Source organism: Hemicordylus capensis, chromosome 4 (genome assembly GCF_027244095.1).
Source record: "Hemicordylus capensis ecotype Gifberg chromosome 4, rHemCap1.1.pri, whole genome shotgun sequence".
Lineage (NCBI taxonomy): Eukaryota > Metazoa > Chordata > Lepidosauria > Squamata > Cordylidae > Hemicordylus > Hemicordylus capensis.
In genome coordinates this window covers 241505295-241649473 of record NC_069660.1, presented here as the reverse complement: position 1 = coordinate 241649473, position 144179 = coordinate 241505295, and the positions used below count along the sequence as shown (strand labels likewise).

The following is a 144179-nucleotide window of genomic DNA, read 5'->3' as shown; positions in this document are numbered from 1 at the left end:
AAAAGATTAATGAGCTTGACTTGTATTTTTCAGCTGATATTATGGTAAAGTTATCTGAAAGATGGGTGTCAGATGCTTGGACAGGGGGCGCAATTTCAGTGTTTGCCCTAGGCACTATTTTCCCTAGATACGCCTCTGGATTTGAATGATAACAAGCCAACCAAGAAGCAAAGAGATCTCAAGCCAGTTGGAAGCTAGTGCCAGTAAACCAACCAGCAAAGGGAAAACTGCCCTCCAAAATCGTGCTTACTACTCAAATCACTTGAATAGATTTGAGCTCGAATGGGGGTGATTTGATTTGAACTCAAATCAGGCCCTTTATTCTAGGGGTAATTTGATTCAATTCAAGTTCTACTCAGCTGACTCATCCTGATTTGAGTTCGAATTGATTCAACTCGAATTGATTTGCACATCTCTACTTGCAATCCACAGCACTCTATGGTCACCAGCCCCAGGAACTGCAAAAGCCACCATGGGCACCCACACGACCATAAAGAAAGGTAGGACAGTGGCAGGGTACAAAAGCTAGGTAGCCCAGCTTGCAGGCGCTGGGTAGGATAGGGTTCCAAGGCTCGAAATGAGCCTCTGAACCCTGGTTAACCCTCTCCTAGCCACCTAATGGTGCAGCAGGGATATGCTTGACTAACAAGCAGAAGGTTGCCAGTTTGAATCCCCACTGCTACTATATCAGGCTGCAGTGATATAGGACAAGGATCCTCAGCGTTGGGCCCCCAGATGTTCTTGGACTTCAGCTTCCATAATACCCAGCCAAAGGCCACTGGACCTGGGCATTATGGGAGTTGAAGTCCAAGAACATCTGGGGGCCCAACGTTGAGGATCCCTGATATAGGAAGATGTTGAAAGGCATAATCTCATACTGCATGGGAGGCAGCAATGGTAAACTCGCCCTGTATTCTGTCAAAAGAAAACCACAAGGCTCTGTGGGCGCCAGGAGTCGGAATCAACTTGATGCTACACACTTTATCCATGAAGGGCTGGTCATGAGAATGACCTCCATATGTGACAAAATGGGCTTTATCCCACAAAAACTTAGCCTAGAATGTATCATATTTGCTCACCTTTATGGTGTTATGATAATCTTCATAGTTTTTGCTTCCACAGATGAGCACATCTGTGCTTCTGGAATTGAAACAGAAAAGACACAAAAAGGCCTTCCATGGTTCTAGCTGTAGATCACATCACTATTATTAAGAAGATTGCAGAGAAGTCACCTCAGGTCCAGAGCAACACATAGGGGCTATTCTCACGCTTAACAAAAATTGGGCTAGGAGAGCCTAGCCCGATTTTTGTTAATCGTAAGAACTACCGGGCTCGCAGCCAAGCACGGTGGTTCTAGAGCGGGTAACCCGCTCGAGAACCCCTGGTCAAAAACCAGGTTTGCGGAGCGAGTGCTCCACAAACCTGGTTTTCAGTATCATGAGTAGCTGCGGTGCGGTTTCGCACCACGCCTACTCATGAGTAGACCTCCAGAGGGGAGGCAAAAAGCTGCCTACTGGTTCCGGGGGTCTCCCCAGTATGCCCTGTGCACTTGCATTATGCCCTGTGCACTATGCCCTGTGCACATACTGGTCTCCCCAGTATGCCCTGTGCACTTGCACAGGGCATACTGGGGCTTGTGGGGGCCACGTGGCCCCCGAGCTCCCCAGCCCCCACCGGCTCCGTCTCGGAGCCAGCAGTCGTGTGCAGGGCAGGGCTCTCTTCCTGCTCACCGCCCCAAACCGGGTCTCACGGATCATGAGACCTGGTCCATAGTCTTGGGGCCCTCCTCCTGCATTGCTTGAAATGTTATCCATAGATAACAGTGATTGGGGAGAGGAGCTCAGCCTTGTGAGGCTCTGGGGCATTTGTCCCCTTTACCCTCTCCCTCTGCGTCCCTGACTGCTAAGCTCCATCTAATGTCAATGAGCAACTTTACTTTGTTCCATATTGTTAATTTGGCTGTCAAGGTTTGGAAAGGTCTCCAAACCCAGCAACCTACAAAAACATAGCCAGTATGGATTTGTGTATGAAACTGATTGCAACTGATTTGTGTATGAAACTGATTGAACCCTGATAAAGGTGGGCAATAAAAGTTAGGCTGTAACCAGTATCTAGAGCTTTCCAAGTTAAGGGAACTCCATGCAAATAACTTTCTTATGACAGGAGTTAAAAGGGTATTTATTTTATTCAGAGTATCATAAGGAAAGCAACTCTAGCAGAACAGCTACCAGTTGGTGCTTATTTTCCAAGAGAAATAGCAGCTACACCCAGGCTCTTCACTCATGGAAATGATGTGAGGAACCTCCTTCCATCTTTATCCGAATCATGGTGGGGGAAAGGTAAAAGATCCTGATCCCCATATCCTGTGGTCCTGATTATAACTGGCACCCCCTTCCTCATGAATGAGGTTTAGAAACAAGCACATGGATTCAAGCTACATGTTTAGCAAAATGCATAGTTTGGACCTCAAGCTGTTGCTGAGCCTCATAGCAGTTGCCAAAGGGTAGAGAGCGGAGGAGTGGCTGACATACACAATAAGGATGCACTCTTGCTGGCAGCAAGAGAGCAGACAGCTTCACAACTAACTGCACTGGCAGCAGGGAAACAGCAAATATTTGACTCCATTCCGTTCTCCAGGAAGGCCTCTGTGCCAGCCAAAAAAATGTCCGTAAGGATTGCACATGTGCAGTCCTCAGGGACATATTTTTCAGATGGCACAGAGGGTTTCCTAGGGAAGAGAAGGGCATCAAAAACTGCCCCTTCCCCACTGCAGCAGTGCAGTTATTTAGGAAGCTTGCACTCTTGCTGCATGAGTGCATCCTTGCTCTGTATTTCAGCTGCTGACAATAAGCAATAGTTAAGCTTTTAACCACAGTTGCAATTAAAACTGTATCTGCATCTACTACTACTACTATGCATAGAAAAATAAATAATACATAAATAAGAGGGTCCTCTGTCCCCAAAGGCTCACCATCTAAAAGGAAACATACCAGCAATAGCCACTGGAGGGATGCTGTGCTGGGATTGGATAGGGCCAGTTGCTCTCCATCTGCAGAATATAAGAGAATTGTCACTTTTAAAAGGTGTCTCTTTCCTCACTTAGCAGTTATGTAATAAGGAGATGGCTGAAAATTAGCCCAATGTTGGTAGAAGGCTGCCTCTTCCAGTCAGATTATTTAAGGAGGAGTATTTTACAACTGCCTCTACAGAACAATGACTTTAATAACAGCTTGTTTCTGTGGCCTCCTGATAAAGAACCAGGAACCCACAGAAACTATCCCTCTTACTAGCTTGGTCACACTTGTTTATGTCACAACAAGGGCAGTGCCATATTTTAATGTCCATGACACAGAAGGTCATTTCCATTCCACACACACAAGGATAAATCATGCTCTTTTGAGAGATCAGCACATTTTCATCTCTCCTGTTTAAAAAAAAAGAAAAGAAAAGCAAGTGTTATGTGAGGCGAATATGGAAAACATGTACAGTCAGAGGTGTGAGATCCTGCACCGTCTTCTGTTTTTCCTCCGCAATAAGTTTTTTGGAAAAAAACTTTGATGAGGATTTAAATAGGAATAAAGTACTCTGGCAATTATATCTCCAAAGCAGAATGATAGAGTAGATTACGGTCCATATATTGCTTTTATTCCATTATGCCAGATTTCGTTCTGATTTCCATTACAGCTGGCAAACACCCTTAGACATTGTTGTAGGGAAAAGAATGTTACAGTTATACCAGCATATCAAGAGACATTCAGGTTATTTTCTAATCCCAGCAACATGAGTGGGCAGTTCCTGAGCCTGCACCATGCCCTATATTCATAGAATCCTGCCACAGAAATTGTTGCAGGAACAATCCCATGCTAGGGGAAATAGGTTGTGAGAATAAGTCCTTGCTTTAATTTCAGGTGTCCCACAGATATGAGAAGATGTGTGGAGCAACCACACATCTGGGGGGGTAGAAGAGGGTGGGGGTTCATAATTCTGAAAATAATTCTTATAATTGTTTTTATGTTTCCCATACCAGTATTAGTAACATAAAGAGATCTTGTACAATACTGTTTTACATACATTCTCAGTAAAAGTATTGAACCAGCATGGACTATCTTGTAGGGATGTGCGAACTGGCTTGAGGTCGAGTCCATTCGACATTGAACTGGTCCGTCTCGAGGGCTTGCCCTCGAGCTGGACGAACCTCCCCGGCCAGTTCGGGGCTGGTTCGGGGGTTCTAATGTAAACCACATGCAGATGGCCATTGTGCATGCATGGCAGCCTCGACAGAAGTCCAGGACGGTCCTGACCTGGCTGTTTCGAGATGGGGGGAGGCTGGTGTGCAGGAGTGGTGAGAACCACTGGAAACACACACCCTGCGGCCGCAGCAGTGCCTCATGGAGGTGGTGAGTCCTTTAAAAAATTTTTTTTACATTAGAACCCACAAACCAGCTCAAATTTGAGCCGAGCCGGGGGGGGGCATGTTCGGGAGTGCACAAAACTGAACATTCACATTTCTGTTTGGGTCTGGTTTGGATTCAAACCAAAACAGATTATCCAGTTTTGTTCACACCCCTACTATCTTGCATTCTTGAGTGGGTTACCTGCTCTAGAACCACCAGGCTCGGCTGTGAGTCTGGTGGTTCTGACGAGTGGGAAAAATCGGGCTAGGCTTTCCTAGCCCGAATTTTGCTGATCATCAGAATAGCCCCGTAGTGAATTTCATGTATTCCAGATGGGACTAGGAATGGTTATTTTGAAATCAATGTTTCCTTCATTGCTGCATTTTGGAGGAGTTTGCTCACTAAAACACAGCTCAACGGCTCTTCAGTTAAAAGAATTTCCACATCTTAACTGTTCAAATTGTTTTCATGGATACATTGGTCTCTGAAACTCTCTTGGCAGCTATGCAATAGTCCCTGAAAAGAGAGTTTGAAGTTAATCTCATGATAGGGGAAAACAAAGGAGCCCACCCCAGTTTTTTCTCATCGTGAGAATCACCCAGCTTGCGGGCGAGCCCAGTGGTTCTCTGGTGGCAAACCCACAAAAGAAGCCCTCCCCTTAAATGAGGTTAGCAGAGCAAGCACTCCGCTAACCCCATTTGGGCAATCATAAGTCACCATGGAGCGGCTCCTTGCCACAGAGACTCATGAGGAGACCCCTGCCCGGAGGCTAAAACAAGCTTCCTGGTCTCAGGGGTCTCCCCAGGATGCCTCATGCACTCACACAGAGCATCCTGGGACTTCTGGGGGCCAGGTGGCCCCCCGATCCCTGCAGCCCCCACCGGTTCCACGATTGAACCGGTAGTCGTGTGGGCAGCCGATCCATGATGGAGCCGGTAGTCGTGTGGGCAGCCGATCCATGATGGAGCCGGTAGTCGTGTGGGCAGCCGATCCATGATGGAGCCGGTAGTCGTGTGGGCAGCCGATCCATGATGGAGCCGGTAGTTGTGTGGGCAGCCGATCCATGATGGATCCGGTAGTCGTGTGGGCGGTAGTTGTGTGGGCAGCGCCCAGGGGTCCGCGGGTGATCATCTGCAGCAAGAGCGGGCTTAGCTTGCTCTCCCTGCCGAATCCTCCCAGGCTCTACACTCTGCTCATGTGTAGAGCCTCTCTAAGTTGGAGAGTTTGCTCCAAACACACAAGTGGTAACCTCAAACTCTCAGCTAATAGCCAATTGTAACCCTTTAGGACAAATAGCACACATACGTCTCATCTTTCTCTCTTTCTCACACCCATGCACGCACACATATACATACTTTACTCTTCGTCTTCCTGTGTTATATATTAACATGCTGCAATGCAAACCTTGTTTACTTGGCTTCTTTGTTATCATCCTGAACTTCTGTTTTGAATGCAAAACTTTACTATATTGTAAAAAACCAAAGTGTACAATACATTTGCATTTTAAAAACCCTTAGATTTCTTTTTATGCAATGACTCAGAGGAAGTGCAAGTGACAGAATGAAATTTATTTGAAACAGTTTGTTGGAGGAAACTGGGGAAATGAATGCATATAGAGAACAGAAAAAAATGATTAGCTGAATCTCAGCCACCTGCTTCCTACACTTGATCAGTTCACTTGTCTAGAGAACACTGGAATGAAGTGGGGGTAATATGCTTTTTTTTTTTTTTAAAAAGGTGTTTTAACCTAATCCTGCAAGCAAATGATAAAACCTACTAACATGGTACTGGACTTCTCTTTATTATGTTAGCAATAAAGTTAGTGGCTGACATCCCAAGTATGTGCATTTCAAGGGACTGCAGAGCTATGACGGGAGCCCTTGCACAACTCCTTTCCCTCTCTGCACACGCTGTTGCACAAGAGCCCTTAGAGTCCAGAGTGCTCCCTGCACTCTGAAAGGGCTCTGCAGGATCAGAAGCAAGTCATGGGAATTTCCACTAGAAAATGAACTCTTGACTCCTTTGTGGCCTGACCATAATGTATAGGTGGTATAAGTGCTGGATCTCATATTGAGGCTTATGGGAGGAGGCGTACTCCAAGGTATGTTGGGCTTAACCTCCAAGTCCCTAAATGTCTTCTAATCAGCACCCTTAATTGTGCCCAGAAGAAACACAGAAGCAGTGCAACCCCAGCACAGCATCCCCCCAGTGGCGGTTGCTGGTGTCTAGCTTATGTTTCTTTTTAGATTGTGAGCCCTTTGGGGACAAGGGACTGTCTTATTTATGTATTATTTATTTTTCTTTGTAAACTGCTTTGAGAATTTTGTTGAAGAGCGGTATATAAATATTTGGAGGAGGAGGAGGTGGAGGTGGACCACCACATTATGTACAAGCTGTAGTTTTCAGTTTTCACGTATGACAGTAACTTTGTATGGAAGTGACAAAGGTGACAGAGCCTTATCAGAAAAGAAAGAATTGTCAACTTCTCAGCAGGTGGAAGTGGCAGCGAGCACTCCTAGCCACCAGTGCAACATATGGCTTCCAGGCATAGCTGTTCCAGAGCAGCCTATGCTGACAAGCTGAGAGACAAGAACCCCATCGATACTGGAAATTCCAAGTCACCATTACATGGTCTGCTACCAATTTTTATGTCTTTTCAGCTTCAGTTGGCTCACCCACATACCATCCAACACCATGGCTAGACACTGGAAAGGACTGAAATTACAGAGTCTGGATCAGATTAAAAAGAGAGAGGCATCATTGAGTATCATCAAGACCCTAACTCTTCTTCTGCATGATCCCCACCGCATATTAAGGTAATCTGAGGAGGTCCGGCTCCAGTTACTACCAGTTCATCAGGTGGCAACTCAGAGGTGGGCCTTCTCTGTAGTTGCTCCTGGGCTGTGGAATGCACTCCAGGCAGAAATCTGTAATTCAAGATCAATGATCATTACTGTCCTTCAGGGGAGCCTGGCCTTCCAGGGTTTTAAATGACTGAAAAACTGTTTTTAAATTGTTTTAAATGGTTGCCCTGGTTCTCCAGGGTTTTTTTTAGCTGTTTAATTGTTTAATTTGTTTTATTCTGTTTTTATAGTTTTGATTTTAAATGTTAACTGGTTTTAATTGTTTTTACCTTGTTGTAAACCACCCTGAGCCACTTTGGAAGGGCAGTATATAAATCAAATAAATAAATAAATAAATAAATAAATAAAAATATTGATACACCTAACAACGTATCTTATAATGATGACACCTACCTGTCTCATGTAAATATTGAATAGGAGAGGATTCCCTCCACCATGACATAATGACTATTCATTTTTTCTGTATTTAAATTAAGCATTGTTTTAGTATGGTTTATTTCTCAGAGGACAGAGCTCTAGTTGTATTCAGCAAATGTTGTTTTTCTTGTCTTAGAAAGTTGCTGCATATCTCTCCTTTATGGATCAGTTAAAGGAAAAAGGCACTGGAAACCTTGCTCCTTACTATTGATACCAGTCATCATGCATAGGAGTGGGAACTCACACACAGACATGGATCTGAAGGAGGGTTAAACGACTATCTAGTCTGATCCTTATGATACTGAGAAAAAAGCTGCTCCTGGCAAATATTCAGCCAGTCTCCTCTTGAAACCTTGTGGTAAGAACATTTCAAAACTTCTCCAACAATTTATACCATTGCCCAGAAATACTTACATGAAAGACATATTTTCGGATGTTCAACCTAAATCTATTTTACAGATTTAGGTTACTAAGTCTACAAGAGAATAGACTTTGAGACTTTGGTCCACAGTACTGTAAGTACTGTAAGTTTCTTTCAGGCAATGTGGGAAGAAAATTATGCAGTGCTAATCAAATCTAGCACTTTTCACAGGAGCTAGGAAGCAAGATTTAGCTTAAAGTGTATTACAAGTTCAGGTTAATGGGGGAAGGGGAATCTACAGAGAAAATCGACATTCACTTCAGCAAATGTTCTTGCATTAAGAAGTTCAGAAGAAGACATTTTAATACAAATTGAGGTCATTGCAACAAGACTCTCTGCAATAATTGTGATTCTAAGAGAAAACAATACAGTTTCCCAGAGTGTAATAATACCCACCATAGTAATAAACCAAAGGCATGCTAGTATGGTATAAACATAAACTCCAACTGCCCTATTTACCAGGGACTGTTGTAGTTTTCTGGTACTAAAGGTAACGTGTGCCATCGATTTCGACTTCTGGCACCCACAGAGCTCTGTGGTTTTCTTTGGTAAACAGGAGGGGGTTTTCATTGCCTCCTCCTGTGCAGTATGAGATGATGCCTTTCAGCATATTCCATTGCTACAACCCGATAGAGTACCAGCGTGGATTCGAACCGGCAACCTTCTGCTTGTTAGTCAAATATTTCCCCACTATACCACTTAAGCGGGCCCTAATCCCTGGTAAACTGTCTCTTAGGGACCTGATTCACAGCTTGAGCAGATGAGCAGGATCTGTCTTTGAATGTCATTGGTGGTACAAAGTGCTTTCCACAAGCTTCAGTTGGTGCACTGGCAATGACTGCTGTGGAGTGCTGATCTTGCCACAGTTAACAGGAGTTTGTCACATGGAATACACTGAAATTAAAAGATAATCATTGGCTTTCAGTTCATTTCTGGTGCAATTCAAATTAAAGCCCTAAAGAATCTGGGAGCATAGGACCCACGGGTTCTATGGAGCTGAAGAACTGCATTCCCATATGAACCTGCCCATTTATTAAGATCATATTTAGAGACCCTGCTTCAGGTGCATCTCCTTTCAAAGATCATGTAGCTGGTAGCTGGGAATAGGGACTTCTCTGTGTTAGCATCCTGTTTGTGGACACCCCCACAGAGATTTGTTTGACACCATCCCTTTTGTCATTGAGATGGAAAATTAATGAACTTCTGTTTGTCCAGGCCTTGGGTGAAGTAGTATAGTATTTATTCTGCAAAGTATAATAAGCTCTACTCCCTTTCTTTACTTTTATTCTCTCCCTTTTTGTCTTTGGCTTTTGGAAACAGAGTTTGTTGTGCTAGTGAACAGATTTACCTAGAAACCCCAGTATAATGATATATTTCCACCCTGTGAGGTCATCTCAGGTGGTCCTTCTCAGAGTTCCGGGCCCAGGGGAGATACGTAGGGCCCAGGCTTGTGGGAGGGCCTTCTCTGTTGCAGCCCACTCCTTATGGAGCACTCTGCCTCCTGAGCTTCATAATGTCCCCTCTCTTCTGACCTTTAAGAAGCTCCTGAAAACCTATCTATTTTACCAGGCTTTTAGTTGTGTGTGTGTGTGTGTGTGTGTGTGGCGGCGGGGGGGGGGGTCTTTTTTCCTTTCCCCCCTTTCCTTTCTTCCCCTCCCCTTCCCCGCCTTTTTCTCTTGTCTTCGTTGTTTTAATTTATGTAAACTGCCTCGAGTCTAAGGAAGTCAGGCGGTCAATAAATTTGATAGATAGATAGATAGATAGATGGTTGTGTTTTAAATGGTCAGCTTTTGATAATCTTATATTGTATGGTTTTATATTTATATAGAGTACATCCACTCCACTCATTTTTTTGTTTTTGTTTTTGTAGTAGCTGCTTGAAGGGACAATTGCAACTCACATCCATGACCTGCAACGGGCTCATCATCCCCACTGGGATGATTATAATGTCAGTCTAGTTTTTGGAGAGGATTGATTTTACAGATGGCATTCTGTGGCCTGTGAATGTGTCCAGTTCCAGCATTTTGCATCCCCTGGGATTATTTATAACCAGACAGATATTAGCCAGGCCTCGATTAAACGTTGATCCAGCCATCCTTGTTCGTACACACTTACTATCACCACATGGGGTCACCTTGAGTTCCTTAGCAGTGTCTTTCTTTTGAACATGATGTATGGAGGCAACTTCTTACTATTGCCAAGTGCCCTCAGCATCACCATGAACCAGTTCTTCTTATTCCCAGTCATTTTCAGTGTGAGTTTTCGCCTTGGAGAAGCCACTGCCAGTCTGTGTAGACAATCCTGAGCTAGATCGACCAATGGTCTGACTCGGTATAAGGCAGCGTCCTGTGTTCCTATAGTCCTATTTTGGGGGATCCTACCCCCCACCTTTTTTTTGGTCTTGCCTATTTGGTAGTCCAAGGCCTTCTAGTCTGGCCTGTTTGAGGAAAGGAAGACAGAAAGGAAGGCACTAGCACATTTTCCAGATAAAGCCCCTGAGACAATACAGCAAGTTCATTTATACTGCTCTTTTTATAAAGATTAACATGTCAGCTTGATTACACCCTTGCTACTGAATAGGCCAGGTAGGGATGAATCTTACTATACATGGTTTCTCCTCTCTGATAATTGCATAGATAATACCTGAAAGGTAGCTAATTTTTGCTTCGCAGCCATTAAAATCAGACAACGAAGGACCACAGCGCTGATGAGATGTAACTCAATTTTGTATGTGAGAGGTATCATTATATTTAATTTGATCTATTATACTCAATGTTATTGAGGGGTGTTCTGGGTTTTGACTCTGATCATGAATAAAGTTTCTTCTTCAGATGAGGCCCATATCAAGGAAGAGGTGAAGCCATCAGTTTTATAAACTATCAGTCCTCAGCTGTTCTGTGTCAATGCAGCATCTCTGTGGGGAAACTCCTAACCTGGCTTTTCACAACCAGCACTGGCTGCTCAGATTCAACTGGACAGTTCCTCTGCTGGTCCAGGCTTCCTAACCAAGACCTGCTGTTGACATCCAAATTCCACTGGAGAGCCCATTGGCTGTTCCAGACGTCCTGCTCAGTATCTGCTCCTAGTGCTTATGTATGCCCTCACTGCTAGAGATAATGGCAGTAGTGGAAATGGACACCAATATCGAAAATCATCCAGCAACAGTTATGCACGATTCGGGGGTGGAAAGAAGTTGTAGCCCAGGATATGGTTTCTTTTCCATCTCCTGTATTTATGGTTTGATTGAGGGGGTTGCTTCACACATTACACTACACAAAGCCCAGATTTACCATTTAGTGTACTTGTCATCTGCAACCAATATTTGTTATGATGATTACTACACTCTGATGAGTGTACCTATATGATTCTTGTGCTCCCAAACATATTTGCTATATCATATTTGGACACATACACAAACATTTTATGGGTAAAGGTCAGGTAAAGTGTGCCATCAAGTCGATTTCAGCTCCTGGCGCCCACAGAGTCCTGTGGTTTTCTTTGGTAGAATACAGGAGGGGTTTAGCATTGCCTCCTCCCACGCAGTATGAGATGATGCCTTTCAGCATCTTCCTATATCGCTGCTGCCCGATATAGGGAAACACACCAGCGGGGATTTGAACCGGCAACCTTCTGCTTGTTAGTCAAGCATTTCCCTGGTGCACCATTAGGTGGCTATTTTGTGGGTACAACTTTTTTAAAAATGTAAAGTATGAAACAGCTAGAACTTGGAGGCATCTGCTCTTCAGGGCATCTCCCTGCAGTGCACTGTACTTACTCTCTAATGCACTCCCTCGTTGCACACAGTAGTCTGCATTGTATGGTTTAATCTTTGTGGGATTAATGTACTAGAAGGTTGAATTTGATGCCCTTCTTCTGTTCATTCCCTTTCTGTGAACAAGTACATAACGGGGGCTGCTGCTGCTTGGGCACCCCATTCTCAGCTGTGCCTCCCTTTGGCCTCACTGCAGGAAGAAGGAAAGTGGTTCCAGAGCCCATTGTGTTCTCCTGTGTCCCACAGCTTCTCTCAGATCCCTCCTCTTCTGGAAGAGCTGTTAGCTGGTCATTTTCTGTCCTCAGCCTCTCTGTCTGATCCTTCAGATGGCTGCCAGCAGCACTGACTACTTGCATGAGTGAAACAATTAGGTCTCTTGCTGCCCTCCACACAATCAACTCTCCCCAGTAGGTTCTGCTGGTTGCGTGGCGTGCAAGCAGCAGAGCAAGAGCTGGAGGAGGAAGGTGCATTGGAGAATAGCTGTCTCAGCAGAGCCAGGAGCGCAGTGCATTGGGGGGATACCCCTGCTACCAGGAGCTGTAGGCAGCCTGAGCAGGCACATGACTGGGGAGTGGGGTGCAAGCACATCCAGTGTGGCCAGAACCGAAGGGGTATACTCATGAGTCAAATGGGCCGTAACCCAAAATTTGGCTTTAAAAAAGCCAAATCTGGCAACAGAGTTGTGCACTTCTACCCCACTATAAGCCTGGGTAAAAACCCCAAGCTACCCTAGCAAAGAGCACCAGGACCGATCCCCGTTTTCCACACAAGCAGCTCTACCTGAGTACGGTTGTGCAAGCCCGGGTAGGGCTGCTCATGTGAAGAGCCTTTATGTCTTCTGGAAATCTTCTAGAAATCTCAAGTGACGTCTCTTCTCCCTGCTCCCAGCTATGTCCCCATAGCAATATGATGATTCCTGTTTGAGTGGAAGAAGGGGCTGGTCTCTGTGTGTCTGTTTCAATCTCTATGACTCAGCTCCAGAGGCTCTGTCACAGACCCAGCTATCATTGCCGGAGTGGGCAAGGCAGGGACACTTCAACGTTTTAGGGATTTTAACATTGCCACCCTTTTTCTTTTTAGAATTAGTCCTATGAAATCTAAGGTGTGGTCTTGCTCCTTTCTAAAGAACTTAGAGAGGTTGCGCATTTTAAAAAAATGATATTTTGTCGCATTGTAAACTGACTGCTTTTTTATTCTAGATGTTTTAACTACCAGTATGCCGATTTTATCTGCTGCTTTGTAATGGTTATTTTATTGTTTACAGTGATTTTATATTGAGTTTCTGATGATCTGTATGTTGTTTCAGGCTGTTGCAAAAGGCAGAATATAAATATCTTAAACACATACATTAAAAAATAAAATAGTCCCAATATTTTTACATGAAAACTTATATTTGAAAATTAGGCATACATAATTGATTGATTTCCCACTTCCCTTTAACACTCTTCTATCATTTTATAATCACATATTTAACAGTTAAAATTTCAAAGTAGACTAGGGGAAAACTGCTAAAATTTCTTATACTCTGAAGACAGAGGAAATTAGTGGCATTTCTCCTTGGGCTTTTGCATATTGGCTGGTAAAAGCTGAGTAAAAATCCTTGTGTTTCCCAGCAGCTTGTCTTATTACTCATTTATATTTTGCATTAACACTAAAATACATATTTTATGTAAAATATGAATAATGAGACAAGCAACCGTGGGATGTACATATTAGAGCTAATGATATAGTAGTGATATGATATTTGAATACTTCCAGGGGCGTATCTAGGGTGGGGCAGGCAGGGCACATGCCCCAGGTGCCACTTGAAGGGGGGCGCCATTTTTAAAAATTAATAAAATAAAATAAAAATGGCCACCAAAAACAAAATGGCCACCGTGCATGCTCATATGGCCTCTGTGAGGCCCTATGCCATGTCAGGCTTTGCAGAGGCCATTTGAGTATGTGCAGTGGCCATTTTGTTTTCAGCAGCCATTTTTTAAAAAAAAATTAAAAAATGGCTGCTGCACATGCTCAAATGGTCCCTGTGAGACCCTAGAGGCCAGTGGGGGGAGGGAAAAGCTTTGCAGACCCCCCACGGCCTTTGGGAAGCCCCCCCAAAGGGGCTACAGGTTAAAATAATAATAAATTAATATAATATAAGTCACTGTACACATATTCAGATTGGCACTATGTACAGAGAATCAGGGTTTGTGAATACTGAGCTGAAGCTTATGAGCTAGGATTTTATTCATTTGCTCTTATTTTGTTTCTTGTGATAAGTGAGTTAAATGTGATGTCTTAATAATATGGTTATTAATGGTGAGTTTGTCTTTGAATCAGTGTGAAATCCTTAGTATTAATGCCCATCGGGAGTTCCTTGCTCTCTTTCTCTCATTTTAACTGTCTTTCTGAAATACTAGAATATATTCCAAGCAGTGACACAGTTTACTCTGCATATCCTTTAATTATTTTCCAGAGTATCTGGGAAAAGTCCAATTCTCCATTGATTTTTAAAACTTATGTAACAGTGATGCTACAATGCATAGTAGAGAATTAGACAGGCATTTCTGTTTAGTTTTCCAAGTACATCTCCACATACAGTAGTATTTGGGTATTTCATGAGCCCCAGAATACTGAAATTTGTAGTTTTCCAGCCTTTTTTGGTCTGGCTTAGTCCACTGCTAAATAGTTTTTGAAATATTAAAAGATTAACGAGCTTGACTTGTATTTTTCAGCAGATATTATGGTGAAGTTATCTGAAAGATGGGTGTCAGATGTTTGGACAGGGGGCGCAATTTCAGTGCTTGCCCTGGGCGCTATTTTCCCTAGATACGCCTCTGAATACTTCCTCAGATAGAACCAATACTGAAATCTCTTTCAGATAATTGTATTGGTATAAAAACACATTTTATTTTTTGAGACAGAACTGAATACTTAAAATGCACTCCTGAAGTCACGAATGCCATAGATCAATAAAAACATTTATTTTGCTGTGCAACAAGTAGCATTTACATTGGGAGAAATGCAAAAGGTTGTTTTCTTTTTTCTTTTATTATTTTATTTTTAATTTCATTTTAATTTCATTTTATTTATACACCACCCATTTTAAAGTGGTTCAGGGCAGTTTACAATAAAATGCAAACCATTAAAAACATACAATAAGAGCAATTAAAATATTAACAGAAAACTTTAAAATCATTGAAACCTCTTAAAGATTATTAAAAGCCAGGCTGAATAGATGGGTCTTCGTGGCTTTCTTGAAGGCTTCAAAAGATGATAAATGTCTTATACCCACAAGAAGTGTGTTCAACAACCTAGAGACAACTGAGAAGGTCTGATCCCAAACTGCCACCAGATGAACTGATGGCACCTGAAGATGAACCTCTCCTGGTGATCTCAATGAGTGGTGTGGATCTTGCAGGGAAATGCACTTTATTAGGTAACCTGGGCCTAAGCTGTTCAGTGCTTTAAAGGTAATAACCATCACTTTATATTTTACCCAGAAACATACTGGCTACCAGTGACCTGTATTGTGCACATGGCTCCACAAATGTGTATTATGTTTCAGCTAAACGAATCAGGAAGTTGATATATGCAGGAACTTTCCAACTTTTGTTAGCAGCAAAACTCTACTTGCATGGCTTGCATATGATGTTTTACCAAATGTTTACTTTTAACTACAGAAAATGCGTCGTTAAGCTTTTATACGGCTGTTCTCGTAGCTTTCCTGCACCTCTCCCACACATTTTTTTCAAATTCTGACAATTCTCACTTTGACTTTCCCAATCTATTACATATCTTTTAATGTTAATGGACAGAACTATTGTAAGTCTTGTTACCAGAACTGCCTTGAGGTGCTGGCTAATCACACCAACTATGCTTTGAGCTTAAAGTGGGGAAATTAGCTTGGGCTGGGGAGCAGTTTGGCTCCATTATTAATTTAAGCAACTTTGGTGTATTTGGAAAGGATGAGGAAATGTAGGTGCAGTTAAAAAACTTTTATTAAAAGGAAAGAAATGGAGGTTACAGAAGGTTAAAGGGTGATTAGGCAAGGCAACATGCCGATCTGGAACTAGTCTGGAACTAGTCTGTTTCACCATGTTCCGTCTGGACTGTGGCTTCCTGTCCTTTGTATAGGTTTCTCATGAGAACAATGAGATGTTCTGGGGTGCCCATTTTCCTAAGAATATTTCACAACTTGACATAGTTGACACAATCAAAGGCTCTTCTGTAGTCGATAATAGCAATAGCAATAGCACTTACATTTATATACCGCTCTATAGCTGGAAGCTCTCTAAGCGGTTTACAATGATTTAGCATATTGCCCCCCAACATTCTGGGTACTCATTTTACCAACCTCGGAAGGATGAGTCAACCTTGAGCCCCTGGTCAGGATCGAACTTGTAACCTTCTGGTTACAGGGCGGCAGTTTTACCACTGCGCCACCAGGGGCTCAGATAAAGCACATATTTGTTTGTTTGTTTGATTGATTTCTATACCGCCCTTCCAAAAATGGCTCAGGGTAGTTTACACAGAGAAATAATAAATAAATAAGATGGATCCCTGTCCCCAAAGGGCTCACATTCTAAAAAGAAACATAAAATAGATACTAGCAACAGTCACTGGAGATACTGTGCTGGGGGTGGATAAGGCCAGTTACTGTCCCCCTGCTAAATAAAAGAGAATCACCACATTAAAAGGTGCCTCTTTGCCAAGTTAGCAGGGGTTATATTGACTTCTTTCTGGTATTCTTTGCTTTCTCAATTATCCAGTGTGCATCAGCAATGATGTATCTTGTTCCTCAGCCTTTTCTGAAGCCAGCTTGAACATCAGGCATTTCCCTTTCCACATAGGGTGTTGGATGATCTTGAGCATTATTTTGCTAACATGTGAAAATAAGGATATTGTGCAATGGTTTGCGCAATCTGTTAAGTCTCCTTTCTTTTGTATGGGTATGTAGACTGACCTCTTTCAATCTGTTGGCCATTGTGTCATTCTCCAAATTTGCTGGCATAGTTTGGTTAGAGCCTTGACTGAGTCTTCTTTTGCCTGCCATAGTTCTGTAGCTATCCCATCAATTCCTGTAGCCTTCTGACTTGATAATGACCGGAGTGCTGATCTAACTTCATCTTCCTGTACTAGAGGTTCTCACAAGTAGGGAATATCTTCTAGAGTATCTTGGATGTTGACATCCCTGCTGTGCAGATTTTCAGTATACTCTTTCCATCTCTGTTCGATCTTCTCTGAATCAGTTACTATCTGTTCTTTTGGCATCCCTTAACATACCAATTTGAGGTTGGGACCTCCCTCTGAGTTCAGATATCTTTTGGAAAACATTCCTTGTTTCTCCATGTCTATTTCCATCCTCATGGTGTTGAGATGTTGTTGTTGTATTGCTCCTTGTATCTTCTAACAGCTTTCTGAAATTCTCTTTTAAGTTCCTTTGTGAGGTCTTTATCTTTCTTGACTTTGGCCTCTCTCCTCTTCTTAGCAATTTCCACCATCTGTTCTGACATCCATTTTGCTTTCTTCTGTTTCTTGGTCTCTGGCAGTCTCTTCATATTCGTCCTTAACAACTTTTTTTAATTTCATTCCACAGGTCCTCTGGTTCCCTATCAATGAGGTTCAGAACTTCAAAGCAGTTCCTGATGTTCTCCTTGAAAATGATGTGTACATTCTCAAGATCATATCATGGAAGCTGGATAGCTTTGTTTTTCTGCTTTAGCTAGACTTGGAATTTGCACATGAGCAGTTTGTGATCTGTTCTGCAACGGGCCCCTGGCCATGTCTTTGCTGTTATAACTGAGCTCTTCCACCTCCTTGCACCAATAATGTAATTAATTTGATTTCTGTGTACTTCATCTGGTGATGTCCATGTGCTTTGGTTGTTTGAAGAATGTATTAGCAATGAAAAGATCATTGGCTTGGCAGAAAGTAATAAGTCGTTCTCCTGCTTCATTTCTGTTTCCTAGCCCATATAGTCTGACTGTGTTTTCTTCCTTACCTTTTCCAACTTTGGCACTCCAGTCTCCAACCACCAGCATCGCATATTGCTTGGATGTTCCGTCAATTTCAGACTGAACTTGAGCATAAAACTCACCAACTTCGTCTTCTTCTGCATCAGTCATTGGGGCATAGACTTGAGGAACTGTCATGTTAAAAGGTTGTCCACGAAATCTAAATGATATTAGTCAGTCACTGACCTCATTGTACCCAAGTACTGTCATTGCTATATCCTTCCTGACTATGAAAGCAACATCGTTCCTTCTTTGGTTTTCGTGTCCTGAATAGAAAATGGTATGATTTTCTGACTGAAAGTGTCCCATTCCAGTCCATTTTAATTCACTGATGCCCAAGATGTCAATCTGTAGTCGATTCATTTTGCGTTTCACTGTGTCGAGCTTTCCCACATTCATGCTTCTTTCATTGCACATTCCCATTGCAATTCTGTCTTTGCAGCTTTGGATTTTCTTTTCCCGCACAGCAACGTCAGCTGCTAGAAGTCCAAAAGGCTTTCGTCTAACCACATCATAAACACCATCGGTACTCTGAAAGATCCTCAGCTCTTCCTCAGTAGCACGTTGAGTACCATGCGATCTGAGGGGCCCATCATCTGGGACTATATCAACAATCATTCTATCTTGTCTATCCATCTGGTTTTCTTGGTAAAATACAGGAGTGGTTTACCATTGCCTTCTCCTGCGCAGTATTAAATTATTTTATTGATTGATTGATTGATTGATCACATTTTCATACCGCCCAAAATGCGAGGTATCTGGGTGGTTTACAAAACAATAAAAACCAATAAAAAGATTAACACATTAAAATTTTAAAATGTGGCAAATTATGCCTTTGTCGTCACAGAAATGATTGTCCGCCTCCAGCACCTTCCTATATCGCTGCTGCCCGATATAGGTGCCTGCTTGCTTTAGCTGGGCAGCTGGGATGACCTTCACACTTTGGGTGACCCTACTGGGAGTAAAACTACCGGCGTACTTCGCTCATCCCTTCCGAGGCACACACCCCACCACCAAAATGAGGCAGCAAAGCAGGACTTGGTGGGGGGAATACATTTACATATATTTAAAGCAACAACCCCAATTCAGAAGAACAAAAGCCAGTGAACAACACAGGAGTCTCACAAATTTTTGTAATCCACACAGGAGGGGTGAAGCAGCTGGTCCTAAAGTTTTTTGTGCAGTTCTTATGCTTATTCTCCCTGGCTCCTGGTGCTGCTCTATGGCTGAGTGATACTGGAGAGAAAGCTGCTGTTCCCTTCTCCTTTCCAAAAGTCCAGCTTTTGCCCTTCCTCTTATTGTCCCAAACATTCCTCCTTCTTAATCTCAGGCCTCCTCAAGATCTCCTTCTTTTCCTCACAAAGTCTCTCACTCAGCATTCTCTCCCTCTCAGACACTTCCATGTGGTAATCCACTAGGGCCAAAAGAATTTCAAAGCATTCTGCATCCAACAGATGCTACACACACTCAGGGTTATTCTATCACCGCAATTTCAAAAACAAATGACTTGCCTTAAGGGCCAGACAGCAAATCTGTAGTTCGACAAAATCTGTACTGATGTAGGTGCGGAAAGTGGTGTAGGGGTACCTCATGCTGAAGTACTGCTGAAGCTAAAAAAACTGTGAGCCTAGTCAGTCCTATGTAAGAGTAGCATGTTAGTAAAATAAATAAATAAATAAATAAATAAATAAATATTTAAAAGAATTAAAGAATTTGTATCACTATCTTCCAGTATATTGAGCAGTTAGACCACCAGTTGTACTACATCACAGTTCACGTTCAAGTTTTATCTAGTGGTATTTGCAGTGGGGAAGTAACTTGTCTAGGGAGCAAGAGGTTGCCTGTTCGAATCCCTGCTGGTATGTTTCCCAGACTATGGGAAACACCTATAACAGGCAGCAGCGATACAGGAAGATGCTGAAAGGCATCATCTCATACTGCGCGGGAGATGGCAATGGTAAACCCCTCCTGTATTCTACCAAAGACAACCACAGGGCTCTGTAGGCTCCAGGAGTCGACACTAACTCGACAGCAGAACAACAACTGTATCTTTTCCTAGTTAACCTTGAGAAGGCAAAACCACCATCCTTCACGCCCCTTTACTATCTGTATCTGAACCATACTTCCCGCATGACACCTTTAAGGTGAAATATTTCTTTACTACCTGCACTGCTAAGTCTCCTTTGACCCTTCCCATCACGCTTCACAATTCTGACATTAGCCTTTTCACTGCCCTTGACAAAGCTCACCTCTGCTCCATTAATCTTCTTTTAATGACTAGGCCTAAATATAATCTTCTCTCATGAATCAACCATGACACACTTTCCTTTCCCCTTCACCTTTTCCTCCACATCAAAAGGTTTTCCATTTCAAAAAGAATGTCTCTAAAATCGGGCTGGACAGCTGTAGCCCTCCAGCTCTACAACTCTCATCAGCCCTCACTATTGGTAGGAAGGTGCTGCACGAACCACCGTTCAAACTGCGGCTGGAGCACTTTTTGGGAAACGGGACAGAGAACTTTAAGAAAAAGGAGAGCAGGTCCTTACCTGTGCTCCACCTCCCCATGCAGTTTCCTGCTGGGGCGGCGCATATCCCAATAACCCCTGCATGATGCCAGCATGCACATGGCATTCGCACATGTACGGGCACCATGTGTGCGCTCAGTAACACCATACTGACCATGCAAATGGCACCAGCACATGGATTATTGAGACTTGCACCCAGGGGCACACCAAGATTATTTGGGCACCCAGACCACCCAGATCCCCCAGCTGCGAGGGCCCCTGAAACCTCCTTTGGGGGGCCCACCCCACCAAACCTACAGGTTTTTTAAAAAAACCCTTACTACGACCAAGGGTGCCTGTGGGGGGGGGGGAGCAGAGCAGTCCTTCTCCCTTCTCGCCAGGCTTGCAACAATCTCTAAACTGCGCAGGCACGCCTCGCCTGGTTGTTGTTAAAGACACTGGCCCAAACAGACACAGCCAGTGTTCCTCCGGTCTCTCCGCTGCCGGGGGAGGGGGGAGAAGGGAGAAGTACTGCTCTGCTCCCCCTCCCACAGGCACACCCCCCCCAACAGAAACTCCCTGCCACAGGCACTCCCCCACCCCCCTGCAGGCATCCCGTAAGCGGGGGAAAGTTAAAAAAACAAAAAAAATGGAGGTTTGGTGGAGCAGGCACGGGGTGCCTGCCGAGGCTCCCCACCCGCCATTTGGAGGCTCCTCCTGGACCTTGGAGGACCAGACTTGGAGGTCCCCAAGGTCTGGGGGTTAGTGTGCCTCTGCATGCACTGCCCCAGCAGGAAGCTGCATGAGGTGGTGAAGAGCAGGTAAGGACCTTCTTTTTAGAAAGGGTTCTCTGTCCGCTTTCCCCAAAAGTGCTTGAACCATGGTTCGAATCACAGTTCATGCACATCCCTAACGTTTGGCCACTGTAGCGAGGGTGGGGGGCTGACACTGTGCAGCCCTTCTCTAAAACATAACGACAAATAGCTGATGTGCCAACAGAACTGTTTTTTTAAAAAAATCCAAAGCCATATACAAAATGTATTATTTTAGAAATCCAAAATTATCACCATCGCTTGGTTACATACGCATACGAGCTAACAGACTGAGATTCCCACACATGGAAAGACTGGAAATAATCAACTATTTTATCACTGTGATTATGATTATAAAGGAGAGTTTTAAAGCACATTAAGAGGCTACAAGTCTCTGTGAAGCATTCTTGGGTTCCTGAAAACCATATCTTTTTCCAACACTTGGAGGAGAAGAAGAGATTTGTATAAAACAGAGTTGTGTTCAGAATAAAGGCTAATAAAAATATGTATTATTGTGAAAAGAGGGGGTTATGAAGGGTATTTCCCTCTGAGATCAAAGGAGCTGGCAGGGTTGTTTGAGACAATTATAGACACAGCAAAAGTCTAATAATAGGTTTTTGTTAAGGGACAGTGAAAGCAAGGGATAAGTTGGCATTCCCATGTGACAGGTGTGCACACATGTCAGAACATTGATTTTCGACAGTTTAACACTTCTTGCTAATAAAAACCTTAACTGCTAATAAATCAAAGTGGATGTATGTATGTAAACTATTGGTAGTCTCTCTGATGTTAACAGATGGGATTTAGATTATCTGATATGAATGTGAATAGAGGCAGGGGGACCAGGCTTAAGGACACACCTAAAATTTCCTGGGCAAGACACAGGGTATCAGACCAAGAGAAGGTCCAGGACTAGTTATTTGCTGCTTGAGGAAGGGCTTCCTGGGTCAGGATATGCATATAAAGGCAAGCAAAGGACCCTGGGGTTTGGTTCACTGTATCTAAGGGTGTTCTTGGGGGGAACTCAACACACACTCTGCCTCATGCCAGCTTGCTGGCAGGAGATAAGCCTTCTCATGAGAGGGCCAATCCACTGGAGAAAGAAGGAGCATATGCTTCACTTCTCCATTTGACTGCATTCTCATGAGGTAGGTTCTTTCAGTTATAGCGGGACCCATTGATGTGGGGCTCCCAATACTTCTGGTTAACAATAGAACTCATGCTCTGTACCTTCCCCTTTCCACTCAACCCCTAAGGACTTCCGAGAGGTCTGGACTGCTTCGTGTGTCTGAGCAGCTTCAGGAAGACAGATCAGGAAAGTCTGTGATGAATTCTATGTTCTGGGGCAGATCAGGCCCTGCTGGGCCCAAGGTTGTGGCAGGTGTAAATTAGCCACTGTGGGGAACTCTTGGATGGGATACCTGAGGGTTGAGGAGGTTAACAGTAAAACTGGACATGGGGGTGTGTTACTGGAAGGTCAACTAGGTCAGGTGGTAAAAGCCCTCTAGCCTGCACGCGTTTGGCTAAGCACTCTCATGAAAGAGTCCGTCCATCCCAAGCGGGACCAATCTTTGTCGCATAAAAAGAATCTCTTTTGCGATGGAATCCTGTGCTAGGCAGACAGTTCTTCTCATGAGGTTTGCCTGAGACTGAGCCTGCTTTCACCCCATTAGAAGGAGCTGGATCCCCCTTCTCCAACCAAGTGGCATAAAAACAGAACAAAGATCTTATAGCTTCAAGATCAAAGGGGCAAATCCTACGTCATCCTAGCCTGTTCCTAGCAGTTTAATCCTGGACATTGTTGCCAGCACTGCTATTCTGAAGGCTCCCAGAAGCCTCTCTGCTTATGTTTGGGACTATAGGCTTGTAGTTCCCACTCTTATCATGCTCAGGAGTCTCACAGGATTGTGGGCTCCCTGTTTGTTGGCATATTGGGGACAGGTCACTTAGTGAGCAGTGGGACAGTTGCCACCAGATTCAACAGCTGCCAAGCGAACTGAAAAGGAATTAGCCTTGCACCTTTCCCTATATTAGGGAATGTCTAGGCAGACCAGAGTTAGCCTGCAAGTTCACTTTCAAGGTCTTTCTGTCTGAAGATTGACCCTTTACTTCCCTTCCTCTGCAGATGCCTCAAACAAGCTAATGCTAATCACCTTATCAGAAAAGTCAAATAAGGCTTTGTGAACACAACTCCCTTTCCCATCACAAAAGAGCTAAGTGGGCAATAGAAACTCAGGAGGTGCACTCATTAAAAACACTGATTGGTTTACTAGGTCCTTTCAACCTAACAGATACCATCCTTGCACGTCTATTTAGTCCATTTACACACAGGTTGTTCTTGACCACTTATGCAATTGTGTTTTACTCAAGCACAGCAAACAGACAATGGATCCTGTTGAGATCCACCAGCATTTCCTTCCTTAGAAGGAGCAGTCAGTATTTTGCCTCAGGGCCCATTTTGGGCTATATCTGGCCCTGGTTTCTTGAACCAGTGTGCTTCATTTGGTCTCTACACTGTGGAGTCACCCACTGTATGGGCGATAGATTTTACATCCGCCATAACACCAGAGTGTGTCTTGCTCTTTGAGCCATTCACGCTTCCAGCTTCCAGATCATCCTTCCTCGCTGGCCTGATCTACCCAGCTCACCTTACTGCTACGAGAAGCTGGCTGCTCAAAAACAGACACATTTGGGATTTACCCTTGCTGCCTAACCCCCAAACTGTTTTTGGTTCTCTGCTGCCACCTAGTTCCATCCCTGAGGAAAGAGGCCCTTCAGTTGTGCCTGAGCCACAAGGGTCCAATCACCACTAAGGGAAGGTTATATGATAATCACTGCACCCCCCTGGGCTCTCCCTATTCCTGCTCTTTCTTAAATCCGGCAACCTGTTTCTCTACAGCCTTCCTTTCTCTAGCCAGCCTGGATGTCATTTCATTTGTACACCATGCTAAATTGCCTCTTTGCAAATATCTGGTTAATCCTTGTAATGTATTTTTAGTAGTAATATTGCTTTAATCAACTCTCTTATTCCACTGTACCCCTAAATCCCCAATAAAACCGTACTTTATTTTGAACTTCAATCTCTCTGTCAGTTCATCTCTTCAGGACCAGAACTTTACACAAAAATTATTCTGATGTGGGACTGCTCCACCCCAGCTCACTAATTCCCCACACAAAGCCTGAATGCATTTAGGGGTGTTCGCCAATCACCCCAGAACACCTCCATTCCATTATTAATCATTAATACACAGGATAGGGAAGGGAGTCTAGGGAGAGGAGAATAATAAAAGTCCCCCAGAGACATGGAGAGGACAGGGTGATGAGTCTCCTGACATACCTGCTGAGGAGTTGTGCTAGCATGAAGTCACAAACCTGGGGTCAGGTCCACGGAAAAAAAGAGAGTCCCAGATGCCTGGCGCAGCCGCTTTAAAAAAAGGTTGAAACCATGTGCTTAGAAAATTTCAGGGGACCCTAGCCCTCTGGGGGTCAGGACAAGGGAGATAAAATTTGGGTTAAGAGTAGGTTAATGTGCCAAACTTGGTGCCAGACAGGTGATAGACTTTTCCTGTAGGGGCAATCACCCAGGTGGATCACCCTGAGTGATCCTGAGAGATCAAAACTGGTGGATGGACTTCCTGAGGAATGCAGGGAGGGACACAATTAAAAAGTCTTGAGCAGGCTGCTTCCAGACTGGCAATGCTTTATCAGTCTCAGGAAGGCAGAGCAGATTTTGCAACAAAAAGTCAGTCTCTGCATGTTTCTGCAGAAAACATGAGACCTGTTCCCAGCATTCTCATATATGGGACATTTCTGACCTCTCCTTTGCCAACATGTACACACATCTTTCCTGGACTCCATGCCAGCACTGCGTGTAGGGATACGGGGGCGTGAGGCATTGGGGTACCCTCACCAAAAATTGCCGGTGCCCGTAAAAAGAGCAATTGTCATAATTACCTATGATATCCTAGCCAGATAGTTCTGAATGCTTTGAGCTGGTATCTGTCAATATTCAGAGTCTATTTTTAAATAAACCATCTGGCCCTCTTTTTTTTCATGAGCTCTACAGTAGCCTACTTCATAATTTTCATCTATGCAAAAGCAGGTGGACCCACATTAAAAACTTTTGAGATGTAGGCAAACTAGATGAGATTATGATAAAACACCGTTATTTATTTCCAGAGGAAAATAAAGGGAGATTTTACCATCTCATTTCTTCTTTTTAAAGATGGTGCTGGACTCTAAACATTACAACAAATAAAAATTTTAGTTTTGCATTGGTTTATTATTAAGGCATGGAGAGAGTGTGCTGAACAAATATAATCCTCTATATAACCATAGCAACCAGAGCCATGTATAGGCTTGCCTGCCAGTTTGCTCTCCACACAGCACAATGCTTTGCTTCATAAAATGATATCCTTTGGTCTTTTAGCCACACCCAGAAATCCATTTGCAATCAGTGCTCTAACTATGGCGTCTGCTTGGCAACAACTCAAGGCACACATTAAAGAGGAAGAAAATGAACAACTTGGTTGACTTAGGCCAGATGCAATTAAAAACTGCAACACACAACAGGAGCAGAAACCCAGATAATGCAAAAGGTGTGCAAGCGAATAGACTGAGCTTCTCAAGAATTTGGTGTAAGTACATATGTGCCATGGCAATGTGGCATACTCTATTCGGAAGGAGGAGGTGTGACCTGGGCAGTGTTGTGGGGCTAACTATTTGGGGTCCCACCAGACAGCTGAGGTGGTGGGGTACTTTGCCTGGCTTAACCAGAGCAAGACCACTTTTAATAAGTGTACTGGAAGGTGCTCAAGCAGGAAAATAAGGCTACAAGGCGGGAGGAAGCCACAGGGTCAAAAAGGTTGTTTCACTTAGGCCCTTTGCTTTTTCCTTGTGAAGTCAATATAAGGGAGTGCCTCTTAGAACAGAAACAGTGGCCAAATTCAGACATAACATGAAACCGGAGTTAAACAGGGCAGAGGTTGGAACTCCGTTATGTCCAAATTTGTGGAACCATGCTTTTGAACCGAAAGAAACCTGTGGTTTGCCTTGCCAAACTCCAGTGTGAACCTTTGGTTTGCACAAAGGTTCACCACTGAGGCCTTTGGTTTGGCCGCCAAAGCATTACATCCAAACCCAAATGCCATCATACTGCAGTTTCGTTCTGGTTTTGAAACTACAGTCATAGAGACAGTGGCAGCAATCTGCCCAGGATCAAGCCTGCTCCATGCCTTTGGTGCTCCTAGCTCGCCACCTCTCTGAGCGCCAGCCCTGCACCTCTGGTCACCTATCCAGCAATGCAGTAGCCCGGCAACAGGGATGCCATCACATCCCATCCCAAGCTTGTCAGACTGTCAAGTGGCCAAGTCACACAGGAGCTTTCCCCTTCCACATTCTGTCCCTTGCTCCCCCCCTCCTAGCAAGCAGGAGGGAATGGGGATGGATGACAGGATGGACATTAAAGTGCTTCGCTCCCAGAGAATAAAGCAACAACGATGTATGTCCACAAGCACAAACACTCCAGGTGCCAACATTAGCAGGGCATCCCATCACAGCGCTGGGATGGGAACATGTGGCTGGGGATGAGGGTACCCATGGCTGGGTTTAAAAGGCAGCCCAAACCAGGGATTCTTGAGCAGCCAATTTCTAATTTTTCCCCACAAAAAGGTTGGGGAAGGGGAACCCAGCCCCTTTCCCTTTGGGAATGTTTGTGCTCCCTAGGCTTACTCGTGAGTAGGGCTGATAGCAGGATCAGCATTGCTCCAGTGCTCCAGTGAAGGGGGTGATTCCTCATACATGCTGAGGATGGATGCTGACCCTGAGTAGACCGCGCTTGCTCAAGATAGTGCCAGGCCAGAGGATGTCCCCCCACAACTCATGAGAAGAACCTTCTGCAGGGACAGGGGTGTCTATACCACAACCGCTAATAATGTGTGATGACAAAACAACCCCTTCTCCGATGGACAGCTCCCTCATGAGAGTGTTGGGCCATTGTGGCTCTACATTGAGCCAGGTTGCTTTATGGAGGAAAGCTGCGGGGGGTGGGTACCCCAGCAATGTCTCTCCCTGTCTTGGTGACTGCCACCAAATAGCTGTCAAAGCCTGATCCCTGCTAGCCCATCAGCCCATGTGGACATGTGCACCCTTGCTTGTGCCCTGAAATGGTGATCTCGCTCTCCAGGTGTCGCTGAAAATCAGGGCTCCCCTCTCCACGATTTCTCACGCTGGCAGATCTGCATATGGTGCAACACTGGACTGCTCCCATTCAAAATTCCTGGGTTCAGTCCAGTGTTGCACCATACACAGATCTGCCAGCGTGAGAAATCGTGGAGAGGGGAGCCCTGATTTTCAGCGACACCCAGAGAGCAAGATCACTATTTCAGGGCGCAAGCAAGGGTGCCCTGAAATGGATCTTTATTCCCATTCAAAATTCCTGGGTTCAATCCATCCCCACACAAGGTGATCCCCCCATCCATGGACATGGCCAGGCTCTGACACATGAAATGTCAAAATCTCCTTGGGGTGTGTGCAAGAATTCCCAGAGGAGGGGGACCGGGGGGGGTTGCAGTGCAAAAGTTTTATTTCTACCTTGTTTACTTCTACGTTATGAAGTATCAATGATTATATACAGTTATGACTGCTTATAAAGCTCACATATGTTCCTAATAGACACACTGTCTTTGAGAGTGTGAGATTAACATCTGCCTTTCTGGACAGAGGCCTTTTCAGTGTTTAGGAATTAAACAAGTAAATAAGAACAGAATGTTAGAAAACAACAGTAACAGTAAGAATAATAACTCAAGAAGGAACATTTCTCTGCTGTAACTGAGTGGCTAAGAGGCTGAAAAATCATGTTATTTTTCATAGTTATTTGAGACAAGGTGCTTTTGTATGTATGTATGTATTTATTCAATTTATATACTGCCCTTCCTAATGTAAACTGGTTCAGGGTGGTATATATTAAAATCAAAAACACATAATAAAACAATTAAAATAAGGGAAATGGGATTTGGGGAGGATTTTTTTCATATTAAGTACATTTCACATATTCATGTGGTATATGGGTATAATCTAGATGGTAACAGAGATTTTTAGATTTTTTTGCAAGACTAGAGTTTGGAGTGTTTGTACTTATTGGTTTGTACCTATTGGTTTGGAGTGTTTGGCCTAACAGTCTACTAGTTCTGTTAAGTATATGGGACCTTCCAAGACAGTTCTCCACTTGATAACATTCGAGATTGAAATGGAGGTAACCATGTCACCATAGAGGACTTGTATTAAACAGATCAAATGGATTTCTATGTGATGGGTTGTACTACCCTTCATTTACATTTAGTTCCATAAGTGTGATTTCCATCAAGTGATATCTTAGGTTGAATCTTTGTTCCATTGAATCTGTTGAATATGTTTCTAGTTCTGTACAATTTTGCATGTTCATATAAAAGCTATTGAGTTACTATTGTCTTACATAATTGGTGCTGTTATATATTCTTTATTAAATGGCCTTTATATAATATGGTGGGGATCTGTTTGGTTTATGTTTGCCTGACAGAGAAATCCCAGTACACACTGTTTATCTTTGAATTTTGCTTCTGCCATGAGCTCATTAGGTGGCCTTGGGCAAGCAATTCCCTTTTACCTCAGCTGCGATATTGGGACAATCATATTTACTTTAAAGGGTTTTAAGCACACCACAAACACTCAGAACTGTTTTGCACACATAAATGCTAAGTATTATAATCTAATTTTGTCAACAATTAATAGCAACAATACAATACTATACAGTAAAAGCAACAGTGGAATGGATAGGAATGTTTTATATAGAAGTTAAAAAACTAGAGTTTTTCTTCACTGTGGGACATTATTATCTTTTATGGAATTCTGCTGATGTTAAAGAAAAATGGAATATGCTCTGCAAATAAAGATGTCACTTAAATAAGGTAGTTCAAACAGTTCTAATACTATGATTTTTCTTTTGTTCCTTTAAAAAAAAGTTTAATGAAAAGCCTAGCTAAAATGATTTGCTTTAATGGTTGCTTTTTGAAAAACTGGGAGTTATGCCAAATTCAACTATAGTTTAATTGGATGACTTGCAGACAAAAACATGGTTGATTCAAGAGGATCAGATCTGTCCTGTTAATCGCAGTTAATTTCATGAGATCTTCATGATGGAGAATCACTAGCTGCTAGAATGCAAGCAAGAGGCCACTTTACAGTTGGGTTACCAAATACACTATCAGTCCCTGGGACATGCCCCAACAGGATGAATGCACACGCCCCCATATAAACAGCAACTGTTCACTACTGATGGTGGCCTGGGGTAGGAAGCCCAACTGTTGTTACTGCTGGGCTGAAGCCATGCATATTGCATCCATACTTTAGGCATGAACAACTTATAGAGGAGGACAAGCAGAGTCTCAGGTCACTACATATCCTGCTGGGAGGTCCAGAGGTTTGTAGCTGACTTTAGAGACCCCTTTCACCACCCAACAAGCCACTTTCAGAATTGGAGGATCTCACAATCTAGAGCAGTATGAGGAGATGAACTCCAGATAACAAATTTGGGGAGCTCCAGTGTGGTGCAAGAAAGGTTGTGCATTTAGGGACCCTTTAGGAACCTAGGAAGGTGTCTTATACTGAGCCAGACCATTGGTCCATCTAAGAGCACTCGCCCTGGGCAGCCATATCGGCTGCATACACAGCTCTGTCATGGAGCTGGTAGGGGTGGTGGGGATCAGGGGCTGCCTGGCCTCCAGAAGTCCCAGGATGCTCTGCGCGAGTGTGCGAGGCATCCTGGGGAGACCAAGGCTATCTGGAGAGATGGAGGCCTTGTGTTAGCCTTCTGGTTGGGGGAACAGGGTTTATTTATTTTATTTATTTATTGTTACATTTGTATACCACCTTTCATTAAAACAATCCCAAGCGCTCACTCTGCTAACTTTGTTTAAGGGGAGGGGTTCTTCCTGCGGTTTGCTGTCGGGAGCTACACAGCTCCCATGGCAGCACACAACCACAGGAAAGTGGGCTAGGCTCCCTTAGCCTATTTTCCTGCAGTTGTGAGAATTGGCTCATTGTCTCCACGGACTGGCAGCAGCCTCTCCAAGGTTTCAGACAATAGTCTTTCCAAGCCTTAACTGGAGATGCCAAGGATTGTACCTGGGACTTTCTGTATGCAAAGAAGATACTCTAACACTGGTCTATGGTCCAAAAGTGGCATACATGGGTCTCCCATCCAGGCACAGACCTCACCAAGACCAGCTTAGCTTCAGCAAGGTGGCTGTATCGTGTGCCTGTAGACCATACTCTGGGACCCCACTCTTTACTGACTTTCTGATAGTTTCACTGCACAAATTCACGTTGTTATTTTTAATCATCTTTGAAAACACTGCAGCACTTTGTGGTGCTATGACAGCATGTTTTAGAAAGCTTCTTGAATGGCCAAACCTATATTTCTGAGAGTCTGCAGAAACTGGGGAGGATCCATGAGTGGAGAATTGGCCCTGGGATACTTATTCTCTAAACTAGTCACTAGGGGAGATGTGCTGGATGGGTTTCCATGAATATATAGCACTTTATATGGCTGCATGTTGCAAATTAAACATGCTGAATAAATGAAAATAATACTTCTCACATAATGTTAATTTTGGCCGAAAAGCCAGAAATTACTCAGTTGGTTCAGGTTTGCAGAACGTGTGTGTGTGTGTGTGTGTGTGTCTATAATTTCTTTCGACTGATGCTGCAGCACTACCTTGTGGATTTCCAGTATTAAATCATTCAGTTCCTGAGATCCAGGCTAGATGATACACAGGAGCTGTGTGAACAGTTGCTGTGCTAAAAGAACAAGCACAGCAGCAGCAGCAGGTGGATGCAGATTTTGTCACAACAGCAGCAATGAAACTCAATTGACCAATTTTCTGGTCATATGAGGCAAGGCTACAGCATCTGCGGCTCTTTAGTTTGGAAAAGAGGTGACTACGGGGAGACATGATAGTGGTGTATAAATTGTAGAGTGGAGTAGAGAGAGCATGGAGTAGAGAGAGTGATCAGACTCTCTCTCACACAACACTAGAACCAGGGGTTATCCCATGAAACTGAAGGCCGGGGAATTTAGGACCAACAAAAAGAAGTACTATTTCACACAGCACGTATTTAATCTCTGCCACAGGCTGTGGTGATGGCCACAAGTTTGGATGCCTTTAAAAGGGGCTTAGACAAATTCACAGAGGACAGGTCTATCAATGGCTACTAGTCTGGTGGCTATACACCACCTCCAGCCTTAGAGGCAAGATGCCCCTAAATACCAGTTTGCAGGGGAGCAACAGCAAGAGAGAGGTCATGTCCTCACCTCTCGCTTGTCCTCACCTCTTGCTTGTGAGAGGTGGGCCACTGGTGGGCCGCTATGTGAGACAGGATGCTGAACTAGATGGGCCTTGGGCCTGATCCAGCAGGGCTGTTCTTATGTTCTTAACATTGCCTCTCGGAGCAGCATTCCCACTACAGGGGGAAATTCCCACTACAGGTTCCCATATCTTTTCCCTTGTAGGGGGACAAATGGACTGATATGGAGTGCAAGGTACTACTTCTCACCTCCTCTTTATTACAAAATAAGTAAAGGATTGAACTCAGAGAAAGCGTTCCCTGTGACATATGTTGCCAGAAAGCTATGTTTTGGGGTCACACTGCAAAGCACCCCTCTATCAGCTGCCTCAACAGCACTGGATCATGGAATCCTGATCTTTTGTGAACTTTGTACCCTGTCTAGTCACCAAGGCTTGGCTTAAAACACAGGCGTGAGCACAGGTTGTGCTGGTATCAAGACCCCACGTCCAGCTGCTAGACAGACTGAAACCAGAAGTGCCCACATCTCGCTAAGGAGGTATGGCCAAAGCTATGCAGACCCATTGAAATGGGAGTATTATTTTATTTTATTTTATTTTATTTTATTAATTAATTTGCATTTATATCCCGCTCTTCCTCTGAGGAGCTCAGAGTGGTTTACGTGGTTATTTTTATCTTCACAACAACCATATGAGGTAGATTAGGCTGAGAGATACATGACTGGCCCAGAAGCACCCAATGAGTTTCATGGTTGAATGGGGATTCAAACTTGGGTCTTCCCAGCCCTAGTCCCCAGTCAAGGGAGGAATCTCCCTAAAGTGTGCCGTCAAGTCGATTTTGACTCCTGGCGCCCACAGAACCCTGTGGCTTTCTTTGGCAGAATACAGGAGGGGTTAGCCATTGCCTCCTCCCGCGCAGAATGAGATGATGCCTTTCAGCATCTTCCTATATCGCTGCTGCCCGATATAGTACCAGCGAGGATTTGAAGCGGCAACCTTCTGCTTGTTAGGCAAGCATTTCCCCACTGCGCCATTAGGTGGTACAGGCAGGAATCTCCCTGCCTAAGTAATAATCTGAACAGCTCACAACCAAGAGCAGGATATGTGGCACATTTCCCATCAGTTCTATGTTAATAAATTGGCTGACGAAGACAAGGGGAGGTCGATCGTTAGCAAACTATAGTAGCATATCTTTGCAGCTGGAAGACACCAGAGGTTCAAGAGAGGTAAACAAACATTAGCCCACCTCACAAGCTCATGTCCACGGTTACATATCTACTCTTGCCTTTGTTTGGTGAGACACTTGTAGAGTGATTGCATCCAGCCAGCAATTGTTATGCACAGAAACTCTTTGCCCTCTAGGGCAGGAGAAGCCTCCTGAGTGAGTGAATTCTTGCCCCAGGACACATTTTTGGATACAAATACCCTAGCCAAGCCACAATGGCTGAACCATAAGAAGAGAACTCGGGACCCTGGACTGCTGGATGCTAGAAGATGATGTGGTAACTTAACCTGTTCTTTACTGAGTCCCACAAGTGAGCTGTGGTTGCTGCTGCCCTTTTTCTTTCCCCCAGCTTTTATCCCGTGCTTCACCCCAGAAGGGAAGGCATTTGCCCACAGAACATGCATCAAAATGTGCCTAGGAAGGATCAGTAATTAGCCTCCCTCTAAGCTCTCCCTTCACTCTCCTTCTGCTTCTCTTCCCCACGCTTAAGGCACTTTTGCATTGCAAGCCTCTAAGCAGGTTGTGATTTGGAATTCTAGCCAAATTGCTACAAGCCTTACAAGGACTCTCATTTAAAACTCTAGCTAAAGTGTTTATATTGCCTTGCCTAACCAAACTCTCTTTTGCCTACTGTATTTTCATTTTTACCTTTAATAAAGCTTTGAAACTGTAACTACAGGTACACTCTCCGCATTTTTCCAAACACACAAAACTTGCTTTAATTGATACTGAAGCCAAACTGCTCCCCAAACCAAGCTAATTTCCCCACTTTAAGCCGAAAGTATAGTTGAGGTGTCTAGCCAGCACCTCGGAGCAGTTCTGGTAACACATGCTTCATCGGAAGCCAAAGCAAACCCCAGTTACGCAGCCCATTCTTTGCATTAATATATTCTTATTAGTGATATATTTTGGGTTTTGTCCAAAGACAGCTTCCTGCCTTGCTGGTTGCCCAATTTAGTGCAAACCCAGAAGTTCAGGAAGCAAGCAGTACCTGGAAGTTTTTCACACCCGGTTTTTAGCTCGGATCTCCTCTGGAATAGAGGGGGGGTGTTCACATTTCAGCCAAATTTACCCCAAAGTCATTGTGAGCTATCAGGGAGCACTTCACACACAATTTGGGTTTTTTATTGTGTGTTGAGCTTGCAGAAAAGCCTCGCAGTAAACCTGTGGTTACGCCTGCTGTCTGAGAAAGCTCCTGGGAAAGAAAAGTAATATTGTCCTGGGTTTTGAACAAAAAATCTGGTTGCAATCTATTGTTTAAAATGTATCACCCATACCAGTCCTAGAAACTCCTTAATGTTTTCTTTGGACCACTGGAAGGTCAATATGGCGAGTGACACAGTTCCCTCATGATATGATGCTGTACAATACATTGAATCAGCACACCCAAACACATGAAATGTTCTCTGTTTGAAAGCTCTCTTTAAAAAACACCAAAAAAAACAACAACCCTGCACTGAAAAAGGACTTTGGGAATCAGGTTGAGTTTGTCAAGAGTTTGCAAGCGGGGGGGTGGGGGACCAAAACCAATCAATAACAAGATTGAGTTTTCAGAAGAAGATTTCCAAAAGAAAATCTTCATTCTAATATACAGCCAGCTAGGAGCGTTGGCGCCTTTTGAATTCAGCCATAATCATTTCCATAATTAGCTCTACACATTGTGCCTAATTAGTTATTCCTGTGGCAGACAGTCATTAAATGTGTGTTTCTCAGTCACTTTATTCTACAGTGAAATTGCTGGAGAAGATCAAAAGTGAATAATGAAGTTTATTCGTTTGGCTCCATGTTCCCAGTGTCCTTAGTCATTCTTTAGGTACAGCTACACTGTAACCATGGTAGCAGTCATTTTCTACATCCATAAAGGAGATGACTTGGAAGATGTTGCATTTATTGGCAGTGTGTTCAGTCTTCATCTTGGCATTCTGAGAAAAAGCTCTACTAGGAAAGAAGCACACCCAGGATCAGTGAGGTTGTCCTTCCTTCACTGCACCCAGCAATGAAGACAATTAGGGAAGGGGAGGCACTGCCTACCTGCCAGCCCCTGCCCCGCTGCGTTTTCCTTGTTGACGCTCTTGTAAAAAGCGGGCATGTGGGACTGCAGCGTCCCTCCCTGCACCCCGGTCAGCATTGCAATGGATGTGGCCGATACATGTGCGGGGGAAACACAGTGGGATGGGGGCTGGCATGTAGGCAGCTCCTCCAGTCCTCTGTCCCTTAAATGAACCCCCCACCCTCCGAAGCGGCTCGAATGCTGGTCCACGGAAACAGTTTGGCACTTCTAGAATGGAGCGCCGGACGGTTCCGTGCACATCCCTAAAGACAATATTGTCTAACTCCAGTAGACAATACTGGCCAGCACTAAAGGCCTTCACAGTCATATTACTTTTCTTATAAGAACTCCAAAACTTCCTTGTACAGCATCTTTGAAAACTTGGCTACTTCCAGTCCCGGTCATCTGGGGAGTGAATGTCTTTGGGGTTAGTGACAATTTCTCAGCAATACGGAAAGACTTAAGTCTCACAGCAAATTCTATTCTGTCTCTCTACCTAGTGGAACATATCTTCCTGATGTAGATGAGATTCACCAGGTTAAGAGAGAACAGAACTGGGCACTTTCCAGATTGCACGCTACCACAGTGTCACGACGTGTCCCTTAAGTGTGCTTCCAAACTACCTGTGTTTTGACTCTGGGGTTCTTGTGCAATCCCCTTTTAATTTGCTACTTTGGCCTGAGACTTTGACTAGTATAGCTGAGTGGGTTTCTGAATCAAGCCTTCACCCTTTCTCTTGCACTTTTATTGAAGAGGAAGCTCATTGAACGAAATCATTTACTTCTGTGCAGTCCCATTTGTTTACTATAAGGCAACAGAGCAGTCTAGGGCAGGGAGAGAGAGCGGTCACTTACTTAAGAAGAAGCCCATTGAACTGAATCATTTACTTCTGTGCAACCCCATTTGTTTACTGCAAGGCAATAAGACTTACCCCTCTTGTTTACTGCAAGGAAGCCCAGTGAATGGAATCATTTACCAGAAAGCCTACAAACTGTTCTCAATGTGATGTGGTGTGAAGAGCAGATTCTACAATTGGAGGATTTGTTGATATCTCAAGCCCCTTTCCATATATGAAGTGTATCGTTTATTTTTCACTCAGGTTCTTGGGCAATGGCACAACCCCCTTTCAATTATCTTAATACAGAGGGGCAATCAAGGAATTGTAATTTGTGCCATGGTGCTCCCCCTGGTGGCGGTTTTGTGCAAAACCGCCTAAAGACATTTTTTTTGAAAAATCCCTCATCACATCATCCCCTTCTGCAATCCCATTGGCCGAAACAAGACAGGAGGAGGGAGCAGGAAATATGTTTTAAGCAGAATATATGAGCAGTCCCTCTTGAGAAAACATGTTGCAATGGACAGCAATATATGAATGGCTGCCCATTAACATGATTTTGACTTGTGGTTTGAATACGGCACGACAAGTCTTTGCAGTTTACACCACTTTCTGCTGGTGTAAAGCTCGCTATCTGGAAAGCGCCCTTACCGGGAGACTCCTGTCTTGCCTTTTCATAGAGAAATTGTCACTGTCAGCAAAGGCATCCCTGGTGAAAGGGCTGGGGAAGTAGCCAACAAGTTCTTAAAGATGCTGTAAAAGGATGGACATCTAAAAAGCTGGCCAAGAAAAGGTAAAGGATGAATTAGGTCAGGATACCCCAACCTGCAGCCCTCCAGATGTTGCTGAACTACAACTCCCAGCATCCCTTTCAGCCATCCAGCCGTCCATTAGCCTGCCCGTTCATTTTTTCCCTGCAGCTCGCTCACAAACTCTTGCGAGAGCTGCCATGCATGGGATTAGCGACAGGTACATTTAAGAGAATTATATATCTAGACTGAGCACAGTTGCAGTGAGTGACACATGGGGACACCTCAAAGGCATAGTTTGTGATGAAGCTATCCACCCCGATCCAAGATGGCAGACGCATACACTTTGGAGGTGCAAGTGGGCTAACCTGTGAACCGCTCAAATGATTTGAACTAAATTTGCTTCAGCTGTAGGGACACATAGGGACACCTTAACGGCATAGATTCTGGCAATGTCATCCAACCCAATTAAGATGGCAGACACGTAAACATTTGAGACGCAAGTGCACTAACTTGTGGACAGTTTAACTGATTGGAACCAAATTTACTACAGCTCTATGGACACATAAAGATTTCCCAGTGGTGTAGTTTGTGATGATGTCATCCACCTTGATCCACGATGGTGGACGTGTGAACTTTTGAGGCACAAGTGCACTAACATGAGGGCTGTCTAACCCATTTGTACCAAATTTGATACAGTTGTAGTGAGTGACACACAGGGACACCTCAATGGTATAGTTTGTAATAATGTCATCCACTCTGATCCAAGATGGTGGATGCATGAACATTTGAGGTGCAAGAGATCTAACTTGTGAACCTCTATTTGAACCAAATTTAGTCCAGTGAAAGGAAAGTAGGCTGATTAGTTCTTACTAGTACAACTTGTCATTACATCTGTGAATCAGCTGTTTGCCTGGGAAGGGAGAGCAGAGGGGGCCAAATTCAGCTCCCTGTCTCGAGCTTCCTGTCTTGAACAAACTATTGGTGGGATTATTGGTTTTTAAAAAGGGCTGATAGCCTATGCAAACCTATCTAGAAATAAGCCCCAGAGAACATAGTGGGACTCATTTCTGAATCAACAAAAGATTGAGCAGTTCAATTAGAAGCCTGTTCTGTTTCAAAAGATGAAGGTGGGCCATATTTGGGTTTAATATTAAATGCACAATTAAATTCAAAAGGGACCCAACAGTACTGAAAAGATCCTGGCTGACATATTGACTACATTACTCCATAATACTACTCAGTAGTTACTCTAAAGGACTTTTGAATTTCAGTAGGCCTTCCTTAGTAAATTTGGTCACTTTGTCAACCATGAAGTGCAGAATGGCAGAAGAACTAGAAGATCACTGCTCAGGACTCAGTCAATTAAAGCCACCTCTCTCTCTCTCTCTCTCTCTCTCCCCACACACACACAATAAGTACCTGTTCTCAGCTTGGCTTAGCTCCTCCCAGAAGATGGTGCCATAGCTCAGTGGTAGAGCATCTGCTTTGCATGCAGAAAGACCCAGGTTCAGTCCCTGGCATCTCCAGGCAAGGCTGGGAAAGACTCCTGCCTGGAGAATCACCATCAGCCAGTACAGACAATCCTGAAGTAAACAAACCAATGGCCCAGCTTGGTATATGGCAGCTTCCTATGTTTCGATGTACAGCCAAGCTCTGCTCCCAAGGCACAGCCAGCAAGTCCTTTAAAAATAGGCTACATGTCTCCCTCTCCACTAGCAAGCAGCCCTGACTACATTTTAGGCCCAGGCCAGTCTTGGGTGTCCCTCCGGCTTCCTACCCTGACCTGCCTCTGTTCCCACTTCCAGGGTCCAGGGTCCTAGCTAGATCAGAACACTGCTTTTAAAGAGTAAATACAAATATCTTCTACAGCAGTTTGGCATGGACAGTTGATGCTGCATTAGTCCAGTCCATTTGGCTATTTGGTCACCCCAACCGTCTAAGTGTTTGCAGAGCTGAATGTGTTGCTGTTAAGTAACTGACAGCACAATAATCTTATGCATGTTCACTAGGAAGCAAATCCCACTGTGCTCAATGGGGAGTATTTCCAGGTAAGTGTGAGCATGATTTCAGCCTCCAGCAGTTCAGAAATATGAATTTCCTCCAGCCCTTGCAGTAAGTTGTGATTTGAGCTGCTTATGACAGATATGAGCCAAATGCAGTATATGATGGTTATTCCGGTAATTTAATTTTGCTGTATCTGAGATTCCCTTCAGCACAAGAGAGAGCCTAAGTAATGATCCAGAATGGCACTCGCTTTGACAGCCTGACAGTTCACTTACGACAACCCTGCTCAGAATTCCGCCCTCAGCTGCATGTGTTCAGGTCTTGCTAATATGGGAACTTGTGACAATCTACCTGATGCTGGCTCATACTCAGCATGACTGTGAACTTTGTAACTGCATGCCTTAATTAGTTCAGGGGATTTTTTGTTTTAAATTCAAAGTATTTTTATGGGAAAGACCTAACCTCTCAGGTACATAGTAGGATCTGAGTTCAGGTCCTCTTTACCGTCACTGGATCCCCTCTTAGGACAGAAGGGAAGAGACTGATTATGTAACCCTACACTGACATTTTGAGACAAGCAGTTCTTGCCTGCTGGTGGTGTCAGTTTGGTGAAGAAGGATCTTTCCAAGAAAATTTCTAAGGAAGAAAATGAAGTGTGGATGGGGGTTAATTAGGGACCATTGCTTCCCTTTCTCTGTGTCCTCTTTTCACCATTAGTCGCCCTTCCCACCAGAGGCGTATCTAGGGAAAATAGCGCCTAGGGCAAGCACTGAAATTGCGCCCTCTGTCCAAACATCTGACACCCATCTTTCAGATAACTTTACCATAATATCAGCTGAAAAATACAAGTCAAGCTCATTAATCTTTTAATATTTCAAAAACTATTTAGCAGTGGACGTAGCCAGACCAAAAAATGCTGGAAAACTACAAATTTCAGTATGCTTGGGCTCATGAAATACCCAAATACTATGTGGAGGTGCAATTGGAAAACTAAACAGAAGTGTCTGTCTAATTCTCTACTATGCATTGTAGCATCAGTATTACATAAGTTTTAAAAATAAATGGAGAATTTGACTTTTCTCAGATAATCTGAAAATAATTAAGGATATGCAGAGTAAACTGTGTCACTGCTTCGAATATATTCTAGTCTTTCAGAAAGACAGTTAAAATGAGAGAAAGAGAGCAAGAAACTCCCAGTGGGCCTTAATACTAAGGAATACAATCCTAGCTCATAAGCTTCAGCTAAGTATTCACAAGCCCTGATTCTCTGTACATAGTGCCAAACTGAATATGTGTTATGTGTACAGTGACTTATATTAATTTTTTAAAACAAAATTACCTATAGCCCCTTTGGGGAGCTTCCTAAAGGCCGTGGGGGGGGGTGTCTGCAAAGGTTCCCTCCCCATCTGGCCTCTAGGGCCTCACAGGGACCATTTGCGCATGTGTGGTGGCCATTTTTTTTTCTTTTTTAAAAAAATTAATGGCCACTGAAAACAAAATGGCCACCGCACATGCTCAAATGGCCTCTACGAGGCTTGGCATGGCCTAGTGCCTCACAGAGGCCATTTGGCATGTATGGTGGCCATTTTATTTTGGGGGGCCATTTTTTTAAAAAAAATATTTTTAAAAAATCACTCCCCCTTCAAGTGGCACCCAGGGCATGTGCCCTGCCTGCCCTACCCTAGATACACCCCTGCTTCCCACCCAGCAGAGCATTGGATAAAGAGACACACATAGCTTTATTTCTCTTGCCCAAAAGGTCCCTGCTGTGGTCCTTTGTTGGTGGAGGCACCAATTCTCTTGCATCTGCATCCCCTCTCTTTGGCTGATGTACACAGCAAAGATGCAAGTTCTGATGAGAGATGCAATGAGCTGTTCTCTAACTTCTCCATCAGTCTAGTCCCGTATTCTCTCTGTTCATCACTGCATGTTTTAGGATCCATCTCTCTTGTAGCCTCTTCTGTTGCCAGCCATTTTAATTAGCACCAGTTCTAGAGCCAGGTAGACTCTCTAGAAGCTTTGCCTCTCAGAACGCCATGGTTTCCCCATTCATTTCAACTATATGGTTTGAATGCTCTGTTTTACTGTGCTAATTTCTCCATGTGAAAGATAATTTTGCTAATTCGCCCACTTAAATGATGATGTATTTGGCTAATTTCCTATTCAAAATGTATATTTTGATGCTCTTTTAATAAATTTGAGTGTTTTGCATTAGAAGCTTGTCTTGCCCTATTTGTATTGCTACCACACATCCACACACAGCCTAGCCCTGTGGTGAAAAGATCCCTACAAAGGCACAAGCATTTGGCCCCATTTGGCATAACAGCTAGGGGTTTCTCTGCTGATCCACTGGGAAGTGAAGCTTTGGATTCAGTTCAAGGCCCTCTCTTTTCCATTTAGTGTTTTAGAAATCCTTAACTGAAATATAGGCCACCTTAGCATATAATGCAGAACCACAGGCCCAATGGACGCACAGTTCCACCCTCCCAACCCCCCACCCCCACTCGGAAGTAGCCGGCAGGACCCCAACTGCAGGCAGGGAGACTGCAAAGAGGAGATGGAACTGGCTGTGTGGCCTACCTTCTGGAAACCCAGGGTCATCCCATGAATTGATTGCCAAGAAATTTAGGACCAACAAAAGGAAGTATTTTTCACACAACATATAATCAACTTGTAGAATTCTCTGCCACAATATGTGGTGACAGCCAATGACCTGCATCATTTTAAGAGGGGTTTGGATAAATGAATGGAGAAGGAGTCTATCAAAGGGCTATAGTCTGAGGGCTATAGGCCAACTCCAGCTTCAGAGGCAGAGGCAGGATGCCTCTGAATACAAGTTGCAGGAGAGAGGGCATGCCCTCGGCTCCTGTCTGTGAGCTTCCCAGAGGCACCTGGTAGGCCACTGTGTAAAGCAGGACACTGGACTAGATGGGCCTTGGTCCTAATCCAGCAGGGCTGTTCTTAGGTTCTTATGAATGAAGGACAATCACAGCCAGAGTGAGGGATGAGCTTCCTCCCTCAACTCCAGTTGGAACTCAGTGGGACTGCAGTTCAGCTTTCAGACGTAACACTGACACCTTCAAACCTCATGTAAGAGTGACAAAACTCCCTACAAACCAAAGGTTCAAACTGGAATTTCAGGAGGGAAACTCCAGGTCGTGTTTGTGTCCAAACTACAGTTGCACGCATTGGAAGTACTAGAAATTCAACATCAGGCCCCTTCAACTCTGGTTTCCCTTTACGTGTGAATGGGGCCTTAGTTAGGAAAAGCCTAGGAAAAGCCTAGAAAAGCCTGTTTTCACACCTTAGTACAGATTCTATGAGGCATTGAATTATCCACAAAGTCTGCGGGGGAGGACGACCCAAAACCTGTAATCCAGTGTTCTTTATTGCAAAGTCTGGGAGCCAGTGGCAGGTCCTAAGTGCAGCTGCCTGACTAGTTGGTTATGAGGCTTATGTGAAACTTTGTCTGAAGCTGAATTCTTGGCACAGCTCCCCTGACACTGCATGAAGGCAAACATCCTCACTGTGCAGTGCTAGGTGGAAGTGCTGGAAAGGACTACAGTTCCCAGTGCTCCGTGCACATCTTCCAAGATGGTGCTGAGGCTCGACAGACTCTGTTTTTGATAAAGTTCGCCCCCCACCCTGCCCCCTGCACTGGGGAATATGCAGCACTGTGGAAGTCAGAGCAGAGGAAAATGAGTCTCGCACTGAAAGGCTGTTTGTTTGTTTGTTTGTTTGTTTGTTTGTTTGACCAAAGTGTCCCCTACATGAAACATAATAAGATCATGGCTATAGTTAATCCCCATATAATGCATTTAAAAGTTTCTTTTCCAACGTACTGTGTAATAGGGATGTGCCCAAACCGGCTCGGGCAGCCAGGCATGGGGTGGGGATCGGTTCCTTTAAAAACCAGGTAAGCAGGTCCTTACCTGCTCCTTTTCAGGGTGCGGTGCTCGCTGACCAAAAGGCTGCAAGCAGCTGCTCTCAGCAGCCATTGGCACACACAGGGCCATTGCGCAAGCACCGTGGCCATGTGAGTGGCCAGCATGGTGTTGCTGATGATGCAAATGTGGGGGCCATGTGCATGCCGATGCCGTGCGCAGGCTGCTGGGAGCAGTGCTGCAGCTGCACATGGTCTTTTGGACAACAAGCATTGTGCCTGGAAAAGCGGTGAGGCAGTGGAGGAGCAGGTCAGGGCCTGCTTACCTGGTTTCTAAAGGAACCAATCCCTGCCCCACCAAACCAGTTCAGATGCAGGCACCCAAACTGGTTCGGCACTTCCCTAAAGAGACACTCAACCAGTTCAGGCACATCCCTACTGTGTAACCTGCAAAAAAGTCATATATAGATATAGATATAGATATAGATATAGATATAGATATAGATATAGATATAGATATAGATATAGATATAGATATATATATATATATATAATCTCAAAGGTACTTTAACTAGGAGTCAAATTGTTATTCAGGAGGAAATTGTTCTGCTGTACTGAGCAATGCCCATTAGGTTGCCCTTCATTTAAGGTTTCTTCACAGTTTTCTGCATGTCATACCACACAGAGAAGCTATTCACACGCACAGGCCAAACCAGGCTAAGGAAGCCCAGCCCAGTTTTGCCTACACATGTGTACTGCTGGGATCATGCTCAATCCCAGCAGCACCTCAGCAGAAATCCTGCCTCCGAAGCCACCCTCTTAAATGGGGTTAGGCAAGTGAGCGCTCCCCTAACCCCATTTAACTGATCGCCCGCCGGCCTCGGCTAGGGCTGGCAGACTGCAGGGCTCCTGGGTGGCTTTGGGGGAGGGAGGGGGATTCCCATAATGCACCATGCACCTGTGCAGTGCATTATGGGAGTTCCAGGGAGAGAGGCAATGTGGGGTGACATGTCCCGGCACCCCGACCCTCCGAGCTACCAGCAGAAACTGCTCCAGCCACCCAGCAACAAAAATAGGAACATAGGAAGCTGCCATGTACAGAGTCAGACCATTGGTCCATCTAGCTCAGTATTGTCTACACAGACTGGCAGCGGCTTCTCCAAGGTTGCAGGCAGGAATCTCTCTCAGCCCTGTCTTGGAGATGCCAGAGAGGGAACTTGGAACCTAGATGTTCTTCCCAGAGTGGCCCCATTCCTAAGGGGAATATCTTACACTACTTACATGCAGTCTACCATTCAAATGCAACCAGGGCAGACCCTGCTTAGCTGAGGGGACAAGTCATGCTTGCTACCACAAGACCAGCTCTCCTCTGGTCTTGGATTGTCTGCATGGGAGGTAAGCTTTTCGAGGCTTCCTCCCCTCACGCCTTCAAGCCCTTCTCACAGATCACGAGAAAGGGCTCAGAGAAATCACGCATGGCTTATGTCTGTGGTCAAGAATAAATGAAGCAATAGTGTATCTGACTTGGAATAGGGAGACCTAGGTTTATAACCCTTCTCAGCCAAGAAGTTCTCTAGGTGATCTATACTAGGTTAACACTACACTACACTAGGTTATCTACACTACACCCTAAACACTAGGTTAAACTGTTAAAAAAGATTGCTAAAAAATAAAAGTAATATCCCATATTTTCTTAGTAAGACCCAAAATAGCTAAAAATATGATCAATAAAATCCAACACAGGGAAAGAAACAAAAACAACATTAATAGCCATATTAAAATTCATTCAGCATCATAAAAAAACAAGCACTAAAACAGCATTAAAAGCCAGGGGGTGAAACGGGTATGAGGGAGATATGTAAGCCACCCTGAGGTCCTTAGAGAAAAGGAAGGATGTAAATGTTAAATACCTAAAGCCACTTGGCACAGAACTAGGTGCCTTAACTATTTCCTCAGGGATCCAGTGCAGGCTTTAATTTCTCTAGAATCCATGTAAATTAGGAAATGAAGGCCTATATAATAAAATAGAATAAGTATCTGGGGATCTTGTACAGCTGGAAGTTGGTAAACATGTTTTAATTAACTCCTCAAGCACTGATTACCACACGTTAACTTAAGTCCTTAAAATCCTGAACATCATATGGCTTAATTTAAAGGTGATAGAGCCCTGTCTTCTTGCTGTGTTGCCTAGTACAAGATCAGCCGCGTAAGTGCTGACTTCTACCAATCAGATTGGGCATTGTTTTATTTAATGCAGATTTTTTAAAAAAATCCTACAGCATCCAGTTCCAAAATGAGTTTATATCAAGGTTGTGCAAGGCTGCTTGAACTGGCTTTCAAAGATGTATATGGGATCATCACAGAGAGGACAAGTCAAGAAAAAAATGGTAGATGCCTGACTCTGTCCAGCATATCATGCAGAAGGCAGAAACAATTCCAAAAAGGTGGTCATGTGAAATCATAGCCCCCCTGCAAAAACAACAGCCCCTTTTCACAGTTGACAGCCATTGTGGACTGTAGGCAAGGCCAGCACCAGGTCTGGAGCGGGGGCAGGGGGGTGTTCTCAGCATGTGAGTGTCATGGGCCTCAGTGGGAGGATAATTTTGCCTTGGGACACAAGTGGGTGGGCAGCAGCTCCTCCTCCCATCTTCCCCATTGGTGAATGGGGCTGAAGGGGCTGAGTTGGAGCTGCCTCCACTGCTGCCAAAGATGACCTCCTCACCGCAATTTTCCAACTCTCCATTGCTGAATAGGAATGAGGATGTCTGAGATAGTGGGAGATCATGCCTGCCTTCCAGCTCATCTTTTTGTATGGCAAAATATCAAAAATAAAAAGTGAGAAGGGCAAGCAGATGGTTTGCTATGGTTTTGTATCAGCTCAACTTGCCACACTTCTCCTAGAGTTCCCAGTGCAATGATAGATTCTCTCATGTCCGTCAGTTGTCTGACTGATGTCTATGAAGGAGGGGTAGTACCAGATAAAGCCCATGCTGGTTTTTTCTTATCCCAACGCCATTCATCTTGGGAAGGTTTACAAAAATATAAACAAATCTAGCTTGCAAACATCTTGCTGCATCAAGAGATCCCAGAGCATGGTCTGAGAGCACATGATATTCCTGACATGATATTCAGTAAAACTTGACCAGGTTTTACTGAAGCGTAGTCAGAGCTTGGCTGAGTGACTGCCTGGAAATCTCTTATACACCACCTTCAGTTCCATGATGGAGGAAAGGTGGGATATTTATTTATTCATTTCATTTCATTTATAATAGACATGTAATAATAAGATAGACATGTAATAATAAATATATGAATATAAGCACCACTTTTAGCTTTACAGATTGTCTTGGTATTGTGATGGGAAGAGAAGCAAACCAATCAGTACACTCTCCATTCAAGTGCAGTGACATTTTCTGGGAAGTCTGTGTGTTGGGATGATGAGAAGAGAGGCTAGCGACCTTTTCAAAATCTCATTTTAAACTGAAGATATAGATGACAAAGTGAAAGAAATTAGGTGCTTTTTAATAGCTTTGTTGCTTAATTGAAGTGGTATCTTGTTTTACACTTATCTAATTAGGAGAAGTCCAATAAAGTGACTGAAATAACTTGAGGGAATGGGACAACCTCCATGAAAAGCTCTTCATTAAGCTGGATAAACAGCACCATCAAGGACTCTTGAAGCATTTCATGTTGACTTAAAACCGAATATTCAAGTATTTATGAACATGATGTACACAGTTTAATTGCTCCAAGATAAGGAAATATATCCTCCCATGGCCACGCATAGTCATTCTTGCTCTCAGAGACCAGTACTGTAGCCTTAATTCTCCATTACCATTGAGTTCATAATCATGTTGCCAGTTGTGTTCCAATATGGCTGCCATATTCTCAGCTTCCAACAGGAAAATTTAGCAGGTGAAATTTGCCCCACGTATGAGATTTTATTAGGTAATGTATTTATGTATTTATTTCTAGCTTTTATTTATTTATTTATTTATTTATTCATTCATTCATTCGATTTCTATACCGCCCTTCCAAAAATAGCTCAAGGTGGTTTACACAGAGAAATAATAAATAAATCAGATGGCTCCCTGTCCCCAAAGGGCTCACAATCTAAAAAGAAACATAAGATAGACACCAGCAACAGTCACTGGAAGTACTGTGCTGGGGGTGGATAGGGCCAGTTACTTTTGGGTATGTATGAAGACATTTAATATAATGATACAATAAAATATAATTTTGTTGATAATGAGATCGATCTTCCAAGGTGGGCAGACAAGTTAAGTCTGGAGCAGAGGGCTGGTCTACCTGCCAACCCCAATTGGTAGATCAGCTCTCCCAGGCCTCAAAATGGCATTCAAATCACCTGAATTGATTTGGGTCAAATTTGGGGTGTTTTTCTTAGACCCTAAATCTGGCCCTTTATTTTGTGGGTGATTCAATTTGAGGTAGAATCACGCCCGATTCAAACCAAATAGATTCAAGGTCAAATTGCACATCTCTACTTCATACGTCAACCTTCAGGGGGAAAAACTGAATGGGAATGGTGTTGATGGGAGGATGGGCCAAGATTCCTCCAAACCAATGTGAGAGATTGATTCACATACAAACACATTTACAGTTATTCACATGTTATGTTGAACACACAGGCAGAAGAACATTTCCTATTTCTGTTCTGATTGCAGGAGGTCTGTACCCAGCTTCACTTTTAAAATGAATGCAGGTATAACCATTCATACAGAGTCATGTGTGCACAGACATCTGAATACACATACAACATACAGTACATCCCTGGTACTTATGGTAAACTGCATTTCATTTGGTAATCACACTATGGCCTCATTCAGATGTTATCAAAAAAGGATGGCATATCCATGTATGCCATCCAAAGAAGGAATGGAAGTCCCGCCCCACTGGCAGATCCATCATTCTCCTCACTCCCCCTCCCATGGGGCTCATGCTTACAGCTTTCATCTGAAGTGGCTAAGGCTATAAATGTGATGGTGAGTGCTCAAATCTCCTTCTCAGGCAAGTGCGCACCATTGTCCCTTCAGCCTTCACTGCTTCAGGTGAAGGCTCTAAGCACGAGCCCTACAGGAGCGGGAGTGATTGGGGAGAATGATGGATGTGACAGTGGGGACGGCACTTCTGTTCCTTTTTTGGATGGTATACGTGGGCACACCATCCTTTTTAGATAACATCTGAATCAGGCTTTCTGCTTAGTTTGCATTTGAAAATGGCTTTTTTAAAAACAACAACTTTTTATTCAATTTTTCACAACATAAGATACACACACACACACAAAAAGGGGGGAAAGGAAAAAGGGAGAAAAAACACAACAAACAAACAAACAAACATGAGGACTTCCATCTCATCATTAGAACAAGTATCAGTTACCATACCTAAGTCTTGCCTGTAATTTAATCGTTCTCCCCCCGATAAATCATATGAAAATCAGCTCTAGGGCATTTTAAAAACATTTTTGTTACCACTCTAAAGCCTGATAGAAATCCATTTTATAATCTGTTTTTAGGTGAACAAGAAGAGGGTCCCACTCCCTTTTAAATGCTTCAAATTTATATCTTAATAATGCTGTTAGTTTTGCCATTTCTGCCAACTCTAACACTTTAGTATCCAATCCTCTTTACTTGGGCAATGGATGTCTTTCCGTTTGTATGCTAATGTCAATCTTGCTGCTGCTGTCAGATACATCAAGAGGGTCCAGTATTTCCTAGGCAATGAACTGTTATCAATACCTAATAGTATTGTTTCTGGGCTCTTAGGGAAAGTCATTTTAAACACTTTCTTAAGCTCATTGTATATTAAATCCCAATAGCCTTTAGACTTATTACAAGTCCACCATAAATGTATATACGAACCCTCCTCTTTTTTACACTTCCAACATTTGTTTGACATGTTCTTGTAAATTAAAGCCAACTTCTTAGGCGTTAAATGCCACCTGTACATCATCTTAAGATTATTTTCCTTTAAATTAGAACAGGCAGTGTATTTCATGTCTTCAATGCATAGTTTTTCCCATTTCTCCAAGCCTATACTGTAACCAAAATCCTGAGCCCATTTAATCATTGAAGTTTTCACTACTTCCGTTCTTGTATCTTCCAATAATAACAGATCGTACATCCTAGAAACTAGTTTGTCTTCCTTGTCACACAACTGTAGTAGTAGTAAATTTATTACGGTCCTTAGACCTGCTTAACATTTAAAATAATACAATTATAATTTACAAAATATTCAAATTGCTGATACAAGCTCTATGAAGTTTGGATGCAACAAAACAGAACTTGGCCACGTTTATAGAAGTAACAAATTTAAAATTTGACAATAAAACATCCAAGTAAAATTGATCTGTATGACCAGGATAGTCCTTTAAGAGAGGAGCAATAAACTTACTACGAGCATCCCTATAAAATTGACAATACAGAATAACATGAAGAACTGACTCTATATCCCCTGAGCCACAAGGACAATGACACAGTGCATATGGGACTCGTTTATATTTCCCGTCTAGGAGTGCAGAGGGAAGGGCGTTCAAACGAGCAAGGGTCAATGCTCTCCTAAACATGGGTAAAAACATGTGATCTAAGTATTCAGCCGTCACACAACTGTTTTTCAAATTCTGACTTTGATTGATTAAAACCCTTTTTACAATCTTGCTTGAATAAGGCACTAATCTGGTGATACTGAAACCAAGAAATATTCCAATCCTGCATAAGATCTAGTTTTTAAAGTTCATATTTTGTACTTTGGGGAACAAGCAGTTGTCGATACGTAGGCCATGTCTTTTGCATATTTTTCTGTTTTCTAGATATAACTTCCAGTGGTGATACCCAAAGTGGAATTTTTGGTTCTAACACAAGTTTGTTTTTCATCCATACCATATATAAGCTTTTTCTAACATAATGATTTACGAAGTCTTTATTTACTTTTACCTTTTCATAAAATAGATATGCATGCCAACCATATCTTATATTGAATCCTTCCAAATCTAACAGTCTTGGATTTTTTAATGTAATCTATTCTTTCATCCAATTTAGGCATATGGCTTTTTAATTATAAAAACTATTTCTGTCAGATTGCAATGTGTGTAAAAAAAAATTTTAAAAATCAAGACTGTTTTAGCTGCTGGCTGGAACTAGCCCTTCCAAGTTCATGAGAAGATAATGAAGCTATTCTCATGACCAGCAAAAACAGCGCTTGAGGTCTGAAGGCACTATCGTGTGAAACCTCGGCAAGCTCTCAAACAGGACTCTGTCAAAAGAGGGTCACCCAGTTCCCAGCCCCTCCTCTAAAACCAGGTTTAGAAAGCAGGGGAGGTTGCCTACCCCCTCCCAGTACTCGTGTGAAGCCTCAGAACACTGCAGTGCAGAAGGCTGCCTATATGGAACTACCATAGAGCCTGCGTACCAGACTGGGCTGCAAAGCAAGTAGTTTAACACTTGGTGAAAGCCCATCCAGCAACAGCTCTGAGCACTCACTCAAACTTCCTTAAAGTGGCAGGCACCTTGGAAATAAGAAAATATGAACATAGGAGGCTGCCTTCCACTGAGTCAGACCATTGGTCCATCCAGCTTAGTACTCTCTACACAGACTGGCAGTGACTTCCCGAGGCTCTCAGGCAGGATTCCCGCTCAGCCCGACCTGGAGATGCCAGGCAGGGAGCTCAAACCCTTCTTCCTATAGCAGCCCCATCCCCTAAGGGGAATAGTTGCACAGACACATATGTCATACTATTCATTCATTTTACATTTTACTAGCTGACCCTGCACAGAGCATCTGTGCGGTCGTGCACTGATCCTGTGGCATCCCACCCCCACAACGCTCTCGCTCACTCTCGCTGCCCCACAATTCTCTAGCTCACTCTCGCCACCCCCGCAACGCTCTCGCTCGCTCTTGCCACCCCCACAATGCTCTCGCTCGCTCTCGCCACCCCCCACTGCTCTCGCTCGCTCTCGCCACCCCCACAATGCTTTCGCTCGCTCTCGCCACCCCCACAATGCTTTCGCTCGCTCTTGCCACCCCCACAATGCTTTCGCTCGCTCTTGCCACCCCCACAATGCTTTCGCTCGCTCTCGCCACCCCCACAATGCTTTCACTCGCTCTCGCCACCCCCACAATGCTTTCGCTCGCTCTCGCCACCCCCACAATGCTTTCGCTCGCTCTCGCCACCCCCACAATGCTTTCGCTCGCTCTCGCCACCCCCACAATGCTTTCGCTCGCTCTCGCCACCCCCACAATGCTTTCGCTCGCTCTCGCCACCCCCACAATGCTTTCGCTCGCTCTCGCCACCCCCCACACTGCTCTTGCTCGCTCTCGCTGCCCCCCAACGCTCTCACTTGCTCTCGCTGCCCTTCCAACGCTCTCACTTGCTCTCGCTGCCCCCCACAAGTCTCTCACTCTGGCTCTCTGTCCTCCATCTTTCTATCTCTGTCTCGCAGTCCTTGCTTCCCCTGCCACTGCCAGGGACTGTCACCCGCTCGCCTGACAGCTTCTGAGCTCCCTGATCCCTACCGCTTCATGGCGCAGCTCAGCCAACTGCTTGCTGCCCGCAGCCCCCAGAGTCAACTGTCCAGCTCCCAAAGCCACCCCCAGCCTCCAAGTTCCCTGCTGCTTCACGGCACCCCCGAGCCAACTGTCAAACTGCTTTCCAGCTGCCCCACAAAACTCCCTGCTGCTCCTGGACTCATTCCCCCTCTGTCAGCCAATCGCCTCCTTTCTACCACATCCCCACACATGGCTGTCAGTATCTGGCCACCTGGCAGGGAAGTTCACGGTATCAAACGGAGCTGCAGAAACAAGATACAGCTCGGACACAGTTCTTCCCTATCGGGCTTGGCTGCAAGCTGTCGACACGAAAGTTGACAAACGTTGCTTTCCAGTAGACGGAACAGAACCTGCCAGAATCGTTCCACCCTTGCAAGTTCATCCAAGACCTCCTCCAGTAGTCCCTCCTGGAACTGGTCCATCAGGGCGGCCTCATTCCAGGTCAGGTCTTGACTCAGCAGCTGAAAAGCTGTAGCATAAGTTGTTACAGAATCCGACCGCTTGCAGCCAAGCCCGATAGGGGAACCTGGGTAAGATGACCTGGGTAACCTGGGAACCAGGGGAACCTGGGTAAGATGACGGATCTCTCGGTTAGCTGTCTCTGGCTTTAAGAGGTCTGCAAAGGCAGCCCTAAACTCAGCCACAAATGTGGCATAGTTCTGCAAGAGGAGTGCCCCCTGGCACAGGAAAGGTGTAGCCCACCTGGCAGCTGTTCCAGTCAGAAGGCTGAGCACAAACCCCACCCTGTGCCTTTCACTGGGAAAATCCTCAGCTCAAAGGAGCATAAACAGTTCACATTGCACCAGAAAGGTCTGAAGTTTTTCAGGGGACCCATCATATTTATCAGGCATCGCTACTGGGCACTTATGTCTACCAGTTTGTCCTTGGTTGCCCAGCTGTGCCTGCAGGGCTGTAACAGCAGCGGTGAGTAGGTCTACCTAGCTCTGAAGTTGCTCTGCCATCTCTCAACCTCCCGCTGCAAAATGTGGCTGGAAAGCAAACTGTCAGTATCTGGCTACCTGGCAGGGAAGTTCACGGTCTCCAACGGAGCTGCAGAAACAAGATACAGCTCAGACACCGTTCTTCCCTATCGGGCTTGGCTGCAAGCAGTCGACATGAAAGTTGACGAACATTGCTTCCCAGCAGTGAATAGAAAGCTGGTGACGTAATTTATAGTACAAGCCGAGAGCTCCCAGCTGGCAGGAATTCAAGGCTTATTAGCCCTCTGCAAGAGGCGTTTAATCCTCCTGATAGTTTCAAGCTGATTTCTGCGCCTTGCAATACGCCTCTGTTGTGGAGTCAGTGGGGGTTGCTTGCATAGCTCCTCTTCTGATTGGTCCGTCATGGTTTCTGCTGTCTCAGGTTGTTGTGCCTGCTCTAAATCATCTGCCTCAGCCGTTTCTTGGAAACTGACAGCCGGGCTCTGCCCCTCAGACACCCCAGCATCGGCTGAAAAGTTGACAGCTTCCCCTTCCTCCTTGCTGTCTGAGACCGAGGGCATGACAATGGCTTGTCTTGCAGAATTAATAATATAAATATCCCACTCTACCTCCAAGGAGCCCAGAGCAGTGTACTACATACTCAAGTTCCTCCTCACAACAACCCTGTGAAATAAGTCAGGCTGAGAGTGAAGTGACTGGCCCAGAGTCACCCAGCAAGTATCATGGCTGATTGGGGATTTTTGTGCTCCTTCCTGTTCCCTGAAAGTAGACAAAAAGCAGGAATGTCCCTGCCCTTGCTTGCAATGTGGCTGCCGCATGGTGTGGTGGTTAGAGTGCTGGACTAGGACTGGGGAGACCCGAGTTCAAATCCCCATTCAGCCATGAGACTTGCTGGGTGACTCTGGGCCAGTCGCTTCTCTCTCAGCCTAACCTACTTCACAGGGTTGTTGTGAGGAGGAACTTAAGTATGTAGTACACCGCTCTGGGCTCGGCCGGTTCCTCCTTCCATCTACTGCCTCAGAGAAGATGCTTCCTGACCCACCTACCCCCACCCTGCCACCGCCAAGGCAAGGGCAACAGCATCCTTGCCCTTTCCAGGTGGAAACTGCACCGGTGATGGGGCTGCTGTTCTCCCCTTCCTGGTGCCAGTGAGCGGGGGGGGGGGGGGAGTGCTGCTGCTGTAGCTGCTGCTGGGAGTCAGTTCAAAAGGAATCGGGCTAGAGATGCGCTCAGCAAAGGCACGGAAAGAGCAGCCCAAGAATCAAGCCCCTGCCCCACTCAAAATCCAGGGAAAGGCAGGGCAGGGAGCAGCAGCAGTCTTGCCAGCACTCTCCTCCTTCCCAAGCAGATGGCGGCTGCTGCGGGTGGGTCCAACAAGGTCTCCAACAGGAAGGGAGCGGGTAGGACAGCCAGCCAACCTTACCACAGGCAGGAAAGCCCCTTCCCAAAACACAATGGGCCCCGTCAAGCATCCCACCTCCGGGGCTCCCAGTGGTTTGACCCACTGTTGCGCTCGCTTCCAGGCTGGGCCAGTAGACCACAGCAGTGGCAGTTCAGGTGCCCAATTTGCCTGGGTGTGGCACTGCACCCACCCACCCACCCTGCACCATCATCAAGATGCAGAGGGTAGCAGTGCCAATGAAGGTGGGCAGGTGCGGGTGACACTTTGCACTCTCCCACCCGACTGGCACTGCAAGAGTGGCAAGTGGCAGCATCAGGGCAGGTGGGTGATGGGGACACCCTCCCCCACATGCCCACCCTCCTACGCCCACTCGCCTGGTAACACAAATGGCCTCTGTGCATGCACAGAGGCCCAAAATGGGTTGCAGATTGACTGTCATGTTATTTGGGAGGCTGACGAGGGGTGGCAGTGGCGAATTGATAGGGAGGCAGAGTCGCCACTTGGCTATGGCGGCAGTGGGGGGCAAGGGGGGGTTCTCCCTTTTACCTTCTACACACGCTATATGGGGGGGGTGCCGTGGAGGCCACAGCCACAGCTGTGGGGAGGGGGAAGGGGAGGGGGAGGGGAAGGTTCCCTCTTCTGCCTTCCCAAACCATGCTGCTGTACGGTGTATGCAGTGTGCCTTGTGCCTGGGCTACTTATGGGGGGATCTGGCAACTACTCTTACCGGAAATTGCTCCAGGTGGCATCTGCTGTGTCCCTCCTGGATCTGGGGAGTGCGTTGAGGTGTGTATGTGACTCTTCCCTTGGGGCTGGCTGGCAGCTGCAGCTGCCCTCTTCTCTCTTCTGTCCCTGCCTTGTTGTGGGCAGGGAGTTTTGGGCATCAGGATGGAGTTCAGTGCCTTTGACAGTGCTGCAGTTGCCAGGAAAGGCTTAACTGAGGCTACCAATCAGAGTGCTGCAAAGCAGGACTGCAGCTTGGAGCCCTCAGAGTGGTCTCCTTGGGTCATGTGATCCCCCTGGCCACTCAGGGGGCTGGAAGACCAACATTGCAAGCTGTGGCTGACTACCCTGAAGAACCCTCTTTAAGTTGGTCGTCAGTCTCTCCTGTTCGCTGCTGAGGCTTCATCAATGTACGTGTGTTTGCTGTGAGGATTGAAATAGAGTTAAAGTTGTTTGCAGGGGGTCACCCTGTTTTCTGCTTGTGTGAATAGCTCCAATATTTATCCTCACATAGCATCTTGTGTTTATATATGTCAATTCTAGTTCAGTACTTAGATAACATTAACAAAATCACTTGTGTCCAACTGCCTGCTGAACAACCTTGAGAAAGCCAGCGGTCCTAAGCAGTCTGGAGACCTGCCTCCTTCCTTCTAAACCAGCTTGGATAGTTTTAAAAGCAACTTAGACAAATTTATACAGGACAGGTCTACCAATGGCTACTAGTTTTGATGGTTACAAGCTACCTCCAGCTTCAGAGGTAGGGTCCCTGTGGGTGCCAGTTGCAGGGGAGCAGTGACAGGAATGGAGGCATGCTTTCATATCCTATGTGTGGGCTTTGGAGACATCTCATGGCCACCATGAGAAACTGGATACTGGACTATGTAGGCCTCAGGCCTGATCCAGTAAAACTCTTTATGTTCTTATGGGTGCTCCATTCAATAGCCAAGGACTTTTTAATGGTATGCCTCCCTGTCACCTGAAGTACAGAGGATGGGGACAAGAGAAAGGGGAAGAGACAGACTAGACCTTCTCTACTGCATGGCCTAGGCTGTAGAACAACCTACCCCAAAGATGTTCTTTTGCCTACCTCACTGTTTTCTTTCTGGCAGGCAGTTAACAATTAGCTTTTTAAACAAAAGCCTTTCAACTCTTTTATTATGGTCTATGGAATTAAATCTGCTGTGCTGACTTAATTTTGTTCTTTCATGTTATGATCTATAGATTGGTTTATATTCTGTCATTGGAAACCACCTTGAACATCTTCCCACAGAAAGGCAGTGTATTTGTTGCTGCCATGTCCATGAGCCAGCGTGGTGTAGTGGTTAGAGTGCTGGACTAGGACCGGGAAGACCTGAGTTCAAATCCCCATTCAGCCATGATACTAGCTGGGTGACTCTGGGCCAGTCACTTCTCTCTCAGCCTAACCTACTTCACAAGGTTGTTGTGAAAGAGAAACTCAAGTATGTAGTACACCACTCTGGGCTCCTTAGAGGAAGAGCGGGATATAAATGTAATAATAGTAATAATAATAATAATAATTTTTAAAAATCCACAGTTCTCTCAACATCTCTTTATTCAATTCTGTTCAGTTCAGAAAAGCAAAAAAGGTCCTGTCCAGATCTGTCTTGAGGGTTCCCCAGTTCAACACCACATTGCCAACTATCCTTTCCAAACATCAAAACTCTGCCCATGTTTAAGAGGACAACCAGGAATGTTCAGTTATTGGTGGTAAAGCTAGACAGGAATGGGTTGTCCTATGTGAATTAGATACCTGACAGGTGCCTTGATGTTAAGAGCTATACTTAGCTAAGACACAGCAGGAAATAGAGAATGCTGCCTTTGAAGATAATTAAGGTGGGGAAATCTCACTCTTCCTGTCAAATGTGTCATTATGGAAAAAGCATAACAAAAATTGAGATTTCAGACCTAGAACAATTCATTCTGACAGTACTCAAACTGAATACAGGACTAGGGTCAGGACATGGCAAAGTGCCATGCACCCCTGGAACATTACTGCCACTTGCCCTAGCCCCATTGGAACATTACTGCCCCCTTGCCCTAGAAAGGACTGGGTGCAACCAGCAGCTGCCAGATGGGCTCTGGTCCACACACCTTTGTGAGGGGTGTGGCAGTGGACACAGGTTTCTGATTTTCTAAGTGGCAGAGAGCCAAGGCAGAGATAGCAGCAGTCTAGTCACCTGCCACCCATCAGATTCCCCCCACTTAATGCCCTTTGTAGCATGAGATCTTACATGCACAATGTTACATGGGACATTATAGGGGAACAAGATGTCAAGTTAACAACCAAGTGGAATGCTGCTGTTGCTGTTACTGGCCTCCTGCTGTCTCATCACCACCACACCTGGCTGATGCCAAGGTACAGGGAATGGCAGGAGATACAGGGAAAGGCTGGAAATGGTCTTTCATGAGATGAGGTGAGGTAGTTCCTCAAGAGGCAGATTTCACGGGTTCTTCCAGCAAGGAACAAGATGCTACAACACCCCACCTGCCTTTGTAGAAAGATTCCTGTTTTTCGTCCATTATTTCCTCTTCTGCTTCCTTCCCCTTTTCATTATTAGTTCAGTAGAGGTAAGCTAGGGAGGTAGTAGGGTGTGTACCAAGTCAGGAGGAGGATGTGGTGGCTGTGGCGGGAATGGGTGTTTGTGTGCATGATTTTGCATAAGCAACTAACACCTTGCTGCAGCCTCTTAAAACCTAGAGCCATCCTTTACTCAAGGGCAGCGGAGAGAATTCCAGCCATGTGCTAAAAGGATGACTCCAAAGCAGTGAGAATCAACACTTTTATGGTATGTATGTGTATATGTAGTCCATAAATATTAGTTATTCTTTTGCATATTCTGACACACAAATGCTTCATGGTCAAGTCTTCATAATTCATTGAATTTGGTTTTTGTTACACAGTTGAACAGAACAATGTCATCATGAAGTTAAGGTCTGTCAGTAATAAGAAGGTGACTGTGGTGTAGTGGTTGCAGTGTTAGACAGGATAAGTCCCAGTTCAAATCCTTTCTGAGGCCCAAAACTTACTGAGTGACCTTTGGCTAGTTACTGACTCTCAGCCTAACTTACCTCACAGGACTACTGTGAAGATCAGGGGGTGGGGGTGGGAATGATGAATGACCCATTAACTGTTTCGAGCAAGGGGAGGAGGACTAGGATGCTGATGGCATACGTTGATCAAGATTTAGAGATGCTTTTCTCTAGGATGCCTTAAGAAGTCATCAGACTGCAAAGGCCAGTGTTGACATATGGAATCAGATTAGCACCAAAAAAAAAGTAGTTGGGGAGCAATGTGTAACAGTGATTTCCCTATACCAGCTGGCTGAGAAACTCTGGGATACAAAGCAAGACTTGGATGGAGAGCAGGATTTGTCCAGCACTACCTGGCTGCAGATAGCGGAGCCCCGGAACCAGGAAAGGTTACGTTCTACAGGATCTGGGATAGTTTTCTTGGCTAAAGGGTGCTCTGAGTTGAAGAGTGCTTCAAATGAGTTGCTGAAGACCAAAGCAGGCCTTGCTATTGCCTCTTAGCAATTGCAAGAATGTCTAGGGTTCAGTCTTGAGCACTAGAGGAATCTTTTAGAAGGTGCTTCTGGCCACAGTTATCTCCTCAGCATTCTAAAACTAACTGGGATTTAAAGGGGGAAACAACACACACAGCCCAGAATGTATCGGGCAGTGAAGGACCTTGACTGGGTATACAGATTCTGGTTATGATACAGCAAGGGTTAGAGTAACTTCTTTGGGGGAAATCAAAACACAGTGATCAAAACCCAAACGCTCTTATTTATGGCGTCATAATGTGGTTGCTAAGAGTCGACGCTGACTTGACAGAACTTCATCCATCCATCCATCCTGGATCAGTGGCTAAGAGACAGAGCTATGAACCAGAACTTTCCTAGTTCAAAGCTTGCCCTTTCATGAGCTTATGGGAAGCTACTCTCTCTCAGCCAGCCCCTGTTACAATATAGGGGGAGTGCTTCTGGGGACTCAAGTTTGAGAATCCATGCCCTTACAGGGTTGTTGTAATTCTATCAAGTATCATATACATGCTATGTGCTTTGAACACTCTATGTGCTATACAAATGCTGTATATTATTAGTAGTAAATTCTGTTGTAGATCCCTGTGACAGAAATTGGTAATGCCTAGAAAAGGAAGCGGAATCTTGTGCAGATACCCAGTCCCTGAGAAGAAGCTTAAGTTATGCCCACAAATAATAAAATAAATAAAAAGCACAGGACTGGCTATTTGTTTCTAAGCTAGTAGAGTATTTGTAAGGCTCACTACATAAGTGAATCTGTTTTATAGTTGATCCTTTTGAAGTAATGGCCACATTACTAGATAGCTTTTCCAATTTCGTTATCATTCATTCCATGCTTACACTAGAATTTTGCAGGCTTTTCTCTAGTGAGTAATTAGGAATAGGAAAATTTACAGTTCTATCATCCAATTTACATTCCGCTTGTTTGGTTCATATGCAGGTGGCAGTGCTGAAGCATTCATTTACTGTGTAAGATGTTTTGAATATCGATGCTGCAAAAACAGGGAACATGGAGTACAGGCTTGCCTTCCCTTTCTCGCTCTGTCAGAAGGATGGGCAAAGGGAATATGATTTTTGTGACAGATTGTAGAATTGGTAGAGCCTTGACAATATATTTAACCCTGTTGTCAGCTCCACTGTTCAGTAGCCACTTGTCCAGTTAACAAATTGTATGTCTTAAGGACAAACTGGATGAGACACTGGAGTTCCATAATAGGATCTTCCATCTTTTTATGTTTCCATCTTTTTATTTTTAAGGAGCAACCAAAGGGGAATTCAGATGGACTCTGCAGTGCTGGGGAAACAGTATTGAACCCTTTCCCTCTGCAACAATTTCCTGATGAAAACTCCTTCCAAGTGCTATTTGCACAGTCAGGGGCAGCCATTCAATAAGGTGGTCATCTCAGGCAGGTGGTCATCTCATCTCAATCAATAGGTGGTCATCTCAGACAAAAGGTATAAGCCACCTAATGGCGCAGTGGGGAAGCAATCTGCCTAGAGAGCTGGAGGCTGCTGGTTCAAATCCCTGCTGGTGTGTTTCCCAGAATATGCAAAACTCCTATATTGCCCAGCAGCGATATAGGGAAGTGCTGAAAGTCATCATCTCATACTGCACGGGAGAAGGCAATGGTAAACCACTCCTGGATCCTACCATGAAAACCACATGGCTCTGTGGTCACCAGGAGTTAACACCGACTTGATGGCACAATCTTTCCTTTCCCCCCATCTCAGGCAGCAGATAACTGGAGCGCAAGCAATGTGGCAAAATGCCCTTCTCCCCCATCTGTTTAAAAAAGGGAAAGAAGGGCAGAAGGGTGAGCCCAAGGGGGATGTTGCATTTGGAATCCTGCCTCAGTGGTCTTTTGCTGTCACAGGATTTCCTATTATGGCAATCTTATGGTACCCACAGTCAGAACAGGAAAATCTCTAGTTATCCTAATTATATCATTATACAATGAATATGATGAATATTTATATACCATTTTCCAACAAAGCTTCCCAAAGCAGTTTACACAGATATAAATGGCTCCCTGTCCCCAAAGAGCTCACTGTCTAAACAAGAAACATAGCATAGATACCAGCATCAGCCACTGGGGGAACGCTGTGCTGGGGATGGATAGAGCCAGTTGCTCTCTCCCTGCTAAATAAAGAGAATCATCACTTTAAAAAGGTGCCTCTTTGCTCAGTTAGCAGGGGATAAATATAATTATTAAGAAATAGAATATAAATATAAATGTAATAAATATAAATATTTTAACAATTAAAATGGTCACCATCATCCGGCTTGTCTATAGTATCAATATGCCTGTGTTGTTCATATTTGTGCGAGGGTGCCCTGTGCTTATTTCAGTTTGCAATTCTAGGCAATGAGGCTCATCCTAGGAAATGAGTCTGTTCTCACAAGCAGCCTAGCCCAGGCTAGGGCAGCCTAGAGGGGCGGCATCCACGTGGATCTCGGCACTCCCACCCAGCCTAACCCCACTCCCAAGCCTGGCTCTTTGTGTAGGGGAAGAATGGCAGTCCCAGTGGCCACTATGAGACATTGCAGCTGAGAACTGATGCTGCCAGGGTCTTAGTTCCAACACTTAGCTGAGGTTAAGGGAGCAAGCACTCCCTTAACCCGGCTGCCAGGCTCGTGTGTGCACACAGCTCGAAGAGACACAGAGATGGGTGCCTAGAGTGCTCATCTGACAGGGGATCTTGTCAATGCACTACACTCGTGGTGCAATGCATTGTGAGATATCTGGAGGCTGGGACACATTGTGCTGGACTCCGGAGCTCCACACTGCATGGCACAATTCGTGCTCCCAGCATCGTTTTTGTACTCACCTGGAGGAGAGGGGAGTTTGAGCAGCCTTCTCCCCTGCCCGCCTAGTCATGTGAATGGCCCCAATACATACACACACCTTGGATTAAGCCCCATTGAAGACAGTGAAACGTTCTTCCACGTCAAACAAAGGAATAGTGTACTGCATGTACCGAGAGAAATGCACTCTGCACATGTTAACCTTCTCTTCCATATTATTATTTCAAAGGTGCCAGAGCTGAGGCTCCAAAATGAAACCCTCATGAATTTCGTCTTGCAAAAAGCCTTAAAAACAGAAAATTTGAATTACTGAGTGCCTCCTTTCATAATAATCTGTTATTCAAGGTTTATTCTAATGTGCAGCTGGATGCATTTTGTGTAGTACCAAAAAAAGTGCAGTAGAAACTATGTTTTTGTGCAGGTGGGCCTATGTAGTTTAATAGGGTGTAAGTTTTTTGACAAAAAGAAATAGAGGAGAAAACGAAAACAGGAAGTAGAGTTGAAAACCATTTCCTTTCAATCTTCATAGATACAAAAAGTGTATTAGAGTCTTTCCTTCCATACTTTACAAAACACCTCATTTTTTTCTTGTTTCTTCTGTCTTTTGTCTCTCTCATTTCCCCTTCCTTTCCTCGTTATTTCTCCCTCTCTCCCTGTCAATCCCTTTCTTTTCCCATGCATTCTCATTTTCTCTCCCATCTGCCTTCTTTTCTGTAGAGTGTGGGGGGGATACTTGTGAATGGGGGTGAGCTGCACCCACTGCTTACAAAGCAAAGAATAATTCTTGCTATTCCTTTATTATTATTATCATTATTATTATTATTATTATTATTTTAAAGCAAACAAGGCACTGAAGGAGGCCTGGAGGAGACTGTCCTTGCATACATCAAGGTTTCACACAAGGCAGGGCCAGAGACTCTTCCTGTACAATTTCCCAGGGGGCACAGAATTGCTTTGACAACAGTCCAGGCTCAACTGAGCACCTACATAATGAAATAGCATCCAAATTTTGCTTTTAGCTACAAGTTAGTAAAAATTTAAAAGATGGCAGCTTGGCTTGGGACTTGATGTTCTTCCTTTGCTGGGTAAGCTTGTACTCTAAATTTCTCTGCCAGAAGCTTATAGGGGAGTAATTATATTGGAATATTGGGGTGTGCATGATGAACTTGTGACTTCTGGTTCCTGTCTTGGTTTAAAATCCTGGTCTCGGAGCCCAGTACCCCATGGACTTGTGGGTATGGGGGTGGTTGGTACCCTATGTGCACTACACCACCACTCGCTCTGGGCCACCCCAGAGCCCCTCAAGTGGAGTTATGGGGCTGCTGAAATCCCCATTATTCCCTATGGGGGGGAAAGCTTAAAGACATGCAAACTTCAGAAATTTTTAAAAATCACCCCTTTCACCAATTCCTTTGAAATCTGGATGGTAGCAAGCACCCATTGAGGCACTACCACCCAACCCACTCTTCTGCCCCTGAAGCCCTTTTTCTGTCTTAAATCTGCCCCAAAGACGCACAAACTTCAGAAATTCTATAAAAACCAACCCTTTGCCCATTCACTTTGAAACCTGGATGGTAGCAGGCACCCATTGGGGCACTACCACCCAACCCACTGTGGCACTCCTAGGAGGCACCCACAGATAGAAATGGGCACTGTCTGTCACCATTGTCCAATAGGGTGTATGCAGCACACATCAACAACAGCAGAGCTTTGCAAAGAACAAGGTTTCCAAAGGTCACACACATCCACTGTGTCACCCCCCCCGAAATGCAATTGATCTACACACAACAGTGTGAAACAACAATGAAATGCACTGCCCCATGCGCCCCCTCCCAATGCAGGGTAACAGCAGCAGCCAGCAACAAGCAAGCAAGTAAGTGCAATATCACAGATGCAGCAGACTAGGGCCAACAACAGCATCAAATGTGCCCTGCTCTCCCTCCCCCAAGCATTTTTCATCCACAGACACAGCGACATCTGTGGCACCTGGCCATAAAATCTGGTTAAATAAGGAAGGGTGCAAAACAGCATTCTGCCAGTGGAACGGTGAGGTTTGGTCCCACCTCCCACCGACACAAGTAGAAGAGTGATGATGACAACAATGGCACACAGTTTTGGGGGGCTTTTTTTTTTTGGACATTTCTGCAACAGATCGGATCCTGTGACACCAGCACAACCTATTGTAGATGCAAGCAATCTAGTTTGAATAAAAAGGATGATGCTAGAAGTCACAGTATGACCCAATCTTCATTGCAAAGAAGGAGAGAGAGAGAGAGAGAGAGAGAGAGAGAGAGAGAGAGAGAGAGAACACCAGTCCTGAGCCCATCCATGAGGTCCCCAAAATACAGGCACAACAACAAACCATCCAAGGCATTTGAATTGCTCTGTCTATCTATCTATCTATCTATCTATCTCTACACACACACACACACACACACACACACACACACACACACCCTCCCTTGGTTGGCCAAGGTAATTGAGAGGGTGGTGGCCGACCAGCTTCAGGCAGTCTTGGAGGAAATTGATTATCTAGACCCATTTCAAACTGGCTTTAGAGCTGGCTATGGGGTTGAGACAGCCTTGGTCAGCCTGATGGATGAGAGGCAGTGTGACTCCGCTGGTTCTTCTGGATCTCTCGGCAGCGTTCGATACCATCGACCATGGTATCCTTCTGGATTGCCTGGGGAAGTTGGGGATAGGGGGCACTGACTTGCAGTGGTTCTACTCCTATCTCTTGGGTAGATTCCAGATGGTGGAGCTTGGTGACAGTTGCTCCTCAAAATGGGAGCTGTTATATGGAGTCCCTCAGGGCTCCATTCTGTCACCAATGCTTTTCAATATCTACATGAAACCACTGGGTGAGGTCATCAGGAGGTTTGGTGCTGGATGTTATCATTATGCTGATGACACCCAAATCTACTCCTTTTCATCTTCAGGAAATGGCACTCATTCTCTAAATGCCTGCCTACAGGCAGTAATGGGCTGGATGAGGGAGAACAAATTGAAGCTGAACCCAAGCAAGATGGAGGTGCTCATTGTGGGGGCTCAGAATCTGAGGGGTGTGTTAGCTCTTCCTGTGCTGCATGTGGTTACACTTCCCCAGAAGGAGCAGGTGCGCAGCTTGGGAGTACTCCTGGACCCAGGCCATGGCCAGGAGTGCTTTCTATCAGCTCTGGCTGATTTGACAGCTGCACCCATTCCTTGAAGAGGATGACCTCAAAACAGTGGTGCATCAGCTGGTAATCTCCCGGCTTGACTATTGCAATGCACTCTATGTGGGGCTGCCTTTGTACATAGTCCAGAAACTTCAGTTAGTTCAGAATGCAGCAGTCAGATTGTTCTCCGGGGCAACCCAGAGAGACAATATTTTTCCTGTTTTGAAACAGTTACACTGGCTGCCGATAGGTTTCTGGGCAAAATACAAAGTGCTGGTTATTACCTTTAAAGCCCTGAACGACTTGGGTCTGAGTTATCTTAGAGAGCGCCTTCTTCTACATGATCCCCACCACACGTTAAGGTCATCCGAGGAGGTCCATCTCCAGTTACCACCGGTTCGTGTGGTGGCAACTCAGAGGCAGGCCTTCTCTGTAGCTGCTCCTGGGCTGTGCAATGCACTCCCAGCAGAAATCCGCAATCTGAATTCTTTATTGACCTTCAGGAGAGCCCTTAAAGCCTATCTATTTGGCCTGGCCTTCCAGGGTTTTTAATTAGTTTTAATTGTTTTAATGCTGTAACCTGAGTTTTCAGGGTTTTTTTAATTGTTCTGGTTGTTTAATTGTTTTTTGTGATGTTTTAATTGTTAATTGATGTTTTACATTGTTTATATTTCTGTTTTAACTGTTATTGGTTTTAATAATTTTGTTTTAATTGTAAACCACCCCGAGCCACTTTGGAAGGGTGGTATAAAAATCAGATAGATAGATATATAGATAGATAGTATACCTGTGCGTGTGTGCTCTGCAAAAGGGTTAGTGGGTTTAGGGTTAATTTTTGCCATGGCCTCAAAATGCTGCAGTTGGGGGTGGGGGGTAAATGGGCACAGGGAGGAGGCTAGAGTCTGGGCCTTCCTGCCTACTCAGAGCCTGTAAGTTGCTGGGCAGAGAATATTAATACTGATATATTATGGGCACTGAGGGATGAAGGACAGACTTCTGTGTTTGTTTGTTGTTGTTTTTTTTAATGCCCCCCCCCCAATCTTTGGAATGGGAAAAAAGACAACAGTGTTCTTTAAAACCATGAGGCTACGCGAGCTTTCTAACCGCCTACTAGTACTAGTTAATGGGGATCCCTCCCACACAGAACCCCTGTTTAAACTTCTAAACTAAACAAGACAGAACTTTTTAAATTCAATTGCAACCCCAAACCTCCCTCCAAACATGAACCCCGCCCCCAAGAATACAAAATTCCAGATATGTTTGTGTGTGTGTTTGTGTGTGTGAAAAAGGGTACACTCACTCAGTCTAGGGCTTCACCCACGTTGTGTGTCCAGTTGTCCACTTCTGTGGTCTGGTCTCTGAGTCTACTCTTTTTTCTTCAATCTTCTTCATCTTCAGTCTTCAGGGATTATAGGGGCGGGGGCGCAGCTGGGACAAAAGCCTGGAAAATCTGGGGGAGAAGGGAGGTGGCTGGCCAGGTGGCCAGTGGCCACAGGGGCTGGGGCTGGTGGCCAGCAGGCACAGGCAGGCAGTGATTCTCTCAGCAGCAGGAAGCGGGTGAAAAAAGAATTTTCTTCTTCTCAGGAACAAAAAACAAGCAGTGCTGCAGATATAATCATTCCCAGGCTGGCATACAGCAACAGGGGCAGGCAGGCTGGGCTCAGGCTGGCAAGGCAGAAGGCAGAAGGCAATAGGCTAGGCAAAACAAAGCAAAGCAAAGCAAAGCAAAGCAAAGCTCTCTCTTTCTCTTCTCCCATGAGGCAGAAAGGCAGAATGGCGGCTGCTGCCTCTTTAAATCTCATTGAAAATTCATCCTTGAACTCCCCCCACCCTTGCCCCTTCTTTGACCCTTCCCCTGGCCAATGTGGGGTCAGTCAGGAGTGGCAAGAGCCAAAAGAGCCAATCTGGAACCAGGAGGGAATCGTCAGCAGATCAGCCCATGCCTTCGTTCACCCATCTGAAGCTTGGAAAGGCAGGAAATTCAAATAGACGTCAAACACAAAATGGAGACTACACGGAGATTGCCACAAAATGGAGGTTCGAAACAACAAAACATTTGGCTCTGAAATTCGGGCGATTTGTTTTGGAGCCGAATCTTTCGGGACTTGCAGAGGCGTGATTTGTGTTGTGCACAAATCGCCCCAAACAGGCAGATTCGGGTACATATAGTTCTGTACCTGAAATGTTTCGCACAACCCTACTTTCTCATGCCCGTGCAGACTACAGAAGAAGCTTACAGCATGGTCAGTAGCAGTGGCCAGTCTGATTCCAGCAGTTTCTCTGTGGGGTTGCTAACCTACTTGTTCCAGACAAGCCTGTGTAGTTTTGCAAGCTGCACGACTAGCAGTTATGTAACAGGTATGGTCACACATTAACACCATCAGCTGCTCTGCTGTCTCTTGTGCAAAATGCAAAGGCACGGAAGTCCTGCAGGGTGGGATTGTAGCAGCTTCACACTTGCTGCATTCCTTCAGATGCTGTTCCGTCTCAGATGCTGTTCAATCAAAGCTTTCACTTCATCATGTTTTGGGTTACTTTAGTACAAGAAGTTAGTAAATAGGAATCTTTTCGCCCACCCTAGTTATTCTTTATCTCAGCTGATGTCTCTGATCCCATGAACTCCATGATCCCTGTGGAGCTGCAATGGGAAGCCTTCTTGGGGCTCATGAGCAGCTGGGAAATATTGCCATGGTAAATAGCAATAGCAATAGCACTTACATTTATATACCGCTCTACAGCCGAAGCTCTCTAAGCGGTTTACAATGATTTTAGCATATTGCCCCCAACATTCTGGGTACTCATTTTACCGACCTCGGAAGGATGGAAGGCTGAGTCAACCTTGAGCCCCTGGTCAGGATTGAACTTGTAACCTTCTGGTTACAGGGCAGCAGTTTTACCACTGTGCCACCAAATGATGCTGTAGTCAAGGAGGAGGAGGGTTGGAGGGGTGAAAAGGACTGACGGATGGTCAGGCAATCAAGCATAGGGTGTATGCAGCTAGATGGGATGGATGGAGCAAAGGCAACCCATATAATGTGAGAGCCAGTTGATTCGACCCTGCAGTGTTTCCTCTGATTGGCTGAGACCAGTGATGTAGTTGCAAATTCAGAAGTGCAGGCACTCTCCTTGACAGCCCCCATAGCCACACCTACATCAACAGCCATGCTAAATTGCCATATTCCTTACCTATATAGATGCAACAATGGGGGGGGGGGGGGCGTTTCTGCTACAAGAAGTCAAGGATCATGCAAACTCTAGGAAATGTACTAGAATGAATGACAGGGAATGCCCACTGAAATGCACTGGTTCCTTCCAAATGGCCATGGAATGCATTGAATTTCTGAATGGCCATTGGCCATTTGTTTTAGGATGTCCTGGCACTAGTCCACCATAAGACTTGCATGCTGACAGTCCCAGATTCGATCCCTGGCAGCATCTCCAGGAAGGGCTGGAAAAAACTCCTGCCTGAAACCATGGAGAACCGCTGTCGGTCAGAGTAGAAAATACTGAGCTAGATGAACCAATGATCTGACTCAGTATAAGGCAGCTTCCTATGTTCCTAAGACTAGCGGAATGGTAATAAATAGTTGGAATAGCAAGAGCAGCACATGACTTCCATGTAGAAAGCCAAAGGCTTTGCATCCCTGCTGAGGCCCTTGAGGGGAAAAGTACTCGGACTGCTTCCCTGCCCATCCTGATAGCACTGCACCACAGGCTGAGATGCTCCAGATGCTGTTGTGGGAAGGACTCCCAGCCCTTGTCAGGATCACCTCCTTAAGTCTGTGGCCTTTTGCCCATTAGACTTGTGCAACTGCATAAAGCTAGGGCTCTATCTGTAGTCTCGGTGTCCCTAGTGTATATTGCTTGGTTGGAGCTTCCAGGGGATACCCCATGATGTGTGTTCCTTCTGTCTGTAGCTGGGTGGTTAGACAGCTGATTTGTGGAGTGGACAGTAAGGGCTTGAGACCTGTCTGCCCCTTCTCTTTTACTTAGTCTAGTGGGTATTGTTGGCCAGTCATGCAAAAGGTGATTTCGGCCTTGGTTTTACCATTCCCCTGGCTGGGCTCAAACTTGGCTTGCTTGGTGTTCATCCTGGGATCCTGTGCAGGGATGTTTTCCCTGGCCTTTGTACAGCTGGGGTTCTCACAGTTCCTCCCCTGCCAAGAAGATGCCTGCTGGCACGACGGCATGTGCAGAGGACTGGGGGAGTTGCAGTGGGCCCCTTTTGTGTTCCTGCAGAGCCTCCTCACACATGCACTCTGTTAGTTAGGGTGACAATCAATGTAAGCAGAGTATAGGGTTGCCCAGTACATTACCCACCACCACTCCTATGATAATGGCTGAACTCATTATTACCAGAATTTTTTGCTCAGCAAATACTTTTAAGAAATGGCTTTCCCTGGCTGCTAAGCAAGAAAAATCGACTTGGCAAGCAGAGTTTTTAAAAGGCTGTAGGAGGTTTTCCACATTAGTTTGGCATGCAGAGGGCGCACAGAAGGGCACAGAGCCCCTGCAGACAAAGAAAAATGGCAAGTGTCACCATCCAGTATTCTAACACAAAACTTAAGACATGTACTTTCATATGCATTGCAATCATTCTTCTAAACCTTCTGTTATAAAAGCAGTTCTGAGGTTAGCTATTATCTTTGAAGAATGCCACTCATATCTGTCTTTGGCATAATCCCACCGTGAGTTATATGAGGAACGTCATAAAACAGTGGGTGGGGGTGTCCAAAAACATATAAAAGCAATGAAGCTTGTAAGAATGTCTCCCTTTGACTAAAGTGAGGAGTCTGTGTAGTATGGTAGCACCATCTGTAGGATGTTAGAAGAAGCAGCAGGGTGTATTTTCAGGGTAAGATTTGAAACTCACACTTGGCCAAGAGCCAATGGAAGAGCACCTCCCAACGCTCAAATCTCATCTGTCATTTTATATATACACACACATACTAATCAACAATCAATCATATATACACACACATCTACTATGAGCCACCCTGAGAGTTTGCTAGCTGGTGGGTAGCATAAATATTTTAAAATGTCTATCTATCTAAGGGATAAAATTCAAAGCACTGGAGAATTTTCAAGTGGTACTGTTAAAAAAGAAAAAGGCACTGCCTCTTTCTCTTTGATCCGGCATGTATGTAAAAGGTGCATGTGCAACAAACGCCTCACCCACTTGCTACTTTGTGTTATTCATCAGAGGCAATGAGGATGATGGCTGGAGGCCCCCGTTCTCAGCCTGAAGCCGTAAGGACTTGAATCCTAGACACACACCACACATGCACAGTGCATGTGCATCCAGAAGAGCGGAGAGCCATGGGAATTCAATTTCCTGTGTGTAGAATCCAAGGGCAAGAGTTGAGGTATGCAAGGACGAGGCAGTGGAGTGGAATCAGGAATATTAACAGTCTAGTGAAATAGATATTATGTATAGAGAGGCAAGTGCAGACTTCTGCTAGTTGTTTGTTAGCCCCGCCTCTACTCCAGGACAGGAATACAAGTAACTAAAGCCCCATTCAAAAGCTGGCCTAGATCAAGGAATGGATTAACCAAAAACACCACACTGTGATTCCCAGCTTTCCAGGATACACATATGTGGCTGTAACCAATCCCCCAAGAACCTGCTGTGATCTTCAGACTACTAGGGTAGATTTCCCTTCTGTGGACAGTAAACAGTAAAGGATGCTAGGAAGGCCTCATCCATGGCCTGAAGTTGCAACAGACTCAGCATCTATCTAGATCTTGCCACATGCCAAATTTCAGAGTTAACTCTATGTAATTTGAGGCTGAGAATAAAAGGTAGATGCAAGCAGTAGTCTTCCCAATCCACCCAGAAGACCTGGGTTTCTGGAATTTGCTACAACTCTGTGTTGGGCTGCTGTTAATAGCAAGGGCAATAAAAGGTTGGCCACCTTTGTAATCAACAAAGTTGTAATTATTAATGCCAGGTTTAGCTCAGGCCTCGTGATTTCATAGTTCACTGTTTGTGAAAGTTGTCTGATCTGTTCTTCATAGTGAGCAGCTGTTCTTGAACAGCTCACAATATGGCAACAGCTGCCACATAAAATACAGGAGAGCTGGTACTGTGGTATCAAGCATGACTTGCCCCCTTAGCTAAGCAGGGTCTACCCTGGTTGCATATGAATGGGAAACTAGAAGTGTGAGCACTGGAAGATATTCCCCTCAGGGGATGGAGCCACTCTGAGAAGAGCAGAAGGTTCCAAGTTCCCTCCCTGGTTTCTCCAAGATAGGGCTGAGAGAGATTCCTGCCTGCAACCTTGGAGAAGCCGCTGCCAGTCTTTTTAGACAATACTGAGCTAGATAGACCAATGGTCTGACTCAGTATATGGCAGCTTCCTATGTTCCTATGTTGCCTTCATTGATAACTATAATGTGTGGATTCTGAGTCTTCAGTTTATACCAAGTGAGAAAGTAGTGTGTTTTCCCCTCAACCTTTTGAGGACTGTTCCAAGGTTGAAATTGTTTTCTCTGCATTTAGTATTGAAAGACAAATGGTAGGAACTCTGTAATACAAAGAGCTATACAGCTATTGACAAATACAGCAAAAAGCACTTATCCAAACCTCAGCTACTCAGTATTCCAAGTGTATTTGGTGCATTTTTCTCCAGTGTCTTTGATAATCTATACAGGAAGTGCAACCAACAATTATTTATGATCACACTAAAATAACTCAAACAGCACAATGTTTACTCAGAAGTTAATTTCATTGAGCTTAAGTGTAATAACATGAGTGTGCATATTACCTTGGCGCCGAACTAGTTCACCTCGAACCAGGCCAGTTTGGAAGCTTGATTGTGGACTGAACCAATCCTTCGATTGTGGACTGAACTGAATCAAGTTTGGGTGGACTGGTTCAGCACCAAACGGGAGGCCGGGGGTGGGGGGCAGTAAGAGAGGTACTTAAAAGGTCTGCTTACCCACCAAGCATACTGCCGCTTCCGTCCACCCACCCACCCAGTGCAGCCCTTAGCTAAATCATACGTGATCCTCCCTCCTTTACCAAGTCACCAAGAGGGTGGCAATCTTGGCAAAGGAGGGATGATCACATGCGCTTCAGCTACAGGCTGCGCCGGTGGAGTGTGAGCATCAGTGCACACAGCACACTTGGCAGGTAAGCAGACCCTTTAAGTAGCTCTCTTGCCGCTGCTGCCTCTTCACAAGAGCCAGGGTCCCCTACCCCTGAACTTGTAAAGGGGAATCTTCATCTAGGTACTGAACTGGTTCAGTCAAACAGACCGGCCTGGCTGGTTGGTTTGACTGAACTGGTTTGGCAGCATGCAGTGCAGCTCAAATTTGATTCAGATTTGAGCCAAACCATGATTTTTGGTTTATGCACACCCCTAATGCAGGACTTGTGACCATTTACCACAACATATATTTTCAATAGGTGGTTGGGCAATAAATGCTTAACTGTATTTAGCCCTGTCTGTCTGCCACAATAATTTCAAATATTTATTAATATACTTATTTTGCATTAACATAAAAATGCACACAATAATTTTTCTGGAATCTGCACCTAATTTGTTTTCAAATTAGAAAAATCTTATAAACCACTAAGCAATAGCATACTAAGATGACTGGTGAAGTAGTCCACTCATTTTTAATTCTTAGAGCAGTTCAGTAAGTTTCATCAGTTCAGCAGTTTTCTTTCCAGGAAAGAAAAGGCTGAAATTATTGCTGAAATTAAGTTATTGCTGAAATTCAACACTGGGGGGCACAATTGTTCTGTTAAGCTGTTTAAAGTGCAACTCTTTTAAAAGAGCTTTTAAAGCCGTGTGTGTGAGTGTCTGTGCACACACACACACACACACACACACACACACACACACACACACACACCACACAATATATAGATATAGATATAGATATAGATATAGATATAGATATAGATATAGATATAGAGGCTTTCCCCTGTTTTTCTTAGCAGAGCCACCACAATATTACAAGCGTATTGCGTTACATTTTAAAAAGCAATCTTACTAATAATAAATTTAGCAATTATATCCGAAAGTCAGATTAGGGTAAATTCAAGTTCTCCAGAATTCTTCTTTGGGCTGGATAAGCAAATACACCAACAATATTATAAGGAGGGGGATGAAAGGAAAGGAAAAGCTGGGTATAATGGGGAAGTCCCAATGTCTGAAGTTTGGAACAATGTAATGGATGCAGATCCAAGGGATGCAGGAGGTGTTCTCCAGGCTGAATTAGACTCAGTGGCACTGGGTGCCAAATGAAATTTCTGAGTCTCAAAGAAACATCATGGCCACTGCTCCTTTGGAACTAAAAGCTACCCGTTATTCCAATCTGCCTCTGGAGCTAAGCAGAACATAGAGGCAGCTTTTCAGACCGAGAACAGAAGGATTTTAAAAAAAAAAAAAATTCAAAAGTAACAGTAGGATAATACCTTTATGAAGCCCAATAAAGGTATTGCCCTACTTTGGATTTGTTTTTAATGGATTACCATGGCCTCATGATATTTTTTGTGAGTATTTGTATAGTGTGGGCCTGATCCAGCAAGGCTGTTTTTATTTTCTTATAGACACATTCATGGAAGATGTCTATCAATGGCTACTAGTCTTGATGGCTGTAGGCTACCTCCAGGCTCAGAGGCAGGATGCCTCTGAATACAAGTTACAGGGGAGCAGCAGCAGAAAAAAGGTCATGCCTTCATCTCTTGCTTGTGGGCTTACTAAAGGCATCTGGTGGGCCACTGTGAGAAACAGGATGCCAGACTAGATGGGTTTGGGGCCTGATCCAGCAAGACTGTTCTTATGTTCTTCCTAGGTTCTCAGAACTGTTTCTCAGAATCCTTTATGACAAGACTGTAAGGTATATCTGTATTAGTGGCTCCATTCACACATAATGGGAAACCAGAGTTGAAGGTGCCAGAGGTTGCCAAACCTGAACATCCAAATGCATGCAACTCTGGTCCAGTTTGGAAAGTGACCCCAGGTTTTGCTCACTGAACTCTAATTTGAAATCTCAGGTTCACTGCTCATACCCAAGGTATCCAGCCATCTGTAGTATGTTCAAATGCAGAACTGCAGGCTGTGCTGTGCTGGCTGAAACCGGAGTTGAGGGAGGAAGTTCTTCCCTCTCTCCAGCTGTGATTGGCTGTTCAGGCTGTTCTTCATGGAAGAAGAAAACCCGCACAGCCACTAACCCCTTCTCTCTGCGATCTCCCTAACTGCAGAGAGCCTCCTGTCTACTTTGTCCGAATGTAGACAGGAGAGCAGGGGTGGAAAGCCGAACAGCAGGTCCATTGGAATGGCAGATCTGCATTATGTGTGAATATAGCCATTATCTCCATATTACTGATGTGGGCTATATTTTAACAGTCATATCTTTCCTATGGTATCTTGTTTCAATAGTATTTTGCCCCAAGATGAACCTGTTTTCACAGGCTTTTAACTGGAATTAATTTTACTAACTTGTTTCAGGAGATTGTTTTTATTGTGTTCTGTGAAATTTTAATCTGTTTTTACTCTTTTATATTGTGTTTTAAATTTCATACACCACCTAGAGATTTACATATCAGGTATGATATATACATATCATAAAATAAATAATAAATACAGCCTCCTAGAGAGTTAATGGATGCTTAAAAGACCCAGGAGCCAAATCTATTGTCCCCATTTTGATAATTAAACTCAGTCCTATCCACAATAAATTATATATGGTTTTTAAAGTCTCTGGTGCTATAATGCAGCACCTATGAAAGTGGAAGCAACAGAAAGCAGGTAGGAACTCTCTCCCATACTCTGTGCAGATAGCTCTACAGCTGCACTTCCTTTCTGGAAGAGACCATGCAGGAGGGAGGTAGCTGATGAGATTTAGGGCTCTAAGCCATTCATTGGAGGCCCATGCCCCATGAGCCACCCCCCAATGATGACCCTGGTTGTAATTATTTTATTAGCTTATTCAGGTTTTTCCTTACTCAGATCAGTTCTATGACATGAAAAGTTAATTCTAATTGAGAATAGATTAGATTAGATCGGATCAAGACTAGATTAAAAAAATTTGCATGTGTTATGCTTATTAAAAGTCACTGGAGGCTACACATGTTCAGCCACCTGACACAAATGGAACAAAAGATTTATGATCCATAGGGCCTTCTTTGAGCTAATCAAAGGGCACGATCTCAAAAGGATTCTGCTGATTTAAAACCCATATATTTTGCTGTAGGCTTGCACTAACAAAGTTCTGGATGTTAATACTGGAAAGTTAACTGCTATCAAATTTTAAAGGAATATGTTTTACATTACTGCCATATTTATTAGGGGGAAATCAGATCTAGATGCCAACTGTCAGTTCTTACAGTTAACAACACTGAAAACAATCCAAAAGGACATATGAAGGCTTGAAATGTCTTATTCCAAAATATAACCAGTTTTTCTATTTATTCATCTGTTTATGTTTTACTAGCAGGATTTCTTAAAAAATAAGGCCTCAGTCTTACACATACTAATAGTAAGTATCCTGAACAACTGGAAACGTAGCTTTTCCCCAGTTGCTCAATACACACATTTTCTCAGCAATCAGTTTGTTTTTTCTATTGTGTACACAACAAATCCATTGTCCCCAGACCCCGGCCCCAAAAGACACAGAGACATAATATTGGGTGAAAGGGCCACAACTTTTATTAATCAAACAGAAGACATAGCAGACTGGAACACTGGGGTGATTAATCACCACTAGACAACAGTGCAGGCCTAACAAGGCCAGGTAAGGACTCCACCATCCTTCCCACACCTTTCAGGGCGACACACCCTGGCTCAGGAAACAGGCAGGTGTAACCTGCCCATCTCCTTCAAAGCCAACCCCCTTAGTAAGAGGGCCTGGATACTTCTAGGACTTTGTGCACCCCAGACCGCTCAGCCCAAGGGTTAGTGAAGTCCTGAAGCCGGTTTCATGGCAAACCATTCTCCCCGAGCCGCACAAACCACAAGGGAGCGATTGACCAGTCCACCTCTTAAAATCCAAAGGTGCTCACCGATGGCCTTCCCTCAAGTTACCACCCAGCCTGCATTGTTCCTGCCTTGTTGTGATCTGCCTGCCTCCATGAAGCATACCACTACAGAATGGAGTAGGCGAAAAACCCTCAACAGTGGCCAATACACTGAGAGTAAAAAATTCCTACTCAGCCCCCTAGGGCAACTGTTCACTAGACCCGCTCTGCACCAGGGAAGGGAGGGCGGGGAAGCTTGGCCCGAACTGAGAGTTTGGGGCAGGGACCACATAACTAATGGCCACAGCCCCGCCCCCCAATCCCCCCCAGCCAATAGGATTCCTTTTAGGGCCTCGTGCAGAGCGTGGTTGGGACAAATCGCCCTCCCTCTGCCCAAGGCCAAGAGGAGGGGCATTATGTACACAATGCCTTTAAGAGGAAACAGTCACCTTGAATTTTCAGAGAAAAGGTAACCAATTACCCAACAGCTTGGTTCTGAGGTATTTAAGAGAATGCTTTCTTCTTCATCAACTTCACTGCCTATTAAGATCATCTGGGGAGTTGCTCCCGGCTTGGTTGGTAGCAACTCGAAACTGGGCCTTTTCTAGAGCTGACCCAGGACTCTGGAACGCGCTTCCTAATGAAATTAGAGTTTCCCCTTCTCTGAATGTTTTTAAGGAGGACCTGAAAACACACCTGTTTAGCCAAGTGTTTAGTTTATTGTTTTTAAGCTTCAGGTTGTAGAGTTTTTATTTGTATTTATTTAAATTATCTTTTAATTAATGAGGACACTGATATTATTTCTGTTATGGCCAAGTTTTGTTATATTATTTGTAAAATACGTACTGCTTTATTGTAAATGTTTGCTGGTCAATGACCGAATAAACTTATAACTATAACTTTCAACCAATTATTCACTGACCAAAAATAAAATGGTATTCTAAACCCAGGTAACTTACTAGGCATGAGCAAAAAACCTGCCAGTGTGTCAACATCATTAAGATATCCTTTGTAATAGATTACGGCGGATGCAATTCAGTCTGTGTGGCATCAAGTAATAGTATTTTAAAATTGGGTTCTATATTTTAAAATTGTGTTGTTTTAAGTTAGTTGGGGGGAAATGGCTCACCTTCTGCACAACGAGCCACCTGTCTAAGCAACAGGTGACCTCTCTGCTTCAGAGTCCCTTCAAATTTTGCTGGCATGGCTTGCGAAGGTGGGGAGGGTCAGTGTCTTCGAAGGAGTGTGTGATCACACTCCCACTGCTACTCCCATTGGGAATAATGGGGTAGCAGTGGTAGTGAGAGGACACACTCCTTAGTAGGCATGGAGTCTCCCTGTCCTTGCAAATTGTGTTGGCAGGATTTGAAGGGGCTTGGAAACACCAAGTTTGCCTGTGAGCCAGCATTTTTCCATATCTATTCCCATTTCCGGGTCCAATTCAAGGTGCTGGTTTTGACCTTTAAAGCTCTTAACCTTTAAAGCCCTTAACAGTTTGGGCCTGGGTATTTTAGGGACCACCTGCTCCCAAGGGTTGCTGCCCGCTTGACGAGGACATCTGAGGGGGCCCTGTTCCAGGTGCCGACAATGAGAGAGGCCCGGCTGTCATGCACTCGGGACAGGGCCTTCTCTGTTGCTGCTCCTAGACTCTGGAATGCTCTCCCAGTGGCCATTCGTTCCTCGGACTCCATCACGGCTTTTAGAAAGCTTGTAAAGACTTGGCTTTTTACCCAGGCTTTTGCATAATCGTTTTTACTGCTGCTTCTGTGTGTCTTTATCTGTTGTATTGTTTTTATGCCTGTTTTTATATGTTTTTATATTTTTTGCTTGATGTTTTAATTGCCTTTTTATTGTATGTTTTAACTTTTGTAAACCGCCTTGGGGTTTTCTTTTAACGAAAGGCGGTATATAAATGTAAAAATAAATAAATAAATAAATAAATAAATAAATAAATTCTGCTTGTTGAGCAGGATGTCCCAAATCCTTTCCCCATTTTTTCATACAACTAGAAGAAATGTTCATCCCTTGAATCCATTTAAATTAGTGGCAAAATGTTTACACATTTCAATACTACTACTACTGTTACTACTGCTATTACAAATATTTATATACTACTCTTCAACCAAAGTTCTCAAAGCGGTTTACACAGAAAAATAACTAATTCATAAATAAGATGGCTCCCTGTCCCCAGTGGGCTCACAGTAAAAAAAAAGAAACATAAGGCAAATGCCAGCAACAGCCACTGGCAGGATGCTGTGCTGGGATTGGATAGGGCCAGTTGCTCTCCACCTGCTAAATAAAAGAGAATCACCACTTTAAAAGGTGACTCTTTGCTCAGCAGGGGATGTATAATTACATTCAGTATTTGGAGGGATGATTCACCCCCTTAGCATTCATCCAGTGTTTAGGTGAGAGCTCAGGGGCAGATGATTCCCCCTGCAATTGTTCTGAAAGGCACAGGCTGGCAGCCAGTCTAACACAGTATTGACACTATGGAGGAGGGGTGATTTAGGCAATCTCCCTTTCCTTCAGAAGTGCCCTGTACTGAAAATATGTCCCTAGGGTTCACATGATCCTCAGGGGCATATTTTTGGGAGGCACTGTGCTCTTCAGAGGGAAGGGACGATCGGATAAAATCCCCCTCCCCCTTTGGCTTCTCCAAGATAGGGCTGAGAGAGATTCCTGCCTGCAACCTTGGAGAAGCTGCTGCCAGTCTGTGAAGACAATACTGAGCTAGACAGACCAATGGTCTGACTCAGTATATGGCAGCTTCCTATGTTAGCACCAGCACTGTGTTAGTCTAGATGTCAGCTACTCTCTTGGGGTTAAACCACATGTTAATTTAAATATGTGCAGTTTTAATGTTAAATAGCAGCTGGATTGGAGGTCCCATGCACCAGAAGGACAGTAAAGAAAAGAGGAGTTTAACCCTCTCCCAGACATAGTTGAGATTCAGATCAACCCCCACCCCCACCCCCAGGGAAGACTGTTATATATCCTGGAAACAAGCTCCCATTCATGCTAATGGGAGCTTTTATTTTCTCATCAAATAACAGGTGGTGGAGGGGAACTGAATTGGAACAATAGAAGGGGTAGGGTTATAGCCCCCTTCTGCCCCACCAGGGTCCGGATCCAGCTGCTATTAAACATTTAAAAACTTCCTCTAGTATGAATGATGAAGACTTACCCACACTATAAAGGCTGACACAGTTTTTTAATAACTGTGATGTTATTTAGTTACTCATAGGAACATAGAAAGCTGCCTTATACTAAGGCAGACCATTGATCCATCTAGCTCAGTATTGTCTTGTCTGACCGGCAGTGACTCTCCAAGTTTTCAGACAGGAGTCTCTCCCCACCCTACCTGGAGATGCCAGGGAGTGAACCTGGGACCTTTTGCATGCACACAAGCAGATGCTTTGCCACTGACCTATGACCCTATCCCCTAATGACAATATCTTACAATGCTTACATTTAGCCACCCATCTAAATGCAAACCAAGACAGACCCTGCTTAGCAAATTGATGTTTGTTATACCTCAAGACTAGCTCTCCTCCCTAAACCCACTGTTCTAGGTTGACTTCCATTTGGGGAAATTTTCATTCTCCTAGCACTCAAAGCTACTATATTGTATTACTGTAAGTTCCTTTACGAGTGCATCTTGTGACCCTTTCCAAGTCACACAATATATTATTCTTTAGAAGCTGAGCACTTACTACTGTTCTTTGGGAATGGCATATCACACAACTAGTGTTGGTTGGGGCTAGTAGGACTTTTTCACACAGGAGACATCCAGGTAATTTTTATCAACTAGAAGGCCCTAAGAAAATCCTTTGTCCCAGACTGTAGGTAGTGAAATCCTTGTACAGACTTCTTCCTTTACCTAAATTGTACCTCACACTCATGCTTTAACTTGTTTTTGCTGCACAATATCTCTGTAAGTTCCATTCAGGAAGCCTGATTTCCCAAATGCGCATGAACAACGATTTAAATCAAGGTGCCTCATATCCTCATCTTACCAAAGGAGGCTCCTCATTTGGGACAGAGGGGACATAGCCAGTGGTGGATTAATGGAGAGGCAGAGTGGGCTTTTGCCTATGGCAGCAAAATTTGAAGAGCAGCAAATTTTGCCCCTCCTCTCTGTAGGCAGTGGTGGCTGCAGCAAGGGTGGAGTGGGCAAGGAGAAAGTCCCCCCCCCTTTTTACCTTATTACAAAAAAAGGTAAGATAAAACCTTGTTTAAGATAAAATGGCAGCAAAAGTCTTTTTGCCTTTCGGCAGCAAAAAGCTTAATACACCCCTGGACATTGCCCCCCCACCTTGCCAGCCCCACATTTTTGCCAGCCCCACATTCTGTCACCAAACATACCATCTCTCTCTCTCATATTGCTCTTGTATTTCCACTGTTTGCCAGTGGATGGCCCTGGTTGTTGGTCTTTCTTCTAAATTCCTTTGTAAAGCCATTTCCTTCCTCTAAAGGTGTTCAGTGGGATCCTTTGCCCCCAAATAAAGTAATTACCATACTTAGTCACTACCCAAATTGCATATTTAATGCCTCCACACCAATCAGGATCTGCCTTCTCCTAAGGGTGGACAGAGGCTAGCCCTGCCCCCAACCAATCAGAAAAGCATACAGGCACCTATTCTGTCCAATAGCCAGTAAACAAGGCCCAGTCATCCAATTTCCCAGGGTCCTTCTAGGCTCTGCAAACAGATGGAGTTCAGAAGGTAGGAACCCTGGCTACCTTTCTCCACCCTCCCCTTCTCCAAAGGGAAGCCAGCCCTTTTTTCCTCACTCAGCATCCCAATGAAGTCCTCAGGAGGCATTGGATTTCCCAGCATTTCCTTGGAGATATTTGTCTTTTTTAAAAGGCCACTAGCAAACCTTGGCAACATCCAGAAATCTAGAGAATGAGGGGGCAAGTGGAGGATAATGGTGGACTGGCACATCCTCTGGGTAGTTCTTTTACTAACAAGCAAGCAGCCCCCTGCCTTCCCTCTTATTCTGGAACTTTAAGCAAAGCCTCTTGCTAGCTCCCTTATCCTTCTCTTAGGCCGCATTTACACTTAATATGAAACTGGAGGGGAAGGGACCTCCCGTTTCAAAAACTGTGTGTCCAAATGTGGGCAACCACAGTTTCATCAAAAAGAGGGGGGGATGAACCTCTGGTCCCCACCCCCACCCCAGTCTGTGATTTGTACCTTCAGTTTGTAGTGACGTCCACCACCTGGACCTCCAGTTCCACAGTGCCAGTGTTATATCTGAATGCTGGCACCACAATCTAGTTGCTTTGCAACCAGAGTTGAGGGAGGAACCTCCTCCCTTACTCCAGCTGCTATTGGCTGCCAGGGCTGTCCTTCAGTAAAGAAAGAAGCCCAGGCAGCCAGTTCCCTCTCCTCTCTGCAGTCAGAGGTCTCCTGAATGTCCGAACTTGTACAGGAGAGCAGCGGGAGGAGGGAGCAGAAACATGGGGCCATTGAACCTGCAGTTCTGTGTTACATTAGAAGGCGGCCTTAGTCTCTCACTTCTCTTGAAGGTGAAGGTGAGGGATGGGGGTTATAGCTTCCAAAAAACCCAAGGCATTTTAACTGCAATTACTAACTGGACAATTTCAGACTTATCCGTTTTGAAATGTGTGTGTCTTTAATGGAGAAACATCAGTTGCTGTTTTTAAAAGAATTCTGAGATTATTGCCTTCTCTTTATGGGCAACTAAACAGGCATAGCTCAGGAACCAGGCCAGTCCAAAATAGTTAAGTAGCTCCACCACTCTGTAGACCTTATGCCAGTTTTTGTTTGCTGTTCGTTGGTTATTTTGTGCTTTATCCTCCGTTTCTTTTCTTTTCTTTTCTTTTCTTTTGCATGTGTGTTTGTGTGTGAGAGTGGTAGTAGTATTGAAAGGAGAGGTCCTCAGCATAAGTTCTTTGGTCAGGTTTGTAATTTATATGGTTTAAATTTCAAATCTGATAAAGGATTATCTCAGGTAAATGCTACATAGAACTTCAGCCAATTCTATACAGTTCATTCCAGGTAAGCCTTAATGAACTCATTGGGGCTTACTCCTAAGTAACTGCTGTGTGTATAGGATTGCAGCTCAAGGACATATCCCAGAAATGTTTATTGTGAGAAAGGGAGAAATAAGGCTTGCTCAAAAAATAAAAATAAAGTACGTACATTGTGTGCATGTTTGTCAGAAGAAAAGAAACTAGTGGGCTCTGTGTGTGGCCAAATACATTGTTATAAGTTTATTCGGTCATTGACCAGCAAACCAAATACATTGTGGTATTTCTGAATGGTGTAAAACGTGTGTATGCAGGTGCTACCTGCAAATAGGTGCTCAGGACTCCACCCCCATCTCCTCACTCCTTCAGTTGATCTTCTTAGCCTACTCCTGCATGGGGTGAGGAAGAGAGGGCTGAGATTGCAAGGAGGGGAAGAAATGGAGGCAATGCTGATAGATGGGATGGAGCTACTGAAGAGAAGAAGAGGCATGGGGACTTGAGAGAAAGAGAGATGGCATTGCTACTTTCCACACTGACACCTACAATTAACTACTCTGCCCTTTACTCACAGCCAACCAAGGGACAAATTTAGCACTAAATTAGCACAACTAATAAACAGCCAGCTGCCAAGTGCTGGTGTGACTGACGGAGAGATTGTAGTTGAGAAAAGTATATAACTTTTCAAATGGCAAAAACCATGGGCTGGTTCTTTCTAACTTAGGGTTAGACCTGCCTACTATTAGCCCCACCTATGGTTACCCCTGGCTCCCTCCCCTCGGCAACCCTCCCCTGCCACAAGAGGCTGCAGCTGCCACAGCATCTTACCTATTATACAACATTGGTGGTCAAGAAGAACCTTTTACAGATGCTTCAAAGAATTCTATCTTTTTTTCCAGTGGAACTCCCTCAACTCCTAGCGGGGAGAAAAAAGTAAAAAGAATGCTGTTTACAAAAATACTGACAAGAGATCCCTAGTCCATGAGTCATTAAAAATAAACAGCTGAAGAGTTACCCTTTTCAGTGGGTCACATTCCTTGGTAAATGAGACAATTAATAGACAGAATGTAGTTCTATGACATTCAGGGGCAATTTGGCTGAAAAAACTATCTGGATAATGCTTGAGAGAATTAGTGGACTGCTTGGAAGAAAACATGAACAGCTGCATTCAAGTAGACCCTGTTATTTTCTTTAACATCTGTGCCTTTTGTTTCCAGTTAAAAATCTCTTGCTTTCAGAGTCTGCTTTTATTAAGACACTTCTTCCTTTGAATGCCACTTGTGGATAATATTGTGAACAGACCTGAAAGAAAGGCTGAAGAACCTATAAGAGAACCTTCTACCAAAACAGAATCTTCATTTATGGAGAGAGAATGCACCTAGGCATGTCCACAGATAAGCAATCATCCTTTGCTACAGATTGTTCTAGAAAGAGGCCTGTCCATTCTGTCACAAGATGTATGAGAAAATTAGTATTCCTCCATACAAATTCAAGGACTATATGTAATAAAGGTTGCTAAAAATGTGCTTAGGGTTTAGCTACATTTTAATCAACCCTATTAATTTGCTATTTTTAATGGTCTCTTGCCCATATCCCAGGCTGTAAAGATCTTGCTCTGTTTCTGCTCTGCCTTTGAACTGTAGAGGAAGGGCCTCTACAGACATTCCTATGTTCTCCCAGCGTGTCCTGTAATCATATGTGGTTCATAGAAATGGCCCTTAAACATGCACTCCAAGTACTTGTTTAAACATCTCGGCACACACCCTTCCTGTTGACAGGTGTGCTGCTGGCTGCATTGTTTGAACCAGCCCAATGAATTCTGGAGAATCTGAAAGCTTGCTCATGACTTTGTGACCTTTTAGTTATCCTCATACAAGTGTTACCCTAGTGCTAATTTCAGTTCCCTCACATATCCACCATGGATTTTCAGAGCTGTAGTTTATTTCAGAAGAGCTAGCTGATAGCTCTTTTGGTTGTCAACCCAATGGGGACATGGAATATGTGATTCAGCTGGAGATGGTGGAATCTCCCTGGGGTTCCATGTATCTAGTTCATAGCTCTTTTGGTTTTTACTGAGGTCTCCACTGGACTGAATAAAGAGGGGCAGACAAACCTGAGGCTGTCCAGTTGTTGGACTATAACTCCCATAATCCCCAGCAGCAATTGCTGGGGGTTATAATCCAGCAACATCTGGAGAGCCTCAGGTTGATTACCCTGTTTTATTCAGGCCAGTGGAGACCTCAGTGAAAACCAAAAGAGCTATGAGCTAGCTTCATGGAACCCCAGGGACATTCCACCATTTCCATCTGAATACCATAATTTTCATCTGCAAAAGACAATCAGGGATATTCCAGAATCTGGAGGCTCAACTGGGATTATTCTGAGATTCCAGAATCCTAGAACCAATGAGATGTCAGAATCTTGAGCTACTTATGAAGTGTAAATGAGGAAGCCTGAATTTAAGATGGACTCCCCCCCCCACTTTTTTTTTTTTTTAGGTCAAAGAACTTTGGGGGAAAACTAGCCTTGGATGCAGGTAGATAATGATGTATTTTCAAAGGAGAATTTCCTTTTAAGTAGCCCTTGGCAAAATCTGAAATCTACTTTGCACCCTGCACAATCTGACCTCCATCATGCCCAGCCTTTATCATGCCCAGCCTTTTCTCTTTCCCTCCAGCCTTTTCTCCCTCCACACCTTTGCTTTTTGTTTGCTTAAAATCCAACCTATAAGGGGGCTAAAATCCAACCTAAAAGAGAACAGGAAGTGAGCGTACCAAGAGCATTTCAAGAGTGTGCCTGTGGGTTTGTTCTACCTCGGCAGATGATCATCTGGGCGATCGCCGACAGGTAGAAGTCTCCCCCCCTACCCACCACCATTTTGGGCAGCGAGCTGGGAAGAAGAAGTGGTTGCGCTGAGCACAGTGTCTGCTCTGCTCTAATGAAAGCAGCTGCTGTGCTGCTGGCGTGGGTCTCTCTGGGATGCAGGAGGACTTCCTCCTTCCAATCCCAGATTTGACCTCCACCGCACCACTGTTCATATGGGTGCACAGTATGGCAGAGGCAAAAACAGCCGATGCTAATCTGCTGGGGAAGGCAGGTGTGCTCCTGCCTCTCCCCGCCCCAGCCCTTCTGAGCAGAGGCATGAGGTTGTGTGAATGACTTCAATGTGTGATTGTGTCTGGGGTGGTTGGATGGTCTCTCTTTCAGAGCTTCTTTTGGGTTTATATCCTTCAGATTTATCATAGATGTATTGGATATATAATTTGGATAAGTATGCAGTACATGAAATGGGGCTACTCTTATAGGATAGTGCTTGTCTGCCAAGAGTGAAGAATGCTACTCTAGTAAGATTCTTCTTGACCTTTCAAATCAAGAAAATAAACAGTAAGCCTATATGCAAATAAATGGTTCTGATAAGGTCAAAGGAAATAGTAAATGCCACAAATTTGCAGAGCTTTCAGAAACATTTCCTGTATAAAATGCTCTTAAGTCTCCAGTGTTGGTTGCCGGTATGTGGCACCTCCTGTGATCACCACTGTAGACAGTGCCCCAGGTTGGAAGCTGTGATTGTAATAGGGAGAGATGTTCAGAACTCTTTGTTCTTAACTTGACTCCAATGTTTCAACCAACCTTATGTCATTGTAAACTGGCATGTCATCTTGAAATGCGATGCTTCCTGACTGTTATACCAATAGAAGATAGGGATGTGCACAAAACTGGTTTGACCGGTTTGATTCAAATCCAAACTGGATTTGAACTGGTTGAGCTCATCCGGTTACAGGTCTAGGTAAGGCCTAACCAGGTGTGGTCCAGTTTGGCCGCTGAACCACTTTGCGGACTGGTTCGGGCAATATACTTTCAAAGTATACATGATCCCCACTGCACGTTAAGGTCAACTGAGGAGGTCCGTCTCCAGTTACCGCCAGTTCATCTGATGATGACTCAGAGGCAGGCCTTCTCTGTAGCTGCCCCGGGGCTGTGGAATGCACTCCCAGTAGAAATCCATAACCTGAATTCATTGCTGGCCTTCAGGAGAGTCCTTAAAGCCTATCTGTTTGGCCTGGCCTCCCAAAGTTTTTAATTTGTTGTAAATTGTTTTTAACTATCGTAAATGTTCTGCCTGGTTTTCCAGGATTTTTAACTGTTTAAATGTTTTAATTGTTAATTAGTTTTATGTTGTTTTTATAGTTTTGTTTTTAATTTTTAATTGTTTTTAATTGTTTTATTTTGATGTAAACCTGAGCCATTTTTGGAAGGGAAGTATATAAATTGAATGAATGAATGATAATGGGGAATCTGGTGAGGATTCCCCTTTACAAGTAAAGGGCACTCCCTATACAAAGATGTGGGGGGTGTAAAAGAAAGGGTACTTTGTACCCTTTATGCAGGCAGCAGGGATGGTGGCAGCAGCTGTGGCAGTGGCAGAGACATTGGCAGCACTGGCACAGATATTGGCAGCAGGGGCTCTTCCAAGACCACCACCCCCCGCCAGCCTCCTGAGGAACAGCCCAGGCCGACTGCCATCCAGTTCAGGCCTCTGTGCATGTGTGGCCATTTCTGTGACCACCTCACGCCGCTGCCACTGAGCCGGCAGCTTGGTAAAGGAGGGGGAATGAACTTGGAGCCGTGTCAGGAAGGGTGAGTGGTGGCTCCAGCAGGGAGGGTGAGTGGCGGCCAAGTAAGGAGCTTCTTATCTTTCTTGCCACCCCTGCCCAGCTGCCCCTTATTGTTCTGAACTGGTTCACCTGAACTGGGCCCAGTTTGGTTTGATCATGGCCGGAACCACCCCCAATTTGGTCCGCGATCAAATCTCCGAACCAGCCCTGGTTCAAGGTGAACCAGTTCAGAATGAATCACTCGTGCACTTCCCCTTCAGATTTGTTTATCTCCTTGTTTATTGATTTTTAAATCTCTATTGAAGACTTTTCTTTTTTGCCAGGCTTTTACCCTATAGTTTACCTATTTGGTTTTTTTTCTTTTTGTTAGTAACATTAGTTTTTAATTTAGAATGTAATTTTAATGCTGTCTTGAGCTGTATGTTTTTGTACAACACCCAGAGTCTTCAGAGTGGTGGTATATTATATGTTTCTAATAAATAAATAAATGCACACCCCTAATAGAAAATTCAGCCGGTACTGTCAGGGTTATCATTCAGTGCCATAATGCCCCATACCAGGTCACCCTACTGTCCCCTGGGCAGTGAGTGGTTTGCAGTCAATTTATTTATTTGTTTGTTTGTCGTGTCTATATACCACCCTATATAAAATCTCAGGGCAGTTTATATTCCAATAAAACAACTAAAACCTAAAAATCATATAAGCAGATTGCCACAAAAATTTAAAACATCATAAACTAAAAGCCTGATGAAACAGGTGTGTTTTCAAAAGTTGTTTAAAAACAACCAGAGATGAGGGGATTTTGATTTCATTTGGGAGTCTGTTCTAGAGCCTTGGGGCAACCCTAGAGAAGACCCAGTTCTGGGTCACCACCAAGCAACCCAAACAGCTTACTTGCTTTACTTATAAGAAACAACTTACTTTCCCTAGAATTAGAATTTATGCATTTGCTACATGAACATATAAACTCTTAGAAAAGAACTGTTGAATGATCAGATATTGAAAAACACTACGGATTACAACCAATGTTACACTACTCAAACCGCACTTCAGCATCTGCTGCTGTTCTATAAATGCTGGCATCCGAAAATTTCCCAAATGGCAATGAAATGAAACAACTTTAGAAGGAGAGTAATGTTCTATTACAAGTGTCACTGAACATTCATTAAGAAGACAGAGTATAAAAATGTCTGGATTCTGACTTGGAGGAATGAACTGTTCTTGTCTAATACGCAGAGGAGGGGATCTTTTATTTTTTTTCATTACTTCACGTTCATGCAAGAATTGGCTTGGAATGATATCAGATGCCCTCAGGACTCTATGAAAGTTGAGCAATTTGACCCAAAGTAAATGTGCAGAATCTAAAGCAAATATCTAAGGGAGGCATTCTGTAGTTACACTATGGAATTTGCTGCTGCTAAATGTGGAGATGGCCACCAATATAAATTGTTTTAGAAGAGGATTAGACAGATTCATGGAGGACGGGGTTATCCATGACTACTAGTCTTGGTAGCTGTATATTTTCATCAGGATCAGAGGCAGCATGCCCCTGAACACCAGCTGCTAGTAGGGAATGCCAATGAGAGAGGGTGCTTCGGGCTCCCAGATGTACCTGATTGGCTACTATGTGAGGCAGTATGCTGAATGGGCCTTGGTCTGATCCAGCAGAGCTTTTCTTATGTTCTTATGAGGAAGAGTGATTTATCTGCTGTCAGCTAATGAAGCAAAGAGGGCCTGAGGCGAACCCAAGACATATGGAAACCCCAAATGCATTGTGAATAATTCATCTGTTTGGTTTAGGTAGTGATGTTGATGTCTGGTGGCAATAAGTTGTAACCTTTATGTGCACTGAGGTGGCTACATTGTAACCAGTGAAGGGTCTGTTTACTTGGCTGATTGGTTCTACCTTTGCCTTCTTAGAGTTTTGAGAAAGCTTAGGGTTTATTGGCATCCTAAAACTGTCTGGTGAGAATTGTTTGGCACATGGAAGTCTTAACAAATCGGTTTAAAGCAGTAAGAACTCTGCAGGTGAAGGCTTTGGCCAACCAATTTAAAAGCTTACCACTGGGATAGGATTGGATGGGCCTACCTGAACATTCAGAGGAGAGGAGTGAAAAGGCTCCCAGAGAGAGATGGTTAGGGGAGTCAGATGAAGAGCTCTGAAGAGCTGAAAGAGCAGAAGGAAGAAGCAGCTGAGGAAGAAAGGAGCCCAGAGAAGAGCGCAGGTGTATATCCTAACCTTTTCCCATCATGGAATTGAAGGTGGTGTACATGAGATTCTCAGGCAGTTGCATGGCCATCTGATTGGACTTAGACCTGCTTGGCTTCAGTAAGACAGTTGCTCCTGTGCTCTTAATGTAGCAAGATATTCCCAAGCTCTCCTTTATTTTTTGGTAAATCTTCCTTTCCAGGTTGACTGATGTTGTGATAGGAAATAAGCCACAGTATGTGTTTTATCTCTGGTACACTCCTCATTCATAGACATCAGTCTACAGTTAGCCGCAAGTGGCTGATCTGAGAGAATCTGTCATTGCTTTCAATAGCAATAGCACTTACATTTATATACCGCTCTATAGCCAGAGCTCTCTAAGCGGTTTACAATGATTTTAGCATATTGCCCCCAACATTCTGGGTACTCATTTTACTGACCTCGGAAGGATGGAAGGCTGAGTCAACCTTGAGCCCCTGGTCAGGATCGAACTTGTAACCTTCTGGTTACAGGGCGGCAGTTTTACCACTGCGCCACCAGGGGCTCCATATAGAGTTCCATATAGAGAGAAGTAGGGCAAGCTGAGCCCATGCAAAACCACACAGTACAATAGTAAGTGTATTGCAAAAGATGGAAGGTAGGGATGGAGGGTAGGGATGTGAGCACCAGCCCAGTCTAGGCAGTCTGAGTTCAAACCAGACCGGCCCCGGTTCTAAGAACCTGTTTGAGGGCTGGTTCATGGGCCAGTTCAGAGGTATACTTGTAAAGGGGAATCTGGACAAATTCCCCTTTACAAGTATACCCTCCAAACAGGACCACGAACTGGTTTATTTATTTATTTAACATATTTGTATACCACCCAAAACAAGTCTCTGGGCGATTTACAACAAAACAATTTTTAAAAACCAAATAAAAAGGTTAAAACATTACAACAATTTAAAATTTAAAACTATGTTAAAACTCTTAAAAACCGTTGAACTATTAAAACAGTATCTAATTAAAGGCCTGGATGAACAAATGTGTCTTGACTGCCTTTTTTTAAAGTTGTAAGAGATGGGGAGGCTCTTATTTCAGCAGTTCCAAAGCCTCAGGGTTCAGCCTGGTTCGATGGCTGGTTTGGCCAAACCTGAGACCCGACCGGGCCAATCCAAGTTGAACTATGCCTCCACTGAGACCCACAGCACTCGCTTGCTGAGAGCCCCCACAGAGCTGGAGTCGACCCTGGAGTCCACAATCGCTGCTTTCAGTTGCAGAAAGGGGCTTCTCCCCGCCTTATAAAGTATAATTTAAAACCACTACGTGGAACCACTATATGAAATTGTTTCTGCTTCCTGGTGCCTGAGGCCGGTTGATGACTTACTAAAAGGGTCTGGCATCCATATTTCTTTTCTCTCACCTGCCCTTTCTGCCATGATCCCATGTAAATTTTTGGAGATCAGTTAAACCAGCCTTAAACAACCTTGATATAAACTCATTTTTGAATGGATGCTGTAGGATATTTTTTTAAAAAACACCGGCATTAAACAAAACTATACCAATATAAGTTGGCACTTAAGCTGCTGGTCTTGCACTAGACAACACAGCAAACAGGCAAAACCCTGAGACCATGTAAATTAAGCCATGTGATGATGTGGGGCATAGCTGGGGAGAGGGAGGCCTGTGTTTGCCCCCTTCCCCGGCAGCCCCACAGAGTGAGGAGGATAAACCCATCCGCTCAATTATAGCTAAACCCCTGATGTGATGCCCAGGATTTTAAGGACTAAAGTTAACAATGTGGTACGTTAACATGTGGTTAAGTTAAATTTAGATGTGGTAATCAGTGTTTGAGTCACCTTATGTGGCACAGAGGGGAAATGCTTAACTAACAAGCAGAAGGTTGCTGGTTCGAATCCCCACTGGTATGTTTCGCAGACTATGGGAAACACCTATATTGGGCAGCAGCGATAAAGGAAGATGCTGGAATGCATCATCTCATACTGGGTGGGAGGAGGCAATGGTAAACCCCTCCTGTATTCTACCAAAGAAAACCACAGGGCTCTGGGCACCAGGAGTTGAAATAGACTTGATGGCACACTTTACTGAATCAGTGCTTGAGGAGTTGATTAAACCATGTTGTACAAGATCCCCAGGTCTTCATTTCCTAATGTATGTGTTCCAGGCATGCTGCTGCTGCTCCTCTGAACTGAAGTCCAGGTGACACTCGGATAGACTCCATGACTTAAGAGCAGGATACAAAATGTTGTAACAAACAGAGAGGCAGGGAGGGAGGGTTGACCTTCTCTTTGACATGTTAATTGTCTTCAAGAGCTGTCTCAACCAGGCAGCTGTGCCTGTACCTTTAAATTCTCAGAGGCAACGGAAGAGGATGCAGCCACTGTGCCTCTCATTCTGCGATGCCACCAGTCACTTGTCTCATCCACTGAAGCACACAAGATGCTACCTCTTCTCCACAGAGGGTGGAAGAGGAAAGCAGACCGGAAATCCTCAAGGGGTTTATCCATTGAAAATTTGTTCAATAGAGTCTGGAAGATTGCTTTATCTGAAAAGCTAACCCATCAGGTTAGCTAGAGGAGTAAGAAAACAAGGCAAGTTTGGGAAATATGGTTTCCATGTACTGAACATGTCAATAAGGGATGGTTAGTTTGTAACCCTCCATCCACTCAAACCAAATTTTGTTCATTCTTGAATTTTGTTTTCAGTTGTCTCCTATCAAGTTGTACCTGCATGCTCAGCAACTGACAATCTCTTCTTAACACTGGACTTGAGTATAACCTCAAATGGCTCTCTTATATTTGAGTTTTTCTTATTTGTTCTTTTCCATAGTTGCACAGATTTTACACATGTGCAGTAAAATTTTAAATAATGTTTTGTTTTGTTTTTAAAGAAAAAACTACCAGAACAAGTCTAATCTTGTTAGTAATAGCAGCGCAGATCTTAGTATTTCTTATGGGGAATACTAGCAGAAGGTTTCAAGTTCCCTCCCTGGCTTCTCCAAGATAGGGCTGAGAGAGATTCCTGCCTGCAACCTTGGAGAAGCCACTGTCACTCTGGGTAGACAATATTGAGCTAGATGGACCAATGTTCTGATTCAGTATATGGCAGCTTCCTATGAATCTAAAAGAAATCTAATCATCACTTCAGAATGGTTACACAAACTGTGGCATGTAACAAAATTTGAAGGATTGACCACATCTGTTAAATTAGAGGAAACAAAATTAAAATGAGATTTTTTATAATCTGAAGCGAGGGGAGAACAAGAATTCTCAGTGGGTCCATTCTTTCTCTTTGCTTGAAAATTTAATTGTATAGGTGCAAGCTCTGTGCTAAGATCTGGCAACCTTAAACACAAGTGTAGTGACATGGGCATATGGAATGTACTGCCAAGATGTGGTGAGGGCCATAGCAGAGATGCATCTAACTGGCTACTCTGGAAAACATGATGCTGGACCAGATAGACTCTTGGTCTATTCCAGCTGGGCTTTTCCTATGCTCTTGTTTAAAAAGAGATAGTGCATATGTGTTGAGAAAGACGGGACTGTGGCACAGTGTTCTGTGGGCAGTTTGCACACACCGCAGGCACTGCTGCAGTTTTCAAATGCAGGCTGTGCTAAGGTGCACATATTCAAATGCTAAAATTGTGTGAGGAATTTGTGCAGTTGCATGGCCATTGGAAATAATGGTGGTGCAGCTACACAACTGCACAAATTCCTCACACAATTTTAATGGATGCATAATTGTGTTCTAGTGCAACTTGCATTTGGAAGCCGTAGCAGTGCCCATGGTGTACGAAATGCCCATGGAACACTGTGCAGTATGTTAGCCTATAAGATTTTTTTTATGTCTCAGAAAAGATAGCCCGGCTAACTGGGCAGAGGCACCTTTTAAAGTGGTGGTCTTATATTTAGCAGGCGGGGAACACAACTCTCCCTGTTCAGTACAGCATAGCAGCATTTCCCATTGCTGGTAGTGTGTGTGTATAAAAGGATTGTGACATTGTGAGGCCCTTTGGGAAAAGGACCCCCCCCCTCCCATTTCTCTGCTATATAAACTGCTTTGTGAACTTCTTGTTGAAAAGTGTTATAATTCTAATACATAAATAAAGACTTTAAAAGAGAATTACCTTCATAACATGTAAAGGAGAAGAAGCAGAAAAGTCAACCAGCCATAAACACAAAACAGACCACAGACATTGTTGTTATTATTATTATTAATATAATATATGATCAGACTCTAAAACATGCCTGAAATCAGATTTTGATAAAGGTTACCAGATGTAGACATCACCACAATAGTTCTCTGGCAATGTCAATTGATTTTCTTTCTACCCTTTTACCAAGACGTAACCTTAGCAAAAGTTCTAAATTGAAGGCAATTCACTAGTTTCTTGGGGCAAATTAAATCAATTGTTAATAAAGCAGGTTGCCTAGAGAAAGGACAGGCAGCTTAATATGCTTAGGACTTCAAATTGTCAGTCTCTGTGTTCTGTGTAATTTAATACTGGGGAAAAAGCCTTGCTAACTTCATCAAGTGGATAAGGGGATATTGTGATAAATTACCCCCACAAAAAGATAAAAATAATCTTAAATATTCAAAGATAAGCATCTCTTACTCCTAGTATCAGCAATGAGACCCAATTTAGTATTAGTCACTCCGTCATAACACACCTTTTTATGAAACCACAGGAACATGCAGTTAAGTGCCAATTAGAGCCAAATCCAATATCAAAGTAAGGGTGATGTCATAACAGTCATTAGGCTTTTTGACCAAAGTGAGGGGAAGAGAGGGTTAGATGTGCAGTGCTCTGTACAAACCGAAGACCCCTGCAGGAGTGTCATTAGGCACAGACCTGGGGGCCCAAGTCTGTGTGCCTACTCTCCTAGAGGGCCCCATGAATTTCCCCAAGGGAAAAGAGGGTCCTTTTTATATTTCTGGAATGGCTTGGCTTAGAGTTCTGAAATTTGGTGCAGATTTGATTTAGGAGAGGTTATCAGGACTCTGTGTATTGATTTTGAAACAGATCAGTCAATCCATTGATTTTTAATACTTCTTTGAACTTTAAAGAAACTTCAGAAAGGTCTACATAAAAAATGACTTGCTTGCTTCATGGCAGAAAATTACAAAATCTTCTGGAACTGAAGCACCTCTTTGGACCATCACCCCCCCCCCGCCCCATGTAAGGGAATCTGCCCTTTGCCTTCATTAAAAAGTACAACATGTTCCCTGTTTTTGCCCAACATTTCCAGAATGGCTGGGCTTAGAGTTCTGACATGGGGCACACATGTAGCCCAGGATGACAGGATTCTGTGTACAGTATTTTTATTTCAAGGAAATAGGTTGATCCTGTGCTTCCCAATGAATTTTCCCCTACTGTAGTAAAGGAACCAGAAAGAGTATCTCTATCCATAAGAACATAAGAACAGCCCTGCTGGATCAGGCCCAAGGCCTATCTAGTCCAGCATCCTGTTTCACACAGTGGCCCACCAGATGCCTCTGGGGAGCCCACAGGCAGGAGTTGAGGGCATGCCCATAGAGTACTGGAATTGTTACATCTGAATCAACCAACAACAGTTGGGGTTTTTTACAAATGCACTATGCTCAAGATGATTTCTGATCCAAAAGGTATGCACGAGAACTATGAAACAAGGGCCATGCAGGGGCGTAACTATAATAGGGCAAGGGGAGACAGTTGTCTGGGGGGCCCACTGCCTTGGTGTCCCCCCAGAGGCAAGTCACATGACTGACTCCCCCAGCCACGCACCCACTTGGGCTTCCTGCAGTTATATTCATCCTCCGAAAATGATGTGAGTGTTAAGACCTGGAGCTACCAGAACAGCATGTCTTCCTCTAGCATCATTAAATGACTTGCATCGTCCACAATTTACTATAGATAGATAGATAGATAGTAACAAAAAGCATATAGTAACAAAAAGATAGGTAGATACTGTATATAGTTACAAAAATAAGATTTCTTTACTTCATGAGCTGAGCTTCAGTGAGGGGTGGGGTACAATTTTGTCTCTGGGCCCACTCCAACTTGCTAAACCCCTGGGACCATGTTGTTTTAATCTTTTTGTTTGTTTTAATATTCTTTTCCTTACGAATGCGCTCTGTGTGTGTGTGTGTGTGTGTGTGTGAAAGAGAGAGAGAGAGAGAGAGAGAGAGAGAGAGAGAGAGAGAGATCTGTGAGTTTGTGATGAATTATAAAGAAGATATATGGCTCCTTGCGGGTTGTGTAGTCTCCCCTGCCATGCACTCTGAAATATATACATTTCACCACAAACCCACAGGTCTGGCCCAGACCTGTGGGTTTGTGGTGAAATGTATATATACAAGGAGGATGCTTATTTTTCAGGGGGCCTCCTGTAAGCTCATTAGGTTCAGGGTCAAAAATTACCTAGCTGCATCTTTGCACTAAGATTACCTAGCTACATCCTTGAGTTGCTAGAGAAAGGTAGAGTTCCACTGGGTTGAAACATCCTGAGGGATCAGGTGTTCAGGTAGGCCCAGCTCAAGCTGCCTCTCTCTGAGCATACACCTACCTTTTTCATTTCAGTAGAAGTAAGCTACTATCTTCCGGCACTTCTCTGTAAGAGCAGCCGTGGCAGCAGCAGGATGGTGCTCAGTGTCCGCAGTGGGGATGTCTCACCTGGCCTTAGCCACAGAAGGGTCAAGCGCATTCTGCACGACCAGGTTCAGAGTGTGTGCCACACAACAGATGGACACAAACTGGCCCTTCTTGGCTGCCTTTGTGATGTTGGCAGCATTGTCGGTGAACCCTCGGCGAAGGTTTGGTGAACCTGTTGTGCAATGAATGCATTGTGCACCTTGTTGTGCCAGCACAATACTAGCTGAAGTATAGCCTCCCACATTAGGAGAACTAGCTAGTGCAATATGTTTGCCCAAGCATGGTGTTGGTCCAGATGGCAACCAATATATATTCAGCATAAACACTTCCATAACTAATAGGCTTCAGGCAAAATGTACACACTGCAGAACAGAACCAAACAGGAAGCCCAGTCCACACTACTATTCCTAGAATAATAAGCTTCCAATTGCACAGAAAAAGGAGACCCTTGTAGGAATCAAAAATACCTAAGAACATATAAATCGCTTTTTTCAATGACCTTCTTTAATGTGCAATTGAAAGTTAAAAGTTTAAAAGTTTAAAAACATTCATAAGTTTAAAAATTAAAAATTAAACCACAGATGTAGCAAAATAGCCAACATTTCGATGTAAGAGATCATCCTCAGTGCTATACAAAGGTGTCTGAGTCTTGTACTTAAATACAACTCCACACCATGGGTCAGCTAGAACTGAAGGCAATCAACCAATCCTGTGCAGCTCCCAATATATCACATACAGGAAGAATACAGGAAATGTGTATTTCATCGCCCTTAGGAATAGGATGGAGCTATGGGAGAAATAGATGAATCAAGATTTCACAGGGGTGGGAGACAAAGAGAGCCCAGTCCTGGCTTATCATGAAACAAGGCAAAAAGAAAAGAAACAAGGTGAAGCAAGTGATGTTTCTAGAGGAAGAATTACTTCTGCTTCTGGCTTGGTTTCCATCTCATTAAAAGTGCATGAGCTCCAGTACAGAATAGAGAAAGTCACTTTGACATTTTGTTCCATGCATGAAAAATGTCTCAAGGCCAACATGGGGGAGCCAGTTTAGAGACATTATGCAGCTGTTTATGTCCCACTCTCCTGGGTTATAAGGTATGCGGTTTAAACAATTAAGCATCTCTCAGGATCATACATATGAATAATTTTTAATTTGGGGTCTTCTGCCTGAGATCCTTTTAACTGGAGGTGCCAGGGATTTAAACTGGGAGTTTCTACATGCAAAGCATGTGCTATGGTTCCTTTTACCCAGAGACAAGCCTGATGAATTTCTGCATGTCATGAGCTGCTAAAGGCACAGACCCTTTGCCAGGAAAAAAGATTGCAACCCTTGATGAATGTAGCAGAAACGGCCTGGCACTCAAACAGAGCTCTTGAAAATTAAATTATCTGGGTCACTGTGTTGCACAGCTGGTGAACAGGAGAAATGGTTGGTTTTAGTGATAGGCAAATCTAAGACCCCAAGCCAGGGGCATTGCTAGGTACTTAAAATATATGGGGCCCAGGCCCACAGCTCCCCTTTTGATAATTAAACTTGATCATGCCCACCCCACACCAGAAAAATTATGTATGTTCTTTAGAATCTCTCATATTATAATACAGAACCCCTGAAGCTTCTAGCAGAGAACTAGATGAGACAAGAAGCGCTCTCCCATGCTCTGTGCAGGTACCTCCACTGCTGCACTTCCTTTCTGGAAATGGTCATGAAGCAGGGAGGTGGCTGATGTGATTTGGGGCTCTGAGTAATTAATTGGGGGTCCTTGTCCCACAGGCCACCTCCTATGCCCTGCTAACTGAGCAAAAAGGCACCTCTTAAAGGTTGGCTCTTCCAACCCCAGCACAGCATCCCTCCTGTGGTTATTGCTTGTGTTTACTTTATGTTTCTTTTATGTCTGTGAGCCCTTTGGGTACAGGGAACCATCTTATTCATCCATCCCATCCATCCACTTTTCTCTATGTAAACCACTTTGGAAACCTTTGTTGAAAAGTGGTATAGTAGTAGTAGTAGTAGTAGTAGTAGTAGTAGTAGTAGTAGCAGTAGTAATGATACCCCTGCCCCACATCCATTTCTCCTTTCCCTGAAAGTAGGACTGAGCATTACCCCTCTCCCTCCCCTTCATACAGCATCATGCTGCATCCCAGTTATAGCCAGTCCATGCTGGAAACCTGTTTCCAAACTTGAATCACCATTGCTGCGTTCATGCTTTTCAGTATGGACTGGCTTTGCAGAGAGGCTACTAGGCCTCAAATCTCTGATGAAAAAGTGAACCAAAGTTACTGTTTAGGATGAACTGATGATTTTTAAAATGTGTGATGAGGAGGGGCTTGGGGGAACAATGAAGAATGGGATTACTATACTCTGAAGAGCTTATATGCGTAGTTGGGACCAAAATGTATCTTGTCTAGAAGAACCATGATTGGTCCTTCTGGGAGATGGGAGATGCTCAGTTTACAAGAGCCTATGTATAACTAGATATTAACATAAAGATAAGAATGAGTATATAATATATCACCACCATTTTGTGGGGTGCTTCACCCATCACCTGCATGTGTTAGGTGAAGACATAGCCGTGATTCTCATTACGTAATAAAGTGCTTTGAATCTGACAGAAAGGGTGTTGGCCTCTACCTAGAAAGAACCTATAGTATTTCCGCTACATTGCACCCCAGTTATAGCCAGTGCATGCTGGAAACCTGTTTCCAAACTTGAATCACCATTGCTGCGTTAGTGTTTTTCAGTACGGTCTGGCTTTGCAGAGAGGAGGCTCTAACATCTGAAGGTTATCAGAGGAACTCTGGCAGAAGTGGTGAGGAAACTACCAGAATGTGTGGCTCAGCTATAGGCAAACTGCCCTGGCAATTGACAAGAGGAATTGCGGTGGGCTTGTCACACAGATGTACCTTTTAGGCCTTAATCATCATTGTCGTAGTTATCATCATATTCATAGTGTTGTGCTAAAATAATGTTATCGCTTCTGAGGGTATGAAGGATATTTTGTTCTTGTCATGGTCTTTACATCATGTGATGGTTTTGGATTATTGTTGGGATGAATGTTATCTAACAAATTCCACAAGAAGTTCCTTAGTGGATGCTGTGAGATACATCTAGTCACTCTAATGCTGCATTCTGTCTCCTGTTGTAAACCATCCACAGTTTTAAGTGTGTACACACACACACACACACACACACACACACACACACTCTTACACTTCTAGCACTAAAAATCAGAATACAAATGCAGTGGGATACTTTCAGGGTAGTTAATTTCTCCCAAATGGTTAGGTCACTGTCCAACACTATGAAGCAAGTGTTGAAATTGTTGTACCATATGAAATATGCACTGTATCACAGAGCTAGTTCCCTACTAGCAGCCAGAGTGACTCACTCTTTGTCTGATGAGAGCTGTATATTCAGTTTTGGGACTGATATGGCAGTAGGGCAGAGAAATCAGACACCCACAATCAGAGGTCTATCCAAATCCAAGCCTTACAGAAATGTTATTGTGATAAAAATTCTTCCCATTCCAATTGCCATTCTTCTGCAAGTGCAGAACATCGGGTTCTTAGTAGAGTATGTGTGGTTCTCTTTAATTTCTTTAATTGAGGGTAACATATTTATTGTGCCAAGAATAATGTTTTTCTCTATCAGTGTCATTGTTCTATTAAGAATCTGAGCTGTATATTCTACAGCTTGGAAGAGAATTACAAGAGTACCTAGAATTTTATTCAAACTGATATTTGGGTAATTTAAGCAAAAAAAAAAATCAGAATCAAATTACGGACTGTGTTATTTTATATCTATCAGCATCATAGTGATAAAAACGACAGAACAAACAGAATTTTTTACACATTTTGAATTAATAGGTGTTTTGTCATATTTATTCAAAACATTAAAACAGACTGTGAGACTGCACCTTAATATCTGGTTGCCTTTTATACAGGGACTAGATATATATGACAAGTATAACTGCCTGGAAGGCTCTCATGGACCAAAATAATATAGAAAGCCCAGCATGAGAATAGTGAAGCAATGTCTTTTTCTCGATGCTTACAGTTATTGTATACAGTGAACATGATCCAAAGCCCATACATGCACTGGCTTCCCATTTCCCTCCTACAATATGACTCTGCATATCTCCCGAGAAGCATTCTTCTGCTTCATAGAAGAGAAGACATTGCATACATGAAGTGTAATCTGTGCTTTTGAATTACTTGGCTGCAGCAGGGGCGTAACTACTATTAGGCAAGGGGAGGTGGCTGCCTGGGGGCCCCCACGCCTCGAGGGGCCCCCCAGAGGCAAGTCACATGTGAAGTGAGTGTGTGTGTGTATCAGCGAGGGGCCCATTTTAAAATTTTGTCTCTGGGCCCACTGCAGCCTCGTTACACCCCTGGGCTGCAGCCATGAAGATATTTTCAATGGGTCAAACTGGGTTCAGATCAGCCCTAGAGTAAGACTAATGAACAACTCTAGAGTAAGACTAATGAGCAAACACTTAGCAGAAAAACTTCATCTGTGTTATTGTGGTATTTCCTTCAAAACATCCTAACTATGGTACCTCATCTACCTAAGTGACCAATAGCCATGTTAAACTTCCTTTTAACATGGGGAATGCTTATGACTACTATATTCTCATCTCGCAAAGCTCTATTGCCACCTTCTTTTGTTCTCTTATACTTAAGGCAACTCCACTGTGAACTTTCCCTGCACAGGCCTTTTGGAAATGAATCAAGAGTTATTCATCAAGTTGCTAGATAATGCCCACTGATTTTTAACATACTATAAATCCGCATATGAACTAGCTGCTATATATTTAAATTCATGTGAATTAGCATTAGAAAAAGTTTTTGCTGAAGAGCAGTATAGGAATTTCATAAATGAAACTAACTCAATAACTAAATAAGTAAATAAAATGAAACCAAGGAAGGAGCACAGTCTAAAAAGAGTTTGGCATTCTTAGCTGATTGAAATAAAAAATAATTTAATGAAAGAGTTAAAACTCCTTAAGTTCAATTGATTTTTATGGAACCCAGTAATACCTATCTTTCTCTGGATTGTGCCCGATATAGTTTCATATTTTTAAAAATATGAATGAAAAGAGTAAGTGCTGGAATTGGCAAGCTTAAGCATGCCTACCTCTGTACTGGATAACTCTGTGTTTTTAATAATATGTGAACTGCTTTGAAAGACCTCAGCCCGACAGATATCTCAAGTGAGTGAGTGAGTGAGTGAGTGAGTGAATGGACGAATGAATAATGGTGGACAACAAGTTTATGAGAGATTTGTTTGTGAATATTTCCAGTTCCATTTTATTGCTTCAATTTTGTATCCTACAGTGTGCACTCAAAACTGCATCCAGGTTTGTGCTTCAAGAAGGCTGAAAGCACATATTCTGACAGATTCTGCTGTCTGTCAATATAATGGACTCCTGTGCAACTGGAACCTCCAAAGAGACATATCCTAGTCAACTAGACACTGAGGGCATACACTGAAGTACAGGACATGTTTTGAATATAGAGCTGTACTCTTAGAAGATGACACGACTTCAGTAGCCACGGCATTATTGCGTTATGTGTTAGAGGCACTGCATAAATATCAAGTTACATTATCTAATGCACTTAAAACCCTATTTCTCAGCTGAGGACTACTGCAACTTTACACACATATATCGCTATGAGCTGATTATACTTTGGCTTGCTTTTCTGCCATAAGGCTGCATTGGCAACACAGCTGATACTAAGAAGAAGGCTGGAAGTGCTGCAGACTGGAGGATCCATGAGAACAAACAGTGGGCGTTTACTTCTTTTCATGCTTCTTGGTTAATTGACCTCTTTCAAGCTGCAGGCTCACACTGCTGTTTGTTGCCTTCTCCTTTTGCTGGCTCTCCTGGGAGAGCTGCTGTACAGCCTGTTCAATGGCCGCACGCACTATCTGTTTGCTGGCATTCTGCAGCTTGGCTTCTTCTTGGTCATTTCCAGATTTATCCCCTGTCAGAAAAGAGGAGGAGATACTTCTAATTCAGAATATATTTCTTGAAATTGGATTGCATATGGTTTATGTGGGGGGATGGGACATCTCTAATCATGAGAATGATCAGCCATGCAAGAGGTCTCTTGGTGGATGATGACAATTACTGCAAATAGCTTTCTTTCTTTATTTACATTTTATATCCCGCTCTTCCTCCAAGGAGCCCGGAGCAGTGTACTACATACTTAAGTTGTTCCTCACAGTAGGTTAGGCTGAGAGAGAAGTGACTGGCCCAGCATGTATGAAGTTACCCAGCAAGTATCATGGCTGAATGGGGATTTGAACTCAGGTCTCCCCGGTCCTAGTCCGGCATTCTAACCACTACACCACACTGGCTCTCCATATCCCATCCTCCCCTCCCACTTATGGAAGTCACAGACTAAAAATATCTGGGGACCCAAGGTTGAGAGCCCCTACTGTATTGAGAAGAGTGGGTTTATTACATATCACTGCAAATACTGCTAAGTATAGGGAATTCAGCTTGTGGTGACTCATCTGAATTTCTAAAAATAGGAAGCCATGCCAAATTCTTTCCTTGCATTAATAGCACTGGTTGTTATGGCTTGTAGAACATGTTGTTCTATGCAAGATGCTATTGAATGTTACTGCCTGGAAGAATTGGGACATTGATTAACCCTTCCATCCTTTGACATAGTCACTCAAATTAATGGCAATTTTATGTTGATCCTAAACATAAAACCCACTGACTTGGAGTTAGATGTCTTAAGCTCAAGTTCTCAGGTTTGTGTTATTCAGTATTGATGGATTAATCCTTCTGCATGAATTAGAATTTGGTGGTGAGGAGGGCTCAGAAGGAGGCCTTAAATGGAAATGAAGGTCCTGATCATATTCCAGTGCTAATTTCTTATGGGATTGTAGTTGCCTCTGCTTCCCAATTTAATTTAGGAGACAGGATAAAACAAAGTCTCATGCTTCTTGGCAAAAAATGGCACTGATGATCAGAAGTTTCATTTCTTGTTAAGTATGAAGTGAACCCTCTCTGCTGCAAGCTACCCCTTCTCTTATGCATTATTATTACTATAATTATTATTATTATTATTTTTAATATCGTCATCATCATCATCATCATCATCATCATCATCATCATCATTGCATGGGAGATACAGGCAGGGAAGGCTCTTTAGTAGCATGAACAGAATGAATAGAGTCCATTACAAGCCAGTCCTCTCTGGTTTGGGGTTGCCCTGCCAAACTCTCCCAATTTGCCCCATCAGTAGAATTCAGCATTGCAATCTCATTACTTGAGACTACGAAACTATTGATCAACAACTTGTTACTTAATGCAGATTCCTCCTTTGATTAGTACTGTATTAATGTAATAAATGACAATCCCCTTCATATTGCTACATCAGCATTTCTCCACTAAATGGGCATGACACAACTTTACCACTTAGGACATTGTTTGTAGGAGGATAGGGGCTTGGAGAAGAACTGAAAATAGACATCTTAGTTTCAGTTTATGAGCTGTTCACAAGCTCATAAGCTTTTGAACAAGCTAGTGTTTTTCTCTTTTTAGTAGAAATGTTTTCTTTTTCAAAGCAAGTGAGATGGATCAGGACCAGTGGCAGGACACCAAAGGCTGCCCCCTTTGTGTGCACACTCCTCCCTCTCTTCCCCCTTTTTAACAGCAGAGGGCAACAGGACATCTCGCCACCTCACTGATACCCCAGCTCTGCTGATTGAGGCAATCACCTGGCCTCTTGGAATGGCCACCCCTAATGAGGATAGCTTCAGCAGCTTTCATTTTGTTATACAAACCATTAAAGCAAAATGTGATGTATTTACTGGTTGGGGTGTACATCAATATAACTGCAATAAATATGCCATCTTAAGTTGTTTGTAGATTACAATGCTATTCAAAATAAAGTCTAAGTGTGCTTTTTAGGAGAAAAAACAAAAATATTTCCTGTTCACATGTGGTTAAATATGACTTTGTTATTATTGTGCAAATACACACACACACACACACACACACACACACACACACACACACACACTCGTATTATTGAAATGGAATAATACTTGCCCTCAGACAACCTATACAAAACTAACATAAAATTCTGTTTTCTTCCCCCTGGAACAATGGTTACTGAATGCTTTTTAAACTAGACATCAGACCTGTAACACCAGGAGCCCCTGGTGGCGCAGTGGTAAAACTGCCGCCCTGTAACCAGAAGGTTACAAGTTCGATCCTGACCAGGGGCTCAAGGTTGACTCAGCCTTCCATCCTTCTGAGGTCGGTAAAATGAGTACCCAGAATGTTGGGGGCAATATGCTAAAATCATTGTAAACCGCTTAGAGAGCTTTGGCTATAGAGCGGTATATAAATGTAAGTGCTATTGCTATTGCTATAGCAATTATTGCATAACTACTTACCATTAAGAAAGGGAAACAAATGAAACCTAGTATTAACTCATGCAGAACAATGAGATAAAGACAGGAAGTTTAATGAACGGACAGTAACTTCTTGCCATTTAACAAATATCAGGATATAATGGCTGATGTCCAGTCTAGCAACATGCTGTTGCAGCTGTGCTGGTGCAACGTACCTGAGGTCTACGCAACCCCTGGGGACATATTTTGAGGAGTCACAGCCAACTTCATAGGGAAAGGGGGGTCAACAAAAGTCACTCCTCCACTGTGGCACTAGTGCTGCATCAACACTTCTTTAGTCTGGATGCTGGCCAATATTGCAAGAAGATCTACATATACACCATATTTCCCTGGTCTTCCAAGCCTGAGAGATAGATGAATCAAATGGCTCTTATGTCTTCCCGCCCTCCCCTGACACTCATGCCAAGCTTATATTCCAGATTCAAATGTGTTCATGGCAATGAAGCTGAAGGAGTACTCTATCCCCATCACAAACTGTGATTCAGCACATTATTGCTCAACCAAGCCTAAACTTGTTTTGTGATGGTAGGCCAATGGAAAAGTGCTCATACAATAATTTTGCAGAAGCTGATTTGAATCTGAGCTTGTCATCCCAAATGGGAAAAACAACGCACACCCTCCCCCCCTGGATCTTGTGTAATCCAGCTCACAAATGTACAAAGGCAGCTCAGTACTCTGATTAAAAATACAGAGCATGATCTAGCCCAGGTTAATAAGTGTTATGCCATATTTGTTTTAATAGGAAAGTTACATATATATAAAACTTACTTAAAATAACTAAGTTAATAAGCGATTTTTAAAACATCCTTAATGCTGAATTATGCTTACACTTCAGACTTCTAATTCTAGCAAATACCCATCTTTAATGTCTAACTTCACAGATACCTCTCTTTGGTCATTGTGATATTGAAAAATGAAAGCAATGGCAGGAGAGGAACAGACATTAGGTCATTACTAAATACTGTTCCTGCAAAAGCAAGCTGAAAGAGAATTATTACATTAAACAAACAATTTACAATAGCTGGAGAGTGTGAAGAGAGACTGCCCCTTCTCACACAATAGTAACAAGCGGCACATGTATTATCAACATATCAGCTTTTGAAAATAGTGTTGTCTTTACTGTACTAATCTCTTGCTGCAGTTCTCCAGTCCCATGTGTTTGCTTCACAAGCAGGCTGTGAATGATGATGTGAAGCATCTGGACTGTCAGATAAAAGTTAATAAGAAGTGTAATGACTCTGGGGGGTTACAGAGAAAGCAAAGGGCTGTTCACGAAAGATCAAGTTTTTCCCATTAAAGGGTCAAGCAATGAGATTTGGAAATGATCAGGGTCCTGGAAAATATGAAAATACATTTTCAGTTGTATCTATATTTTGGTGGGAATTTGACTTTTTGACCCCACAGTCCTAAACACGTTTAAACTGAAGAATGCCCCATTGATTTCAATAGAATTCACTTTTGGCCCCCATCCTTTCCTATTCAGTTATTTTATCACAAGCTTCTTTTTCTAAAAGCATTACAAGAACTTGATAATCCAGGCCCAAACTGCAATTTGTAAACTAATTTTTCTTTATCAGTCACTCTTATATTAAACCTGTAGGAAAATTCCAAACAGACCTTGGAATAAATGGTTTGGGTTTATAGTAATGGGTCTCTGAAGCAGTACTGCTGTCTTCTCCATGTAGAAAAAGAAGAAAAAATGATCTACTAGGTCCCAATTCTAAGATCAATTACCTGAAAGAAAATTTCCTTGAAATCAGTGGGCCTTTCTTCCATTTCTACAGGGTAAGAATTGGTGCAAATCTTTCTTTGAAAGCACATGAGATATAGCATGTATACATAAGGAAACTGCATGAGGTATAGCAACAGCTATGCCAGTACAACATCAGAGGTGAAGCATTAGGTCAAAGGAATGCCATGATGGTACTGATGTCAGAGACAGCAAGTGTGGATATTTAGGAACAAGATGTACAAGAATGTCAAGGTTAAAATCTAGCCAACTCCAGCTGAAAAACGTTTAAGTTCCACCACCACTACCACCACTGTCTCTGAATGTGCTCAGAGTAAAGCCCACTGAAGGTGTGTTTCACTTGGCTGCATTTTGACTTTGCCATTCTTAACATAGTGACTGACATACTGTGCAGTGTCCTGTGGGCATTGTCAGCACTGCGGGAGTTTCTGTGTGCTCGTAACAGCCGTGTTCATGCAGCTGCACAAGAGCACAGTTGTGCAAAAGCCGGAATTGCACCATTGCAGTAGTGCGATAGCATGGCCATTATTTCCAGCGGACATACCATTGCACAACTAAGCATGCCCAATCCTGGTGTATGTGCAACAGCACTCATGTGAACTGTGTGAACACTGCTGTTATGAGTACAGCAGCTCCTGTGGTGCTGACAACATCTGCAGGATACTGTGTGGTATGTCAGCCCTTGAGTCTAAATATTCACACTGCTGCTTCTTCCTCGAATGAAGCATATATTTAATCTTCTTCTTTTGAAAGCAAGAGGACTTAAAAGTTGAGGCAAGACTATCATTCAGTGGTGGAGCAAACTATAAACTATAAATTATCATTACATCCTGGTTTAGGTGAGGGTCACATATATAGCCCCCCACCTCCACTTTATCCCCACCACCTTGTTAGGCAAGTTAGGCAGAGGAAGAGAATAGTTGGCCCAAGTTCATCTAATGAGTGAGTCTGACCTTCATGCCAGAGTTGGGGAATTTGAATCAAGCATCACCAGTCCTAATCTGGCACTCTAAGTACTACATCACACTAGCTTGCTGAGGGCTACTTATGCTTGTAAGCTGAAGGTCTCATGCTCAATGCCTGCTATCTCAAAGTAAAATGTTCTCAGCTAACAGGGTTGGAAAAGATTGTAGCCTGAGACCCCAGAGAGTCACTGCCAGTCTGTCTGAACATAAGAACCGCCTTGCTGGACCAGGGACAAGGCATTTCTAGACAAACATCCTGTTTCTCACAGTGGTCCACCAGATGTCTCTGGGAAGTCCACAGGCAATTGATGAAGGCATATCCCATCTCCTGCCATCGCTCCCCTGCCACTGGTATTCTGAGGTGCCGTGCCTCTGAACTTGGAGGTAGCCTATAGCCATTGATGTAACTGTCCTCCATGAATTTGTCTACTTAAATTTGTCCTGCTTAAAGCCATCCAAGTGGGTGGCCATCACCACAACCTGTGGCAGAGAATTCCATAGATTAATTATGTGCTGTGTGTGTGTATGGGGGGGTGGACTTTATTTTGTCAGTCCTAAATTTCTTGCAATCAGATTCATGCAATGACCTCAGGTTCTAGTGCGGTGAGAGAGGGAGAAGAACTTCTTTCTATTCACACTCACCATACTCTCTCTCTCTCTGTGTGTTATATATATATATATATATATATATATATATATATATATATATATATATATATATATATATATAAAAATAAAACCTCTATCATTTCTGTCCTTAGTTGCTTTTTCTAAACTAAAAAAGACCCAGTGTTGGAGCCTTACCTTGTGTGGTGCTCTAGAGACCCCTGATCATCTTGGTTGTCTGAGTAAGCATTATTGAGTAGATGACCTGGCTTCAGAGGACTCACCTTTAGCTGGATTGTACCCTGGATTCTTTGAAGTTAAAGCTTTCTTATCTGTCTTTCTTTCTTTGTATTTTTCCCTTTCATTGTTCAGAGTCCTGGATTTTGACAGATATTGCAATACTATCTTTGGATGATTTTTTTTTAAACTGCCAAAGAGTGTATTCAGTTATTGGGGACAGTATATACATTTCCCTACTGTCTTCTGAGATATTGGGTACAGATACAGCACTGTACATTTGCCAGTTCCCAATTGCCCAAAATGCCAGATATGGGATTATACAGCAATTGAAACAATCTAAATAATGGGTGTAATAAGTTTCTTGGGCAAAACTTTGGCATAGTTTTCTATATTTTGGGGGGTGCATGGGTACTTCTTTCCATATTTTGTGAAATCATACAACTTGTGGTATAGGAAGATGCTATTTGTCACTATCTAAACTAATCCAAGTAATGGTGGCAACGTTTTCCATTCAGGGCTTCAGACAGACAAAAATCTTCAGGAGCAACTTCTCATTTAATTTTTTTTTTTGGGGGGAGAAGAAAGACAGGGTTGGGAGGGATAAAATATGTTTTTCAGGGAATTCAGTAAAATGGGGGGGGGCTCCTCAAATGCTTAGGGAGGCACTGCATCCTTGTTTCATAGAATGTGAATATACACTTTTTACTTTAACACAGCTCTGACTGAAATTAATAATTGTCTGAACAAAGCTTATAAGCCTGACTGTTCTATAGATTCCTATTACATTGTAGGTCTACTGCCAGGGAAATATTTTCATAATAAAGGGTCTGTGTATACTTAATTGGGAGTAAGTTCCACTAAACCTCATCAGAATTGTATCTGAGCAGTCAAGTAAAAGATCTGGCTGTTAATTAGTTAAAATTACAAATTAATCTGCCTTTTCTTTCCTCATTTTGTTGGCAGATTTTTAAAAAGTTGGGCTACAGTTCTCAAAACTTCCCAGCCTAATGGTCTTACTCCAGTTAGTGGTTTAAAGACTGTAAATACAGAAAGATAGATAGATAGATCGATAGATAGAGAGAGAGAGAGAGAGAGAGAGAGAGAAGAATATACAGGTTTTCCATGTAGACTGAAAAGGTTCAGTGTGGTGATTTTTGAGAAAGCCACCTTAAAACCATCTTTAGCTGCAGATAAAATGCCTCCTCTTCTACAATGACTCAAAGAAACTTTCAAACTAGGAAGAGAAGGTCTTGACCAATGCAATTTTTTTCTGGAAAGATGTGACCTTATGATTTTGAGGCACCCATAAAGACAAAACACATGCATACTTTTATACACACACACACACATCGCTGCTGTAGAACAAGCTTTCCACAATTGCCAGTCTACCACTGACCTCCGCCGACTCCCACCCCCACTCTCGTCCATAGCTTTAGTGCAGATCTGTTGGAATGTGGGGGATTTACTGCCCTTCATTTCCTCCAAAACAAATCGACTCGGCGGTAGTTGCAGGTGGTCCTCTAGTCCGCAACACCCACCCATAAGCTTGTCCAGTTGTCCTCTACCTTAACCGGACAGGATATGAACGGATATATCGGGAGCCATTTGATGGAAATGTGTGCATGGGGCGGTGGCGGGAAGAGGGCTGGGGGTGGAAGAGCTCCGCCTCTAGTTCCCAAATGAAAGCAGAATAAGGCCCACCTTTGCAACGATCTAAGAAAGCGACAGAGAGAAGGTGAATACATTACCTGAAGCAAAGACCATGATCTCTTCCTGCCAAGGGGAACAGACAGTGTACTGAGCAGAGTGGCCAAGCCGAGAGAGCGTGTGTAAAAAGACAGAAAGAGGCGGGCGGAACAAGAGCGTGCGTTTTGCAGGGACTCCCAGGGAGAGTACCTTGGACAGCTCCCAGGACAGGACCGCGCTAGTCAACCGCGGGAAGCTTCCTTAGCGGCTGCCTCCACAATACACCGCTCTGGAAAGGAGGAAGAGGAAGAGGAGGCAGAGGAAGAGGAAAAGCCGGCCCGGGACTCAGCTCCTTCGCCGGCTGCACACACAGCAGTGCTGGACTCTGCAGCAGCCGCAGCCGCAGGAGGGGAGAGAAGCAGGGAAAGGTAATCGCAGAGTCTCTCGGCAGGAGGATAAACTAATTGCTCCTAATTAGCTCTTGTCGACGTCCACGCTGGATGGAGCCTGACATTTACAGGGTGCTCGTCAAGGCTCATGCTAAGACCCCTTGTAAACAGGCTTCTGCTCCGTAGAGGTTTCCATACATTGCAGTCTCTGGACGATAGGCAGGGTTTTATAAAGCGATCAAAACGAGCCATAGGCTCTCTTAAGAATCTCCCTGGGGTCCTATAACTGCAGGCAGTTTCAAGATAAGAGAAATCGGAAAGCAGCAGCAGCAGCAGCACACATCTTGAAAATGGCAGTTAAACTTTAGTTGGGATGAGGGGTGGGGGAGGGGGGGACCATGTTCACTGCTGCATCTTTACTTCCATTCAATCGTCTTATGGCCTGATTGTGACGAACCAATAGTTGGGGTACACAGGGGGAGATTCTGCAACCTCTAAGATGACTTCTCTTTGGTTATTTGCAAATGTCACTTTCAGCATCTGCTTATGCAATAAACAGCTTTCCCTCTTTGATGCGGGTATGACGACAAGTCCTGTAGAAAAGTAAAGGTAAAGTGTGCCTTCAAGTCAATTTTGACTCCTTGCGCCTACAGATCCCTGTGGTTTTCTTTGGTAGAATACAGGAGGGGTTCACCATTGCCATCTCTCCCACAGTATGAGATGATGCCTTTCAGCATCTTCCTATATCGCTGCTGCCCAACATCCAGCGGGGATTCGAACCGCTTGTTAGTCTGCTTGTTAGTCAAACATTTCCCCGCTGTGCCACTTAAGGCGATCCCATAGAAAGGACTCAATACAATTTGCTTGCCAAAGTGGATCTTTTCTTTACACATGACACTGTCAAGCTGCTATAACCATTACATTAAAGCAATGTTTCAACCAGGTTTTAAATGCATATTTTGAAAGCATCCACAAGATCATGCTCAGGCTCCTTAGCCTCTTTTAAATCTATGGAATTATCATTTCTATGGAGGCTGTACGTGTAGGCCACAACCTAGCCAAGATTACAGAGTTTGAAGAGGTAGATGTGGTAGCAAGTAGCTGCAGCAAGAGCAACAAACTGTACAATCCTATGTATGTCTGTTCAGAAGTCCCATTAAGTTTGATGGGATTTAATCCCAAGTAAATTTGGATTGCAGTCAAAGAGCCTTGTGGCACCTAAAAGACTAACACATTTATTGCAGCATAAGCCTTTGTGTACCAGACTCACTTAAATGGGTGTAACTGCAATGAGAACTCACAACAGCAGTTACTGCAGATGTGAGTTATAACTCTACTATTTTATATCCTTTTATGTTTTACAACAAATTGCCACAGACTGTGGGACAAAATACATGTTACGTTAAACTCAGTTTGGTCCTTGTGTGCTTGTTTTGGCGGGTTTTAAAACCAACCATGGTTTGTGGGGCCGGGGAGGTGTAATACAAATTGGAAACTTGGCAGGGGTGGAGTGAGGCATTAACGAACCGTTTCCTCTGCCACAGTGCCAATCTGGATTGGACCTCCTCATGGCTATTTGACCTGGAAGGGAAGCTCTCATTGGTATAAATGTAACTTCCTTCTGGGAGAAACAGATGTAACTTCCTTCTGGGAGAAACAGCAGCTTCAGGGGCCCCTGATTTGGATCAGGACCATGGCAGAGGGAAAATGTTAAAGCTTCCGTCTGCCTCACTGTACTCCTGATCTAAATTGGTCTCATTGTGTCTGGTTGTTAATCACAACAAAAACACATAAGGGTCAAACTACAAATTTAATGTGGTTCGTAGTTTGGCCCTGCACTTCTTGTGTTTCGTAGCCTTGTGGCCCCACTGTTTATACCTCATTCTTTCTCTCTCTTTTTTATAATACACACACACACACTACCTTTGGCTTAAGATGAGAATTAAAGTGCTTAAATTTTCACCCATGCTCTAAAAGGTGTGGAAATTGTAAGTTAAGACAGTCACCTTAGCTTCCACACTGTAAAAGGCTTGTACAAACTCATTTATTGCGCTGGCTGAAAAAATTAGGCTCCATACACACACATTTTGTGGGCTTTCAGCTTGACACTGGACTGGGGAAGAATGTATTCAGGCAGAAATCCAACAGGTTTAGCTTCCACAATCCCTTTCTAGAGGGATTGAAATCTGGTGAATTTCTACCTGATGTATCTCTACAAAGATTCTTCCACCAAATGCTACCTACTAATGTAAATGTATAGGTAGAAATTCAATAGAACCATATTTCATGAACAATCAGTGGCTAGTGAATGTTGATGAACTGAGAGATTTTTGCTTGCTGCATTCTGAGACATTATCCACTGTATCTCATAAATGGAATGCTAAGAAAATGCAGTTAATTTTGCATTCTTGCAGCATCCTGCTGAAGCAATTGAATAACCTCCACTGGATTCTAGAGGCACTTTCAGGCTTTAAAAGCTGTCTATCTTAGCCAAAGATGGTATGAGCAGCTGGAGAAATTGCAGAGCTGCCTCAAGTCTTTGCTTCCTCCCAATAATGTAAGAGGAACTTTTTCCAAAGATGAAAAATCATATATTAATACATTTGAAAATGGAAGAGATTACTAGAATCATATAATGTTTGTATAATTTTAGAGTTGAAAGGGACCTTGGGTATCTTCTAATACAACCTCCCTGCTCATTAAAGAATCTGCTGCAGCATCCTTGACAGAATGCTATCCAGTTTCTGTTTGAAAACCTCCAATGAACAGCCTACCAATAGAGATTCCATAGCCATTTATTCTGGCTATAGATCTGTGGAACTCTATGATACTGAATACAGTAATGACTTCTCTTTTGATTATGTTCAGGAAGATAGCCTGTTGAGATAGCTTTTCGGACTGAAAGTAGAGGCACAGAAGGGAACACTGAGCAACAAGTGCAGCAGCCAACAGTTACCCCAATTAGAGCCAAATAAGAGTGTGGCGTGGGAGCATGATTCACAAACATATCCAAGTCCATGCCAAAATCTATTAGAGAATTTCATGGAACACCAAGAACTGACTTAGCCAAGTTAGCTAAATGTTAGCATTGATGTTCATATGCAGTATACCTCTCAGTAGCTGATGCTGGTGACATACAATTGGAACAGCATTACAATAATCCTGCAGTATACCCTACTCTATCCTCAAGAGATTGAAAATAGGTTCTTATCTTTCAGTTTTTCAAAACAGGCTAGACCTTTTGGAGGAGAGCAAAAGATTTTTTAAAATGGCCCAGTAACATTTATGTGCCACAGTCTACAGTTTTACTTATGCACTATTTCTCATACGGTTATACAGTTTCTGATACACTGTGGTGCTGAACTGTGAGAAGTATTCTTCTAGCTCTTGCACAAGAATTCAAAGAAGAATATGAAGACATTTTCAGCTCCTACACAGTTCTTTGGATCCAAGCCATTTATAAGATTTAGAACCTTGTTCAGGTTGCTGGAAAGCCACTGGAAAGGCAAGAAACAGTGGTGGGCTAGATACCTATTACTCTTTTAAGTAATTAAATTAAATTAAATTATTTCTGTATGTAAACCACTTTGGTAATGTTGGTTGAAAAGCGGTATATAAATATCCGTTGTATTGTATTGTTTTGTATTGTATTGTATTGTATTGTATTGTATTGTAAGTTGGGTTTCTAGGAAAGTTCCATGGTCAAAGAGACAGCTTCTTCCCAACATTCTTTTTGCCTCTAGATTGGAAACTCAGATTCTCTCTGGGTTCAGTTTTGCCCAGTTGCTGATCCTCAATTTAATGAACAATATATACCAGGGGTTCCCAACCTTTGGTACTCCAGATGTTGCTGAATTACAACTTCCATCATCCTCAGCCACAATAAATTGTTGCTGGGGATTAAGGGAATTGTAGTTCAGCAACATCTGGAGTGCCACAGGTTTGGAACCCCTTATATATACTCAAGGCCTAAGCTATTTAGACCGGAATTCTATGCACACTTACTTGGAAGTAAACCACAATGAACAGAGTTGGACTTACTTCTGTGTAAAGCTGCATAGGATCAGGCTGTTAGATCATTATAGGGCAAATCAAACAGCTTTAATTGTTTCTAAAAAGCCTTATGAAGCCAATTCAGACTTTGCAGATCCCTTGAAGTTAGAAAGCCATGCTTGTCGATTGTCAGCTTGAAAAATTTCAGTCTTCTGAGCAGTTAGAGTTGCTGAAAGGAACCTTTAGCCACCCTTGCCACTCAGTGGTCCAAGTAGTAACTGGGTACAGAAGCACAAAATGTTGAATACAATCTTGCTGTGACCTAAACAACATTTCTTCCCAACACACCTTAAACGTCAGATCCCACTTCTGCAAGAAGATTAATATAGATGCCTGGCAGAAAAAAAATATCCTTTGCATTTTCATCATCACAACATTTTGCATTAAGGTGATTTGAAGAAGGTAGACCAGGGGAGAGTTTTAACTCTTCCTGCACTTGAAGACTGATATGCACTGGAGGAAGTCATGTTTCATAGAGTTTCTATTTTGGTTTCTATTTTAGTTTTCATTTTGGTGGAAAATTTCTGAACATTTTTCCAGGGTGGGAGAACAGTAAGTGATCTGTTGTAGGGGGGGGGGGGGGAAGCTCTTGGGAGCACTTCTAAGTTCTTATAGCTATCTCTGTACAAGGGGAAAATATACCCTTCCAGGGGAAAATAATACAAGGGATAAAGAAAACTCAGAAATCTAGGATGTGGGGATTTAAATTATATAGAGCATGTACTGTATGTGTGGAAGAGGTGTGTTGTTTAGGAGTGCACTGGCATGGGGTTTGCTGGCATACTCCTGTGAGCACTGGATACAACATCCAGTTTTCATTACCTCTGAAAAGGACTAGAATTTCAGGTAAAACCTAGGCACCTGACAATAAACCTTCCATTCTGAGATAGAATTTACTGTCTAAAAATCAAATTTCTAGCCACCATGGGCATACCTCTATGTGCAGGAAAGCCCCACCCCCAAGCAGTACTGGGGAGAGGGTCTTCTCTATGCCACATTTCCTGTGCCCCACTACAGAGTTAAGAAGGATGGGTAATTTGAATTATAGTGATAATTAAAGTTGTGCTGTCAAGTCGGTGCCGACTCCTGGTGACCAGGGAGCCCTGTGATTGTCTTTGGTAGAATACAGGAGGGGTTTACCATTGCCATTTCCCATGCAGTGTGAGATGATGCCTTTCAGCATCTTCCTTTATAGCTGCTGCCTGATATAGGTGTTTCCCAGTCTGGGGAACATACCAGTGGGGATTCGAACCAGCAACCTCTTGCTCCCTAGACAAGACACCTCTCTGGCTTTTCCAAGATAGGGCTGAGAGAGAGTCCTGCCTGCAGCCTTGGAGAAGCCACTGCCATTCTGTGTAGACAGTACTGAGCTAGATTGGTTTTCTGGGACTGGTTTCTGATTGGCTTGAGATCTCCTTGCTTCTTTGTTGGGTTGTTTTCATACAGATTAAGTGTTGTCATGAGCAACTGTGCCGGCTGGGGGGAAGAGGGAGGGAAGGGTAACAAAAAAGGAAGGATTTTCAAAATATTTTCAATGGGCCTGAGAGGCAAAGAGAGCCCTTAGTGTTTCATTTTAGAGGATATATCAGGAGAGGAGGAAGAAATCAAGGAAGGATTGATTTTCTGGTTTTCTTTTCTCAGCACTGAATATAATATGCTGTATTACTGTTGCTATATTAACTATCTGGTTTTGCTGGATCTCAGATTGACAAAGAAAGAACTTAGGTGCCTCCCCGCCTTCCTTGAGTTGTTGTTTCCCTGGTTTGGTTTATTTGTAAGATAGTGTTGTGGCAAGAAATGGACTGTGGCAGCTCAGCTCTTTCTCTCTGAGCCCTTTCTCGTGAACAGTGTGAAAGGGCAAGAGGGCTAGTGGGGAGGAAGACTTATAAAGTTTACCTCGCCGCAAATGACCAACAACTCCCTCTTTGGTGAGTGGATTGCCCACCCAGATGACTACCAACTGCTGCCAGTAGCTTGGAGGGTCGGGGTGCCAAGACATGTCACCCCTGCGCTCCCATAATGCACCATGCAAGTGCGTGATGCATTATGAGGATCCCCCTCCCTCCCTGAAGCTGGCCGGGACTGCCACAGTCTTCTAGCTGTGGCTGCAATCAGCCATAGCTGGCAGATGATCACAGAAATGAGGTTAGGAGAGTGCTTGCTTTTCTAACCTCATTTCAGAGGGTGGCTGTGGAGGCGGGTTTGCCACCAAGGTGCTGATGGGATCAGGCCCAATCCCGGCGGTACACAAGTACAGGCAAAACTGGGCTGGGCTCCCTTAGACCAATTTTGCCTGCACATGTGAATAGCTTCTCTGTCTCTCTCTCTATTTTCTTGGTGATTGCTATGAGATGAGCTCCATGTTTGGCCTTGAGACTAACTTGTGCTTCACTTACTACTCTGATCTGCTCTGCAATCTACATTGCAAGGTGTACTCAGTCAAAATATGGCTGAAGATGTTGCTTTAGTTGAGATTGTGGCTATGCTTGCTACTAAGGGAGATTTTAATCATATTCTCAATTTTGTTATGTTATATACATTTTGAGTAAATTTATATTTTAGTCTAAAACCTTTTTTAAATGTATGCATGTATGCCATTTATATTTGTTTGGTCACGATTATTGGAGCATACATCAACTATTATGGTGTGTACATCTCTAGTGACTGTGCCGGTAGCTGTGCCGGTACCTATGATAGCTATGGTACTCATTCAGCATAATCCAATAAACAAATTCACATCAATGGGTTTATCTCACCTACAGTAACTCATTTTAAATACCAAGGCAGATGCTCCAGTCATCATTCACTACTTGTCAAGCAGGTAAATTGGATCCTAATAGCCATTCCTCTCTCTGTCTGACCTATAAACTAAGAATCTTATAAACAAATTGGTTTTTCTCAGCTTAGATAGAATGTCATTTATGTTTTGGGGCAGTGATCCTAGGAATACTTATTTGAAAGATACCACTTCCGTTTCAGATATCTTAAGTTGCTTCTCAGAATAACATTCTTATAAAATAATTTTAACACAATTATATTTTTATAATGAAAGAGTTGAACCTTTCTTAGTATTTTTTTTAAATTTTCTTCTGTTCCAGGTCAGACACCAAGTTTAAGCTGGGTGGGGTTGGTAAGTAATACTACCACTCTTTTAATTAATTTGTGTACATTTTCTTATTGTCACAAACTATTAAAACTGCAACAGATTGTATTCAATTTATAAACATGAACTCAAGTGACATTTGCTTCAGTATGCCATTTGCTTGAACCTTATATTGTAGAATGGTCCATCATTTGTCTACCGAGAGAAAAGAAAGAATTTCAGTTCTTAAATATTCTTTCTACACCAACCAGCTTGTATAGCAGAACCTTGGCTTTTGAAAATGATTCTTTAAAAGTCTTTGATAGACTTTCCATGAATAGTAGCATGTTTAATTACTATTTAAGTGAAAACTCAATGTCTATGTACTTCTGAATGTACACACAATCTATATACATTGTCTATATACCTCCGAAAGTACATACAGAGATGTGTGTTGTTTGGAAGCTCCATTAATTGTAGTTACTAATATAGTTGATATTTCTAGCCTTTTTATTGGACAAAATAGGATGGGTATAACATTTATGCCTTGCAAACAAGGAGAGGCATCTAGCTGCTTCTGGAAACAAAACGATGAACTGGTTTTCACTTTGTGTTTGGTTTTACCAAGGATTATTGATTTGAGAATCCAGAGAGAAGTCAAGTGTTTGCACCATGCTCTGACCAAATGTCACTTTCCTTCCCCCACCCTCAACACTCTGAGGAGCAATCCAAGGTCTTAAGCTGAGTTATCCAGGTATTTTGTGATCAGTCTGGAACACAATCAGTCTACAAAACTCCAACTTGGAGTTTTGATAAGTTTGATTAACGTTTTCTTTGCCCTCATCTGATCATTTTTAAACTTGTGGCCAAGGTAAATGCAGGATTACAAATTCCCAGATGTCTGCTTCTGCTCCACTCCCCCCTCTCTCACATATAGTTTCATAGTAAATCACTTTTGTCTGCCTCTCCAAGTTTGGAAGAATGAGAGGCCCTTTCTCTCCACCCCCCACCCCAATTCCAATTACTGCACCACTTTTTGAAGCTCTTATCAGGTTTTGTGTTTAAGAGATTGAGTCCCAGTTTGGGTTCCAGCCAAAATAAAGATTTTAGATTCGGATTAAGTTATGGTTTGGAATCAGTTTATTTATGTCATATTTTGTGTTTAAAATGTAGAATAGGGTCCACAGTGAATAGAACATTATTCCAGTCAATAATGGGCCTAAGGGAATAATTACTTATTTTGACTTTAGTAAAAATAAACTCCAAACATGGAGATGATTAACTAAATGAATTACACTGGCAAGGTGGTTGAAGAAGTATCATAAACAGACTATGATGTAAACAGAAAAGTAGATTGCTCCTCGGAAATGCTTGATCTTCAGTGGCAGACCTCTAGACGAATGCTGTGTGTGCTAGCACAAAGCACAAAGTTGTGCACATGGAAAAATGTGTGGATGCTCAAAGCTGGGCAATCTTTTGTACTCTCATTGCGCTTACACAAGGCTAGTGGAACAGTTGGATAGTGGATCCAGACTAGTGTTGCACTAGCAGAATGAGAGAAATTGTATGTGCAGCTGTGTATGTCCAACCATGTTGTACATACACAGTATGTGCAGCTGTGATGTTCAACCATGCTGCACAACTGCTAATGGAAGACCTTTTCCATGACATACAAGGTTGTGCAGTGTTTTGTACAATGTGTTGTGCAACTTGTCAACATCTTCCACTAGTACAAGGACTAGTCTGGAACAGATGATCCTTTCTTTGAACAGCATCCCTACGCCAGTGCCACACTAATCTGGAATGCAAGATCCCAATTTAGCACAACTAGCTAGCACAACATGTTTCCACAATCACCATTTAGTCTGGACATCAGCCAGTGCTTCTTCTGCCCTTCCAAACAGGCCCATCACCCACACCCCACCTCAAGCACAAGCCCTTTTGTAAAGTTGTAACCCTATGTATGCTATGGTGTTGCACTGAATCCAACGCATAGGTTTGTGCTACAGGTTTCCTTATATGAGCACCCACTGGATACCACCATAGCTCCCCAAAAATGCAAGTGACCAACCTGCACTGGAGAACATTTACAATGTCCGCATACTTTTGCTGTCCAAGGGCTATTTCATATATTGGTTTCCTACATAAAAACTAATTATATGTAAACTATAGAAGGTATGATTTGAGCTTCCTGTTACAGTACATTATTCAGACAGTACTATACTGGATACTTTTAATTGAGCTTCTGTGGCACAAAAGGCATGTTTTTTCCTCAAAGGAAATTAAACTCCATGTGGGAAAAAGTAGGCTAGGAAAGAGCCCCTATTTAGGAGCACACAAGACACTTGTATCTGTTGAAGAATATTAGAACAAATATATTCAACATGTAAAATGGAGTCATGCTCTGGAAAAATGCATAGACAAAATATATATATTCTAAAATATTCATGTTTTATTTACAGGACAGTTTTCAAACTGTTGGCATTTTAAATATAAATTAAGTATGTCTATCTAATGAATGTTTCACAATAACACTGTAATGAAGATCAATAATTAGATACTACTATTTTATTCTAATAACCATTTTATTCTAATGGTTAGAAATGTTAGTCTTAATTTCTATTTAGAAATGCAAGAGGCAACTGCCACACAATTTATAAATACATGTTCTAAGAACTTATTTCTAACCTGATATTAAAAGAACACATTATTGTCCAATGTTACTTAAAATGTCATCTTGATTTTTTTTTAAGTATGTAAAGCCATTTAGCCTAAATGGTTTGGGAAGTTTCTTTAAGGATTATGAGTGACTGTAAGGTTTCCCTTTGCTGCATGGAATTGGAGATTCTATTTTTGTAACAAATGAAATTGTGTTCGCTGAAACCTCTTAAAGCCTATCTGAATGGTAATTTTGTATTTTAAATTAGTTTATTTGGGGAGTGGGGAGCTCAACAATTTTTTGAAGTCACTAAACAAGTTTTTCATTTCTTTTCACAGAGGAGGATCCACAAACAGACTGCTTCTATCAATTCCTCGAAATGATCTCTCAATAGACACTTTTCTGAAGATCCTCTGAAATTAATATAGAATCTGTTCCCAAACACTGGTGATTTTATGAAGCCAAAGGAAAAATCCATATCTTCTAAACAGTGGTATTAGCTGGAGTCCTAAACACACTCACCAGCAAAGACAGCCCAACTGAACTCAGTAGAATTTACTTCCAAGCAAACATGTTTAGGATTAGAATGTAAATCTCAAATACCACAATTAAGTTGTAATGCAGCCTGAAGTTCAAATCCTATACACTTACTAGGGAGTAAGACCCATTGAAATTCAATGGATATCTGAGTAAACATGCATAGGATTGCACCAAGAAAATAAATGGAATCGCTAATTTTTGATTAGGGAACATAGTGGAAAATGCAATCAGCTGTGTAATTCTACACTACTTAAGGGGGATAGCGGTATAATGTGTCCTTTCCTATCCTCTCCAACTGTATTTCATCCTTCCAGGTTACATGAAGAGGCTTTCTAAAGTAGGTTAAGTGATAAACCTGTGTCTAGATTGTGCCACTTCAGATGCAATCAAATGACAGAATGCTCTTCCATACAAAAACAAGAACCCAAAACTTCCCTTCATACAGAAAGTATGGTTCTAGTCTAGCCTTCTTTCTTACAGGCCAGTTTCCTATGTGGACTATTATTTGTTTTTGTATGGTGGAACAGTAAATCATAAGCATCCACCCACATTCTGAACTGTTACAATCCAGACACAGTTCCACCATTAAGAACTAGGCTGTAGAATTTTAATACAATGCTACAATGAACCCCTCTCTAACAACGTTAATGTCTGGTTTACTGCAAGTCTTTAAGCTATATTGGATCGTCCAGCCATTCAAGACCAGTGAAGAGGGTTGTGAATGGGAGGCAAGGATTTACTACAGTTCATTGTTGCAGAATGAAGCAAATAAAGAATAGCTAAACAAGTCCTGGGTGGCATTAGGTTTCTCTTCTCTCCTTGCCCATTGCCCTTTCTCCCTCTGGCAGTGATGCAAAGGACATCTGGGCATTCTTGCTCATCATCTATGCAGACCTGAGGATCCTAGAAGTTCAAGGGCAATCCACACTTGTGCAGCAAATGAATTCCATCATCCCCCACCCACGAGCACTGGTGTACCTGCTGCTCTCCTTTTCTTTCAATTTTCCTAGGACCAGGGTCCCTATCAGAAAACAACAGAAAGCCTTCTTAAATGTAACTATGAGAAAAACATATAATGCAGCTAGTAATTATTCTCTTGACTTTGGTCCGAGGCAGGAATATCAAAACCAGATGGAAGAAAAATCACATCACATATGCACAAATAGAGGGGGTTTCAGGGAAGCAAATGGTCTACGACAATAGAAAGTTTTTCCAATTACTCCAAATAATGATAAAGGACAGAACACTCGCTACTCCTCTGTAGCACTGATTGGGAAGACTAAGGCAGGCTTAAGTTAGCATGCTTCTTTCTTGGGCAATTCATAACCATGAATTGACACTCCCCTGGAAACATTCTATAAGCAACCCACTTTCTCATACAGAGAAAAGCAGACTCATATATTAGTTACAGCCCAATCCTGTGCATGTTTTCTCAAAGCAAATCCCACTGTGGAGTTAACTCCCAAGAAAGTGTGCCTAGATCACAACCTTAAAGTTTAGTGGTCAGAGCAAAACAAGGACACCTCAAGATACCAACTTACCAGTTAGAGGGAGAAAAAAAGCCAGGTAGTTCCAACTGCTCAGTTGTCATACAACTGTATTAACAACTTGCAGTGACAATCACAGTAGATTTAAGCTGGACAACTGAAAAGGGTTATTAGAGCTTTAGAGGTCTGATTATAGGGCTGCCACTTAAAACTTATTTTTCACTTTTCAAATGGATACTTGCACTCATTTTGACTCATAATTGTAAAAAAAAAATCAGTTATAGCAAACATAATTTATTTAAGGTGTTAAATACTAACAGCACAATCTGTGGGACAATGAAACCAAAGGGCTTGGAGTTAAGATGATCTTGTCATACTTACATGGAACTAATTCCTACTGAAACTCATGAGGCTTATTTCCACATAATGACTGCAATCCAATGAATCCCTAATTGGCATTTGGGTTTAAATACTCCCCCCACTCTTGTCTCAGTATCCCGTCTTGTCATTTCTCTCTTCGTTAATTGACAACCTAAGGGAATGTGGGGATTCCTTGGATCACAGCAAATATGCTTAGGATTGAGATGCCAGAAGAACTGAGATCGATGGGGTAGGCTCATGCTTTGGCTTAATTTCACTGTACACTGGAATGTAAGGCCTTCCATTTAACATGCATAGAGTTTACTCCGATAAGACTAGGCATGCATTTAAACCCATAGTTTTAATAGAGGAGTAAATACTGGGTAAAATCTATTTCTTATTTGTATCAGGTTGAATTTTCACCTGAAGGCCTTACCCCATGTTTAGTGTCATGGACAGAGTGATCTTTGCTGCAAATTGTAAACTACTTTTCATACTACCTAAATCCCTTTAAAAATGTTTTTGTCAGTGGTGAGTTTATGAGACCAAACACTTTTCAATAGACTGGTACTTTTGCCTTTAACTACAAGCTATGGTTTCAAGTTGTTGTTCTGCCTCAGCAGCCATGGCTGCTGCCTGCAACTGTTCCGTTTCACTTTGGAGTGCACTCGTCGTGGTTACCTGTTTCCTTTCACTGTGCATATTGTTCTCATGTCTTTTTAAATCAGATGCTTTGGCAAATGCTTTAGTACAAGAGCTGCAGACAAAAGGCTTTTCGCCTCTGTGTCTTCTTTCGTGGTCTTTCAGGTGAGACTTGTGCTTGAATGCTTTGTCACACATGTGGCATGCAAATGGCCTTTCATTACTGTGAACTCTCTCATGCTTCTTTAGATCTGGAGCACGAATAAAAGACTTCCCACATACTTCACAACTATAGGGCTTGTAACCCGTGTGGATCTTGAGGTGCTCTTTCAAGTGGGCTTGAGTAGTAAAGCCTTTAGTGCACATTTCACAAACAAAAGGTCTATCAGCAGTATGGAGCTTTTCGTGTTTTCTCAAACGTGCCTCGTCAGAAAAGGTTTTACCACAGGCCTGACATGCAATCTGCTCCCTGTGGCCATAAAGTAAATACTCAAACTTCATATCACCAGCTGCTGTTGTCCATGCTGGTGTCTGTTCATCCTTGACTTCACTTATGCCATCATTAAATGCAAGTGCTTGAGGAGTCTGGGATCCTAACTCTTTTGTTTCAGCAGTTTCCATGGATTCTACTTCCTGACCATAGCAGTTTACCTTTCGAACCTCTTCACTCCCCAGCTCTTTCAGAATTGCTTCCTGAACTCTTAAAGTAGCAGTTGGTGATTTGCCGTCTTCCTGACTTGGAGGAGTTCCTTCCATTGTCATATCCGACGGGCTGTCATCATGATCTCCAATTTCCTCCACCTCATCATCCTGGTTATCATTAGACTCACCAATTGATCTATTTATTTTAAGACAATACTTGTTTTTTGATTGCGAGTTATCTTCTGGACTAGATACGTCACGTTTCTGAGAACAGAGTTTATCCAAAAATCTAATACCAAGAATCTGACCAGATGACATCATTAAATTTACGTCTTCTTTCTTAACTGAAATCTTGGCTGTGTACATATAATTTAGCACTTCCTCAAATATATCAGATCGAAGGAAATCTATCTCAATGACTGATGAACTGTCAACTTCCAGTTTTTTGAAAAGCTTTTTAAAGTAGGTACTACAAGCAGCAAGCACACACCTATGGGCCCTGAATTTCACGTCTTCAACAACAATAGCTATGTCACAAAATTCTCCTTCCAATCGTTGTTCATTTAACGTTTTCAGAAACACAGTTTTGTGATCGTCGTCATTATACTTAATGGTTTCAGACATACTGATGAAAAACTCCTGTAGGAAAATGATGAAAGTTTTGTTTAAAAGTTACTCCAAAAAAATAGACATCGTAACAAATGTCAGATTTAATTTTCTGAAAACAGAAAAGAGACCAAGTTGATCTACATATCATTCCCTCTACTAGCAAATTTAGATGATCAAGTACCTATCAGTATGAAAGCTGCAGTGATTTCTATATGCTTAAAAGATTCATTAGTAGGGTTTGACAAATCTCAAAAAACAATAGATGAACTGGATTAAGGGGTTGGGGATTAACTGCGCTATCTTGCTACAGGTTTTCAATTTTTATTGTATAAACATCACAGAAAAAAACAAACTTTCACTCAAGAAGTTGGCAACTGAACTGAGGATCACAGGAACAGATTTCAGTTTCCAACCCTAGAGTTGCCTACCAAACAACAGTTGGTGTAGGCTGAACATGGCCAGGGATACAGGAAGTCCCAACAGGATGCTCGGCAACCTGACAAAGCATACAACCCATCCTACTCCAGCTATGCTTGGGAGCACTGAGGGTGGTAGTTGTAGCAACAACAATACTGGGTTTGGAGAGAAGTAATAGGTTGTAGTGAAAACTGAAGAGATTAAGAGGGAAGAGATGGAGTGGGCAAGGGAACATAGGAAGCTGCCTTATCAGAGCCTCGGTCCATCTAGCTCAGGAACTGACTGACAGCAGGTCTTCAATGTTCAAGCAGGAGTCTCTCTGAACCCGACCTGGAAATGCCCAGGCATTGAACCTGGGACCTTCTCATTACAAAAAGATGCTCCTCCACTGAGCTATGGCCCCATCCCCTAAGGGAATATCTTACAGCGTTCACATGCAGCCACCCATTCAAATGCAAACCAAGATGGACCCCACTTAGCAAAGGGGACAATTCATCTTCACGACCACAAGACCAGTTCTGGAAAATAAACACCAGGAGAGAAGGGAGCTCTCTCTACTCAAATATGCCTATAATCTATCAGTAGAACTTCATAGGCAATTAGCTTGAGAATAAAATAATTTACTGACATTGAAAACTGAAGTGCAAACACAAAATGTTTAGACTGTACCATGAACAATGACGGTTCTTTTCTTAATAACTGAACAAATTTTTGATAGCAGTTTAACACTTATCCTGAGCACCCTGAAAGAGAAAATGATGAAGAGTCGTTAAATCCATATTAGATATTCATCACTATATTTTGATGTATTGAAGCTATTTTGGAAACATACTAATATAATAAATATAATGCCATTTTAACCAAATAGTATTCAAAAATACTTTCAGCTGCTCTGTTCACTAAAACTGTGGTTTTAAGTATATCTATATAGATGTTGCACTGAAATCAATTGCTTACAGCTTATAAGCAGGGTGCAGAAGAAATCCCATAGGTCCAGTTTAATCTTTCTGCTCGCCCACCCCACACTTAAGAGGCCTGCTTTGTGTGCGTTGTGCCTGGCCGGGGCCCTGATTTCTAGGTAAGGCCAGTTCATGTCTTAACCTTTGAGCATCAGTGTCTGCTCATTTCCCAGCTGCCACATAGCCCTCTACATCTATTAGTAGCTTGGGTTAGAATAGGAGCCACATCCTCTTTATGTATACAGGATTGCAGCCCATAGGAATGTTAAAGTATATCAACTATCTTTCTCTCTTATTAAGCAAATTATATTTGCATGTGTTCAAAAGAATCCAGGCTGTAAAAGATAGTTGAGTTGCAACAGCATGGAATCCTTATTTTGTTGCCTATCATGCACACCATGCACACAAATCCATAATGTCACTGCAGTTAGTGTCTTTCCTATAACATCAGAGCAGCTGAAGGGGGTGGAAGACAAAACATCTTGCCTGTTATATTTCTGTTTTGTTTATCAACTATCTATCTATCTAGTAAGATGCCAACAAATGGAAGGAAGTGTGTATGGACATATTTTCTGCTAACTTTTGAATATCTTTTCACATCTTGCAGCATTCTTCAAACACCTCTTAGATCTCTTCTGCTTGTTTCCATTTGTTCACCTTTTTATTATACTGGCACAATTGTGCCATTACAGATAAAATGAGGAGTGTTTTTATCACTCTGCCATTATAAGCCCTGAACATTCTATTGCTTATAAAAACAAAAGTATCAACCGAATCCCTCTGAAATAATACAAATTTCAACTAAGGGATAAGAGACACCATCCCTGCACATTTGGTTCAAATCCATTGTAATGTTGTCTGAGAGACAGCAGTTTAAATTTTTAATTCCTAAAAAAAAAAAAAAAAAGGTTTCAAAGTTTTGGCAGTCTGTTTTCACCCTGATAATGTATTTAAAAATATATATATATATGTTTTTTAGCATTCTCCCAAAATTCAGGTCCATACTGGATTGGTGCCTTTTGCTGGTTTGAAAAACATCAATCTAGTGATTTTTAAGTAATTATTGTTCAAAGGGAAAATAACTAAGGGGTAGTTAGCTAAGAGTATAACTGAGTTTGCCCACTGAGAATTCTGAAGCCAAAGTTGGGAGGGGCAAGTCCTGGCAATTTCTAGTGAGTAACTTCCTGGTTTTGAACATAGGTGCCTGATAAGCATAGTCTTTAAACACTCTGGCACTTGTATAGTTAAATAAACAACCATTCCTCCCCTTCCCTTTCAGAGGCATTTGTTCTCTCCCTCTGCCCCCTTTCCTTCACCCCCACCAAAGGGGGGAAGCAAAGCCCCTCAGAAAATCTTTGAATAAATTACTAGAAAGTAAGCCCATTGATTTCACTGGAGCTTACTTCTGAGTAAACACACATAGGAATCAGGACCAACAGAGATCCTAGGCAAGACTGTGGGTGGGCTCTCTTTTTCCCCTTCTTCCCAGCCCCTCAACAAAGCATAGAAAAGCTTACTGAGAGGGTAAACTCTATTTATATCTCTGGGGCTTACTTATAAGTAAACATGTATAGGATTAGGACCAAGGACCCTATGTTAAGAAGTGCAGCAAGGAAACCGTAACAACCATTCTTGACATTTGAGGAGGATTACTCAAAAGTAATCATATTGAAATTAAAAAGGACAAATTAGGTAATATCTAACTTATTTTAAGTTCAGTAGGACTGCTTTGAGTAATTTTCCTCATGTCAGCCTTTAACTATTAAGCAGAAGCCTATGGCTTAAAAGGGAGAAATGTCCTCTGGCTGTACTCAGAGGCTATCTCCTCTGTGGACAACTTTTAAAATGTACTAGCAGGAAAATAAACAGACACTAGTAAGTTTCATTAAAATATGCCACAATTTTATTGAAAGAAAAAAATGGCAACCCAGGCCAGAGGAGCTCATAATATCACCTCCTGAGAGGCCAACTTTGCCCTGAGAACTTGAGCAGCCCTTTCTCCACCTTTCCATGGCTTACTTAAGATCTGTGTGTCTTGAGGGGAAGAAGGAGAAAAAGGAGAAAGAACTGGATTTCCAAGAATTTGGAAGCTTGTCCTACAGGAGGGCATAAGCAGAGTATGAGTTAAATGTGGTCTCAATGTGGTCTTATATTTAACCATATATGGTTATATATGGTTAAAAAGGTGTGATTCAGAGGGTGGAAGGCAGAAGGTTTTACCTCAGGAAGCTCAGAGAGCAGCCTGGCTTGAGGCCTACATTAACTACACTAACTCGAGACCAACATGAATATGGAAACAGCAACAAAAATCTGATCTCAACACCATCTTGAAGAGATTTGAATCAAGTGGGAGAACTGTGAGATTTGTGGGAAATTTCTGGAAAGCCTAGTTTTGCACAATGAGTCTAAAGCAGTTGTTTTTAACTAACTGTGATGTTTCTTATGAAGAACCCGACAGGGCTGTTCCACTTATTTACATTTATTGACAATTCAGGTTGGTAAACTGTACAGCACCCCTGAGGTCCTACTGCTAAGTGAACTTCCGTTAGTGAGAGACTCTTACTTCCACCCCCTTCACATTCCAGGATGTTTCCCTCCAAAACCTAACTCAAATTCATAAAGTGACACCATCACTATCACCCAAACTCCCTCCTTCTAAAATTTTTTTTTCTAAAAGAAGAAGAAAAATGAGGTACAAATTTGAAGTGAACAGTAATTACCTGCTTCTTGTGGTGTCCTCATTCATTGTTGTAGCAGTCATGAGGTGGGATCACACTGCCACTGTTACTGCATCCACTAATTTCATTTAGTTTTGTATTTTTGAAGAAAATTCTGAGTTCATTTTAGTTGAAGGAGTTACAGAAATTTTGGTGTTCAACATGAGGAAGTGCTACCTTGTGCTTCGAGACCTGTGTGATTATCATATTATTTGGTAGGCAAGTTTTAGAATAACCTTAATCAGGATAAAACTGAAAATTTTGTAATTCGGATCCTGATTGCTCTGTTGGGCTGAGTTGGCAACTGTTTCCAATACAGAATTAAAATATTCTGTAATAACTATGGGTTATTTAACAAAATCTTAAGAACATTTAAAAGCTAACGTGGGGGTAGTATTCTGCAAGTTTGAAGATACATTCTATGCCCTTTTATTGAGGCCTGTTCATTTATTAATTTGGAGAAGCATGCGTAATAACTTCTATCAAATGAGGCTTAAGACACTACAGTGACTTGCAAAAACGTCCTGATCAAAATCAGCAGTTTTTCAGTAGAAAGGAAAAGTTGCCACTGCAGAGGGAGCTTCCATAGTGAAACAAAACTCTTACCAAATAAACTGTCCTTATGGCAGAATAGTGCCAATACAATTTAGATTAGGATGAGTTTTAGCATTCTCACATTATAACTCTGAGCATTCTATTTGTGATAAAATCTAAACCATCTGCCCAATTTGCCTGAAAGTTTAGAGATATCAACTAGGTGACACTAGGTGATATCAACTAGGTGCAGGTACACACACCCCACCCTCTGCTTTAGAAAACAGGCTATTAGGGCTGTTCATTGAGAACTCCCAATGAACAGCCCTAGTCTAACAATCCTAAAGAATTTGCAGCATCCTGTTGATGCTGCATGGGACGGCTGTTCCTATCATGGCTATCTCTGCCCAGATCATCCCATTCTTAGTGCTGGGAGGGTCTCTTCTGCAGCCTCAGGTCCATAGGGCTGTGGCTAACAGTGCCATTAGGAAAGACATCTGGGAAGTGTACTTCCTCCAAGCGCTATACCCATGTTAGTGGCAGAGGGGTACATCAGCTTGTGAAGGAATGCATGGAGGTCATTAGAGACTTTGCAAAGGAACTGAAGGTGGGGCGAATGGACTTATGAGGAAGCACAAAGCTGCGGCGAGGTGATGGGGGAACTTGCTACATGAAGCAGAAGGAGTGGGGTGATAAAGGGACTTGTGAAGGCATACACCTCTGAAGTAGAACACAGATTCTGATGTAGAACATGTAGTTTAAAGATGTGCACAAACTGAGGTTCATGCACTGGTTCGGTGGCAAACCGGTTCAGATGATGTCTGAAATGGGGAGGGGAGCAGCAAGTGGGACCTTTTAAAAAAAAGAGAGCAGGTCCTTACCTGCTCTCTGCTGCTGCATGCAGCTTCCTGCTATGATATCACTGTCTCCAAAAACCCGTGCACAGTGCCGGCATGCACATGGTGTCCATGCGTGGGCGTCATTTGTGTGGTCAGCAACACCATGATCATGCGAATGGCACCCGTGCATGTGCAGCAGGAAGCTGCATGCGGCAGCAGAGAGCAGGTAAGGACCTGCTCTCCTCTTTTAAAAAGATCCCATTCCCCTCCCTTTGGCACCGAACAAGTGCATGAACCTTGGTTCATGCACTTCCCTTATGTAGGTACACTACCTATGAATATGAATGCTCCACTTAGCTACTGTGGATAAGTGACATGTTACACTTCTCTTCCCCACAGTGCATAATCAGATTTTCCTTTTTAAAAAGCCTGGAAATTCAGACATCCAAAACCCTTCACTTGTGCTCTAAAAAGCTTGGAAATTCCAAGTTAAGGTGCCCATCTTAACTTCCACACCATATAAGCTGTAAAGACTTTGTACAGTCTGGTATATTATGCTGGCTTTAGAAATTAGCTTCCATGCACTCACACTTTGCCTTGTTCCTTCAACTGGACATTGGGCTAGGGTGGGATGCATTCAGGCAGACGCTCAATAGGTGCAACTTCCCCAATCACTTGCTAGAGATGCCCCTGATGAATGCTTAGTATAGTAAATGTCCTGACAGAAATTAAAGATATATAGTAGTTTCACATATAATTAGCTCAGGAAGCCTTTCTTTTTCCTGCCTTAAGGCTGCTAGCAATACAAGGGCTTGCTTGGCCCTCAATCATTTATACACACACATACTACTTTTCAAGAGAAATTTCCCAAGCTGTTTCCATAGAAAAATAAATCATTAAAAATGAGATGGTTACCTGTCCACAAAGGGTTTGCAATCTAAAAAGAAACATAAGGTAGCCACCAGCAACAGCCACTAGAGGGATGCTGTGTTGGGGTTGAACAGACCCAGTTGCTCTCCTGCTGCTAAATATAAGAGAATCACCACTTTAAAAGATGCCTCTTTGCTCAATTAGCAGGGATCTGAGTGGAGAAGGAGGCAAGATTGCTAGGATGGAATTCTTCCTGACTTTACACTTTGTTTGTTAAAGTTAAAGGGACATTTTACTGCATGCCAGTTCAGAACATGAGATAGGGAACATTGCTTGGTTACCTTAGAACATGCTGACACATTTCCTCCCTAAAAGAGCAAAACAATCTATTTTAGGGGTGATGGTTAATAAGTGCGACTTATGCTCAGTCCTTTATTTGGTGCAACCCTGAATGAACAAATTGTTGCCCTAGTTGCTCTGTGTTTGCTCTTATACTTCAGTTGGTAATCAGAGATGCCATCTCAATTTTCTTTGTTCTTGAATATAATCAAAATAAATGTCTTTACTATACTATATTAAGTGTCATTGAGTTTCACAGATCTGTTTGCAAAATGAATGGTAATGGCTATGCAATCTTTTCTACTAGCTGACCCGCACAGAGCATCTGTGCGCTTTTTGGGGGCCTGCTGTCCCCCACTCCTGCCGCATTCTCTCTTGCTCCCCTCCCCCACCCTCCTGCCCCACTCTCTCTTGCCCCCTCCCCCTCCCTCCTGCCCCACTCTCTCTTGCTCCCTCCCTCCTGTCCCACTCTCTCTTGCTCCCTCCCTCCTGCCTCACTCTCTCTTGCCCCCTCCCCCTCCCTCCGGCCTCACTCTCTCTTGCCCCCCTCCCCCTCCCTCCTGCCCCACTCTCTTTTGCCCCCTCCCCTCCCTCCGGCCCCCTCTCTCTTGCCCCCTCCCTCCAGCCCCCTCCCCCACTCTCTTGCCCCACTCCCGCCACAGCGGCGGGGTGGCGGCAGGCCGAAAAGTTTCCCTCTTCCATATTTTGGACGGCCAGGCGGTCCCGCAGCCTCCGCCTCCTGTTTGCTCAGGCCGCCACTGCCTCTCATATCTGGCACGGCCTGGCCAGGCCATCCCACCACCTCCCGCCAGGTCGGGCCGCTGCCTCTTCCATACCTGGGATGGCCTGGCCTGGACAGGCCAGGCCGTCCTGCTGTCCCCGCCTCCCAGCAGCCAGCAGAGGCCACCTCTTCTGGCCATTTTGCTTGTGGCCTGCCCCCACCGCTGCCATTTTTTCTGTCCCCTCAACTCTCGCTGGGCCAGGAACTCTCGCAATGTCTCACAAGAGTTCTGCTGTCAAATCCAGGACATGCACTGGCTAAGAGAATTAAATATATAGATTTGCAGACATACTATTAATATATCACTTTCCAAGTTTGAATAAAGTTCCTCTAAAATGCTTGAAGGATACAAATATTTCCTGCTCCCGGAATGTGCTCGAACTGCAGTTTGTTAACATCCCTAGTGGTAAGCAGTGGCGATTAAAAAAGGGTAACTGGTAATATGAATAAAGTAAATAGCTATTTGTAACACACAGCAAACAGGTTGTATCCTAAAATATAACATCCATCCTATTGCTAAAACAATTCCTTAAAATTAGTTACTTTTTGGTTTTGGTACTTTGGTAGACTGTAATCCTAAGCATGATTATACAGGAGTTTTACTGCAACAATAATTTCTTCCCCCACAAAAGGAAGTTTACGAGAATAGCATATAAAATAATTATTTCTCTTAGCCGGCATGTGTGTCCAGGATTTGGCGGCGGAACTCTTGCGACACGCTGCTAGAGTTCCGGCGAGAGGCTGGCGGAGTGAGGAGGAGAGGGGGAAGAATTAAGTGCTGGCGGCGGTGCTGGCGGGCAGCAGGCAAGGCGAAGGAGAGAAAAGCATCGGCGGGGCAGGCAGGAAAGAAAAGTGGTGGCGGGCGGGCGGCGGGGAGAGAAAGGCAGCAGCGGGTGGGGGGAGAGAGAAGCGGTGGCAGGTGGGCGGAGTCGGGGGAGAGAAAAGCCACGGCGGGCGGGCGGGAGAAAAAACAGCAGCGGCGGGGCCCTTCTTGGCTACCTGCTGAGGCTCTGTGTGGGGGGAGAAATGGGAGGGGAGGAGGGCTAGAGAGCTGGAGGGAAGGGGAAGAGTTGAGAGACCGGGGCAGGAGGAAGAGGGAGGGGACGAGGGAGGGGAAAACAGCCAGCCCCAAAGCGCTGCACAGATGCTCTGTGCGGGGTCGGCTAGTATAAAATAATTCAGCAAACATTTTAGTCTGGTGAAGCAAATGGAAAGAAGGCTGTAATCCTTAACACTCTTAGTAAAGTTTTTTCCATTAAATTCAATTGTAGAAACTTAAATTGCACTGCACAAAGCTCTACTTTTGGTGGCTGCTGAAAGGACAGGTGGCCCTCATTATCTGCAGTTTTGGCACTTACAGTATCGCGTATCTGCGGTCAGGCACTATATTACCCAGTACGCACATTGGCATATCCGTGGCCTTTCAGCCCTTACATGGCCATGCTCTTGCAGTACATGCTCATGGGTTGTGAGAGGAGTTTGGAGGAAGACAGTAGAGTGCTTTGGTCTGCATGTTTAGAGCTTTTTGTGCTTTTAAAAGCTATATTGTGTACATTTGTCATGCTTAGGGAGCCCTTGGGAGCCATTGCTAATAATTTTTAATGAATTAATTATTATTTATTTTAATAATAATAAATTAATAATTATTGATAATAATTTTGATTTTGAAAATTACAGTACTGTATTACTTAATTTAAATTGCAATTAAAATGCAATATTATTAAAAATAATTTTAATTATCCATTGAAAATTGATTCTCCTCTCACTCCTCACACACTCCTCTGAGAGTGTTTACTTGAACTGGATTTAATTTTGTGCTGCCTCTTTGGCCAACTTCAACCAAACAGGCCCAGGGGCATATGCTGCTAAGTGCTGGACTTCAACAGTGGGGTGAGGAAATTTCATGATTATGCTTTACTGGAGAAGCTGGGAGACACTGGGGGAGGAACTGGACAGCAGCCATAAGAACAGCCCTTTTGGATCATGCCCAAGACCTATCTAGTCCAGCATCCTCCTGTTTCCCACTGTGGCTCACCAGATGCCTTTGAAAAGCCCACAGTGGGGCATGCCCTCTCTTTTGGTGTTGCTCTCCTGTAATTTCAGGGACATCTTCCCTGAGGCTCCAGGTGGCCAAGATATAGTGCTGTGCTCCATCCTGATTTCTGCTTTTACTCTGTTTTTTCGGTGATTTTTTGGTCATTTTCCTAGGTTCCGGAACGCCCCCAAATTCCCAGTAGCTTAAGGTTTCATTATCTGAAATTGTAGGCAAGAATGGAACCCCAGTGAATAAGGAGGACCACCTATAGTTTACTGGTTAAGTCCACTCACTCACACACGTTTTCAAATCAATTATCATGAACTCCGTGGCCTTTTAAAATAAAGCAGGTCTGAACTATAACACATCCAACAACAGAATATTATTTGAGAATAATTACAACTGTTATAACTAGTAGTAATACAGACTATTATTATTTGAGATAAATGTTTACTACATTGGATTTCTGAATGTATCTCTTCAAGGCTGGGCTTGAGACAATAGGGTGAAATTGTAAACTCGCTTACTGGGAAATCAATGCCAATAAAATCGTTATAAATCCCAAAGCCCTGTGTTTCGGACTGAACCAAGGGCGACTTCTCCCATATACAAACAAGAGCGTGCACGCATATGCGTGCACGTACGGTAGCACAACACCATAAGCAAGCAAGCGAGAGAGTGAGCAGAATTGCTATTTCCGTGCGAGTAACCATGTAGTAGACGTGCACTGTGCATACTCGGTGCATGCGTGCTAGTGCCCGTGCAGTGTTTATGCCTGTGCCCCGCTGAGACGGGACAGCACACATACCTCACGCACGCGCGCGGCTACCTCCCTCCCCATCCCACCCCCTCCCTGCACTAAGGAGGCGCTGCCGAGAAAGTACGGAACGCGCAGCAGCGGAGAGAACGGGCTTTCGTGCCAGCCCCTCTCGGCCGCCGAGCTCGTTCGCACTTTCCAGCCTGGCGGTTGGGGAGCGCTACGGCACTCTCGGGCCAGGAGCAATCCGCCCGCTTCGGAGCGAGCTCTGGCCCGTTGCCGCGCTCCACGAGGCCGCGCCACTCCCGCCATCCAGCCCGGAAGTGGCGGGGCCGCGTCGATCGCGTTCCTTTCACAGAACTGCCCGACTAGCGCGAGGCAGCCGACTAGGCCCGAGACCAGCGGCGCGCGCAAAGAATGGCAAGAGTAGCTGCAGCAGCTGCTGCAATGGGCGGCGCGCGGCGGAACTTCCAAAGTGCACCTCCCCTCCCCGGTTCCTCTGCAGTCTAGCTTCGAGTGCGCGCGCAGGTGCCCCTCGCGCTTACCTGCCGGTGCCGCGTTTCACCGACGGAGTTGAGAGGGGAGCAACGCTAGCCCTGCAAAAGGATTTGGGGGGATGGGGGGGATGTAGGGGGAATGGCGCGCGTCTCTCTGACCGTTACCGCCGCTTCCTGCACGAGCATTCAGTGCGCGCGCGCAACGCGCGCCGGAGGCGGGAACGTGCATGCGCGATACAAGCAGGGCGCGCCCCCCGCAGGGAAGAGGGCGGTCTCTGTGAAGAGCGTTTACAGAGAAGGGGCGCTCGTTCGCGCGGGTGGGGGAAGGGAAGGCCGGCAGTTTTCTGCTGATCGTGTCGTGCTCGAGCGTGGAGGCGTCTCTCGCGGCCGCGCTGGCTTGAAGCGCCGTCGTGAACTCTGTGTGTGTGTGAGTGAGAGAGAGAGAGAGAAAATGCAACGGATCTGGTCCGGCCCGCGTTCATGGCAAGAAGGGAAACATTTAGCTCCCTCCTTTTCCCAACCTTTTAAACCGGCTTTATTCAATATATAATTATGTTACAAAGATTGTTTCAATAGTACCTATGATGAATACAAAAAGTGATATGTATAAAGAAAATCCGGTCGTTCCCATTTTTCTGTCAAGGCGTGCGTTTGCGCGCGTGCCTTAGCTGTCTCGGATGATGTCACAGTGAACTGTTTACGTACAAGGACCCTTTCTTTCATGGGGAGAGTGGTAAGGAAGCTGAAGACTGACATCCTGGCTCCCCGTTCTAGCCGGGTCTTCCCTCCATCCTACGGCTACTAGTAGTACACGCTATCCCGGCCTCTGTTTCCGGCGGTCGCAGTTCAGCAAAGCTCGAGCTGACAGGGCTTGCTGCGCGTACCCTGAAGCCCTCGCGCCTGGCCTGAAGATTCGAAACGGTTAGGAAAGGAGCGCTCGCGAGGCGGCGGCGGGGAGCTTTGAACACCTCCGTTTCCTTTCCGCTTAATAGGCATTCTCTCGTGCAAAACTAAAATCCAGTGGCTGACGTGATGAGGAAATTAAAAGTGATTTTCAAGGGGATTACTTTGAATGATTTCCCTCATCACGTCAGCCAGTGTGTGCATTCGTCTTTATTTTAAGAGCAGCGATTAGCTTCTGAGCTGAAATTAGGATTCTGAGTCTCTCTTTTAAATGCAGCAACACTCTGGTGTGACATTCTAAGAATTATCTCTCTTATAAATGTGTGTTAGTTTTCTGGAACCAACCGTACTTCGTACTACTGCTGTTGCGGGTATCTACCTTGTGGTTCTTTTTAAATTGTGAGCCCTATCTTTATTGTTTTTCTTTATAAACCTGTTTGAGAACTTTTGTTGAAAAGCAATATATAAATATTCATAGTAGTTCTTTTAAGTATTATTTTAAAGAGGTGTAATCTTCATTCTTTGACTGGAAAGTTTAATAATGTAAGTTCTTAAACCATCCTTGCAGGAATTCTTTGAAGACCCGTTTCCTCTGAGAAAAGTCCCGAGTCAAAAAAAAAAAAAAAAAAAAAAAAAAAAAACCCTCAGGGGGCTTGTGTTATCAGCATTTAAGAACATCCTAAGAGAATTCTAGTGTTTGATTATCATGTTGATTTTAGTAGTAAATTATGCTTATACTAACAAGCTTTCAAGACTTGAAAAGGTTTTGGTGGGACATACAAAAGAAACAAAGAAATCTGAGTCCTCTGGTTCTAGAGGATTCATTATTTGGAAACAACACCACATATTTATATACCGCTTTTTAACAAAAGTGTCCAAACCAGTTTACCTAGAGATATAATAAATAAACTAGTTGAACCTGCTCAGAGCATCTGTGTGGCAGTAAACTCCTCCCATCTTCTGCTCACCTCCCCACCCCCTTCTGCCCAGTCTCCTCTCCCCCCGCCCCCTTCTGCCCCAGTCTCCTCTGCTTTCTTGCTGCCATTGCCATTATTTTATCTCCCACCTGCCTGCTCAGCCATCATTATTTCTTGCCCGCCCGCCCCTCCCCCCGCCTTCTTGCCCATTCTCCTCTGCTTTCTCACTGCTGCCGCCGCCATTATTTATCTCCCACCTGCCCGTGCCGCCACCATTATTTTTCACCTGTCCGCTCCTCCCCCCGCCCCCTTCTGTTCCAGTCTCCTCTTCCCCTACCCCCTTCTGCTCTAGTCTCCTCTTTCCCCTACCCCAGTCTCCTCAGCCCTCCACCTTCTGGCCCATTCTCTGCTTTCTTGCTGCCGCTGCCATTATTTATCTCCCACCCACGCCACTCCCAGAGCGGCCGTACTTCCTGTCGGGCGGCTTGAGGGTGGATGCCTGGTGTCTTGCCACCTTCGATACCGTTCCCTCCCAAGGCAATGGGTCAGTTTTTCTCCTTTCTTCCTCCTTTCTCTGCCATATTCCTCTTCAAGTCTGCTTCTTCTTCCTCTCTCCCGCCTGCCTCCTTGACTGCAGTTCCCTCCCAAGGCAATGGTTGGAACTCTTGCAGGACCTCACGAGAGTTCCAGTAGGCATCCAGACATGTCCCCACATTCCCACGCAGTTCCCTACTCAGTCGGCCATAAGAAAATTTATATAATATGAATGATGGCTCCCTGTCTCTAAAGGGCTCACAATCTAAATAGAAACATAAGACAGACACCAGCAACAGTCACTGGAAGTACTGTGCTGGGGATGGATTGGGCCAGTTACTCTCTCCCTGCTAAATAAAGAGAATCACCACATTAAAAAAGGTGTCTCTTTGCCAAGTTAGCAGGGGCTAATTTGAAAGGCTGATTGATAGAATATTCAATTCTTAGGAGTCAAACTACTGATGGTTTCATATCAGTTTGCATTAATTTATTAACCAGTTCACCTGAAGGCCTATTGAGCCTCTGTATACTTCTGATAAAGGATCTTGCGAATCCATCACTCCAGTGCTGATTCACCATTTAAGCCTGTGATAGCTATACCCATGCTGCCACAGTCTTGAGTAGGTAATGTGCATATTGATGCCATGAACCCATCTGAGAACTTGGGAGAGGCTTGAAAACACTTTTGAAAGTGTTTTGGGAGCCATAATATGCAATAGCAGCAGCTCAGAAGACATGGGAGGAAAGCTTGTCTAGTGGTAGCAAGCATGACTTGTCCCCTTAGCTAAGCAGGTTCTGCCCTGATTTCATATGAATGGGATACTACATGTGTGAGTACTGTAAGATTTTCCCTTAGGGGATGGAGCCACTTTGGGAAGATCATCTAGGTTCCAAGTTCCCTCCTTGGCATCTCCAAGATAGGGCTGAGAGAGATTCCTGCCTGCAGCCATGGAGAAACTGCTGCTGGTCTGTGTAGACAATACTGAGCTAGATGGACTAATGGTCTGACTCAGTAAGGCTATTCTCATGACCAGCCGAAACTTGGCTAAAGGAGTCTAGCCCGGGTTCGGCTGGTCATGAGACCCAATGGGAGCCGCACAGTTTCTGGAGGTGTGGCGATAAGCCCTCTTAAGTGGCCTGGATTTTGGGTGCAAGAGTGCCTGAAAAGTGGGTTAGTGTGTCGCTGGTGCTCTGTGCCGCACCAACATAGGTGTATCCTACCGGTGTCAGGAAGCTTATTGTGCACTTGCACAATGCTTAATGAGACTTCCAGGGCCTGGGAGGCCCCCCAGTGGCTCTGTGACAGAGCCCAAGGGCGTGACTATAACAGGGCAAGGGGAGACAGTTGTCTGGGGGCCCACTGTGTTGGGGGGCCCCCAGAGGCAAGTCACATGACTGACTTCCCCAGCTGCACACCCACCCAGGCTTCCTTCAGTTGTATTCATCCTCCGTAAGTGATGTGAATGTTAAGACCTGGAACTACCAGAACAGCATGTCTTTCTCTAGTACCATTAAATGACTTGCATCATCCACAATTTACAAAACCTTAAAAAATTAATTAGGATGAGGGCCCACTCCAATCTTGCTACGCTCCTGACAGAGCCGGTAATCTAACCAGCCGCCCAGGGAGGGCTCCCTGATTGTCTGTGGGGAGAGCAGTTCAAACATTATCGCTCTCCTTCCAAACCCCTTTCAACTCTACACACTGCTTGTGTGTAGGTCCTCAGTATATGGCAGCTTCCTATGTTCCTATGCCTCTTGTGGGTCTCCATAGCAGGTGGCTGCTTCCACTTTCCTTTACACGGTTATTTCCCCTGAGACACACTGTGGACGGTTGGGGTGAGAGGCATTTTTAGTATTATTAATCCATTAAGCAGTTCACCATTAGGTAATGTGAAGTAGTTGGTTTTAAAAATCTGTTTAAACATTTTCATTTCTCTGGTAGAGCAAAATGTTCTCCCATTGACTGAGGTGATTATGACGTTAAGACTGCGCAACCTTCTTGCAGCCTTCTGATATGTGTGGAAATACTGACAGTTGTGTGGATTTGTTTTGCACTGATTAATGAAATTGATTGAAAAAGGATTTGTAAATGGGAATTCAGGAAATCTGTTGTTTGTAGATTTCTGCATGATCATAAATTTCTTTGCTGGCAATGAAGATTAGACTGGAGTGGAGATAAGGGGAGTGAAGAACACAAAGTTATTAGAACCAGTTTTACAGCTGGTTCTAGAACTAAAAAAAAAAAAATCTCACCTCCAAAATATCACCTTCTTGCATGGTGTGGCAATATCGGGGAAAGTGTGTGAAGAACCGGGGGGGGGGGCAGTGCCTATTTTCTGTTCTTTTTTCCTTTGCCCCAGAAACATCTGAGAAGAATTTCAGGGCTTGTGAAATCTGCCCCCCCACCTCCATCTCCTGGGAAAGAAAAATCTCTTGAAAATAAAGAGCAACCATTATTACACTTGATTGATTTAACACATCTATGAGGTGAATTGGGAAACAGACTTGTTTAGCATAGGCCTTGTCTCCTTGGTTGTGACAGTGGCCTTTTCCTTCATTTTACCTCAGAACTGTCAGGTAGGGATGTGCACAAATCATTTTTTAAATTCAATTTGTGCCTAAAACAAATCACCCTGATTTTTGCCTAAAACAAATCACCACTTAAGAAGGTTCTAGAGGCACCAAATTTGGGTGGTGGGTAGGTCCCCATGGGTGCCACCTACCACCCAAATTTCAAGGCAGTGGGACACTTGTTTGATTTTTAATGAACTATTTTAGTTTTTACTTATTTTGAACATTTCTGCCATAGGAATAATAGGGATTTGACGTTGCCATATCCTAACCCTAACATGGATCCCCAGCTTTCATTTTTTTTTTTTTAAAAGCTAAGTTCTAGGCCTTGTAGAAGTGGAGTTATGGAGTAAAATGTGCAGTCATTATTTTTCAGGTGTTCAGATTCTTTGGTGTATAATTTTTCCTCAATGAATCCCTATGAGGATTCATTGCACACCTTCATTTCTTCTGTTCATTTTGACGGTCACTGGACAGTATCAACTGTCATGTGTCAACTAAATTTTACACACACACACACACACACACACACACACACACACATAAACTGGGGTACTCAATTTATTTTTTAGGTATTTTTGAAGTGTTTAGATTCTTTTGTGTCTTCATTACACACCTTCATTTCTTCTGTTCATTTTGGCCCCACTGCTTTGCAGGTGGGAATGGGGAACTAGTAGCATCCCATGTTCCAACTACCCCACAACCCACAAGCCGCTGGGTACTCAGTTTATATTTTAGGAACTTTTGAGGTGTTTAGACTCTTTGGTGTGTAAAGAATCCTCATAGGGATTCATTATGAGGAAAGGTTATTAGACACCAAAGAGCCTAAACACTTGGGGAAAAAATCCTAGGACATGAACTGAGTAGTACCCCTCTGTCTTGGGTGGGAGGGGGTGTAGTTGGCACATGGCAGTTGACAGTTGGTACTGTCATGGGTGGAGAGCTGGTCTTGTGGTAGCATGACTTGTCCCCTTAGCTAAGCAGGGTCTGCTCTGATTACAAATGAATGAGAGACTAGAAGTGTGAGCACTGTAAGATATTTCCCTCAGGGGATGGAGCAGCTCTCGGAAGAGCATCAGAAGGTTCCAAGTTCCCTCCCTGGCATCTCCAAGATATTCCTTCCTGCAACCTTGGAGAAGCCGCTGCCAGACTGAAGACAATGATCTCATTCAGTATATGGCAGCTTCCTGTTCCTATGTTCCACTGTCCAAAATACAGTCAAAATGAATAGAACAAATGAAGGTGTTTAATTAATCCTCATAGGGATTCATTGAGGGAAAGTTATTATACACCAAAGAATCCGAACACTTGGAAAAATAGTGACCACACATTTTGCTCCATAACTCCACTTCTACAAGGGCTAAAGCTTAGCCTTTTTTAAAAATTGAAAGCTGGGAATCTGAGGAAATTAATAGGAGGGTTTTGAATCTCAAATTGTACTCGAATCAATTTGCACATCCCTACTGTTAGGCCTCAGTGCTTCTGTTTGGCTTTTAAAACATTCACCTATGTTTCTTGTAATGGCCAGAGGATCCAAGCATTACAGGAAGACATCCATCAGTTGCAGTTTTACCTACCATATGAGAATGATGAAACAAAAGATGCCACTATCATATAGAAACAGCAGCACTGCCACAACACTTGAGTGCCACTGCCACTCAAATGAAAGCATTTGAGGCCGATGTGATAGAACTCGCCCAATCTACCTCAGATACATGAGTTAACCTATTCAAATATATTAATGGTTGCCCTTTATTTTCAAGAGATTTCTCTTTCCAGAGAGAAGAGCAGCTTTCACAACCCTGACAAATTCTTCTCAGCTGTTTGAGGCAAACCGGGGGGGGGGGGGGCGGGGGCGGGAATGGAAACAGGCACTGCTCATCCTTGCCTTCTTTGCACAGTTGCTCCCCCTTACTTTTAAAAACAGAGAAAAATCAAATAAAAACAATTTCTCTTGATACTGATTTTAGGATGATTTGAGGGGGAGAGGAGTGAAGATTTTCTAAGTTATAAAATTATCCCGAATACTACATTTGTGGTCTTCACTCCCTGCATCTCCACTCTTATGAACTGTTCACACTCCCACTTCTCTGCAGTTGTTCCCTTAAAAAAGGGGGAGGGAATAAAAATATGAAAAAAAAAACCAATATTGGAAGATGATAAAAATTTATATTTGTGTGTCAGAACCATTTCAATGTTAGTACAAAGAATGGATTTCTCATCAAACAACTTTTCTCATTGCATCTACCCAAGCTTTCTGTCATTTCTTTTCTGTAGGTACATACACAAATATTTTTTTCGTTTGTGCTTGCAGAATGATACTATACACCATGATACCTTCTAGATTTTTCAAAATCATTGTTGTTTTGGGCCAGATTACTACAGGAAACTCCACTCTTCATAATCAATGACCAGGTTTCAAAGAAAGATAGTACAGTGCCTATTTTGTCACAGCATAGCCAACATGCCTGTTTTGGAGGGCGTGGCCAAACAGGAATTTCAAGCCTTGATTTCAGCTGCATATAATCAGATGGGAGCGGGGGATCCTATGTGATTTGTAATCACCTTTTGGTGAATAATAATAATATTTTTTTAGGAGACATCCTCATCATCATGAGAAAAATCTGATCAGAAGTACAGCATTTAAGAATATATGAACAGCCTGCTGGATCAGGCCCAAGGCCCATCTAGTCCAGCATCCTGTTTCACACAGTAGCCTACCAGATGCCTCTGAGAAGCCCACAGGCAAGCACATATCCTCTCTCTTGCTGTTGCTCCCATGCAACTGGTATTCAGGGGCATTTTTCCTCTGAGGCTCCCCATAGTTCCCTCTTTTACAAACGAAAAGGCCCCAGATACTGTAGCCTTGCCTCATAAGGAAGGTGCTCCAGGCCCCTGATCATCTTAGTTGCCCTCTTCTGCACCTTTTCCAGTTCTACAATGTCCTCAAGATACCATGACAAGAACTGTACGCAGTACTCCAAATGTGACTGCAATATAGATTTGTATAAGGGCTTTAAAATAGCATTTTTATTTTCACTCCCCTTCCTAATTATCCTTAGCATGGAATTTGCTTTTTTCACAGGTGCCATGCTCTGAGTCGACACAACGAGCTGTCCACTACGCCCGCAAGATCTCTCTCCTGGTCAGTCACTGACATGTCTCTGTCTGCAGATAAATCTGTAAGGCTGGACAGTGGGGATTCAGAGTGCATTCTTGAAGATGCTCTACTCATGTACAACATCCTCAGTTTTATAATCTCTGAAGAAGTATAAAAACATCAACCTCAGTGAGGAAGCCCTGCCAAGGGGAAATGCAACAGCCTGATTATCTGTGTTATCAAGAACATTGGCTAGTAGGTGAGGTATAAATATTTTAAATAAACTTGGAATTTAAAGGTTTTTAGTAACCAGTTGTAACACTTTAAAAAAGAACTGCCCTGATTACACAGATTAATAGAGCACAGGACCAAGGAGGTTATGTCACACTTGTAAAATGTCTAGCAAAACTAATAAACTGAATAAAACCCAGATAATTCACACATTAGCCATCCCTTACTAAGGCAAAATGAAAGCTTCAGTTGTCCAGTGGGCAAATTACTTGATCTTAAATATGCATGGTAAATTACTGGCTTCCATACTGCAGAGTAGGCCACCAATCCAAGAGAAGAGCTAAGTGGCGACTGCTTCAGAGCCGCTTTGCATCCTGCTGGCACAGCTTCTGATTGTAGGGCTGTTCTATGGCTACCAAGGAGTGTGCCATCACACTTCAGATGCTAGTCCCATTGGGAATGATGAGAGTAGCACTGAAAATGCTGACTTCAGTATATGTCTCCTTAGAAACTGACTCATTACAGTACCCATCTATAGATTTATGAAGCTGTTGAGGGGGAGGGACTTCATCAGAGAAGGGAAGCAGCAGCAGCATCAGAATGAATTTTGATTTCAGCAAAACATTTGACAAAATTCCTTTTGATTTTGGTTAGCAAACTGGTCAGCTGTTGGCTAGATGATGATACCATTAAGTGGATTCACAGCTTGTTGGAAAACTATTCAAAAAGTGTTCATCAATGGCTCCTTAGAGAAGGTTTTGGTAGGTTGCCGTAGTTTAGGGTTTTGTCCTGGACCTAGTACTCTTTTTTGTCAATCAATGGCATAGATGAAGGAAACCCTCATCAAATGCACCCATGTTTCCAAACTGGGAGTGATAGCTAAACACTTCAAGAATCAGGGATAAAATTCAAAATAACCTTGGTAGAATGGAAAATTCAGCTGAAATTCTTGCTGAAGTAACCCATCCTCCTTGGAATTTAGACCCCATCTTGGCCCAGCAAAACTGTCATATGGAGGAAACTTGAGAAAACAGGAGTCTTGAGGTTTTTCCTAAAAACAGAGGAGGAGCTGCCCTTATTTCAGTAGGGAGCATATTCCAAAGCCCTAGGGCAGCCACAGAGAAAACCTGGTCATGGGTCACTACCGAACAAGCTGGTGGCATCCATAACCAGACCTCTCCAGAAGATTGCAACAGGTGGCGGGGTTTATGACAAAGGAGGCGCTCTTAAATAGCCTGGACCTAAGCCGTTAAGGGCTATATAGGTAAGAACCAGCACTTTGTATTTCACCTGGAAACATATCGGCAGCCACTACAGTTCTTTCAAAACCAGTGTTATGTGGTCAATCAATCAGACCAATCTGGCCACCGCATTCTGTATCAGTTGTAGTTTCCAGACTACATACAAAGGCAGTCCCATGTAGAGCACATTACAGTAGTCAAGTCTGGAAGTTACCAGCGGTGTCCCAGTCGCCAACCTGCTTCAAAAATGGCCCCTTGGTAGACTGAGGAGCTGCGAGGGTTGAAGTGGCTGGGTAGGCGACTGGGACACAAGCGGAGAACTCTGCTTGAATTTGATAGGATGCAGTATAGGACCCATTTGAAGGCTTATGTGGTAGTTGTGTGTGAGGCAAAAAAGGGATTTTGGCCAGCATGCATTGCATCTGCAGGTTCACGTTCAGCAGAGCTATCCTGGGTTTTGAGGATTTTAATTTCTGCTCCTTCTTTAAATCAGTCCCCGGAAGTGTTCTGCTGTGACGCTTTTAATGGGTTCTTTGTGGACAAAATCTCCTGTATTCGGGCTGACTTGGACTCCACTATTTCTGCAGGGTCTATGAAGGTGGTGTCCAGTGATCCCTCTTGCAGTATTAGGTTAGATCAGTTTCAATCTGTGACGCCTGGGGATGTGGACAAGCTGCTTGGGGTGATGCGGCCTACCACTTGTTCTCTGGATTGTTGCCCGACTTGGCAGGGAGATTGTTGGAGGTGGCCTAGTTACTATCATAAATGTAACGCTGAGGGACGGTAGGGTGCCTCCATGTTTGAAGGAGGCAATGGTTAGACCTCTTCTTAAGAAGCCTTCCCTAGGTTCCTTAGTGATGGATAGTTATAGGCCAGTTTGCCTTGGCTGGACAAGGTGATTGAGAGGGTGGTGGCCAATCAGCTCCAGGCGGTTTTGTAGGAAGCTGATTATCTAGAACCATTTCTAACTGGCTTTAGAGCTAGCTATGGGGTTGAGACAGCATTGGTCGGCCTGATGGATGACCTCTACCAGGGAATCGACAGAGGGAGTGTGACTCCGCTGGTTCTTTTGTATCTCTTGGTGGCGTTGGATACCATCTACCATGGTATTCTTCTGGATTGCCTGGGGGAGTTGGGGATAGGGGACAGTGCTTTGCATTGGTTCCTCTCCTATCTCTCAGGTAGTTTCCAGATGGTGGAGCTTGGTGACAATTGCTCCTCAAAATGGGAGCTGTTAAATGGAATCCCTAAAGACCCCATTCTGTCACCAATGCTTTTAAATATCTACATGAAACTGCTGGGTGAGGTCAGCAGGAGGTTTGGTGCTGGGTGTTATCAGTATGCTGACGACACCCAAATTTCCTTCTCTTTTTCATCTGTATCATCAAGAAATGGTGTTCATTTCCTAAATGCCTGCCTACAAGCAGTAAGGGGCTGGATGAGGGATAACAAATTGAAACTGAATCCAAGCAAGATGAAGGTGCTCATTGTAGGGGTTCAAAATCTGAGTGATGAGTTAGATCTCCCTGTGCTGATGGGGTTACACTCCCCTCAGAAGGAGCAGGTACACAGCTTGGGAGTCCTGGACCCAGGCCTCACCCTGGTATCTCAGGTGGAGGCTGTGGCCAGGAGTGCTTTCTATCAGCTTCGGCCGATTTGATAGCTGTGTCTGTTCCTTGAAGAGGATGACCTCAAAACAGTGGTGCACCAGCTGGTAACCTCCTGGCTTCACTATTACAATGCACTCTGTGTGGGGCTGCCTTTGTACATAGTTCGGAAACTTCATTTATTTTAAAATGTGGAAGCCAGATTGGTCTCCGGGACTACCCGGAGATACCATATTATGCCAATTTTGAAACAGTTGCACTGGCTGCTGATATGTTTCCGGGCAAAATACAAAGTGCTGGTTATTACCATTAAAGCCCTGAATGGCTTAG

At 43.6% G+C, this 144179-nt stretch overlaps 2 protein-coding genes and 1 long non-coding RNA gene across 18 annotated transcripts; 1 reads left to right on the top strand and 2 right to left on the bottom strand.

Moving 5' to 3' along the window:
* Positions 1 to 97714: 97714 nt before the first annotated feature.
* Positions 97715 to 107727, bottom strand: AKAIN1 (A-kinase anchor inhibitor 1). Its single transcript, XM_053245098.1, has 2 exons — positions 107597 to 107727; positions 97715 to 99832 (listed from the first exon to the last, which is right to left on the bottom strand). Exons 1-2 carry the CDS (start codon positions 107610 to 107612, stop codon positions 99642 to 99644), a joined length of 207 nt encoding a protein of 68 aa, XP_053101073.1. The 5' UTR covers positions 107613 to 107727; the 3' UTR covers positions 97715 to 99641.
* A 108-nt stretch (positions 107728 to 107835) lies between these two features.
* Positions 107836 to 120874, top strand: LOC128322894 (uncharacterized). Its single transcript, XR_008306053.1, has 3 exons — positions 107836 to 107962; positions 115075 to 115106; positions 118056 to 120874. It is a non-coding gene; the product is annotated as an uncharacterized LOC128322894 (long non-coding RNA).
* Positions 120023 to 133071, bottom strand: ZBTB14 (zinc finger and BTB domain containing 14). Of its 16 annotated transcripts, none has more exons than XM_053245092.1 (5): positions 132791 to 133071; positions 129804 to 129853; positions 126094 to 126205; positions 123084 to 123157; positions 120023 to 122027 (listed from the first exon to the last, which is right to left on the bottom strand). In XM_053245092.1, exons 4-5 carry the CDS (start codon positions 123084 to 123086, stop codon positions 120684 to 120686), a joined length of 1347 nt encoding a protein of 448 aa, XP_053101067.1. In that variant the 5' UTR covers positions 123087 to 123157; positions 126094 to 126205; positions 129804 to 129853; positions 132791 to 133071; the 3' UTR covers positions 120023 to 120683. The 16 variants fall into 16 exon arrangements, with proteins under 16 accessions (XP_053101067.1, XP_053101060.1, XP_053101068.1 ...); XM_053245085.1 differs by lacking the exons at positions 129804 to 129853; positions 132791 to 133071 and adding exons at positions 131489 to 131706; positions 132016 to 132758 and having other exon boundaries at positions 126094 to 128181; XM_053245093.1 differs by lacking the exon at positions 132791 to 133071 and adding an exon at positions 132016 to 132758.
* Between the last annotated feature and the right edge of the window lie 11108 nt (positions 133072 to 144179).